The 144,179-nt window shown below is 45.8% G+C and overlaps 4 protein-coding genes across 4 annotated transcripts; all 4 read left to right on the forward strand.

Annotated features, from left to right (window-relative positions):
• Positions 1-9,726: 9,726 nt before the first annotated feature.
• LOC142570487 (uncharacterized) lies at positions 9,727-34,175 on the forward strand. The gene is made up of 6 exons (XM_075678869.1): positions 9,727-9,914; positions 22,728-22,880; positions 29,165-29,252; positions 30,333-30,559; positions 33,885-33,926; positions 34,081-34,175. The coding sequence occupies exons 1-6, from the start codon at positions 9,758-9,760 to the stop codon at positions 34,173-34,175; spliced, it is 762 nt and encodes a 253-aa protein (XP_075534984.1). The 5' UTR covers positions 9,727-9,757.
• A 1,501-nt stretch (positions 34,176-35,676) lies between these two features.
• Positions 35,677-52,995, forward strand: LOC142570488 (uncharacterized). Its single transcript, XM_075678871.1, has 11 exons — positions 35,677-35,830; positions 39,070-39,173; positions 42,694-42,781; positions 44,196-44,345; positions 45,498-45,649; positions 46,132-46,237; positions 46,674-46,799; positions 47,666-47,716; positions 48,178-48,448; positions 49,629-49,833; positions 52,765-52,995. Exons 1-11 carry the CDS (start codon positions 35,677-35,679, stop codon positions 52,993-52,995), a joined length of 1,638 nt encoding a protein of 545 aa, XP_075534986.1.
• Positions 52,996-56,222: 3,227 nt separating this feature from the next.
• LOC142571022 (uncharacterized) lies at positions 56,223-85,730 on the forward strand. The gene is made up of 13 exons (XM_075679321.1): positions 56,223-56,401; positions 57,824-57,868; positions 59,968-60,061; positions 60,369-60,526; positions 64,991-65,088; positions 67,909-67,996; positions 69,668-69,835; positions 72,709-72,851; positions 77,865-77,958; positions 79,073-79,099; positions 81,723-81,779; positions 84,576-84,644; positions 85,578-85,730. Exons 1-13 carry the CDS (start codon positions 56,290-56,292, stop codon positions 85,607-85,609), a joined length of 1,185 nt encoding a protein of 394 aa, XP_075535436.1. The 5' UTR covers positions 56,223-56,289; the 3' UTR covers positions 85,610-85,730.
• A 20,645-nt stretch (positions 85,731-106,375) lies between these two features.
• On the forward strand, positions 106,376-107,974 carry LOC142572839 (NPC intracellular cholesterol transporter 1-like). Its single transcript, XM_075682231.1, has 2 exons — positions 106,376-106,526; positions 106,824-107,974. Exon 2 carries the CDS (start codon positions 106,938-106,940, stop codon positions 107,730-107,732), a length of 795 nt encoding a protein of 264 aa, XP_075538346.1. The 5' UTR covers positions 106,376-106,526; positions 106,824-106,937; the 3' UTR covers positions 107,733-107,974.
• The last annotated feature ends 36,205 nt before the right edge of the window (positions 107,975-144,179 follow it).

Consider the following 144,179-nt stretch of genomic DNA (forward strand, 5'->3'; position numbering starts at 1 on the left):
TAACTTAAGCAATATTCTTGTCAATAGGCGGATTCTGTCTCTATAGTGTTTATTATGTTCGCAAGGTATACCCTTATCTTACTTTTATTGGTATGTTATTGGGTATGTAATGAACATAAAGGGGAAGGAGTCGGCCGGAAAAGCGTATCTCTAACCTGGGTAAAGGGAAATGGGAAAGACAGGGAAGGAGAAAGGTGGATAGCACGTTACGATAATACACTGCAATAAACACATTTCTAAACATGCGGTCTGTGCATTACACACTATGCACAGGAGGGATGCCCCCCTCCCCCCCCCCCCCAAACGCACAAACCTTCTACTGCAAACACATTTGGCACATACCCATACACACCACATATGCTTAAAGACGAGCTTGTTCAGGAATGCTCAATCACTCTCCGTACGCCCAAAGTATTCTCCTTCGAAAACAGGCTGAAGTCCAGACTGTCCATTGTAGACTTTATACTATCCTTCGCTCAGCCGCATAATAATAGCACACGTAGGGTATGTGGGATATTGCCTCCCGAATGCGACAGGTGCAGCAGTCAGTGTTTTTTTTTTTTTCGCATGTTCTTCCGCAGATATCTGCGAGTGCACGCAGCTACAAGTCGTGAATCACGTATCTTAATTTCTTGGGCGAGATTCATTCAACCGCCCAGCACTGGATTTGCGACGCCTGAAATGACAGGAACTCTCTATAGGGTGCACCAGACGCAAATACACCGAAGCGAAGAGTTCCTTGGAGTTCACAAGAAGTCAATAAGATGTGTTGCGCGTACCCGCTGAAAATGCATCGAAAATTTGTTTCCTTGTGGTTAAGACAATGCAGCTTCGCTGTAACTGCTGCTTTGTCATTAATCTTGCTGCAATCTCCTTACGTCCGATGGTAATATCGGTTTTGTAGCTGCTAATGATAATGTAAGAACCAAAGTTCAAGTGGAAACTTTTTTAACTTGCCAGCACACCGTGGCCCACAAAGTGGATACACTAAGACAGCTCTAGGCGGATCTAAAGCTCTCTCTCTTTGTCTATGCGCTTTGTGGCCCACGGTGTACTGGCAAAAAAGCTTGTACTTTTCATTAACCTCGGTTATTTCATTATCACTACGACGGAGCGCTAGATGCAACAGAAGAAAGAAAGAGACAAGAAAAAGAAATCGGAAATAACTTCTATTTTGTGATTGATACAGCGATACGTGCAAATTTATTGCTTCGTTACAATTGTGATCACTTCGAATCAGTAGCATCAGCAACGATGAAGACCCTTATCTGCCGGCTGACTGCTGCTTAGACGTAGAAACATTTGCCACTCTCACCACTTGCGCGGTTATCTTATTGGCAAGTAAGCATACTTCTGAGCTCATATTCGATCTATATAGCTATGCTCCATTCCTTCTTTCTCTCTAATATTCTGCATCGCTTATCAGCAACTCAAATTTTTTCAGCTATTAGCGCGAACAATAGCGGATAGTTGAGCATGCTGAACCACCCGCTCCCCCCACATATGTACACTCCTAAGTACGCGTCATCGCTCTCCGAGGTCTCCGTCGCATACGCCTTCGAAACTGCGCCAACTGCCATGATCGCAAATCTGAAAAGGCTCGATAGTTACATCATCATACTCGCAGCTTCATATTGCCGCAGTGATGTAACTTCTATCCCGCAGAGCTATTCTTCTCTTCATCATCATTATTATTATTATTATTATTATTATTATTATTATTATTATTATTATTATTATTATTATTATTATTATTATTATCTTCCCAACATGGCAGCAGCCCACATGATGAAACGACTCAAGCGTGTGCAGGTCAATCCCCTGGAGCCTATTCCGGTCACGCCAACGCCGAAAGCTCTCCTTGTTTCTTCAGGTAATCGCAGGCACGAGGACTCGAGACACGGGACACGACCTCCCACGTAGTGCTGCCGACTCTGGTTCAATGCGAGGATCTTGGCCGGGACGAACAGCCCAGTCATTTTCAGAATGACTCCATATTTGACCTACTTCTTCGTGGGTAAGTGACCGCGCACACGTTTGCACATACTGTTGCTTCCTGGCGACAAGCGACAATTGTTTCCGGCCTGTCCGTTCTTATGGTGTAGAAGAAGCGAGGCGATGTGAAGAAAAGAGAAGACAGGCGAAGAGCATATTACGACAGAGCTCAGAAAAAGTTTATTTCAGCAAGAGACGATACGAACACTGAGTCACAATAAGGGCACAACTTCACCAGGATAACATATATAAAGCATAGAGAAAGAGATTCAATAAGAGCGCACCCTCCCATAGAGACCAGTGACCGAATTGACTGTAGCGCACCAAGCGGATGGGATTAACTTCTTCCAGTTTCGGTTTTGGGAGCGCGAGTTTTGAACGCCAACTGGTACACGCCGGCTCCGGTGATTGGCGCGGCATTTTTCTTTTTTTCGCTTCTACTGCTGTACCACGCGCGCCCTTGGCACGGAATCGTTTTATTATTTAGCAAGAATGATTGCGAACGATCTCTACATGGGCTCTGCCGAATCTGTGCCACGTGCAATTTCATAAAGTAAGCCCAAGACGTCTTCTGAAATGATGAAATGTTAATTTTGCTCTATAGTGCTGCATCACGTAATTGCTGCATCGCGTAACAATATAAACGCTCGTTCCGGGCTCTTTGTGAATTCATCCAAAGTTGTAGCACCAGGTAAGCAGCAGTCATTCCAGAGAGGAGGAAAGGCTCGCCGCGCGCCCTATCCTCCTCGCCCGATGAAAACAACATCACAACAGAGAAAGAAATTGACTGGCGCCATTTTCAAAGCGCGCTGGCACCACCTGCTGCTCCAACGGCTCCGAGCTGCCAAGCGAGGCGACCGCAGGTAGACGCAGTGCTTGAGCTGCTTGCGCTTTGACATTTCTTTGAAGTTCTCATGAAGGACGGGATGGTGAATTTTGGCTAGCGAATTCAGTTAGTGAACTTCAGCTTCTCGGCAAGATCGTGCTGCAGATCGGAATGGCTGTGGCAAGCGCAACGTCCGCAGGCGGAGCGGATCGTTCGGGTCCGCGTTACCTTTGCATGCGGAAACATTGGTTCTGCGGCTATTCCACTTCAATTTGCACGTCTGACAATACGTCATGCACTAGTTAAAGCATTGCAGTGCGCGATAAACTTTACCTCCACGTTGTAGCGCCTGGAAAAATCTCGCGGCCCGCACCTTGAAAACAGGCGGCATGCCGTAGGTTCGAGTAAGCGTAGCGCACGTGCGCGGATGCCCAGATGTGTCCGTTTTTTGTCTCGGGACGGCGCAAGAATGAACTAACATTATTTCAACCGCGTCGGACCTACTGTGCAACGTATGCATATTTTTTAACAAACATCGCCGCTCTTGCCCTTTGGCCAAGGATAAGCAACACAAAGTTAGGATAGGCAACATAAACCAGCTTTCACACGTAAACGTTTCGAATAGTTGCTGCAAGGTATTGAGGAATTTCGTGGCAACTAACGCCACTGCACGGAATTCAATGTGTTACGCATGCATTCGAGTGTCATGAGAGTCAGAACTTTGTAGCGTTGCGAACACTGTCGCGGCATTTACTTGTGAATCAGGCGCAGAGTTCTATGGTGAGAGCCGCTGTGTGAAGCCCACCTCAGGCCTTTGTGTAATTGAGGCCCGTAGACAGACACACACATAGACACGCAGAGATGCACACATACAGAGACAAAAAGGACATGCACGGCTGAATATGCCGCAGCGGTACAGCTCTCGACATACTTACATCGTGTTCGTCGCAAACGGTGCTCTGCAACCTGCTTCGTTTTCGCTGGTTATTTGCGCATGCATATATGACGCAGTGACGTCCCGATGATGTTCTGAACTTGGATGTTGCGGGCACAGACATATTTACACATTGAACACCCCGTAATAGACACACGCTACATGCACGCGAACGCGTCTTGGCAGCTCAGGGAAGATGGCGGCCGATCGCCGGCTTCCGGAGTATGCGCTCAGCCCATCCGGTTCGAGATTATCGTGTTCTGGTCTACAGGCGAACTGTGGTTTCACTTGTGCTCGTGAGAAACAGCGGGGGCTGCGACTACAGCAATATATATATATATTGCAGGGGGTCTGCGAAAACGTTGACGTACCGTGCTTTGGGTTTAAATTCTTGTGGCCCTCCACTATAGTGGTGTTCCGCATCATTGTGCAGTTCCGAGACGCAACGCGCCCCAAATGAATTGAACAATACATTTTGCAAAAATGAATAACGGCTTCTTGCTTTTCGAATAGGAATTTTATAAATGCGGGTTAAAAGGTACACACTTTGGACGAGGAGCTACAAGGTCATTTATCTACTTTTTACTACTGCGAACGTGTTTGTTCGCAACTGCAGGCAACTGCAGAACTATTAGGGATGTTTGTTACGATCACGTGTAGTTTGTAATTGCTTCCTGTAATTCGCGTCTAACATTTGTCGAGTATACGGTCCCGACCATAAGAGCCCGTCGGGCTTGCGTGTATTGGTTAAATAAACTTCCCTTTGTTTAGTAATGGATTCGTTAAGTTGTCGCCGTTTCGCTCACGTCCGCGCACACGTATCCGCATGGATAGCATGCGCGTCTTGCTAATCGAATTTGAAACGATCGCTACAGCGAAGCAGAAAGAGTGTTTACGAAGTTGAAATCTAGCAACAAACATAGTTCCCGGTAGACTTCTGGTTAAGCCGTCAGAAGCAACAGAAGTTACATTGGGCCTATAAACTTACAGGACCCTCCAGCTGGCACTAGCTTTGTGGAGGAGTTGGAGTATTTGACAATGAATTGTATTGTTAAGTGCAACAAAAAAAAAAGCCCGCAGCTGAGTTCGACGCATTGCGCACGTTCTTTTGTCTGAAAACATCAAGAATATGAGCCTGCAGTGTAGTATACGGCAAAATACTTCTTTTTAGGGGGCTAACATGACTCTCGTATATGGCTGACCGGAAGTTCTCTGGGGTCATGAACGCAGTGCTGCCACATCGCGGATGAAAAAGGTCTATAAGTGCGGGCAGACCGAATACGTTCATATAAATTAGCTGATGTGCTAATAACCAGCATAGCTTAGTACAACGATGCTGTGAGCCGGCATGGGACCTTGTTACATTGCAGTTGCCGCCGTTAGCGGCCATATTTGATACCGAGGAAACTGTGGAATCTCCTTCGCCCTCATTATTGTTGAGTTATATTACTGCCAGAAACAATATGATCACACAGTCTTAAGTCCTGTTCTGCTACAGTCACGTTGGGCCTCATTTATATTTCGGGGGGGGGGGGGGGGGAGGGAAGGACGTTTCAACCATCGGCAGCAACCCGTTTACGTTTATATTGCTTACAAAAGTGAGTTTAGACTGTCTATAGAGTGTCGGTAGATTTCTTGTAGACGGCTTTGCTTTTCTATAGATTCTTTCTTTTGTCTATACAAAATCTACATATTGGCTACAGAGAAAAGGTGATAAAATGTCTATTTTTTCTACGCCCATTCTGTAGTGGGTGTATTGACAAAAGTCCATAAGGCGCTCGTTTATTTTTGTTTACTCCCACTATAGGCTACCTATAGACACAAGTCAACACAGTATCTATTTCTAGTTGTTCATTGTCTTTCACCGCCTATAGACAAAACTCCCTAAGCTAATAATTTTTGTCTACTCCCAGTTTACAAATAGCCTACAGACAAAAATTGATAACGTGCATATTCATTTTTGCCTATTCCCACTCTATAAACTGCTTGTAGAAGAAAATCATTAACATGTCAATTTATTTTAGTCAAATTTTGATATATAGGCTGCCTAGCCTTCCAGTTGTCTCCTTAGCCAGTTCTTAGTGTCTACAGACAAAAAATGTTAGAGTGACAATACATCTTTGTCATTGAACTCCACGAGTGTTAAATATTACTTCACCGGATTATTAGGTTCTAATTTAATTACCTGCTCGCAGAGTTTCATTGAGGATTGTGCTGTTTTTTAAACGTACAAAGCCTGGTGCATCCTAGGTTGAGTTGCGTGCCCTACGGTGATTTTCACTTGCTAACTGCATGAATGCGGGATACATAACAATCCTAAAATTGGGAATTATTTGCTACGGTTTCCTATGTCAACCCTGATGAAGCCTAGGGTGACACGGCAACAGTGGTCATGTTAACTTGAACGAACAACACGTGTGCAGATTGTGCTATAAGGTGTGATTTGAACCAAAATTGCCGACAGTGTAAACGTCTTGTTGCTTCAGGTTTACTTTCCTCTATAAATTGACTATAGAGAAAAGTCGTTAATCTCGGATGAACACGCTGTGATCAAAGCGGAGGTAGCGGTGGATGATGCGGAGCTAGGTTCGACAATATATTCGCCCGAAAAGGGCTATGGTGCGTACAGCCTTCGCTTTGCTTGTCTGCGTTGCTGATGGTTGATGCTCATCAACTACACTCTCTATCGACATCACGCGACGCTTTCCTAATGTCGTGGGGTGTGGTGAGGAAGGCGTTTCTTGGTGCCGTCGACATTTCAGTAGTTGCGCTTCACCCGATGCTTGCTGTCACGCGAGCCGTGCTCATGGACTACGCCACATTCAACGCCAAGGTGGCTTCGCCGTGTTTCAACGAATCGTTGCTGCACTCGGAATCCGCACCGGCGCAAACCCTGGACGCCTTCACGTCATTGGTGCGCAAACTTGAGGCCGCCCACCAAACGTCGGACGTTGCTGACACGGCGGCCATGCTGCTGACACGGTATGTGTACGCACAAATGCAGTTTCTTAAATTCTAGTAAAACGTATTTTCTTCGCCTACTCTGTTAGACGATGTCGTGAATAAAACCGACGTTTAGCTTGTGCTGGCTTTTCTGTATTTTTCTGTGATTGGTTTTTCATTGTATCTTCAACTCAATTTATTTTTAACATCTCTGTTTCGTTATTTCAGCCAGCTTCTTGGCAACCTGATGGATAGCAAGAGGTTAGAAACACAGTAGGTGTATGTCCCAAGCCCATTAGTTTGGCCTTCATCCAGCAGACCTAGGCGAGTTGTATGCGCAGTAAGCGCTGACACTCACACAATACACGTACGAAAAGCGCAATGAAGCCTGTGTCGGTATGCCTTTAAGGTGTAAACTAGAGTGTTTGCTGTCACATTCATCACGAGAGGTATGTCCTCGCGATTGTGGCCATATGACCTTGCTGAATAATTTAGATGCAAAGGGTAATGTGTCGTATGGAAGAAACATAATTCATACGGGATAGACAACGCGACAAGGATGCGCTAGTTACAGTTTTAAAGTACTCCTAAGGAACGTTGCTATTGAATTTCTTCACTGACGTTCCAGTCCTCAAACGCACCATGGAGACATAGCACACCTCAAGCACATTCTCGATGCCATAACACGATAACCAACAGGGAAGCACTGCATCTTTAGCATGCCCGCATGAACATTCCAATCTTATTTCGAGTGAATTGACCTATAGGTGACGGGAACCGTGGTACTTTCCTTGTAGATGTGAGCTGCAATTCGAAACTCCTGCGTCATCATCTGAGGCATAATACGTTATTTCTACGCGCATTGTGCACGCAGCTTCTCGATCGATTTTGTGGACCACCAGCGTCTGGCAAACGGCGGCGAGCGCTTTCTGGTGGACTCGGCGAGGGAGCTGAAGGCGGCCATCTTGGAGGCCATGTTACGCAATGCACAGCCCCAGCAGCCTTTCAACGAGGCCAGCCTAAGTGAGGGAGAAAAGTGCGCCCTCTTCTACATGCTGTCACACACCTTCAACAGTGGGCCTCCACCGCGGAACGGAAAGACGCTTCTGAAGAAGTGAGAGCACTTTGGCACTTTGCACATAAGTTATCAGTACAAACGTTAAAAAGAAAATAAAGTACGCAATGGGGCGGCACTGTCTTGAGCGGCGGACCATGCCTCTCCTGGTTCGCAACTAATCAGCACGGCAGCTAACGGATAGACACGCTCGTTAACAGGGGTGGGGGGGGGGGGGGGGGGGGAGGGGGGCTTTTCCAAAAGCGCAAGCTACGCACACCCTGAAAGATGGAGCGAACGCGCTTCTTACGCACCAGGCCTGGGGAGTCTGACGATGATGAAGCATGGAGTGCAAGGGTGCTAAAGTCAGTGAAGGTCAGAGCAATGACACCTGCCTCTTCTATAAACAGGCGTTTGAAGTACATGGTTCGGTGGTTGTCCAATCGCAGGGTGCCTGTGTCGCCCCTGGCAACTAGAGACGTGGAAGAGAATCTGTGAAGAGAATGGGTGCATCGCTGTAGCCCCCTGCAAACAGCAGCTTGAGGTCCTACCGGTCGAGTGCATACATCGGGTAGGGTGCGTGTGTTTGAAAAATGGGGCTACTCGCATGGTGTCACGTGCTTGTGCGGGGACGAAACCGCAGCGAAAATCCTTCTTCTTGAATAAGCAACTAACTTAGCATAAATCTGTAGTGTGAATGAAGTTTCATGAAAAGGTGAAATTGTCATCCACTGGAGAGCAGCGCGAAGTTCCGGAGGAGACCACCGCACGTGTTTGTCAGAAAGTATGTTTTACGACTGAAGATAAAATTCGGCACTGTCTGGGGATCGAGCCCGGTACTCACACCTGTTCGATGCGGTCGCGTTCCAGTCCAGGAGGTTAGCAGGTGACAGCGCTAGGCCGAATTCAACGGCATCTCGAAGCGCAGGAACACTGCATAATAAAATTGTACTTGCTTGCGGACTTTCTTCCGCGAAGACGTTACCTGTATAGGCAACGGTCATCGCAGCTTTGACTTACAGCGAACGCCGGAAGTGCCTTCAGCATGCCTCCTTGAAGATTTAGGAAGCAGGTCGCATGAATATATTGAGAATGACTTCTGTGCGGAGCATAAATTATTATATACTACAACATAATTGTCGACTCGAAGCGTAGCAAGAGAGCCTTCCATGTGCTGCAGATATCCCCGTTACAGGTCACTCAATCACAACCGAATATCTAAGCAAATTTTACCGCCGACACGGATACAAATATGACATAGGCGCGAAAGGCGAGCTTTAGTTACCTCTTTATTGGTCTGCAATGTGCATTAAGAATATTGAGGCAAAATGAGAAGCACATATGCTGTGTATAGCTACACTATACTGCGGTGTTGGTTCTTTTTGGCGCAAGCATATTTAACATTTAATTCATCTCTCCGCGCACACGCGGCAATGACTTAGTTACTAAATCGTGCCGTTGAGACCGCGAGTTTCATTCCCAGAACTAGCGGCTACGTTGGGATGCAGAAATATTTTCAAGAAAGCTATTGTAGCGCTTTGGGTGCGTATTAATGTAGCCCAGGCGGGCAAAATTAATTCCAATATCGACCACCTACCAACCCGGCTATCCCTGTTAAAAAATTAATGCGGACCGGTTCAATACGCCATCCGTCATAGCTCACTCTGGAACTGTCAGACGCTAAACCTCACAATTTCAATGTACAGTCATTCTACAAGACGGGCAGTGGTGCTCCTGGAATGGGAGATGCCGTCGAAAACCCCACCGGTGAGGATCGGCGCACGCCCGTTCCTGCCGGATGGGGATCCGGACCACGCAGAATGGCGTCACCGCGAGCACATTGTCTCGATTTCTCTAATCTCACTTCACGGGGCGCGCCTGCGCGGATTCGCACTGGATACTTTCTTTTTTACTTCCACGAAGGCTGATGAACCCCGAGCGCGACGCCCAAACGCCATGCAGGGTGCAGGAGCAAGGCGTCGTCGGTGTGGCCCACAACGCGACCATGAGCATCGCCCTGGGTCACGTCCTCAAGGGTTTGGTGGCCAGCAAGTACGCGCAGAGGGACACGGCCGAGAACGTGCTGCATGCGCTGAAGACCTCCGGACATCTGGACCAGGGTCACGCCGTGGTCGACCACGTGTACGGACCTACGGTAGCCGGTGGGTGCAGTTTACACCTCTGCGACATAGGGGGAGCAAGAGAATAATAGCCGCGCATCAAAATTGTGTGCATCAAACAAAACTTGGGTTTCACATTCACTGCAATTAATTCTAGCGTGCATTTCATTCAAGCACAGCAAGGACGCTATAAGTACATGCGGCAGGAACAAACAGCACACGCGCTTTTATTTAGGCGCGCCTTCTAAACTACCTGGTATGTTCATCTAACGCAAGCTGCCTGTGCGCATGAAGAAATAACTAATCATTTTTCACATTTATCTCCGTAACCTGCATGCGGTCGCCAATTTTATCGTTAGCCAAGATTGTTTTCATGCTGTCGTTCTATCATGAGATCTTTACAACATTTCGTAAAAAAAAAGTGAAGAAAGAAGAATAGAAATACAGCAGAGATCACCGATTCCGGCAACCCTGAACTCATTTTCTGCAACAACAGCAGGCTCTCACAGAGATTACCGATCTCTCGTTGTTGTTTCTAGAAACACTTATTTGCTATGCGCACAGCGTCATCCGCTGCGGGCGCCTCTTATAGGATCCGAAATACACGCAGAGACTGCGACGTCATTGTACGTGTACAACGTCAAGTGTACAAATTGCCAAGCGCGTATGATTCCCGATATCTGAATGCTTCGAGCCCGCGACCTCTAGCTATAGAAGGGAATAGGTTTGGGCCTGTTGGATATTCATCGCATTACAGACAACTCTAGCTGTGCATTGCTGGAGTCGCATGAGCTTTGCTATTGTGGCTGGGGGGGCCGAAGTTCTTGTTTTTCTTTCCCATATGGGAGGCTGCAGCTCAGGATGAAGAGGTGACCTGCCAATAACGACGATACAATATGATGACTGCACAGTGCAAAGTACAGACAAACAAACGGACAAAGCAAACACATTTTTCCTAGCTGTGAACTACTGTCACCACTGGAAAAAAAAACTCAGCCGGCTGTAATGACAGACACGACAAAAACAAATTGAAAAGGTGCTGAACACCTCACCCTAAAAATGTGCCTATTTTTTCGTTGTGTTTTATATTGGCTCGAACATTGTGTTAGTGGACTCCTAAAGAGTCTACCAAGGTTTCTCGATGAGGAATGATAATTTAAGTGGTCAGGTTTCCTCTCTTTATCGGTGCGTTGCGGCTACTCTGCGTATAATGTCCATTCACGAATGACACGAGCAACGAACAATCTTTATTTATTTATTTATTTATTTATTTACTTACTTACTTACTTGCTTACTTACTTACTTACTTACTTACTTACTTACTTACTTACTTACTTACTTACTTACTTACTTACTTACTTTACTTACTTACTCACTCACTCACTCACTCACTCACTCACTCACTCACTCACTCACTCACTCACTCACTCACTCACTCACTCACTCACTCACTCACTCACTCACTCACTCACTCACTCACTCACTCACTTACTTACTTACTTACTTACTTACTTACTTACTTACTTACTTACTTACTTACTTACTTACTTACTTACTTACTTACTTTTACTTACTTACTTACATGTACCTTGCAGGCCTTCGAGAAGGCATTGTCTAAGGTGGGAAATACAGTAACATATTAGTATGGAATCGGAAACAAGAAACATCAGTATAATGAAAGGAATATGCACGCAACGTGAAAAATTAATACGACATTAGCAAATACATATGTTGAACAATAACATTGAACGGTAAACACAATAACATAATAGCATAATAACATTATAAAAGTTTTTGCACGCATACAGCAGTAAAAAAATTAGGATCACTGAAATTCTTTTATTAACATGTAGAAAAATGCAGGAAAGAAATTAAAACAAGACGTGTTAGATGGTTGAAACGGCATATTGATCGGTTGGAAGATTGCGAAATGCGCGCTGTTTAGATTGGCAAGCGATGCTATCTGGTAGAGCGTTCCATGAACGGACCGCATGGGGCAAACTTGAAAAATTAAAAGCGTGTGTGTTGCCATAAATACGAATGTAGCTGAACTGATATTGTTCAGTCTTTGTGACGTCGAGGACGCTTTTTTCAGGTTTGATAAGGTTAGGCCATCTGTGTGAATGAATCTATGAAATAATGATATAAGGGCAATATCACGGCGAGTGGTTAGTGTTGGCAACGACAGATCGACTTTTATACGTGCCCTATAAAGAATGTGTGGCTATGATTTGTTCCCTCTGCGTAAGATTGTGGGGAAGCGTACATTTCTCGGAATGATTAGTTATTTTTAGGGGAAATCAAACGCCAGTATGTAGCTGTATACTATGGCTAGCTGATGTCGCTCGTAACCACGTTCGAGTGGGGAGCCTGCATGGAAGCCTTGTTTTAAAACAGCGCCCCCTTACATGTAGGCTCCGTCCGTTCGAAAAAGATCCGGTTGGCAGAACATAAAGCTCCGTTCTTGGCAAGAAAACGATGGCCTGCTCCCGGAAGTTAAATACCGTCTGAGTGGGCGATTGCTATCCGTAGAAATACACATTGATGCTAAGCGCACCTAGATACTGCGAAAACATGAAGGTGCATGACAATGCATTCGTGGCAGTTCTTCATTGGTCGGTCAATCCTCAGTGAAACAGCGCAAACTACATTGACCCATAATCCAGAAATCGGGTGGTAGGATGTTGTCAATCGCATTAAAAAAATCAAAGAAAGAAAATGAAAGTTTCGTCAGTAAGGCGAAGCGTTGACTGCGATAGTGTTGCGCTTGAACTCCTCGGATGAGGTTCTAAGTATACAAGGGCGCGTCATGCTAGCGCGACGAAGCTTGCAGCGCCATTCCTAGTGGACAGAAGGAACCCTAGCCGCTACGAGGCGCCTTACGACGCTGGCGTGAGTAGCGTCGCCAGTGGTGTTGCAGGCAACGCGCCTCGATGGTGCATGAAGTGGCATTGACGGGAAACCACGGGAAACCATCGGTGTTAGTAAGCGTTCAGAGAAATAGATGACGGTAGCTGGAAGTCTGCGGCCCGTTCCCCACAGCGCAGTGTACACAGCAGCTCAGCAGCGAGAGAGAGAGAGAGAGAGAGAGAGAGAGAGAGAGAGAGAGAGAGAGAAACCCTAATGTAGTTATAGTGGCGTGTGCACAACGCTCATGGCAGCCGCCGAAGCAGAACGCTGCCCTGGCTCCGCCACAAAACCGATTAAGCGTATAGCGTTGAAGGTACACCGACTTCGTTTCATCGTTCTTGCAGCCAAACGCACTCAGCGTCTCTTGAAGTGCTGTAACTCGGAGAGTTTCCTGCAGTAATTATTGTACGAAATTATATGCTCTAACCCTCCCCGTAGAAGCCGCGCATGCGACGCCGAGTGGGGAAGCCCACCAACGACGGCGGCAGTGGTCGTGCCGACGGCGTTCTTGCGCCTCGAGCGTCCGCCATAATAGCTATCGCAATAAAAACACCTAGACAGAGATATCTTGTGAGCGTTATTATTTGTGCTGCAGCTGTCAGTGATTTTGCAATAGCTGCCTGAGAATATTGGAATAACACGTATTCTCTAACTCATCCATAAGTTCAAATAAATTACGTTAAATTTTAACAATTAGCGCGTCAAAACAGTCCTTCTGAAGCAAATTTTCAACGCACGTACTTACGCTTTGTACAGTATATACCGAGGCTCCCACCACTTTCGATATAACGTCCTGCAAACACGAGGTGAAATGGGACTGGTAATGCAACCATCACTTTAATATAAATTCACGTTAGAACGTTATTGTGCAGGTTAGAGCGAAATTCCACCCGGCAACATTTCTTCTTCTTAGTGTACCTTGTAGGCCACTAGCCCGCCAGTGGAATATTCAGTTACTGGTGTTCACCTGAAAGGTTTTCACAGACAGAGTTGAAGAGCCATCGGCTACATACGGTGAGGACTATTTTTTCATGTATCCTCAGTGAACCGTGTAAGAAATGTACGGCCCTGTTAGTAGACAGACATTTTCCTGAAATTTTGGAAGCATTGGAAGAGTACCTTTCACTATTGTAGCATAGCGAATTAAAAAGAACTGCATACAAAGATCAATACAAGGAGATGCTTCCAAACCTGATGACAAGATAGTCACGTAGTATCACAAAACGCAACTTTTTGACTGATCGGAGATTCTTCTTAGGCTTTGGAGCTCGCATTAACCGACCATAAAAGCTGCTCTCTTGCTTTCTTTGAGAGGGAAGGGTGGCACACTGTCTGCATGCATGCAGAACGTTAATTTTTCGAAACATTTATTAGCGGCACAATTTGTTTGCTCATCATCATCATCATCAGCCTGGCTACGCCCACTGCAGGGCAAAGTCGTCTGCCATATTTCTCCAACTACCCGGGTCATGTGTTTGCGATGTGGGGAATTAAACGTGATTGTTTAGCAATGTGAAATCTACATCAAACGTGCGGACATCTTTGTACATAAGCGGAATGGTTGCAAAAGGACATCCATAAGTAAGTTATCTTCTGCCAGCCATCGGGAACCAGTTTAGCATGGCAGAACAATACTTCGAAACTATCTTGATTTGTTCTGCGGAAAAACGTTCTCATTTACTGTAAATCCTTTTCCGTCGAAACCGCCCACCACTACATATACTTGACGTCTGTAGTATTTTCGCGTATTTTGACCGTCTGCTGCGCGAAAAGTTATTAACATTTGCTAAGTAGAGCCTATATTTTCTGTGGGTGCAGTGTAGTCCTTCACTCCTTCTTTAATTAAAAATAATTTATTTTAGCTATGCAAATGCTGTCAAAACATATGACATCACAATGAGCCTATGGCGGGAACTGCAGGGTGGCAACTCCAGCAGTCTTACATTTCTGCGTTATTCTTTCTTACTTATTTATTTTTTGTTTTCTGCCTCACCAAGCCTCCTCGAACAATAAAGTGTCCGATTTGCCGTTACTGAAGCGTATTTTACTAATACTGAGAAACAAATTTTTTGTGTGCCTTTGATATGTGCAGCTTACGCACTTGGCATCGTCGAACGAATCGAATTATTTGCCCCAAGCACTATCAGTAAAACCTCCCCCCAAAAGTGCATCAAGTCACGCGCTGCAACCAGACAGCCTGACACCGGTAGACGAAAGCATAAAGGCTTGCGGAGAAATCACGATACTTATCGAGAATTGAGGAACTTCAGTGGAAGCTTTCTTTGATGTGATGAGACTGAAACTACTGGTGAAGTTACTTCTGAGGATAAAATAAATAGGGGGAGGGGGGGCAGGACGTCTGCACGTGCTTTTGTGCCGCAACAGCACAAGCTCAGATGAAACCACAGGGTTATGCGCTTGCTTTTATGTCAAAAAACACTGGTATAGCGTATATAGCTATTCAAGAACGCTGCACATAATTGCTGCAGTATCTTAGCTCACACGCACCTCCGCATTCGATGAATACACTGGCAAATGCTGTTCTTCGTGCCAACCCAGACATCCGTGGAGTGGGTGGGCAAAGCATCTAACGTTGATATTGAAGCCACATTTTTCTGGAGCACTATCAGAGAGGACTAGTCTCTTAGGACTAGTCTCTTGTAATCCTGTAATAGACTAGCCTCTGAAAGGACTAGTCTATTACAGGGCTAGTCTCCTTGTAGTTTGCCATCCGTAAAAGGCCGCGGCGCCAGCATCTTGAGGGCACTAAATGCAAGAACTATCGCGTACTTGGTTTATGCGAGCCTTAGACAACCCCAGAGGGCCAGCAATAATACGGAGCCCTCCAATACGGTGACTCTCATAGACCAAATCTTGCTGGTGCAGTTGAACCCAACGAATCAGAATTGGGCTGACCTTGTGCCCCGCTGCAAGCGCGGCATGTTGAGGTTGCCTGCATGAGAAATTAAGAACCAATGTAAACACAGCACACCATCTGGCATTAAACACGTTACGAAACTTCGTGCCATATTGTGCGGAATGACGGTTTTATACAAGAGACCACCGATGTTTCACCTGATGTATTTCAATGTGCATTATATTTGGGGGGAAAATTTGGAAATTTAATTTTTCGTTTTTCCTGCCTAGGAAAATACAGGAGGAAAAAGCTTATTGTTTCTTCAAAAAGTTAATTTTTAACCATCAGAGATCTACCCGTACGAGTGAAGTGAACTGCACGGAGACCTACAGAAAAGTGCGTGACCGAGCTCGTTGGTAATCGTTTGTTAGAAACAGCGCAGTAACTTGTTAACTTGTGGATGACTGTGTCCGTCCTCTTCGCCCTTGATAAAGTGCAAAACGCCCTTGATATTTCATGTTAGAGAGAGAGAGAGAAATTTATTTACAGAAAGGCAGAGAGGTCGGCCTGAGCTATAAAGTGTTCTGGCCTGCTACTCTACTCTGGGGAAAAGGGACGGGGAGGGAAAGGGCTGATGAATGATGATGGTATAAGGAAGAGATGCGTATATACAAATTCACTAAGTTGTGGTATCTCTAAAGGCGTGCGTCCAGCCCAGTGGCTTGGAGAAAAGCTACAGCAGCCCTTGTTACCAGGGCTGCGCTGGTTGCATTAGGCCAAGGACCTAAAAGAAACTCGTCCGATAGCGGTCTCTCATGGATGTTTGCTATGGAAGAGACAAGTTGCTGTCGTTCTTGCGCGTACGCGGGACACACGCAAAATATATGTTCAAGTGTTTCTGGCACCTCACAGCATTCACAGTTTGGGCTAGTATCACTGGCACCTATCATATTTCTATAACGGATGGGGAATGCGACACCAAGGCGAATCCGGTGCACCATGCTCGTGTGGTTTCTTTTGAACTTGTGAGGCATACGAAATCTCATTTCTTGGTCCCATTTGTGTAATCGCTTGTGTCGTCGATCTGGTTGGATCCAGTGTTCCAACGTAGAGTTGCGGTTTACGCGACGAAGTAGGGCGTTTGTGTCTGTTCGTGAGAACGGAATGCGTACTTCACAAGCATTATCTAAAGCAGTTTTCGCTTCAGCGTCTGCCTGTTCGTTCCCTATCACGCCACAGTGTGATGGTATCCACTGAAAGGTGACATTGTGGCCATTTCTAGTTGCGTGGTCGAGATACTCTGTAATTTCTATAGCCATAGAATAATACGGGCCCCGTCTGAGGACACAGTCAATCGTTTGCAGAGCTGGCTTGCAATCGCAGAATATCGTCCATGCGTGAGGAGGCTCCTCGGAGAGAAATCGAAGTGCTTCCCGGATAGCAACAAGTTCTGCGGCAGTTGATGTTGAGCTATGGTCTAATTTAAACCGGCGAGCGATGATCATATGTGGAATGACGAAGGCTGCAGTGGAGGCATATGGTGTGACAGAGCCATCGGTATACACATGTACAGTATCTCCGTACTCTGTAGAAATGTGAAACAGGGTGAGTTGCCTGAGGCCAATAGATGCAACGAATGACTTTTTAGTAATTCCAGGGATCTGCAATGTAACGACAGGTTTAGGCAGAACCCACGGGGGTGTTCTCGGAATACAGTCGGGAGAAAATCTTGACGGCAAAACACTCTGATGCCGCGATATAGTCCTTGAAAAGCTGGAACCTGGGTGTGTGGTAGGGAGCGATGACAGAGGATGGTGCCTGTGTCGGGTCAACACGCCAAGGTACATTCTAAGAGGCTCGCAGAGCAAGTACAGCCGAATAGGACAAGCGCGAGCTACCGCTATTGTTCCATTGGTTGACGTGCATCGTGGGAGGCCCGAACATGTGCGCAATGCTTGAGCTTGAATGCTCTCCAGCGCGCGCACCCAACTAAGTCCCATGCTTGAGAGCGCCGGCATGCTGTACCGTATATACCCTACGAATAGGGCTTGGTACAATTGGAGTAATGACGACTCCGAGGGGCCCCATCTTGTTGCTGCCACGACGGGAAGGACGTGAACAAAACTCTTCAGCTTTGACTTCAGTGCGGCGACGTGTCTTGACCAAGATAATCCCCGGTCTATGACTAAGCCAAGGAATCTGTGGTGTGTAACCGTAGGTATCGCTACGCCGTTAACAATTACCGGATACCTGGTAACTTTGGACGGTGACTTTGTTCTTCTGTATCGCCGTTCCGCGCGGCGACGGATCGCACGAAGGGCCTCATATTGTATGTCGACCGATGACCTGTGCCTCGGTATGCTGACTTCTCTAGTTTTGTCCCGCAGGGTAGAGGCAATGATGTCCTCTATTTCGGATGGAGATGTCATACTCTGACAGGCGGTGTCGACAGAGGTCTTAAATGCAATCCAGTCTGTTTGACGAATGCAACGTGAGGCTGAACGGCGAAACCAGTTAAAGTGAACGTAAGTGGGGAGGTGGTCACTACCATGAGTATCTAGATCCGTCGACTAGGATGCTGAAGACAGAAGGCTCCTTGATACAAACGTTAGGTCAAGACAACTGCTGTAGGACGTGCCACGAATAAATGTAGGAGACCCGTCATTGAGCACATGTAGTCCCCGACTACACATAAATTCAGCCAAATATTTGCCACGAGAATTCATCGAAGTGCTACCCCACAGGGGATGGTCACAGTCATGTTGCCAGATTTTCTGAATGGTCAGTATATTGTTTGCGTGAAGCATAAGGCAGTCAATCATACATTTAACGGCGGTCAACGACACCCTTGTTGGCAGCAGTAAACGCCTATTAAATCTCATTGCCATATCTATTGAATTCACACATAGAGCGTTAAGTATACAGTAGATTATCGTTCCAGGAGACTTCCTTTTATTGACCACCTTTTACCGCTCCAGTCACCTTAAACATCTCATAAATTCCGGTTTCAAAAGGGATTACAAGAAAAAAAAACGATAGTATATTTGCAAGTGTAGTCAAGAAAGGCAATCATGCCCTTTTACACAACACCAATGCATTGTAATCAACTTTCCCAAGGCAGTACCCGCAGAGTAGGCGAAACATCGTTAATTTTGTGCAGAAGTGAACATATTTATTCAGCCTTTTATTTTCTTACGTACAGCTAATAAACACAGTTCTGAGTGCGCGCCAGCTTGATCTGGTCTACCTTCGCCTTCTTTACTTTTGCGGTCTTATTTATTTATTTATTTATTCAGGTACCTACAGCGCCCGTTAAGGGCATTTTTGTAGGGGGGATACAATTCCAAAACATACATCGTCATGCAGATGACACTGTGTAAATAACAAACAACAAACAATAAAAAAATACAACGCATTCCAATACTGAACAAACTGATAACAAGAGAATCATGAAAGCAAGAAAGACATAAATATTGTCATATGAAGAAGCGTATACAAAGAATTAAAAAAAAACGCACAGCAACACAGCAGAAAAAAATATTAATTCAACAAAACGCGTGACAGAGCATTTTCAAAAGGAGATTGCGAGGCTAAGACAACTTCTTCTGACAATCTATTCCAATCATGCACTGTTTTGCGAAAAAATGAGTTTTTAAAGACATTTATACGGCACTGGTATTCTTGAATCTTCAAAGAATAATCTAAACGGGAGGGTATATAGCTGGGAGGTTTCATGTATGAATCTTTAGACAAACATGTTGCGCCTATAAAAATACTGTAAAGTTGCTTAAGTCTAATGTATTTGCGTCTGTCTTGCAATAGAGGCCAGCCCAAATTTTCGCACATCTGAGAGCTGCTTTTGGTGAAATCATAGTTCACAAACCTTGAAAAAATCATAGACTAGTGAAATCATAGTGAAATCATAGACACAAACCTTGCTGCTCGTTTTTGAATTCGTTCAAGTTCGCTGATAGGTGTTTTTGTTTCAGGGTCCCAAGTCGCACAACCATATTCTAATATGGGACGCACGTTTGTCAAGTAAAGTGTTTCCTTCAAATCAGCAGGTGCCTGCTTGAAATTGCGTTTTAGAAAGTTTAACACACGGCTAGCTTTGGCAGCAATATGGTTTACGTGGTCATTCCAAGAAAGGTTGTTTGCGAAGATAACACCCAAGTACTTGTAATTCTTAACAAATGATAAGTTTCTGTGGTCTAAAGAATACTGGGTAGGTAATGAATGATTTTTATTTGTAAATTGCAGAACTTTACATTTTGAAAAATTTAATGTCATGTTCCATGTTTTGCACCATGCCAAGACAGAGTCAAGGTCGCTTTGCAATTCATAAGAGTCGCTTATACATGTGACGTCACGGTAGATGCAACAATCGTCAGCATACAATCTCACCCGTCTTTAAACCCGGTCAACTATATCATTGATAAATATTAAAAAAATAAGAGGGCCCAAAACTGATCCGTGGGGAACGCCCGAAAAAACTGCAATATCAGATGAACTTGCGCCTCAAGAATAACGCGTTGCTTTCTACCAACGAGGTACGCTTCGAGCCATTTCAGCAGGGTGGGTGGAACTTTGAGGGTAGAAAGTTTGTGTAACAATAAGTTATGTGCGACAGAATCAAAAGCTTTTTGAAAATCCAAAAATATGCAGTCAACCTGGTTACCATTGTTCATTGAAAAAGCGATATCGTGAGCAAACTCTATCAGTTGCGTGTCGCAAGAAAATCCCTTTCTGAAGCCGTGTTGCATTGGACAGAAAAAGTTGTTATCCTGGAGGTGCTTAAATAGATTAGTGTAAACGATGTGCTCTAGCGATTTGCATATGACACTTGTGAGGGAGATAGGCCTATAGTTTACAGTTTTTGTTTTGTCGCCACTTTTATATAGAGGAACTACGTTGGCGCTTTTCCAGTCATCGGGCAAAGCGCCGACATCCATTGATTGTTGAAACAGTGTTACTAAGAAGGGAGCAACAGAAACTGCACAGTTCTTCAAGATGCAGTTCGGAATACGGTCAGGATCGGGTGCTGTGTTTACCTTGAGCTTCTCCAAAAGTAACACTATTCCATGTACTGAGAAATCTATGCCACTCATCTCCGTAAACTCATTCACAATATGTAAACCGTTGGTAGGGCAGGTCGATAGAGAAAAAACTGACTGAAAACAACGATTAAACTGTTCTGCCTTGCCTTCCAGATCCGAGCTATAATTAAAGTCATCTATAATATCGGGAATGTTGTCTCTGACGCGCTGCTTACTTTTCACATATTTCCATACTTGCTTTGGATTATTCTTTATTTTCCCACCAAGAGCACCCAGATACGCACGTTCGGCCCTGCGCATCTCCCGCGTTATAATCTTGTTCAGCTCTTTCAATTCACAATGCAAGGAAGGCTCTGGTGATTGACAGTACCTACGATATAAGCGGCGCCTTTTGTTTATCAAAGTTCGAATGGCGGCGTTCACCCAAAGCTTATCTGTTCGACACTTCGACGAAATGGTGCGTGATGGAACATACGTCTGGATTAAGGCCAGGAGTTTTGTCTTCAGTAGGTGCCACGTGGAATGTATATCAAGTCTGGAACTGTGATGTCTAAATTCTGGGAAAAAGGCATCGAGTTCATGCGATAGCGAGTTAGTTAGTTATATTACACTTAACAGGAACTAAATAAGCCCTTCATTGACAGTGCTGGGCAGTATCGGAGATACATGTATCTTAGATACTATCCTAGATACTGTTTGGGTATGTTGTATCTGTATCATGATACGTCTGGCAGGACGTGCATCAGTATCTGTATTTCAGATACATGAGAGAATGTACTGTTTACCTTAGATACAAGATACTGCTATCGCAGCGTCACTAGTGCGAAAACATTGGCTGCACTCCGCGTCTCAAGCTGATCCTATAGCCACTGCGCCACCTGAATTTCCACTGGCACTGAATTTTCTGTTGTCTGAGCTTAACAGGTAAGTTGACAATACTGCATGCCTAAATGTCATAGCTATTTGTGGTGCCGCATGTATCGTGCTTCTACGTATTCACTTTGTGTGATACAGAACTGCCTTTTTATTTTACTTACATATATTTCTTGCACCTCCCCTTTAAATTTATTGCTCCTACATATCAGCGGGCAATCGGAGCTATAAGTGGCAGTAGAGTGAATAGCGGCCGTATCATGCGATGTTTTGTGTCCCTTCAATACGTATGAAACGTTCTTGTGCTGCACAATTTCACTTGCAGAAGAAAAATCGTAAAATGTTTGTACGCTAATAAATATGTCACTAACGAACGCTTTGCGCCAGCAAACAAGTAGAGTAAGAAAGGTCATTGCAGCTTTATGTGCTCTTGTGTACACCATGCGTCACAAAGATGTCACTACCAGCGTTGTTGCCGCTGTACACCTGTCCGGTGATCCAGTACATGCGTAAACGGTAACACGTTTAGAGACAAAGTGCAACTCCACAGCGGTATCTGCGCCATCGTGTAGTGTCTTCTTATTGGCGTTCTTGAAATTAGATGGTGACCCGCTAGCTGGTCGGCAAGCAGAGAAGCGACTCTCATCAATTACAAAAGCGACAATCAAAAACCGCTGACAGTGCTGCGTATAAAGAGCGCTCATGATAAGCAGCTAAAGCAACTCAAATTATTTGTTTTGGAATTAAAATGTTATACCTTGAGCAAGGATCACAAATAATTTGAGATCCTAACATGTATTTCATTGAAGTGAAACAAGGTTGGTCGGAGTTAAGAAATTTCAAAGCAAACATTTTCGTGCGCACGCGTTTGCTGCTGCATCATGTACATCTATAACATAAGACATTTGTGAATGTGTGGAAGTATCTTCAGACACAAATGGAAAGTGTGGTATCGAATGCAATAATTGCAGTAGTATCCTGTATCTGTATCGCAAATGCTTGTTGCCCGAGTATCTTGCACCGTATCATGATACAATTACAAAGTGTCTTTGCCCATCCCTGCTCATTAAGCTGTTCCTCAATGAGGAACCGTCCCTCGTCACCTGCTCATTTTCCACTGTGTCTGTTTTGTCTTTTTCGCTACATCTATGATGCCAGTGCACCTGGGAACGGTGTCTTCGTGGTCAAATAGCAAAATGCCCACCATTGGGGGCGGCGGTCTGTGGACAACGCCCACGTGTCCCAGGGAGTTTCGGGTCGCTGATAGGACGGCGAGGCTCACCGACGCAGAAATACTCGGAACCCTGGATGGTGAGCCGACCACACGAATCATTTGTTCGCTACTGCCTATTTCGCTGTATAAAGCTTATTCGTTGTTTCTGCTCGCGTGATATTGTTGAAATTATGAGTGTGGGAACATCATAACCATTCGCGGTCAGTGTTTTCGAAAAGTGACGCAAATGAAGCACGACCAAACTACATAGATATGAAAAGCTTAACCTATAGTCTTCGAAAGCGCTCGATCCCTTGTTGTGATCGTGCTTGAACGACTCGACCACGGAAGCGCAGTGGCTGTGGCGTTGCGTCGCTGAACTCGAAGCCGCAGGTTCGATCCCGGTCGCGACGGCCGCGTTTCGATCGGGGCGAGATGCAAGGACGCTGGTGTTTATAGGTGCACGTTAAAGAACCCCAGGTGGTCAAGGTTAATCCGGAGTCCCTCAGTACGGCGAGCTTATTTATAATCAGATTGGGGTTGTGACGTCAAAAACTTTTATTTTGCCACGCGGAACAACTTGCTCATACGTCACGAGGTACATATTTCCAGCCCCTTGCTGAGCATATTTGCTCGCAGTAGAAGTGCTTTTCTGACTGCTGCGGCTGAAGTTATCAGACATTGCGACTCTCCGAGACATTGCCCGTCTATCGAGATGCATGTAGAGAGAGAGAGAGAGAGAGCAAATGATAAGGAAAGGTAGGGAGGTTAACTAGGACTGAGCCCGGTTGGCTACCCTACACTGGGGAAAGGGAAAAGGGGACGGAAAGATTAAAAGAAGAAGAGAAAGTCCACCGGGGATATCGTTCAGTCACTCAGTCCGGATCATAGTCGCTGACTCAATCCAGTAGCCTTCAAATATCGATGCATGTAAATCCAAAATCAAGAAAGGGGCTGACAGATGGAATAGTACACTGTGGTATAAAGGTTCAAGTTGTTGAAATTATGAATTTGGGGACATCGTAACCATTCTACGGTCAGTTTATAACCTTTATATCGAGATGCATGTGTTGTGAAGTCACGAGCCAGTTATGGATGGTATTCGCGTGTGCCTATTTCCTCCTTCCGAAGTGCCTCGTGCAGCGCAATGTTGCATTTCCGATCGCATTTAGAGACAAAGCAACCTTTCCACTGTGTCGATTGACATGTGGCTGCCTCTTCTTATGCACCACGTCACTACACCTGCGTGCCTGCCTCAGGGAGAAGGAACGTTCGTTTGCCACGTAGGCACACAACACAACACAACATGCACACAACAAGCACACTGTCGGCGATTGGACTATCGCCCCATATGGCCTTGCAGTCTCCTCCCCTTCCAGCCATAGCGGTGATTATCAGGCTTACTTGGGACAAGGATATTAAAGCCAGGGCGGTTGAATTGTTAGCCATCTCTTCTTAACCTTAATTTCTCTAATCTTAGTTCTATTTGTTTAACTGTATATAGTCTTTCTTGTTAATACACGTGCTTCTTAATATGCCCTTAGCGTAAGGCCGAAGGCTGTGCTCTCCTTTCTCTCATGTTGGCGTGAAGTCTCACGTCTTTGGACCACCGTCGCAACGCCCTCTAGAAAGGCACTGCAAATTTCTAGAAAGGCACTGCGTAAAGTCAACATTTTATGTAAATATTTGCTGCATATTGTGTTTACGTAGAGAGACAGAGAAGGGAAGAAGGAAAGGCAGGGAGGTTAACCAGACTGAGTCCAGTTAGCTACCCTACACGTGGGGAGGGGAATATGTTTACGTTGATTTTCCAGTCAATATTGCAACCCGAAAGCTTCCTCGCGAGGAATGTGGTGCCGGGTAGTTTACGGAACGGAGCGACGCGCGTTCAGATATTTCTTTTGCTTTTCAAGGAGACTTGTCACTAGATTTTTTTTACTGCAGAATGTAAACAGTTCTGGTACAGCGGTGTCAAGAAGTGTCAAGGCCATACTTCATGAGCAGTAGCTTTCGAAAGTACACGATTTGATAGTTCGTATTGAATAAGTGCACTTTGGCCTCCTAGAAGCAGACCGATTTCTTTTGCTGCAAATTGTCAAGGTGAAGCTGACCTTTATTCCTCGAGGGGATCGCTTTTCGCTGACATCTACTCTGTAATAATCTTGGTTTACATAGGAGAATTATGGCGCACTCCAACAGATGTGACGCCATTCTAGCTTTCCGCGTGGATGCACAGCCGAGTGGCCAGTAGGGCAGGGTCGAAAACAAGAAAAAATAATGATCGAATCGATGTAAGGACTAGAGCAAGTTGAAGATGAGAAACGCCTATTTAGGGCAAAGGTAAGGGAGGTGCATGTACCGACGGCTACGAACGACATAAAGTCTCTCGGCTAGCACTAATAGGCGGCGACCTTTTCACTGCTATAGTGCCCAGAACGCAGACGTCATAACGAAGACGGGCTTTCAGTGGGGAAGGCTCTCTTTGTGTGATCCGTGGCTATGTGGGATGACACAAAGAGAGCCTCCCCCACTGAAAGCCCGTTACATGTTTTATTGTCTACTTCCTGCCCGTGTTGTAAAGGCGAGGAATGCGGGTGCAGGAACATGCGGGTGCAAGCCGAGTGCTGATCCTGGAATGACGAAGTTAGTGCTTCTGTTTTCGTTTTAATGTATACTGTAACTCCCACGAGAAATTTTAGCAGGGCGGGAATACAGATAGGTAATTCTTTTAGAAATGGTAAACGCAGAAAGCCGACATAACAGATTGCAGGAGACACAAATATACTACACGCAACGACGAGAAGAAAGGCCGTTAACCGAGAGGCCCGAATTTTAATAATCATATCATGAGAAGACTAAAACGCAACTAGTAACATGATATGATATATATAATCTCGATATCCCGAAGGAGCCGAAAGCTGTGTTGAATTGAATTCTGATATTTTCCGTGCCAAAATAACCATTTGAATATGAGGCACGCCGTAGTGAGGAACTCCGGATTAATTTTGACCACTAGGGGATATTTAACGTGCCCCCAATGCACCGGACACGGGCGTTCTTGCATTCTGTCCCCATCGAAATGCGGCCGCCGCGACCGGAATTTGGTCCTGCGACCTAGTGTTTAAGCAGCGCAACTACAGAGCCGCTAAACCACCGCGGCGGGTATCCAAAAATTGTGTAGTAGTTGTTTGTAAGGCCTGGCTGCTTGCTAGTACGTTCTAGTAGTTGTCAGTTAAGGAGAGAAAATAATATTAAAAACAATTGTTTGCTGCACGAAGAAGAGTTATTGCGAGGTAGTACATTTGTTTTGTGGTGTAATGGGATGAAAATGTGATTATTTCCCCTATGTTTGTTTTGTGGTTCTCTTTGAATATTTAACAGAGAAATTTTATAGGGGCACGCGATTTTTTTTAGTTAACAGTGGCAGTTTAAACCTGTCAAGTAGCTGTGTTATTAATGTGCGTCCGAAGCCGTTCTAAATAAACCAGTTGGACATTTTTTTTTGTACTCCTTCCAGTTTATCCATGTTTGTTTACTGTAGGGGTCTCATATTATAGATGCGTAACGGAACATTCTCAATATAATGGATTTGTTCTCGTAAAGTAGTACAAAAGGAATGGAAGATATTATGCCCTTCGGAGAGTAATTGATTGCGTCTTGCTTCAGCTTTAATGTCAGCGTGTTTAGTCTACGTAATATCATTTGCTGTCCATAGGCATAAATGTGTTTAATGTGTCGCCTCATTAGGCTCAACATTATGGCTACTGTACAAAAACCTCAACTGATATGTTTCTTCCTGTTAATGTACATGAAAACTGTTGTTCTTTTTTAAAAAAGCATTTACCAGGATTTGCACTAAGAAAACTCTTTTTGGTATGTCTCTAGAGGGCTTTTCATTTCAGCATAGATTGCACACTCATCCGCGTATAGCTTCATTTTGAGGAGGCTCCCAGATGTAAGAGAGAAGTATGTGACATGAAGTGGCGTTCAGTCATGTGAGAAGGTCGTTTTCATATTTCATGCTGAGTTTAGCTGGGGCATCATGTCGGCGTTTGATACTTGCAGTAGCTGGGCGAGACTGCGGTAATCTTGATGGCAGAGCGGGCAGCCAATGGTGGATTTCTTGGATTCACCGGGACGGCTGTTTGCCTTACACTTTTCTGTGACGTGAGGTGTCAGTACGACACAGACAAAAGAGGCGTAATCCAGGTTCACTACGAGAGAATGTGTTAGGGTCTGTTTTATTTGTTTGCTGTTTGGAGAGTAGTTCGGAGGCATTCTTTCCAGGTATACCAATGGTATCGCACGCTATATGATGGACTTGCAGTGGCTTTGTCTCTTGAGCTGGCTAATCTCCTAGGTACTACCCAGCCTGGAATGGCATGCTTTAATTTTGCTATCGCTCCAGTCTAATCCTCTGTGAGTACGACAGCTCCACTGCTGTTTGCTACTGCAAATGGTGTCGCTTTTGTAACGCCTCCAATGTTCACAAACTTCTCATGTTGGCGTGTCGTTGTCGGTCGTTTCGTAAATCTTGGTGCCCTCTATATCATGAGCTGGGCTATAGTAAGTAGCCTGATGGGTGGGTCTTTGCCGAGTGAGGCGTCGATGTAAACGATCACACAACCGGCGGTAATTTAGCAATGCGTAAAGGCATTCGTTACTCTGGAGTCCAAGGTTTCTCTCTCCGCGCCGGCTTGTTTGCTGTCAAAGCTGTGCATATATGACCAGGGTGGAGGATGCCGCTCTTCTCGCATCGGCTGTCGGGCATCCGTATATATTCCCTGTAGTGGTGAAGGCAGTTACCTGAATTAAAATTTGGCCATGTCGCAATTTTTTAAACGTTCCTTTGATCAACAAAGCCTTGTAAGGTGTTAAACTGAGCTTATCCTTGCAGCAGGCTCGAGAAAGGAGCCCTTGCTTAACAGTAAGCAACCGATGCTAGAGGGTGCGTGCCCCGTGGACGCATAACCCTGACTCACGGCCACTACAGCGGCCTTTTCAAGAAGTAACATATGCCAGTAAGGCGTTCACGCGGTGTGACATGCGTCTAAAATAATATATTCTTATCGGTAAGGGTCCTTTGCAAAAGGCCAGATATCCTATCCTTATTCTTATATTGTAGCGCGAAGTGACACAGACACAGACTTGTAGCGCTCGTCCTGTCTGCTTCTAGTCTCTGTCTTTGTCACTTCGCGCTACAATTCAAGAATATGTTACGGTATCAACTCGCCCAACTTTCTATGATTTTGCATTATGTCCGACCCCTTTTATAAAAATAAAGGGAGGTACCATCGCGCACAAGACTCACGGCTCAGCATCTACAGAATATTGGTCTATGGTGCCTTATTAATTCTATTGTGTACAAGCAGGTCTCGATATTTGGCAGTTGCGAAATTTGTCTGACAGCAAACATTTATATCAAAATTATTCTCTCAGGCGCATCAAACTGGATGCAACTGGCTCCATCGTAGCGGTCGTCACTACGTTGGCCACTGTTACGTCATCATACTGGCCTCTGGCGGTTGCCCCCGTAAATGGGTTTCTTGAGGTTCAGCTTTGTCGGTGCAGCCTGACTCGCGTAGCCTGGTTTCGTCCACCTGTTCACGTGGGCAGTTGTATATCCTGCATGAATAGCATGGTCGCACCAAACCCGGTGCCCACAATTCGCAGGCAGAAAATACCGTGTCCCCAATGGAAGATTGTAAACACGCGAAACTGCCACTTCTGGTTAGGTTTAAGCAAATTTTAATTCCGCTACGAAGAGAAAGTGGCGTAGACATATCAGAACTTGGCAGAACCCTGTGCAAAATATATCTCATTCATTTTCATTTTCACTGTGCTTCAACAGATATACGATGTTTTCAAGTTTTTCTAGTTTCTTTTTTTTTTTTTCATCAAGCAAGCGCCATTGTTCTTGCTGCGTCGCCTATAGAGAAATTTCAAGAGAGACCGTGCCATAGCCACGTGTCAATAGTAAAGCTCATTCTTGTAACAGATCTCTCTCAGAACAGGAAAATGGGATTCACTTCAAAGATTTCAATTTGTGCTTGGGTCCATAATACAAATCGCTGAATAGCTAAAAGAAGTTCAATGGCGCGCATGCTCGCCAAGCGTCTCCGAACTGCCGGAGATCTCCGTAAAACGCGTCTGGGCGAAAATTTGTACGCGCACGTCACCGATCCCGCGGGAATCTACGACTACGAGCGTAACACACGGACTTTCTGTTTTGAGGGCTACCGGCTGAGCTTAGGCACACCAGCCTGGTAATGGGAATACACAAGCGTGGCACTCGGAGAATAGGAGGAACGTCCTCTTATACAGAATAAGCGAGCCTGTTCGTGGTAACATAATCAACATCATTATTGCTTCCTTTCTGTAGGTTTTATCCTGGCCATGACGATGAAGAGAATGAACAAAGATCGACCACGCCGACTAAGCCAGATTATTGACGGCTACTACAGCTTCAGGTAACGTGCAAGACCGAGTGAAATTTCGAGGTGAAAGGTCACCGATGGATGACCACCCTCTCCCTTTACCACCGGCCGTGGTTGCTTAGTGGCTTTGGTGTTACGTTACTAAGCGCGAAGTCGCGGGACGTATTAAATCCCGGCCCCAGCGGCCGCATTTCGGTGGGGTCGAAATGCAAAAAAACATCCGTGCAGTTAGATTTAGGTGCATGAACCTCAGGTGGTCAAACGCCGTAATTTAATCTAATTTTCTTCCTTTACCAAACGTCTTCCCCTTTCCCTGTTTATCTCTGATTACTATATAATTCAATGTACTTTGACACCAAACTGTGTTTGTCAGTTCAGAGTGTGCCAAAGCATAAATAATGGCTTTTCGTTCATCCAACAGGAAGTGCAACATATAGTGATCGGCTACCGTTCAAAATGACAGCCGAGCCCTATTTGCGCGCTACTATGGGGCCGATGATGAGCCTGACCATATATGTTGACACTTACAATTAGCTTTAGTTGTAAAAAGTCATAGCAAAATAATTGTGTCCGCTTGATAAAGCTGTTAATGACTTAAAGCATATCATATCATATATAGTCGCACTACATATATAGTCGGCCACGCTGGCCGCATTTCGATGGGAGCGAAATGCGAAAACACTTTTATACTTAGATTTAGGTGCACGTTAAATAACCCCAGGTGGCTGAAGTTTCCGGAGTCCCCCACTATGGCGTGGCTCTTAATCAGAAAGTGGTTTTGGCACGTAAAACTTCATAATTTTTTTTACCGACATAGAAAACTGCAAGATGGCTGCATGCGATCCCTTTTGGTAATATCTAGATCTTTTCGGAGTATGCTTAATGAATTTTGTTTCTATTTCTTTAAATAAATAAATAAATAAATAAATAAATAGAGACACATCATATAATATACTGTCTCTTATAAAGCTGGCAGGAGGCAGAAGCGCAGCGTAATTGAAGGCATGCATTCAGTGTCGAACAAATGGCAACTTTTAGCCCTCGCCATCGATGAATTTGTAAGACTAGCGATGCCATATCTACCAGTAATACTTTTTTTTTACCCTACCTCAGGGGCATTCGGGAACTCCTTCCCGAGTTCCCCGAGGGCCTTTCTTTTTGCAAGCGGAAGCAGGCCGTGGCGCGGCTATTGTCAGCACCCAGGCTAGAAGAACAAGTGGTGCTGGTGGCGAGAATGTACGCTCAACTGGTCAACGATGCCGAGCTGAAGCGCAGCGCACTGAAGAACTCCCTGCTGCCCACCCTCAAGAGCTTTCACTCTAGGCTTGACCATCTGCTCAGTGAGTTTCCACTTCAGATTCTTACTTTTTTTTTCGGTGAAAATATGACTGACGTAATGTAGAGAACGAGTTCGAGAAAGCCAAGCAATACAGGAACCATCTATGACACTGGCGGTGCCCAAACGACGCGCGACATTACAGATATCTTCAGCAAAAAGTAGGGGTGCTATGTCGCCGAAATTGTGATTGGTAACTTCAAATATTGAATCTTTTATTTTTCATTTCCTTTCCTTGAATAAACTTTTGGCAGCTAAATAAATTTTTATAAATTTTTGGGGCTTTACATACATGGCACCACAACGATATGTTTAGGAGGCACGCTTTAGTGGCGGACGGTGGAATAATTTTATCTACCTTGAGTTGTTTAACCCACACCCAATGCGCGGTACACGGGTGTTTTTGCATTTCGCCCGCAAAGAAATACGGCCCCCGTGGATGGGATTTGATCCCGCGCCCTCAGATTTAGCAGCAGAATGCCAAAGCAACTACACCACCACGGCGGGTCTAGGCATGCTAATTAAAGACATGCTTGCTCGTCCTCGCATTGTCGCATTAGATAATACGCGCCTCTTGGCATTCGCATCAGCAAGACTGTGGCGGAAATCGATCACAATCAAGAACACAGAAAGTTTCAGCTGCGCGCAATACCGGGTGTTTTTTTTTCCAGTCCACACAGACTGTCGAATACAGAGTAATTTTAGTCATTGAGCAGGAATACTCGAAGAGGCGGGTACATTTTGCAATAAATCGAAATACGTAATCTACTAATTAACCAACATTAGCTAATAGTGAATTATCTGCCTAATTATTTTCTCGATGCGATATATTGCAATTTATGAATGATTACCATGGTGTGCTGGCAAGGGCATAGCCATATGGAACGAATTTTCACGATTACACCAGTTACGAGATAGAAATAGCGTGTCCGGTATCCCGGTAAACGCAGGCGGATCGGGCGGAATACCTGGTGAGCGAGGGCGCATACGGGAGTAGCCTGCACGGGGTAACCACATGAGGGCTCGGAGCTTATTCGCATTCAGCCCTATCCGCCTGCGTTTAGCGGAATACCGGACGCACAAAAACTCTCTATTCATTCCCAAGTGTGCCACGAAATACATGGTTGTTCCAGTTACTTTAGTGATTCAATGCATAAAACGGCGCTCGGCAAAACATTAAGTGATACAATAGTGCCTTTTTGCTGCAACTTTCATAGCGTATGCATCTAGAAACCCGAGCAATCCTTAGAAGTTGTTCCAAGTGAATATGCCTCGCAAGCTCACCTGCTGCAACTCCTAAATCGTACCATGCATCTTAACGGGTCAATAAATAAAATGTTGATTAGTTGTTTTTTGATTAGGTGACTATGCATTTCGATTTGTCGTGTGTGTAGTGTCCACCGTTTGGAGTAATCTACAATTACGCTATGTGCCACAAGCGATCTTTAGAAATTATGTATGGTAGAAAAACATACACCCCGTATTTTAATTAGCTTGTACGCAACACTGCCCTATAAATTTTCAACGTATGAGTTTTGGCAGCGGAATTAAGCGATCACACGCGTAAACAGAGAAAAGAATACAGAAGAGCCACTTGAATATCGACAAGTATTTACTACCGGAAAGGACAAAGTACATGCGCGTGAAAACAGCCAACAAAACATTGCAGATTCACGCATGACCTCTAGTACCGACATTCTTCGCACTTACGCCGAAACTTCAATGGCATTCAGAATCGACCAGAATATCCTCGTGCACAACGTAGTCTATAATCACAACCTGCGTAATCATAAAAAATCTGATCGAAACTGATCTACGTCTGACAGAATACTGATGCAAGCTTCAAGGAATGACTGATTTCTCTAAAAAAAAAATGGTGATCGAGACGGTTAACTTACGGGTAAAAACGTTTCTGCAGCGCAGACTTGCACATGTTTAAAAAAGTGACCAATTAATTACAGTTACCTTCTTTCGAAAGCGTAATTGATTACGGTGACCAATTACTGTCCCACAAGATATTCTAGCAATTACTATAATGTAATCGCTTACTTTTACGTTACTTTCCTGCTAGTATTTATTAACATTGCACAAATACGGTAAATAGCACGAGCTGTCCTCGCTCTTTCAGTGCGTCCTCTGCAGCCCATCACTTGGTGTTGATCTCCACTAACACTTGCTTTTCAAAGTTCTTGTTGGTTATCTTCCCTCGTTTTTTTTTTTTATGAAGACTCGAGCAGCAACACTAAAAGCTCGCCTGATGTGCGCATTGGTGAGAAGGGCGGTGCAGCAACGTACAAGCACCTTGCGCAGAAGATGGCCGTTACTCATTGCCACGATGCTCAGGTCTGGATCCTCCACGAAGCGCTTCATTGTTTCTATGGCTCGAAGAAGGCACTCCCAGTAGGGCCAATGAAAAGCTGACGAAATTCGTGCTATCTCTGTTGCTGCGCTATCGAGCCATGCAACGCCGATTCAACTTGCTAGCCAACATCTGAAGGAGTGTTACAAGGAAACAAATAGTTTTTGCCCGTTCATTCGCAAGGCTGCGGTGGGGCACGACCGTGATCGTCCTGCTGTAGTTTCAGCCAAACTCAATTCCTCAAAGCGGCGTCGCTTGTTGTAGTTTGTCTCGTCAATAAGTAACTGGCTACGTCCAATGCGCTACGGAAAAAAGTAATTCAACAACAACGAGCGCTACCCAGTAAAAAATGTAATATATTCCAAGAAAGAAGTTGCACCTAATTTGTTCCGTACAAGTCTATTGCAATGTTTACTTTCAGTTAGCCAATGTTCGTGGTAGCTCATAGGTTGAGCTTCTTGTTTTGGTTGAGACCTGTCTGTTGAAATAAATACGCAAACCCAAAATTTATCATGATTTCACCGTGCGAAAGGAGTCATGATGTCAAGATCCTAACATTCAGTAATATTGTACAGCTTTTAAAGTTCCGAATGGCATCAAACCCCCCTCCCCCCCCCCCGATAGAGAAAACGTAAAAAGACAAAAGAAAAGCTTGGAAGGCGAACGAGTAATTCGACAACTGACTCGGCGAACCCACCAAATCACTTACAACAGAGAGTTTCAAACTGCAGGTAGCACGTTAACGAACCGTGTTCCCCCTGCGTTTGCTAATCTGAAACTCTTTAATCAGCAGTGCTTGTAGTTACCATGACTTGCGTCCGATCCCCGTCGCCTAGTTCCGGCCTGTAACATTAGCTTGCACGCGTCAAAACCTAACAATGTAAGTAAACACACAGTATGCAAGCAAACTTCTGTCAATTATCTGTCAGCATTGAAATGTACCCTTTCTTTTTCTCGCTTTCGTATTCAGAACCATCAAAGGAGTGCGTTGAAAGCAACGACGATAACCTGGGTACGTAATGATTTCTTCGCTTATTTCACGTATGTACATAATCGTTATCCTCTACCGTTGCTGAGTGTTCTCAGAGAGGCCTAGCTCTTCTAAGAAGATGATATATTTTGCCACGCAGCTTTGCTTTTTTCTTTACATGCTCATTGCGTTGCAGTCACTTGCGATACGCAAACAGATGTCCTCATTCTGCTGGATCCTATCCCTGGTAACACCATCTACGAGAATTACCAAAGGAAGATTGCCAGGTAAGAGAACACTTTTGTTTTCAAGGCTGCCTAAGCATGTGAATCTGCAGGCTCATCTATTGTAAAGGTTCAGTGTCGATGCTGGCGCAGGGAAAGTGTAGGTTTTGTGCACATAGAGGCGTGATCGAGGCACGTGCAGTAATATTTCCTTGACGTCAGATAGAAAAGGCAACTGTGATAATAACTGAGCTTAATTACGAAATGCAGTGATCTATAGCATAAGAGTTTGATATCTTTCATTCCTAAATACATTCGAATGCTCGAAACGTTATTGTTTGAATTCGCTCTTCGATTTGAGATCGGAACTAAGCATATCTAATTTTTGCAGTCCACTTTGTTAACTAAGAAGGCTGCAGTGGCTTTCCTTTCAGATTACTCGACAACCCAGACTTCTTGTTACTTTTACTCTTCCGAAGTTCCTTTAATCATTGGTTATGTACGTTTAGCACGAGACGTAAGAGGAAATGAATACCAGCATCTCCCTGGAAGGCTGATTCTGTCTACAAACTGATATTCTACTCACTCACTCACTCACTCACTCACTCACTCACTCACTCACTCACTCACTCACTCACTCACTCACTCACTAAACGACCGAAAATGATATAAAGCACAGCACGGAAGCACGCATAATTTTTCCAGCTTATTATGTACTTCGGCACATAACCCTGAGCATAGCATAGGTATGCGCAGGGTCGCTCTCTGCTCAGGCATTCTCGACAAGACTTGTGAATCTTTTTCTTTGCATGTAAGTTAAGTTTTTAAATTTTGAAGTGCAGTGAAAATTCGAACAACGTGACGGATTTCACGACTAAATTTTTGGAAGCGCACAAATTAATACAACAGTTAAGCAGATGATCATTATTATTGTTTATATTGGCACTGCCTTTGAAACGTGGCGGCCGCAAATAGTTATCTAGCCTGCTTAAGCTGATCCCGTATTATATACACGCATTGCAGTCTACTATTTCACGTATCTCTCCTATATCTTTGCTCTCTTAAGACTTATATCTGTATATTGTATATTGTTGTATGTGTGTAGCGACTGCGACCCTATCAATCTCTTCCCGACCTTCTTTCCACCAATGCTCTAAACGTATCTTGCTTATCCCTACTGCCGACCAGTTAATGCATTTATCCGCTTTGAATCTCAGCGCTTCTAGAACCTGGACTTCACCTACAAGTCTTGCTTGGTGTATATTATCTTGGTAGCCATGAGGATGTGCTGAGTTCTTTCCGGACTTTTGCTGCATCAGACGCATGCCTCATCTTGTTACGAATGTCTACTTCATATTGTATCTGGCCTCAAGGAAAATATTTATTCGCACACCCCTACTAATAATATGTCCAACACAAAGGTGGTCCTGCATCGGTTGTTAAGAGCAGCCTAGCCTGTGAATTTTCTTGTGAATACGGGCCCAGTCATTGCGAGTTCAGCATTTACTGCCGGGACGATGCGTTCCGAACTTTAGTGGCGCTCGCGGTCTATTTTCGGTTCCAGCTACATGGCCGAGAGGCTGCTGAAAACGGGTGGCCGTCACACGGCGGTCAGCTTGTCGGCAGCTGCCCTGAGCGAAGACGCCACCGAGCTAGAGCTGACGTACAACTCACGCCATGACACGCACGCTTCGCCGTCCTGTGCCATTGAGAACATGGCAGGTAAAGGTAATGGTATACCATCATTTGACTTTCTCTCTACTTGACCTTCTCTCGCTGATTCTTTTCCTCCCCTGTCACTTTGTCCCCAGCGCCGGGTCGAAAAGCGGACCCAGTCTTGGTTAACCCCACCTTCCTTTCATATAATAAATGCGTAAGCATTTCTATGCGTACCCAATGACAAAATCGCCCGTCCGTCCGTCAGCCTGTCTGTCCGTCCGTCCTGTAAGACGATCGCTTTCAAGACAGAGCGCGCAGCAGCGAGCGGCTTTACCTTCGTGCTGCCTGTGGCTTCAACGCGCACGAAGCGGCGAGAGCACAGCGCTCACGAAGCTCCCAGCACAAGCCGCACCCTGCCCCTTTCGCAGGTCGCTTTCGGTACATGGGCCCGCGCGTCTCTCTTCGACGCGAAGCGGCGAAATCACAGCGCGCGAAGCTATCAGCAACCGGCACACTCTGTCCGCTTCGCAGATCGCTTAAAAAGTACGGTCCGCGCGGCCATAACAGAGTACGTTTGATCGGTCCCTGTCGCCTCTGGAGTTGTTCGCTCATGGTTCATAATGATTCGACACGAATGAAAATTTCAAAATTGGAAGAAACCGAAGTGCAAAGTTTTCAGCTTTCGTAACATTGCAATAGATAATGATCTCGCAATTCTATCAACTACAGTTACTGCCAAAACAAAAAAAAAACTATTGAAGATTGCCCCTGCGGCTACCTGTCAAACTTCGCCACAAGGCACCAGCGTAACTCTATGGACAACATTGTAAAAATGATAATTCGAAAGGCCGCCTTCATTTCGACAACTTTCGTTTGGCAACGTCGGGAAGATACGCCCGTCTAATGACGAGCTTATGTATACGGCGCTTATTGCTACTTTTCTCTTGCGTTATAGCAGCGTTTTAGTCCGAACCAAAACTCTGTTACAACGTAGCAAGGACTGGTCAGTTTGTACCATTTTATTGTCGCGCACGTTTCTCCCTGTATATACTATGAGGCCATCAACTAAAGTTCACGGGCAGTGCTGACTGTGGTTAAACGTAAAGGTCTCACTCTATACCACTAGGGCCACTCGTTACGCAACACGGCCATTCTTGTGCACGGTTCACAGCAGCGTCGAGTAGGGCACGTCGCTGCAACACCACTTGAACTCCAACGCATCTCAATAATGGCACAAATAACAAGCTATTGGTCAGCCTTCTCGTGTTTGCTTAAGTGGCCGTGTTCGCTGTTGAGGCGGTTGGTGCCTCCGAAGTGAACGCTGAAACAGACGCAGCGTCCTCTGATGAGTGCATGTTCTCTATAAAGTGTCCTGCGCATAATTCATTCGGAGTAGGCTGCTACCGGTCGCACTTGCTTATATAGCCGAGATTCACTTGCACGTGTTTTCTTTTCGTATAATATCTCGACGACAGCACGACTGTCGTTGAGCACTGCCGTCACCACATAGAGGAAGGCATTCCGAGCATTACGGCCCACAGCGTCAGTTTATCTTCCCAAATTCTTTTCACCGCATCTCCAGTCGCTTCAGGCCAGTTTACGCTCTTTCGGGATACCACAGTGCACTCTGTTGAACGGCCCTTCCCCATCTTGACTGTTTGCCAAATGTCGGTAACTCTATAGTGGTTGTCAGGTTCGGTTTGCAGTCAGCCGAGGTTAGCGGCCTGACCAAAGTTTCCCTGTTATGTTACTGCGCTAATACAGTTTAACGATAACAGAGGTGCACGTTTGCGAACGAAGGATCGATGGCTGAATATGCAACGTGTCCCATACTTATGATGTATACTCCTGCAACAAGTCAGTTGCCCTTTAAGTAACCTATGCAGCTTACGCTTAAGTGTTGTCACACTAAACGTGACGAAATGGGACTATCTAAGCTATCGCAAAACATTACATTCTCCTCTAATGTACTTTAACCAAACTCAATAATATGGGACTCCGAAAGGCAGAAAGCAAACTTTTCCGCGACCAAAATTTGTACTGCTGACACTCGGAAAATTGATACTCCGCTGGGCACCAGTACTGCATAAGTATTTCAAAAAGGATGCATGACAGACAGCGCAGGTGTCGAACGCGCTACACCAAGCCGCATTTATCGGTATTACCAGAGTCCTTTATTGCATCTTATCATAGACTGACGAGAGTATAGTGAAAGTATGGGGGAAGCGAAGAAAGAGTCCGTTCGCGGATAGGTATGCTCTTCAATCGTCCAATGTGACTGAGAAGCCGAATAACCTGCGTATGTTCAGAAAGCACGTTGTTCTTCGTAGTGACTGAATAAACTAATTTTATCCGGCCGCGCTTTCTGCATTGTATTTTTGTCGTTATTCCATAGATGTATCACACAAAATGCACATTGCAAACCATCTACAAAATGAAAACTATGGTCTATTAAAATTGCAACTAAAACGTGCGGCCTCAACAGTCCAAACAGCAACAGATCTTCATCACGCAATTCTATTCACACTGCATACTACAAAAGCGCTATGGAGAAGTCCACCTGAAGAAGAAATATCATCCTTATGGCCGTTCTTAAACGTCGCATTCAGCGCACACTGTTCGTAAACGCACACCTCGGACAACAGACACTGCTGAAGAGAGCCGTAGTTAGATTTGCTTAAGAGTGAGTAAAGACTTTATTTGAAAACAAGGTATTGACGGATGACCTTGTTGTTAGGCAGCCACGAGCCCCTGGGCCCGGGCGGCTTCTTCAGCTCTCTCGATGACCTTGGCCTGCAGGTCAGGGTCGGAGCTGAGCAACACGGCCTCCCACTGCTCAGTACTACTTATTTCGTGATTTGTGTGATTTTCGGCTGGGCACGACCACATAATATGGAATAGATCCGCTTTTTTCTTACAATGCTTACATGTATTAGGGTATTGGTCTTAAATATTCTTTCACGCTCGCGCAGTCTCTAGGTAAATGCAAGAACGGAAAACTTCACACTTTGCGACTTCTGCGTGCACAGAAAGCACCCAGAGCCCTTGGGAAAATGGCTGCTGGAACACATAATCCAAGCTGGACCATGCACTTTAGAAATAACACCACCACCCGACCCTCAGGTGTCTGCTTGTACAACACATGAAGCACATTTTGATAATTCGCTAACCCTAAAGCGATATCTGACGTGTTACCAGAGACAGCGTTTGTAAAATGAAGTGTATCATTTTTGCTCCATCAGACGCTAGAAGTGTGCATCTATTCATGTGTTATGTATAATATTTCCATCATTCGCTTGCAGGCTGCTCGCAATGCACAGAGGTGGACATATGGCGCGCAGTGCTTAAAACATGGGACAGGCTTCGACCCCGAGGACAGCTAGCCTATCCGCTGTCTCCATCCAAGGTAAAGCAAGAACGCTATGACAGAACGATTAGTTCTGCTTTATTTATTCTCATCACCAGTCGCTGCCCACCGACTGATCAACATCCTGTAAACGGGCCTTTGCAAGGAAGAGTGGAAATTTATTAAAGAGAACGTCGTGGCAACACTATTTCCATTGTTTTCTAGAAGGGAAACACGAGAACAAGAACTTCCTTGTGAGCTAGGTTCATGAACAATCTTGAAGGTGCGTTTAGGTCCCGAGAATTGAGCTTGCTGTGTCTTTACGACCTATTTGTGTTCTGTATTATTGCAAGGTGAAGAAAAGAAACGTTTGAATAACATGCAAATCTGAGCAATGCGTACATTCAAGACTGCGAAACTACATAAAGGTGCTCTAAGGCTAACACGCAATTCGGAACTCTAGTGGTCTGGTTTTCCACTGCCTGAAACCTTGTAAAGGCTCTGAAAACGTTTCAGTGTATCGGGTGCAATTATTTCTCTGCCAGAGGCTTTTTTAAACACTTTACTATATCCGACCTTAGTAATTCTCTACTCTCAGCTACATCACGCGTGTTTTACTTTATGCTGCACCGGCTCCACGTTCTGTCTGGTCATGCAGTCGCTTCGGGGCTTCTACGCAGGCTGCGTGGCTGGTCTTTCTCTGGCTCGCATTTGATACCGCCACACGACGAACACTATGAACCTTCTTAAGCAGCTTCATTGTACAAAGATCAGGCACAAAATTTGCAAAGCTTTTCAAGTACACTTTGCCATTTGTTGGCCAGCTTTACTAATGTAATGACCAACATCAAAATTGGCTAAATGTTTCTCTGCAAACCGTTAGAGCGTAAGCAATTTTTTCTCAATGCGGGCCCCGTGTTCGTATTCACTGAAAGTGCTTACGCTAGAACTGTTCTTGGGAGCAAATTCCTGTCCATTGCGACATAATATTAGTGAAGGTGGCCAGCCAATGGCCAAGAGCACTTAACCATTTATGGACGAGATGTATAAATACGCAGAAAGAAAAAAGTTGATTCTCTATCTAAATCTGCGAAACACATCAGCTAGACGCATAATCAACAACAAAAAATTTCTTGGGGAATTTTTTCAGCAATAGGGGGAAACCCCGCGAGAAAGCGAGAGTGGGATTCACTCCAAGCCACTAAGGCTTCGTTTTTAATTTGCATAGACAGCTCTCATGGTATTTCAATCATAGGTGCACATTTCATTTGCTTTGCATCACTTGTGTGACACCACTGCTGCTGGATATCTTACATCAGCCTGTCTCCTCTGACGTTGCTTTCAAAGGACAGTGAGTCGCGTGCCAAACTTCTTCCTCGTCCCGTGTTTCTGCTCTAGACCAACAAATGATGCTTGCTGCCGGTCATTCAGTGTTGGGCGAAGACATTTAACCAAAAATTTCCTACTTAATATTGAAACTCGGCAAGACAAAAAATTCTGTATGTTGCCTATAGGCAGCACTCATCAACAAAGGGTAGATATTGAAAAGCTTTGTGATTTCGATCCCTGGATTTTGAAAGTACAACCGTGATGATCTAAATTCTAGCCCATAAACCGTCTCTTGCCTCTTGGAAATGGACATTGCAAGAATGGGCCTGCACTTCTTGTGTACAGGAAAACAAATCCCTATTGGATTTTCTATTGGCTCGAAGAAACGACGATTGAGCACCGGCCCTGGCACTTTGCTTACTCCCGCTATTTGCCTTCTGAGGAAAGAAAAAGCACACGAGTATTTTTTCAGCTATATGTTCCCTTCCTTCTCCCTGATTTTTATTTGGAACATAAAGCTATAAGGCTCACTAGACAACCACAAGGCGTAATACATTGATGTCTGGTATTGCACATATGCTTAGAGTAGCACATACCTTCTATAATAGTTAATAACTGTCTAGTTTATTAACTATGAACTTTGATTTTCCTTTCTTCAGCCGCCTTTCTATGCTGTCACTGAGAGAAAAAGGACTAAAGAGCTATTTATCTTTTGAAAATGTGTACTTCAGGAAGTAAAAGATTATTGAGTAAATTATTCTAATCCCCTTAACACGAACAATGCAAGGAAATCCATTCAAGACTCATGTAACAAAATTGGTTTAAAAGATGGGAGTGCGCAAGGCACAGGCTTTGCCAACATGAGTTAAGTAATCTAGCATTCTGTCGCCAAATTAGCAAACATTTTCGTTCTTAAGTGTGCTTTGTCACTTTCCGGCTTTATTCGCTAATCACACGTCCAGCATAAGGATTGGCTGGAATTTTCTCTAATGAACAATTTTGAAGTGATATCTTTTGTGATTACGCTAAAGCTATTCATCAGACTAGGTTCTAGCCAATGATGATGCGGGACATAATATTAGCCATGGCGGCTGGCTGATGGTGGTCAGCACTTACGAACAATAACACACTGTGAATTCGCCTCCTCGTCCCATATTCACAAAACATCATTACGCTAGACTTGTTGCAACCTCATCTTGGTGTGGTCTAGTTCGTTTTAGTTCGTTTATTTACGATGTTCGTGCTTGAAAAAGCACGAGAAGTTGCTGTAACAATTGAGGAGAGCACCTACAGAACGCTCTGTTGGTCCTATCCTCATTGTTTCCACCAATTGCTCATTACGTTTTAACTTTAACGCTAGGATTGTTCGTGAGAGTAAACTTGAACCAATCCTGTGCTGGACATAGTATTAGCGAAGGCGACCATCCAGTACGCTGCTTACGAGCGTAAAGCTTTGTGAATTCGGCCCAATTCACAAAACTTTACGCTCGTAAGCGCTCTTTCCATTGCGTAATACCTTCGCTAATTATATTGCTACGGAACTGTGTTTACAATGACGAAGAGGCGAGCAGTGAGAAGACGACGACGACGATTACAGGCTAGCGCGGACTGTTGCCTCTTGGCCAAGTGCGGCGTATTCTCTTGTAAATATACTTGTATATAGCTTTTTGTCTGCGTCTTCCTACGTAACAATATTTTCAGCATCAAGATTGGGCTTAATTTCCTTTTATGAACAAGTGAGACGTAACAGCTTTTTATGAATGGGAGCAGTGATGCTTAGTGCGCGTAATGTACAAGACCATAGCTACCTATATATTTATAACGCCAAACCGAAGGACGTTAAAGAACGGAGTTCACTTGACGCCACTGTCTCAGAAGTTTGTTGGAGTTACAAACACAAGCAGGGGGGAGGAGGTGACGGCTGTCTTCCTTTAAGTGCTGTCACCGCTTCTAGTAGTCAATGTGGATGCGAAGGAGCGAGAGTAGCACACCTAAGTTTCTTTGGGCTGTAGCAATGACAGGATTAAGTTTTGAGGAAAGTTGGCGCGGTAGAAACTAGTCGTTAACACTAACGCTCTTCTGTTTGACAGGTATTGCAGAAGTGAAACTATAGTACTACCCGCTTTACAACGTAGCTACGCTGGCATGGAAACTCAAGCCATTGGAAAGCCCTTCCTGGAGCCTAAAATCTTAAAACATTCATCGCATAATAGCCCAAACGACAGGTTTTTACGTTTATTCTTGCTCGCAGGTGGTGGTTTACTTCAAGTTCAGCTCCTTCAGAGCGAGCCTCGAGGACGTGCGCACAGTCGTCCAGCACCTTCGAGAAAAGCATGAAGGTAAGTATCTCACAAAGTTAGGTGGGCGGATGAGATTAAGAAGTTTGCAGGGACAACATGGCCACAATTAGTACATGACCGGGGTAGTTGGAGAAGTATGGGAGAAGCCTTTGCCCTGCAGTGGGCGTAACCATGATGATGATGATGATGAAGTATCTCACTGCTGACTGCCGGGCACCCTACAGGGACATTAACACACTCGCACATTTCAAGCGCTCCCGTGTGGAGTGACCCTGTAGCGAATACTGGTGCACTATCGTGATTGTTACCACACAACGTCGCCACTGAAATGGCACGTATTCTTACGACTCTTGCATGTTCAGGAGAGTAATCACGCGGCAGTGTCACACAATGCACAGCGATTATTCTGACTAGAAATTTCCGCGCTGGTGCTAGCATCTTTGCGTTCAAGTGTACGGTCGATCATTGAACTAACCAGACAGACGGTGAAATAAAAACTGTTCACTGTGCGGTAAATGGATTAAGTGCACTCACATTAACCTTGAAGAGTTCGACCTTCGACCGCCGAAATGAAACAGCCACGACCCCGAAAACTATTGCTCGTTTGCGATATGAAAAGCACGAATGCCGAACACAGTCGATTAGAGACGAACTGTTAAAACATTAAGCTCTAAGCTGAGAAGAACTTCGTAATACCACTACAAAATTTCATTCATGCAGTTGGTTGTTTGCAAAGAGTTTTTTTTTACCGATAATCGTGATTTTCGTCCTGTGCAGTTATCAACCTCGCACTTCGAAGTTCACGTGCAAATTAAAATATGTTTTCGGGCACAAAGTCAGCCCCACTGGTGCGCGATTTGCCTCCGGCCAAATGGGCAGACTGTGCTTACTTGAAAAACATTTTCGGTTAGTCAACCTAGCGCTAAGTTTAAAAAAAGCGATGCGCCCTCACAGACACAGAGCTTGTTTCCAGGCCACGGCACCTATGTGCGCTCTTTCTTTCAACAAGAAAGGACTAAACTGCACGACATTTGCATCACTATGACTATCACGCTAGGAACCAGAACTATATATTGGCATTGCGCTAGGGCTGCTAGTGCATATGCCAGGCCCTAATTATTCAATACAAGATTATCCTTTCGATGACGTCATTTTCTTAAACCTGCGACGTGCGGAAGCTTTGCCTTTACCCTTCCCATCTTCTGTGGTCCAGCTATGTGACTATGGTACTGTATGGGAGCGGCAAACAGGCGTAAAGGGGCTGTGCGCACATGCTACGCGCATTTGCATAAACTACGCAGAGTCCACATGCTCCAAGAGATGCCGTCAAGGTGGTCTAGTTGGTTGCCGCGGAAACCGTACTGCCAAAGCTTTTCAAAGGGATTTAAGTTATCCTTTGCCATGTGTCATCATCCTATTTCAGCGTTTATTACTATCTCTTCTGTTGTCGCAGATCTGAAGATCTTTACAGTGGGGCCAAGGACCGACATATTGCGTGCTTTTAAGCACGGGCCCCGTGACTCCGTCGTGGTCATTCCAAACTCCATGGACGACGTGCTGCTCAGGCAGATTGCACGCGAACTCACCGAAGAGGTTTGCCGAGGTGAGCCTGCCGAGCTGGAATAGAACGCTGATACACAGAGAGTGTGCGGCCTGCACGGTTCAATGGTTAGCTAAGTCGACAGATATATATGGCGAACAAAGCCAGTGTCTATAATTCTGGATAACTTAAAAATCAGAATAATTTGAAAAATTAGACAGAGTAATCAACCGACTCCTGAAAGTTATGTCCGTGAGCACGCCAGTCTTCTACGAACATTAAATTTCAGTTTCTTTATGTGTGCAATGTGCAATAAATGAACGCTTTAACAAAAACTTTTGTAGAAAGGACGCAATCTGAACGGGTACACAGTACTTCTTGTTCGGCGCGCATACGAACACCAGTTCTACCTTCATTTCGCCCTTCAGCCTGTACGAATTTGCTACTAAATCTTACATTCACGAAAGTGGTGCTTTCTCTTCTATCCTGAGATAAAAGTTTGTAGCGAAAATGAACTACCGTCTGAAAAGCAAGCAGCTCCTGGGGCTTAGAGCTTGTGCATGGCGTTATAAGCGCAGACATTTCGAGAGGAAATGAAAGCTCGCAAACAGGGTAGTCAACGCTGACCATTATCGGTGCGATGCTTTATTCTGCTGCTTTCTTGCCACAGCTTCAAGGCTACTTTAGTCAAGTGATATCAATCTCTGACTAATGACGCGCGGTATTTAGCCTTTCCTTTTCAGATGAATAAAATTATTCACCCTCCTTATTTATATTTTTCGCGAGGTGAGAGAAGACTACATTAACCGCCACAAGTAGCCCACAGCGTCGAAGTGTTATAAGTGTCTGTTCTATAGAATAGCTGATTGTTGGGCTAGTTGGTCGTCCAAATTTGAAGTAGTAACTTAGCGCGATAAAAACACGCTTGTCCTTGTCCACCTTCCTTGTTTCCGTCTTTTTATCGCGCTGAGTTACTATTTCAAAGTCTGTTCTATAGACTGAACTGGTCCCAAGTCTTCAATGTTTGTGCCCGATGCAGCCTTAACATGTGGAGCGATCTTCTTCATGAAATACATTGCCTTACTTTCAGATCGGCTTTGCGTATCAGTCTTTTGCAGTTTTTAACATATTTTATCACTTTCTAAGTGAACCGGTATGCCAGGTTCATTCAGTTTTACTTACGAATTTCGTTGAAATTCCTTCCTTCTCTTGCAGCGCCTATGGGCATCCTATGTCACGAGTGTCAACGCTCACCGGTCGGGCATGCCTCTGATACCGTAGAGGACTTCCAAGCTCCGCTAACCGTTCGGCACTGGGCACTGCATCCGGGACACTTTACCGGCGTTCCTCGAATAGTGAACGTCACCGTAAGAGTTCTGTCTTTCTTTTCGCTCTTTCAAAATAGGTAGGTATCGAACGAGATTCGTTTCACTCCTGAATCGGCCCCTTTCAGTGTTGTTGTTTGTTTTTTTTTCGTCACACTGTCACATCTTTATCGGGGCGCACGTTTCTCGTTATCCGTATTGCGCTTTTCGTTGCTTTTCTTTTTACGGGTCGCATCATTCGTGGTCGCAGCAACGCCAGGCATGTATGCGCTTGTAATATCTGTTATTATATGGTTAAAGAAATGAGAGTAAAATTTCGTACGGCGCGTGGTAGTTCCGATTGCCAAGATCCTCTCACGAAGAGACGTATGTGGTGAAGAGGAAAAAAAACGTCTTTTGGTCTTGTTCGATAAATGAAAGTGCTAGTCAAGTGTTTTCCCATTGACCCCATGCGCTTAGTTTTGGTGCGTGCATCTAGATGAACAGTGCTCGCGCGAAAGTTCTCTTTTTAATTTCTTCTTCAGTTCGAGTCATTCCACCTGCCGATTAAAGTCTGCCTAGACCGCTTCAGTTCAAACGGTACCAAGGTGGCAACGTACAGCGACCTTTGCCAAGAGACAGGCAGCAAAGGTAAGAAGGCTGTGACAAGCATCCAGCTGTATTCAAACCCGTTACGGAGGCGTCAATTTCAGACACATGCGTACTCGTACATACATACAGTGGAGCCGTTTCACGTAGCGCTATATGTTGAAACAAACTCTGTTTGAACCATACGACAGCGCTCCCCCCTTGTGCCTTCATTTCACCGAAAGGAGAGACTTGTACAACCGCCGGTTAAGTTTCTAGAAGTTATTCAATGTCACCACCGTAGGGTGCTAACAAATCCGAATGCTTATACTTACAAAAAGAAAACGTGCTGGATTTGTTCAATGCCATTCGCTCGCGCGCATTGAACAGCTTTTATTTAGTGCTCTGTAAAGCATGTTATGTTGTGTGCGTCTGTGTTTGTGTTCGGGTGTCTCTTTAGGTGCGTGTGCGTGTTCTCTACATCCACTTCTCATTGCAGTGAAGGCCATTCGGTACAGCGTGAAGAAAGTTTGCGCCGGCGAAGAATCATCAAGTTGTCACTCGCTCCGGTTCTCCGTAATGGCGTTATCGCGAAAAGCGGGCGACCCTTTCCTAGAGTGCACGGGTAACTATGTCGTCTACATTCCGTGGTTTCTTCGGGTGTTGTTTCGCGAAACATCGCCGCATAGTATATGAGTTTGTCTTGTGAGTAAATATCTAAGTGCGCCAGCTTCGTCTTTCAGCACTTACTCGCAAGCTCAATATCGCTTGGTATGACAAAGCTCATTTCGGTTTCGAAAAAGGGTCCTGCCCAGCTCTCTGATGACACCATGTGCCACGACAACCCAGAGGCCGTGTGCCCGATTGATTGCATATGAGAGTGCTTTCGTCCTTGCGTGACGCAACATTCATCGTAATGCTTCGTTGGAGCGATGGACATTAGGATAGCGTGACTAAGAATTATGCGACCTGACAACACTCGCCAGACATGTCGTCATATCTCCTTCGGCCAGCTGTAATGAATAAACGTTCACTGAAACAGATATTCTGAAAAGTTACCGATTGAGAATGAAATTTTACGACGCCCTTCCTCATGTTTGCGCCACTCGTGTGTACAGTAAAACACGAATATTTTTCCGCCATCCTGTTATGTTAACCCAGAAACAAGGCATTCTTCTTTATGAGCGCGTAAGTTTCGTCATAAGGAATACAGCAGATACTTACTGCTCCATTTAACCAGCTTTTATATCCAGCTTTCACAGCCCTGCTACAAAATGGGCAGAAAGAAACTGGCGCTGGCAACATGAGCCCATGCCCATAATCCGCAGCTTCTGCTAAATTTCTGGCAGGGTATCGTCGTTAACATGTCGTACTGCACGTATGTTTCAACATGTAGAATATGTGAGCATGTAATACGTTTTGACAGTGGGACGTCGACGCTAAGGTAACGTTGGCGCTATTTTCTTTTTACTTTTTCTGCATCGTCCTTAGACCCAGGTTGTCAGCTTCCTGACCAAACGAAAATTCTGATCACGTATGACAGTAAGTACTGCTTCTTTGCCTTTTCCTCGGCAAAATTGTCGGTTACACTACTCCAGCGTGTATTCGCAGTGGTTTCAAATTTGGTATAACCAGTACGTGATAAAACATAATAATGCTGAAAAGAAACTCTCAGTTTACGCTGCCCAATTGCACGCTCTTGATCAGCTGTCCTTGTTTTTGTCATTTTGTGCTGACAACTGCAAAATTGGGGCATTTCTATTAATACGTTATAAAAAAAGAAAAAGGACACACAAGAAAGGCGTTAGCCATTTCGAGATGAGTTCATGAAAAATCGAAAGCAATCAGCGCCAAGAACCGGATTAAGCAGAAATACTCTAGACACACAACGTTTTATTTCTTTCAGTTTGGTCCCGCGATGTTTGCTTGCGGATTCATGTGCCGACTAGCTCAGCAACGCCTGTCACTAAATTCGTCGTGCTTTCTATTTCCTCATTTTCCAGTCGATTTTCACTCCAGCCAGAAGAAACTTTACTCCGGCATAGAAGAACGAGTCAGCGTTCCGCTTCCCAGAGCTCCTGACACACCGCAGTCGCTGCAGAGAGCACTTAGCTCGAAGTGCCCGAAGTACACTCAGACGAACGGTGGTGTGGCTACAGAGATAGACCAATCCTTAGCACTGAGTGTGAGTTACTTCATTGACGTAGTGCAAAAGATTGAGGCGGCGTACCCCGAAAGGAACCTTTTCGACATCGCCAGTCTACTGCTGAACTGGTAAGTATAGGTCAAAATGAAGCAAAAAGAAAGTTTTAAGCTATGTGCTCATACTTCGCGATTCGTAAGTGGCAACATCTGAGGAACCATGTAACTTGGTACTCACGTACAGTTTCAAGCTGAGAGGTGGCTCTGAAGAGCTGCTTGAACGTTTCATGCACAGTTCACTTCTTTTATAATGGTGCGTAGTCTTTTTTTATATATATATACAGTGCAGAGAACAAGCTCGTGTGCTCTAACCCGTAACCATCCGTCTCCTCGGATTTTTCTAAGTAAACTAGATCTTTCTTCGTGAGGCAGTTGCAAAATTGGTTGCAATATGGATATAACATGTACTGTTATATCCAGGTTCGCCTTGCATTCAGTCCATAATATTGTCTACACAAGGTCTTTCGCATTTGCCGAATAGCTAGTCACCTTTAAACGTAATATGTTTAATAAAACGTTATACGTAGAGCAGGACTTTCTTTGTAGTAAGCACGTAGAAACCGAGATTTTGACATGCTACACTTTCTTCGGTAAGCGTAGTGGCTCATAAGATCAATTTTTTACGCAGGGTTCCTTCAAGACTGAGCGAATGATTATGGCAACAGACATAACAGCAGTTGTTAATCACTCAAAAGCTCCTTCTCGAACGCGTCGCATTAGTTAACGATCAGTATCAGTGCTCTGACATGGCCAAGAAGCGCGCGAACCGGGAGCAGAAGTTAGCAATGCCTGCTAGACTTAGCCCACGATTTCTAGAAAGGGTGTCATCATACGTAGTAGAGCTTCGACAGCGAATACTGGCACCACAGCCAGCGCTTTCGATATTTTTCGCATCTATATAAGCTAAAGTATGACTTCGCACAGGCCTATGAAACTCGGAAGTGTCGGAGGCAAAGGAGATTTTCATGCTCCGTGCTATGAGAACCACTGGAGTATGCTGAATGGGGCTGGCTGGTTTGTGGCGAAGGGAATCGAAACAGTGCGAAGGACAGGATCAAAGCGGAGCAGCACTGTGTGCGTCGTCTCTGCTATGGTCCTGTCCTTGGCGCTGCTTTTAACCGCTTCGTAATAAAAACTGACCTGTCTCTCTATTTTTGAAGGAAGAATGTCGCTTGGAAGCTATATCGAATATTAGTTATACTCATAATAATTGCGGATGTGTAAAATACTGGTGAATGGGCTTACGCCGCAGGTTCACAGTGAGCGACTACGAGCTCGCCGACGGCAACAAAGTTGGCCGGGACCTGAGCGATCAGATGACCCTGGAGAGTTGGCTGAGTCCATGGCCTCGGGACCTGGAAGAGCATCCTGTGACGTTCAACAAGAGCATCCTCACCGAGAGAGAAATGTGCGCCCTCTTCCTCATGCTCCACCACTCATTTCATGAGAACAGGTCAGTACCCGTGACGGCAAAGAAAGGGGGGTGGGTTGCTGAAAGCATTAGGGTGGTCATTTGTTTTTGTAGCCATTTCGAAACAAGCACGCAGCACGCTCGAAATTCCACAAGTGATCTGAAACTTCGGTTAGTGCTGATAAGCAAAGGAAACCGCTCGGGCTGAAAGAAGCATTGATAGGGGGAGAATCTTATACAGAGGACATATTTACAAGAGGAGGCGCACAATGCTTCCGCAATAGTAGGGTTAGCGCGTGCGGACCAGATAGCCACGCTGTCGTCGTCTTCGTTGTCCACGCACCAACCAGAGGAGTGCCGCCCATGACATTACCCGCCGGCGGTAAAAGCACCCTCCCGGTGGAGTTAGGGTTGGGTTCGACAGTGGTACGGTTTAAGCGCGAGACATGGACTATGTCACTCGTCATTGCTGCAGACTCTGACTTAGGTTTTAGCAGAACGGTCTCATGGGTCACATTATGACGTATGACGCATTAAGTGTAAACATAAACTGAGAGAAGTTTTTCGCGTAGGCCAACGCGATGTGACGGCAATCACAGCAAGACGAATGATCCTGGAAGGAAGTCCACCTTCCGGTGTCGGTGGTCATATTTACATTCCTGTGAAGCCGACAAGCCATTACGGGCAACCTGGCGGGCGACGTCAGCACGGGCAAGAGCATCACGAGCATAGGCAGTGAATTTGTCTGCGTGAAGGTGGAATATGGTGTCCATGGGCAATGGTGGGTCGCCTAGTGACGCCCATTGGCGACGCCAAGTCATTGGCGGAATGTGGAGACGCTCATGCCTCGCCAAGCAACGTCTCGCTGAAGGGGGCCAGGGAGACCAACACGGCTGAGGCCATCATCATCGAAGACCGGCCCGTTCGCGAAAAACGCGCGAGAGACCTCAAGACGCCCAAGAGAGCATCGCAAGATGCAATCACAAGAGACAGCAAGAAACACGCATGAAACCACATGCGCAAACGAGCATCGGTTTCAAAACGGACGGCCCTAGTTCCACCTTCGGATAAGGACAAACCAGCAGCAGCCGGTATTTCATCTAGGTCACCGTATTGGAGCACTTGGCCAGTCAGAGGCAACACTGAAAAGGGGCACGCAGAAGCTGAGCAGAGCAACTGTTCATTGTACGGAGTCTCCTGTTCCGTACGTGCACATCTGCGGCAGGATAATCGTCGGCGAGGCATGCGACCAGCGCGCAACGGTGAGGGCCGCCCTCCAGAGAAGCTGATTGCGCACTTGACGACTCACCAACGACGACCGTACTCCTTGGACAAGTGGCCTTGATATTAAGCTGCGCGATTGCAGGCGTGCCAGAAACTTGCAGCGTGACCGAGTGGGAAGATGAAGTGAACCGTGCCTCGGGCGCTTGCAATGCGGGCGCGGGGCGAGGAGAAGACGACGAGGCAGAGAATAGAACAGCCGGCCCAGGAATCGGTGTTGTCTTTCACCTCTCCTTTACAATACGAAATTACCAGATGATGATTTTTTTTTGCTTTTGGGTAACACACAGCATCTAGGGGACCATAATATGTACGAACGTGTCCCCAGTATCTTAATATAAAAATGGTTTCCATCACACAGTTACAGAATTCGAAATTCCCGTCAGCATACATGAGTGGATAAGCTTTAAGTGACATTGATCATGAGTACCCGACGTCTCAGATTTCACGTTCACCACCAAACCGTTGCCGACAACGAACTCATCCATTGTCTGTTCAAATTTCACACGTGCGCCCATGTTCGTCGACGCGGGAGCTATAGGTGGCAGACTCGAACGTGCTTCTCCTGGCCGTGTTTGGGCAAATGCACATGCAGCCGCTGTGAAAATGCATCGCTACCAGCGCCTTTACCGTCACCCTGTTTTGCTCTCAACAATGATGTTTTTATGAAGGTTATTGGGACAAATCCGAAGAAGGAAGCCAGGTTTGATTCCTGCAATTTAACATTGAAATAAATGACCGTTTAACCATCGTGTGTCAGTCATATTTCGTGAAAGCGTTCGTCGTAAGCATGCAAAGCTTATGCTATGGTCAATTTAGCCTCTAAACTTGGCGTATACACTTTTTTAAGGGGAGCAGGCACAGAAAATTGGTCACCTCGGTTTCAGCCTTCTGTTTCAAAAAAAACTAATATGTGTGTTAACAAAATTTCTTGGCCTGAATGGAGATGTCCTTCAGCTTATTTTACTGCAGTACTTTCTTTTTTTTACCGTGGCCCTTTTAATTCTTTCTGTTTTTATGCATCAAATTTAGGTCAGGATTTCAGATCTAACTGTGAATTTTCTCGTAAACAAACGACATGATAATCAGTTAAACTTGTTAACCCATTTCATATGTTACTGTATTCAAATACCAGGAGACGCTGCTCATGGCGCCATTTGTAAATAGTTTTGAGGGCTCGTTTACGTATGCCGTTGCGCAGACTTGCTCCTCAGGCTGTGCATAATTTTCTGATGTTAAAATCTAAAATGATCTTTTTTTCTGTCGGCCTATGCTACATATGCTGATAAGGGTGTTAATTACTTTGGTCACTCAAGGGAAGCCACAGTCACCTTTTGCTGTCCTTTACTAATATATTCCATTCATACGAATGAGCACGCGATACGCCGGACATGGTACATTCGGTAGTTTTCTTTCTCATTGCTGTATAGTTGCCTTTTTATTTTACTCAGAGCATGTGTCAGTGAGAAACGCACCTGATGCTTCTATGCGTTCATTGCAAAAATATATGTTTGCTCTTTAACTTGCCGCATATGACTGAAGGCGACACGACATTCATGACGTCTAGTCCGACACTGTCAATAGTTGTATATCAGGGTGGTGAGAGGCTTCAAAATCATTCGAGCTACCTTTGTGACTCCTGCGCATTGGCATTTGTAAAAATAAGGCCAACCCACTTTCTTCTACCTCCAGAGAGAACTACAGCGACTTCACTGTCGAAAAGGGCGTGGTGCAAGTCAGCTGGGAAGCGCCCAAGATCGCCGTGGCTCTGGGCAAAGTGCTGCAGGGCATCGTCGTCGGCATGATTCAGAAGTCGGGAAACCTCACCGACATCTGGCAAGCGGATGAGCCAGCCAATGATTCTCGAATTCCGCCGATAGATCCTCTCCTGTCGGCTACGATCGGTGGTTTGTATTCACGTTCCTAGTACTCAGAACAGTCGTACAACAGTACAAACTAGAAACTTCAGGGGAACCCAACAAGTATGGCACCTCAGTCAAACGGCATCGCGAGATGGCTTTCCTGCTCAGTTAACAACAGCCTAGGACGCGGTTGCATTTTATTGCAAAAGAAGTACACAGGCTCCATCGCGATGGTGTTGAGCGCAGAATTCACGTCATCAACAAAGGAGCAAGTGTAGTGGACGAACGTTACAGATCATTTGCATGAAGGCATGCAAGAAACCACTAAAGGGAATTAAATGGAGTTGCGCGACTTGCACGCAAGTCTCTTCTTTTTTTAGCTCACGTGACAGCGTAAAATACTGCACCCCCTTCGAGCACCATTTCGTTTTGGTATTGTGTACATGAAGGAAACAGGATCATTGCTTGTCGAGTTTACCTTTTAGAAAATAGCTTCAACGCAAGAAAGGTCGAACCTTTCATTGTAGTAAATTTCTAATATATTAACAAGAATATTTTGCGGACTCCAATGGATTCTTATGGGTGTTAAAGAGTAATACTTTTGAGAGAGCAATTGTAGCAATGATTACCTGCCTTTCAGGCTGGACGGCACGCCATCAGTAAGATGGCGCATCAGAAATCTAAAAGCGTTACGTGTGCCATCCAGTGCAGCATTCGTGCGATGACAGCCAATCGGCGCGAAAATGTAGACCTCATGCTCGTCTATTCTCACAAGCACAAGCACGCAGTTTCCAAGGGCCATTTGATGAACGAATGCCTGATAAGTGTATTTATTACATTGGACTGACTCGAAGGAGGTGCGGAGGCTTTATCAATGCATTGCTCAAATCGACGTCGGTTGTCTGCGCCCTAAAACAGCTATCTCACAGCTTTGGCGCAGCCATTCACCTAGGCGCAATCATCAATCACGATCATGAATAAAGCGTTCACAAGAACATACATATATATAACGGCCTTGGCCGTTACCGCGTAACGTTTTAAAGGCGCTCATAATGCGCCCCCAGCGGTTTACTTAGAAACTTTCAACTCGTCTCTAGTGGTTCTGGCAGTTTCATCAGTGGAGAGCTTGCTGCACCACCATGGTGGAAGCGTCATCGGCCATGAAGGAGTCTGGCTTGGAGAGTCCTGCCCCGGCGCCTACAAGACGGGAGGGAAGCGACACTGGTGCTCTTACAGCGTGCTACGAGGTGCAATCGACGGTGCGTGTGTGTTTAACTGGGTCCACATTGCTCAAGGTGACATTGCTGTCGCGCACTAAGCTGATGCGCTGTACGCTGAGGACGAGATCGCTGGTTACATTCCTGGTCGGCGCGTCCACTTTCTGCTGGGGAACCAAAGCGAGAATTCGCGTGCGCACAAAATTGGGCGCTCATATTTCGGAACCTCGGAGTTGGCAAACATTAGCCCAAGCCTGCGAAAACGATATTCTTTGGAGCCCATCCAGCAACTACGGGGCGCCGTACGACAAATAAGGCTTGACATTTTGTATAACTTCTATTTATAGAGTGATCTATTACAGTGTCCTTGTTGCGGGTATCAGAGCACTAGGTTATATAGTGTCCGGTTTAGTAGATATCAATCGGTCCTAGAAAACTTCAATGAATATTTTCGCGAAAATTTGGGTCACGTAGCTGCAGAACATTCTCTCAATCTTCGCACTCGCCTGGAAAGGTAATTTAGGGATAGCTTTTGTATGCATACGTGCCGGTCATTAGGCACGTGACAAAATCAATCTCGTTCAAGCACGAGCTATTGCGTTGCTGATTTTGCGAGTTTCTCCAGCAACCGAGAACATCTTTATCTAGTAACTGTTACAATTCAAGGTATTACCACGAAACACAAGACAGGTTTCGTCCCTTGCAATTGATTGAATTGCCCACAAGCCACCACTTTCTTGCGGTAAGCAGTTCGTAAGCCAAACAGGGCGCTGCCTGGAGAGACATACCACAGATTTACTGGTAAGAAAGGGCTGATGGCTGACTATCCTCACATTGTAGCCCGTAGTGGTGGCACGCAACTATTATAGAATAGCTTTTAGTGTCGATGCAGAAGGGTAAAACAACGGAATTGAATGTCAAAGCTGTAAGATAAAAAGCTTGGCTATATATGCGTCAACACACCGTCAGTATTGTTGTCTTGATGTTTCATAATCCGGATGTGAGATTATTTTCGCCATATCCATATAAATGGTCCGGCTTCAACCAAGATGACTTGCAAAAATTGCGTGTGCATCCTTGTCTTCATCCAGGCCTCAAGGTTTCATTGCGCTAAGCACCAGGCCACACATCGTACAAACAAGTATCTAGTTCGACACTCACTTCCAAATAGGATCGTATGCGTTTGGTCCAACGAAAAAGAAAACCAAGTTGCCCTAGAAAAAACATATTGTGCCTCGTTTCCACAATAGGAACGCAAGCTGGGCGAGCTGTTTCACATTCGGAAACGTTGGTTGCGCTTTTTTAGACAATCACAAGGAAGGGAGACAGGACAGGCGCAGTCCTGTCCTGTCTCCCTTCCTTGTGATTGTCTAATAAAGCGCAACCAACGTTTCCAATTACAATGAACCAACTTGCCCAACAACGCATTCTGCTAAACTTCATGTTCCGCATTCGTTGCTAATCAGCAGCGCTCACAAAGACACAACAATGTGTCATTCCTTCTTGTGCACACTGCAGTTAGGTCTTTCGTTTCACTTGCCTATGCTGATCCGCGAGGATTTCGCGATCGATGTACAGAGCAGCAAATATCGATGCTGTTCAGACTCGCCTAGCAATGATCCAGGTTTTTTATCACAGTTGTGTTACTCTTTAACCATTTAGAGCCCTGCCTATACCATAGATGCATTACAGCCCAGCTTTGCTTGCAATCAGAGCAGTGCGCTTTCTTAAGTGATGAGCGTGGGCCTAGTCTATGATATAATCGGAAGTAGATGCTAGTGTATGTGCTACTATGGCTGCCACTACAGCTACTTGTAAGCATTTTGTACGACGCCGAAAAGACAAAAAGAAAAGAAGACTAGCATAGAGACATGGCCTTGAGCGTTGGCGCCGACCTTTACTGCACTGTCACCTTTATCGATTGCCTTGATTCCGCCTCGGCTCACAGGCCTTCTCCTCGGCAAGCACGCCCGCCTCATCGCCTCCCGAGGCGTGCCCCTGAGTCGGCTGCTGAGTCTGTACTACGGCGTTTCCGGCGTTCCCCGAGCCGTGCCCGGTGTTCCGGGGTTGTCCGTGTGCGGCCGACGGGAGTTGCTGTACCCGTACCTGCGAGACGGCCTGCTCGAGGGCAACGTGAGCCACATGGCGCGCGCCTACTTGCTGCACCGCTACGGCCAAAGTTCGAAGAGGCTCAGTCTGTTCGTGGCCGCGGCCACGGACGAATTCTTGCAGAGGCTGAGACGCGACCTGCTCAGTGAGTGACACCGATCGTTGCGACTTGGCGGCGTATTCTGAAACGATCCACTTCGGCAATACTATCGCCGCGGCGATAGTTCGCCGTCAGGCGCGCACTGATTGGCAGGTTGAGCAAAATCGGATGACGTGGCTCATCCGATTTTGTTAAACCAACCGACCAGCGCACGCCTGGGCGAACTATCGCCGAAGTTGATCGTTTCAGAATACGGCGCTTCGTTTTTTGGTCGGGGTCAAACAGAACTGACACTTCGAAAGAGATTTCGGGCTTTCACCGAAACATGGACGAACCAGCGTGTGCCACGGGTGCTAACAAAAGCGGTTAGCTTAATGAACTTGACATTTATGCAGAAACTAGCGGAGCATGGGGGGGGGGGGGGAAGGGGGGACCTGCACGGTATCAAAGACACGATGTCAAAAGCCGCTTTTGTGAATCTTGAAATGTCGTGCTGACTCTTTCGCCTGCGCACATGCCACAGCTTAACGGATAAATTACGTTCATTTCATTTAACTTTGAGTAGCCGTCAGCGCCAGTGGTTTCGTCTTGTATGCATTGTCTGTTTTATTCTGTTATAAATGGGTTTCCTTGGACAGAGAGAGAGATGAAGAGGAATAGCCGGGAGGTTAACCAGATATTAGTCTCCGGTTTGCTACCCTAAACGGGGGTTGGGATATAATGTTTAGCTAGAAGCTACCTAGGAGACTCTATGCCTCTGTGTTCGAAAGAAAAATAAAATTTTAATGATAATTAAGATAAAGGTCCGGTGACGCAACACAACATATAGCTGGCGCCCACATCGCCACTGCACAAATTTGGGATACAATTTAGAGTCTTTTGCCATGGGCGTAGGGCTCCTTCTATCCACACTTGGTTCCTAATTGACATAATATATCGCATACTCATAATACACAAAGTCGAAGGGAACCGGAGCACCCCAATGTAGTACTGCAAGCTATGCTCTGAAAATTTAAAGCAGGAAGTAAATTTTGCAGAATGTAATTTATTATATTAATACAGCGAGGAATTTTTAGCACGTATATTACTCTATTCCTTCAATACTTTACAGAAGTATATCAAATATTTTTCGGTCATTATATGGGCCTCTTGTATTAGCGTGCATTAAACATGCACTCAAAATGATGAAATGTTGTACAACTCAGCCCCCTGGTCCTCAGGAGAGCGCAATCTCTTCACTATTGCTCCAGTGAAACTTCAAATGAAAGTAACAGTGTGCTGAATATTAATATTCTATACAACTACATAATGATAACCATTGAGTGCTAAGTAACATACGCGACGTGAGCATCAGACACGTCGGCGTCAAAAAGCGTACGTTGACTACGGTGCTCTTTTCATTTTCAGCAATTGTCAAGTCATTTTCTGTCTCTCTCTTTCCTTTTATTTTTCTTTATTGCTTTTTAGGACACCCTGCATTTTGCGACCGCTACCCGCCAACAGCAGACCAAGGTGAGAACGATCTAGAAAAACTCCTCGCCGCTAAACAACAAACACAACGAGGGTTTTGTTAAAGTACTGATCCTTTGTGAAGAGCAAATTAAGGTGTACCCCAAATTTTAATGACAAACAAGTAAAGAAATTGAAGCAAATTAATATATAATGCTCTCAGAAGATAGAGTCAATTAAGATATTGAAGTACAAGAACAAAAAAGTAATTGAGCAGACCCCACGCATTGTGGTAATTGTGAGATGTACCTGGCTATCTTGATTGTTTGGTGTTATGCAGAACGATACCAGGTGAACAGATACAGGTGGACCTATACCAGCCTGTAAATTGAGTAGTTGCGTGTGTGGGTCGCGAGCGTACATGTTTTTAACGACAGCAAAACGACGATTACCGCGTCGAAGAGGATCGCATGACGGCAATGGCACGATTTCTACACCAGCCGTTCGACGCGAGCCTACGACGTGGCAATTGACGGGATCTGCATAAGCAGTGTACGACCTTAAGCGAGCGAAAAACAGATTCTGACGTCATCACAACGATAGAGAAGGGAGAACAAGAGGTGAAAGGCAGTGAGGTTAGTCAGATTAAGTGTCCGGTTGGCTACTCTGCAAAGGCGGATGGGGTAAGGTCAGACAAGACGAGAAAACAAGAGAAGAAAAAAAATGAACGCGTCAGTTCTTTTTAAAGGAAACGGGTCTAACGTCATCAGCAACTACCTGTTGTACAACTGTACGCTGTACATATCACTATTTCGTGTGGTGTATATTGCACTTGTACTTTGGCGAAGAAATCTTAAAACTTGGCCAACTTTAGTGATCATGAAGTCTGTGCAGCGTCGCACATGTTCTACGTAGCGTGAGCGGGTACAAGAAAAGTACTAGGCAAAGTGGGCCGATCGCGGAGATAGTGCCTTCTAACACGGTGCCTCAAAGTGCGAGCTGTAACCAGGAAAGAACACTACAGCGAGAGAAACATGCGTGCGATCGTGGCCTAGTCATTCTGCTTCTGGTGATCGACGAGTGCGGACGCAGGATGGTCGGCTCCGAGTGAGCTTTACACTTTGCGTCCGGCCTTTGGTTGGGGGCACATCTGTAACACTGCTTGAAAGCTAAACACAATAGTCCTCGATAACCATCTGACGTGCTTTTTTTTTTTATTGCGACAGCGTGCCTTCTCGCATAAAGAAATATTTAAACGTGTAGATACACGCCGGATTCGCGGAGGTAGTCCAGCAATGTCCGGTGGTGGGGCCCCAAGATCCAACTTTCTACATCTGGTGGCCGACCTGGGGGTGGTCCACATCGAAGCAGGTGTTTCTGGTGGAGGGCATGTAGAGAAGGGCAAGTCCAGAGGAGATGCCCAGTGGCCACCTCGCAGACATGAGCGAGACAGAAGGGGCGGGAATCGCTGATGGAGGCACAGTACCGTGCCTCCACGACCAGGTTACCGCAGGGGTGAGGGCGACACGGAGGCGTAACCTTCGTAACAAGACCTCTTCCCAGCGCGCTAGGCCGCCAGGGAGGTCGGTGCCAAACGGTGGGAGAAGTGCTTGCGTGGCTCGCCGAAGGTGTTCATTTGACGTGCTTGCTTCAATGCTATTGGTATCTTTCTCTGAAATATCTTTCTGAGCTTTGATCGAACCCTGGACGTGCTCCTTAAGTTACGATGCTGTCGCAAACTTCCGCATGACGGTTCGCTAGACTTGAAAACGATTCGCTCTTCATGTAGATTTGAGCACTACCAATCGAAACCACTTTTGTCTATCATGTTACGTTTCCAATTCAGCACCAAGAGTAATGTGCGATTACTTTTAGCATTTCTAAGCTTTTATGTGGACAGGCCGACCTTCCAATTTTTTCCTTCACTAAACACGTGTCCCCGTCTATTTCCCGCAGAGACGTTTTTGTGCAAGGTAAGTTTGAATGATTAGGCGTCGCTTGCTTTCTGAACTTTGTTGTTTTACCAATTAGCAATATATGCGATAGCGTTTGCGGTATACATGCAAACATTCACGACAATGCAGCATAATAGCCATGTGAACTTATTTCGCAATGCAACGACAGACATGCTTTCTTCTGCATGCTTTTTGTCCGGCTGATAGCGGAGTGCAGAACACCGGGTGACATCTTCGTCGTGATGGATGCCGACGCATACGCGAACGATCTGTGGATGACGCAGCAAAGAAGGACCGTCGAGTAAGTTGGCAGAACTTCAATGTTTCCACTCCGAAATTCGCATGCTTGTTTCGTGACGGCCTGGTCGCTGAAAACAAATAATACTAATTATGCTGCTTGCTAAATTTATTCGGGCTCTGTATTTTCACGTATGATGCAGCTTTAGAAAATGTTTTGGTGGCGCTAACTTTTTCACTGTTTTTAAAGGAATGCTGTGAAAAATCTCGCGTTGTGCTGGTAACGCGTATACAGAAGTATGAGCGACGATGAACACCGTGTACCACGTTTGATGTTATGTGGGCTATCTTTCTATATTTTTTTTCTTCAGACTCTTGGCGCAGCGCCTGAACATCGGTAGCCACAGTGGCCGCTTCATGCATCTCTACGTGAACAAGCGCGACATCGACGGCGCGCTACAGCTGCAGTTGGCGAACGAGACGTCGTCATCGACTATCAGCTGCTATGCGCGTAGTGCAAACTTCTCGGGTACGTATCTTCCGATAGCAACGGTTGCTCACACATGGATCGCAACCAACGTCTTTTGATGGAGCAGGCAATCTGTCCTTTGCATGTTTACGCCTACTGAATCCACATGGACGTAGCCATGCAGTCGCGGTGTTTGAATTTATTTAACTGTCGTTATCCACAGCACTGCTAAACGAGATGTAAACTTCATATGAAAAGATGTAGCTATAAAGTAGTACACGCTATCAACCCAGTCATTGTTTACAAGGGCCAACACAGGGCTAAAAAGCCTGGTAGTATTTTCCTAAAGGTAAAGGGCGTGTACAAATTTAATCTGGTATGGTATAGGGCTAAAATTATGCGGCACGGGCATTGAAGCGCGCGATACGGGCGCTAGGTGCACATAATTTAACAAACCACAACCGTTTACCTGGATCACCGCTGACGTAAAAAAAAACTGCCTACACTTTACCTCTGATTTAAGAAGAGTTTGCGCCAATTGACCACCGAATCACGGGTTAATTATTAGCCGTTTTCCAGCTACCGAACCAAAAATAGTTGTACACGCTGCCATCCATGAAAGTACTGGTGCAATCTCGCTCCTAACGGGCAAACGCTTATTCTCGTTTATTTTTCAGCAATTTGCGAATGGTAATGTATTCTGCAAATTTTGCTTCAAGTGTCACTCTGTTATGGCATTTACGTTATTTATTTATTTATTTATTTTAATTACTTTCAAGGCCCGTAGGCGCTACAGAAAGGAGTGGTACATATACATAGAAAAAAATGCAGATGAATGAATAAAACATTTGTTAGATGGCATGGAGAACAGCAGTCTTGAACCCCGATGAGTCTATAATAGTAGCGACCGATGCGGGGAGGTGGTTCCAGTCATTGCAGGTGCGAGGTAAAAAAGAGTAATAGTACGCGTTCGTGCGACAAGATGGCACGAAAACTTTATGAAGGTGACCACTGCGGGATGAAAAGTAGGAAGGACGAGTAAGAAGTTTTGCTTTTAATACCGGGTTGTGGTAAATCTTGTGGAAAAGGTAGAGGCGACTGTATGCACGACGTACTGAAAGTTCCGGTATGTTAAGGGTTTGCTTCATGAATGTTACGCTAGCATGACGAGAGTAATTAGATAGAATAAAGCGGCACGCGCGGTTCTGAATGGCTTCGAGGGAGAGGGTTAGTGATATTTGAGGGGGAAAAGTTAGCACTTTTTTGTAGCGAATCATGACTTTTTTTTTTCTTTGCTTATCGAATTTGACCGTGTGTTCGACTCCATGCTTCATCTTTTAAAGTCAGGAACAGCATACACGCACCGACTTCATTATCATCTACGTCGCTTGTTTTTGCCTTATTGCGAGTGATGTCAGTCGCAGTAAAATGCAGAACACTTCCTGCTGCCCTCGGTACTAGTCACAGAAAAGTGTTTTGAAACCATCATTGAATTGGCTTCATGACAGTCCTTTTAAAATGTAAAAAGTTCATCAACGATGGAATGGCTCATCAGCGCAACGAACTGCTCTGAAGGCTTTTGAAGCCTTCGCAATTGATAGTTATACTATATTGTTGCAGTGTGGACATAATACTGAAGTTTCCTTTTTTGTTTAATGTGTCTATACATTAGTGGGGTCTTCGCTTCCGTAAACTGCTTATTTTTTTTCCTTTTACGTCATTTTCTTTTCTCTCTCGCTTCATGTGCGTGCTCGTATGCACGTTAATCCCCGTCTTAGTGTGTACTTGAACTTCTGTAGTGTATCGAAAGACTCTGCCGACCTGCTATATTTCATTCCTCTCTTCTTTCTCCTTTTTTTGCTAGAAGTTGTGACAGATCCGTGTCTGTACTTAGATGGTTACCTACGGTGCACCATCACTGAGTATACGGAAAGTGTTTTAGTTCTCTTATTTGGAACGTTTTTTTTTTATTGTATGCAAATGAATGTTCCGTGAGTGGTAGTGAAATGCGTAATTGCTGTAAGGATTCATTTCGTCACATGCCATCCTTTCATATGTGCAACAGTTTAATGTTCCGAACAAACCGGCGACTCATAAGCGGCTTATATTTTCAATGACATAAAACAAATTAATTAATTAATTAATTAATGGATAACAGCATCGGTACTTTCTTTTCTTTTAAATGTAACAAGTAACCTTCTAAGCGGTCCTGTAGTTGCCTGATAAAAACACTTCTACATTTCTGAGTTAGTCCCAAGCTGCAAGATTGTTTGTGACCTATGCGCCATGTGTTGGTTGTAGGGATGTGCGAATAGTGATTTCTGAGACCGGAATCGAATATGAATCGAATAGTGTCATAAGCTAACCGAATATCGAGTACTTTTCCAATAGGTTTCGATTAATGAACAGCCGTTTTCACAAATAATACAAATAAATGCTCACATACCAGTATTCTTAAATTTAGCAAGCTTCTGTCGTTACAAAATACGTTACGAAGCGTTGTTTATTAGTAGCCCAAATGCAGCATTAGGAGCTAAAAAGTAGTTTTTTCGCATGCACGGAGTTTTTCAAAGGGTGAATTACCGTTGTACGGCCTGCAAAGTATGGCTACCTAAGTAACGTAGACTGCTTCATTGCGCAAGTTCTCATGTTTTATGTCTATACTATGTCGGAGGGAGTGAAAGTTTACTTTTGCTCCAATGTTATGTTTATCTAGGTGCACTGGACGTTTTCAAATATTTGAAAAATATTTTAAAATATATTCGCATTTACGAGCAGTGGCTTTTCGATTTCGAGCACGAATCTAATGGGGCATTATCCGGTTCGCTATTTCAAAGTTCTTAATACTCGCACACCCGTGGTTGCCTGAAGCGGCTGTCAAATTAAGCGCGCATTTCAACAAGGCGACCTCCTGCGACGCGGAGAGTATGCGGTAAGATCGTATATTGACTGCCGTACGCCAGGTGTCGCCATAAGAACCTGATGTTCAGTTTGGATATTCCGTGCACTTGTCTTGCGCTACCGGCACCCCATTCCCTGGTCGTGGCTAAAATTGGTGACGTTCAATGCTATCGCCTCGTCTGCTTACGAAAGATGATTTTGTTACAGTAAAAATATTTAGTGCATGTCGACATAGCAACCTCCTACCGTAGCGACAAAGTTCTGTGCAGAAACAACTATAAATAACCTTATAAAATCAAGTTCAATCAATGCTTCTTGTTAAGCAAATGCTCTCCTTCAATATCAAATAAGTTTTTGGCAAAGCCCGACCATTCATTTCAGCTCAACAACTGAAGTGGATGCGTATATTGCCAGCGGCCATTAGGACAAAGCGGACATTTCAAAAATCGTTTATGGATTATAATCGAGATTTCATCAACTGGTCTGTATGTATCGCTCGAAGAAGCGAAGATTATTTGCGTGACAAATAACAAGCGAGTAACCGTATAATAGTGTTATAGTAAGTAACTAGTTAGAACTATTGCATCCTGGTACGCCTTGAAATTACATGGTTTAAGACGATAAGTCCTCAATGTAAGCCCACTTGGTCCTAACCTAAGTCCAACACTTCATTCCCTTGTCACTGTGAGGAAGAAGTGCGTGGAAAGCGAGTGTTTCTTATGGTACATTATATATATATATATATAAAATTAATCCTGCCGTTTTACTTCCCAGAACCCCGATCTGGTTATGAGGCACGTCGTAGTGCGGAACTCCAGATTAATTTTGGCTGCCTGGCGTTTTTTAACGTGCACCTATTATCTATGTGTACACGAGCATTGTTGTTGTTTTTCCATTTCGCCCATTTCTAACCGTGATCCTGTCGCATGCTTACTGCTGCTTCGTAGATAAATAGGATGTGTTCTACTCTATGGACTATTTGCGCACTGATGATGTCATTTGGGCCCTGATGATTTTCGTGTACTGACAATGCGAAATGTCTATGTTCTTGTTTCCTGTTGTTGAGTAATGTCAGTACCTGAGACGTTGACAAGTACTTATACACGGACACTGGTGTTGGCAGCAATCAATGTATAAGCTTCACAAATGTTTCGATTGTACCAAAACATGCATGCACACAGGTAGATTTGCTACGTAAATAGTATTGCTTTTTTTTTTCAACATACGCCAATTGTGGGTGTCCATCAGTGTGTGTCTTACAATTTGCCTGCGACTGGGTTCCGCCGCTTCAAAAATGTTCATATGACCTCGACGTATAATAACAGGGAGACAATACGCGTACGATGCGCGTTCACAATGCTGTGATGTTCCACATGGCTGTAAAGATCTTATCTCGTGTTTGTAACACGCCATTTGCTTTTCATTTGCTCGTAATACGTAATATAGCGAAAGAAAATGCTCACGGAGCCAAGAATCGCTTTCGAAGTGTCGCCTTCTCTTATATCCGATTCTCAAGGCGAAGTATGTAAACTCAGAACAAAATATCTATGAAGTAGTAATAAACGAGGCATTTATTTTCAAGTAACAAGGGCATTTTCCTCACGCTCTGCGACTTGTTTGCAGAGATTGCAACAGACAACGAGGTCGCCGTGCTAGAGTCCCTAAGAAACCTGCTGTCCAACAGCCTAAACAGCAACAGAGGCCCACTCGCTCCATCAACGGTGAGAAGACGAAAACTGTTAAGATAGAAATTGCATGGGTGCAGAACCGAAATCGAGAGAACATGAACTAACTGGCAAAAAAAAACTATTGCTTTGACTTGTAAGATCGTTTGTTATTTGTGCAGTATTTACGATAAGCACATTATACCGGGCGTGCAAGTTTTCTTTTTTTTTTCTATACCTGTTTCAAGGCTGGCAGCGAAGTGAATTGATTTCTTTTTGGCTAGGTGACTATTTGTCACTGCCCCGTTCCAAAGGCGATACTAGTAAATGATCGTCATGATCTTCTTCATCGGCTAATGTTCACTTTGCTTACGCACCTTCGCGCTTCAAGCAAAATAATGCGCATTTGCTTTCTGTGAGCAATCTTTCAGATTGATACGAAATTTCAATCGCTTGCGCGAAATGCTTTCTTTCTTTTCATATTTACGAATGTAAACTCTTAATGATAGAAAGGAGTCGTAGCTCGCTCAGATTCGGACATAACCCATCATTCTGAGTTTGTACGAGCTCGAGTGAGTCCTAGGGGTGTGAGTATGCGTCCGAGTGAGCCCGGCTGAGTATAACCTTGGTGAGTCCGAGTCCGAGTCAGCCCTAAGGAATAACCATTTTGTGAGCGAGCCTAAGTCGTTCCGTTTACATTGCCGACCTACGCAGACGCTTAATATAGTCACTTATTCAGCCTAGTGCTTTTCGACCACCGCACCACTGACGCGGGCTTTATGCAATTGCACGTATACGTACGGGCGTGTCAACCTGCCTTCGTGCTTTTTCGCGTCCATTTAGGGTTATACATCCCAAACGGGGGACACTCCATGGCGAAACATTCTTCAGACTGCCGTACGTTTTCAGTGTATAGATTCCGGATCATCATCATCATCATCATCAGCCTGTTTTATGTCCACTGCATGAAGAAGGCCTCTCCCTGCGATCTCCAATTACACCTGTCCTGCGCCAACCGATTACAACTAGAGCCCGCGAATTTCCTAATTTCATCGCTCCACCTAGTCTTCTGCCGTCTTCGACTGCGTTTCCCTTCTCTTGTTATCCATTCTGTAACCCTAATGGTCCAACAGTTATCTAACCGGCGTATTACATGACCTGCCCAGCTCCATTTTCTTTTTCTCTTGATACCAATTCGAATATCGGATATACCCGCTTGTTCTCTGATAATAACCGTCATGATTTTTTTGCAGGCACTTCCATCCTTTAGCGCCGTGTATACGGTGTTCTATCCTGTCAGGAAACGCTGCATGCCTCCACAGCTTTCCTTACAGGAAAGCGGCTTGCAGACAGAACTAGCAGAAGGAAATGCCTACAAGGATGAGGACGATAATTGTTGCAGGGACATCATTGCACCTGCTGCAACGTTTTTAAATGCGAGTGACACAAAAGAGCGTGATAATCAGTCTACCTCGTGTGTTATGATTAATTCGGGAGCAGTAAATCAGTAAAGCAGAGCAGAGCAGTAAAACCTGATACGTGTACGCATGTGAAATTGACGTATGCGTTAAAGTGTCGAGAACAGGGGCGCTATAACGTAAAACTATTCCAAACGTTTCTATTCCATTTCTGCAATCGGCCCTCCGCGATTGGTCAAAACCTTTTTTGAACCACCCCCACTTCACCTGTTCCTCACGCGAAGTCACGATAACCACGATAGCTCCCCATCTGATATGATGTGCACACGCTGATTATGCATGATTTGACCAAACAAAAGAAAAACAGTTATTTCTGATTCGACGCCTTTTTGCCGTTAGTCCTCGGCTATCGCTAAAAAGTTTTCGGGCTGCTCCCACTTCAGCTGCCTGTCGCGCGACGTCACAAAACCGCAAAAACTCACTGCGTCAAAGTGACGTGTACGCGTTAAAGAAGCATTAATATGCCGAACAAAACTGAATTTTCTTCTGAATAGCCGCAGGTTGCCCCGGAATAAAAGATGGCTGCCGCCGATCACTCAGGCACAGGCTACTGGCACCTGCCGGAGAACATGGGTTTATTTTCGTACAATAAATCTTCTTGCGTGGCCGTGTAACGTTTGCGAGCACTTTCGGCACGTTTACGATCTCGCTCTGCCAACTCCTCTTTGCTGAGGATCCGTTTTAGCGGCATTCTTAACATTCCGTTGCATGCCGCCGCGAATTTCGACCAGGCACCTAAAGCTAAGTAAGGAAAAGCGGACCAATTGCAGACGCCGGCACCACCCCCATAATCCGGTTATCGATTTTCAGTGCAGTGGCTCGGCCCATCGAATCCCTCTCCGCTTGAGCGTGCTCCTGACCTCCTGACGGCCAATTAGATAAGACAAGCCGATCAGTGTAGGCAATGTTATTCGTTTTTCAAGTACACAAAAGTGACCTCCTATGAACGAGGAGAGCGTTTGATTGGTCTGTTCAGACAACCCTGCGGGTGACCGCCCGATGCTTGAGTCGGCGGTTGCGCAAATTTGACGTCAGGAGAAATTGGAATAAAAACATATTGGAACGGTTCTACGTTATAGGGCCCCAGTTTCCGCGCACTTTAGGAATCACGAAGCATTATGCAAAATACGGGTCACGTGGACGCTCAACTATCTTAAGCGTGGTAAATAATGGGCAGTACACAAAATACCAGTACGCATCGTACACTCAGACCAACAAAAATGAATCATTTTTGTAAATTGCGATTCCACGGCAAACGGGCTCACCAACAGATAGGCTTGGTGGTAGGTCACACGAATACCGTGCTTTATATTACAGTTTTATAGCCTTGAAACACGTAGAACGTTCCTGACGACTGCGTTTACATTTCATCTTTTTGTTTCTCTTTCTTGCTTTCAAGACAATCGTTATATTCAAATTCGGCCACCTGCGCTCTTCACATCAACGGTTAAAACCATTGCTACCAAGAGTTCTTGAAAATAACGAAGGTAAGTGAATCGCGCGTCTTCGTCAACAGCTTAGCTGTAAAGCCTAAAATTTCTAGCATTTACTCAGAATGGCCAAGTTATCGTTGTGCTCGATCGCTTTCTAGTTTTATTTTTTTTGCGTGTGTGTGTGTGTGTGTGTGTGTGTGTGTGTGTGTGTGTGTGTGTGTGTGTGTGTGTGTGTGTGTGTGTGTGTGTGTGTGTGTGTGTGTGTGTGTGTGCGTGCGCGCGCGCGCGCGCGTGTGTGCGCGTGTGTGTGCGTGTGTGTGTGTGTGTGTGTGTGTGTGTGTGTGTGTGTGTGTGTGTGTGTGTGTGTGTGTGTGTGTGTGTGTGTGTGTGTGTGTGTGTGTGTGTGTGTGTGTGTGTGTGTGTGTGTGTGTGTGTGTGTGTGTGTGTGTGTGTGTGTGTGTGTGTGTGTGTGTGTGTGTGTGTGTGTGTGTGTGTGTGTGTGTGTGTGTGTGTGTGTCAGCAATGTTCCGTATAACAATGCATCGCATAAAACATGTGCCACTATATTAGTCGGCTCTTCAGAGAAATGCAGATTGATGCAGCATGCGGCGCGGGGGTGGTTTGTTCGTAGTGTTTAGAGGGCATTAACACGAGACGGTAAGAAAAGACACCGGCTTTTTAATGCACTTTTTGCTTTCTTTAGAATAGCTATGTTTGCTAGTTTCTTTGCCATGGAATTAAGCATGGCATTGAAGTGTGGCACCTACAGTAGCGCAGGAAGGCTAAAGGAGGGAGTGACATCGAGATGCTGTACGCTTGTCTCCCTTTAAACCTTCTTTTCTTGTAGTATATTCCAGAGCTCATTGATTATAAACGCAAGTTTCTCAACAATTATAACTAATAGGTGCGTTCTCTAGCCTTTCTGTCACAATTTTCTTAAAAATAAATTTTACCTGGATGAAACGAGGCACTATAAAGAACATTCAATTACAGAATGAGACCGTTCTTTCTCTTTGTTTATTTTCTTGTCTCTATTTGAAATTGACATGGCAGTCCTCTGGAGTTGTTATTACTGCATAAGTTTATTTTTTGTAAACGTGGTGAGCTATCCTGCGCACATTTCACCCGTGTCTTTCCCGCTGTTAGATTGGCTTTGGCAATAGTCTGCTGCGTTTTCCTGATAAAATCACGATGAAATCACTTCTTAAGGCAATTTCTGTACTCTTTGATTTTCATCGAACTAAGATATAGAAATTCCTTCTACAGATAATCTACGCTATTTACAATAAATGGCTGAGGCAGTATTACGTGCCGTCATCACTTCATTCCATGGCAAAGAAACCAGCACACATAGCTGTCCTAAAGAAAGCCAAAAGTGCATTAAAGAAGCTTGTGCATTCTCTTACTGGACCGTTTTAGTAATGCCATCTTATCACTATAAACAAACTACCCTCGCGCAGCATGGAGCATCAATCTGCATTTAGCTGAACAAGTGTCCACCGATATAATATACTGGCGGTTTTAGACCATTCGACTCAATTACTATGCATTATTATATTCTTATCAATGTACTGAAATAGAATAGAACGCATAGCTATACACTTGGTAAACCGTCGTAACTGAAACAGCAGCGTGAAATTGGGACGAAAAAAAAAAAAAAGGCGCTGCGCGTTACATGGACTGCGCCGTACTTCTGAGCGCTGTTATCGCGTCTCTCCTCTCCAGGTGCCGGATCCATCATTGCCGTTGGGAACAATATGACGTCACTGAGACAAATGGTGCGTCGAGAAGGCAGGGACATGACTAAAGACCACGACAAAGTCATTCTGCTAGCGGCCACTGAGGACGCAGCTACGGACGTCGCAAATAAAATAGCGGATGAAGCATGCACAGGTATGAGTAACCCTGGATGTTTCCGGCAGAACATCGGGCGCCACGGGGCGGTACCTAGAGCACGACGTAACGAATGGGACTGCCGGCCCGATCGCGGCAGAATAACAAAGGACCAAAAAAAAACTAAAAATTATCGTGCATTGATACTTTGACGTAGTTGAGAACCGTACGTGATCAAAGTTATTTCCCATTAGTCTCCAAAAGTACTTTGTCCCTCGTAGCTCACGTTTATCTTCGGAGTGCAACAACCCGCCGGTGTACCAGAAAGCGCTTCCTCTTTTCGGCGACGTTATTTCGCACTTCACTAAGTTGCAAGCGTAGACATACCTGACGTTAACTATGAATTCTACGCAGATACGTTTGCTTGTGCTTCAAAAAAACTCCGACAAGAAAAGAAGACAAAGAAATGTTAGTTGTTCATGTTACACCGTTGAAGTATGTGCTCACTTCACTTTTGTGAGCACGTGAGAAAACTGAAGTCTTAACGCACTTTCTTCGCGCTTCCCGGTGCGTGCACACAATACCCCGCTGGCTGGGCATGCATGGCTACTTGAAGACGACTCCTCGTTGGAGCGCGAGCAACTACTACAGCGCAGAGCTGTTTCTGCCATGAACTGAAGCATGTACATTCCCAATATCCACATAAAGAGAAGCTCCGATAGCTACGAGAGAGAGAGAGAGAGAGGAAAGAGGGAGCAAAGGAAAATTATAGGAGCTCAGCTGGGACTGAACTTTGATTGGGTACACTACTCTGAAAAAGGGGAGAAAAAGAAATGAAGCGATCGAGACAGGGCAGGAAGAAAAATCGCCGGAAAACCGCAACGTCCAATGCTACTTAATTCACAAACGGTGGCGCATCTCTCTAGACTTTCGAAACCGCGACATCATTTTAAGGGCGTTTTATAGCGGCGATATGCGAGGCCAAGTTCCGGTGACATCGACCTCTGCGAAAGGTATTTCACCTGTCAGGCTTTGAGTGATAGCGAGAACAAGCCTTCCATTATCGAAGAAATCATTTTTTCACAGAAAGTTTTAAGTAAACCCTCGTTAGCTCGAACTCTGGTAGTCGAAAATGCACGTTTCCGTTGCTTGGTGGCAACTCCATGTATTTTTCACCTCTTAGTTTGAAATGCTTTCGCGCTACACTCCGGATATTCCTAAACCTTGATTGCAAGAAGTTTTTTGAAAACTCGTTTTCCATACTTTGTGCACAGCTTCGTTATCACCAAGAAGTGACCGGACCGCAGCTTCGTAGCATATTCGGCTTCATTCTACGCCACTCTTATCATCCACCGTTCACGGCTGGCTCCGATCTCATTGATAATGCGGGAGGAGTGTTGCTCTGAACCCTGGCAAAGCGCGATATGCGCGAAAAGGTACACGTGACCTCTGAAATATGCATGTTCACGTGTGCGTGGTGCTTCCTCGGTCAGCTCGCATATTCGCCGCGCTCTGCGACTCCGTTTTCGTGGATCCGCGGGCTACGCCAGCTGCACCGAATGTTTCGTATGTTTTTGGCATTTTCTTCAGCAGCAAGTTCAGGATCACGATTTCGTAGCGATTCCTTTTCCAACGACGTTTTTGATCACGCTTTGTCAGTGGTCGTACGAGGCTCCGCCTACGTTATGAATGGGATAAGCCAGCCGAGAACGGTGAATGAGAGAAGGTCATATAATCTAGCGGAAGGCATGGCTACAAAATCACGGCCGAAGGGTGGTTTGTCCGGTCAACTGGACCGTCAAGAGAGAGAGAGAAAATGATAAAAGAAAGATTGGGAGGTTAACGAGGACTGAGCCCGGTTGGCTACCCTACATTGGGGAAAGGGAAAGGGGATGGAAAGATTAAAAGAAGAGAAAGTCCACTGGAGATATCAGTCGGTCACTTAGTCCGGATCACAGACGTTGACTCAATCCGGTCGCTTTCAAATATCGCAGCAGCGCTTTTGTGGCCTTTTGTAGCTGCGATATGCGAGGCCATGGTCCCAAGATCTTGTTCAAGGTGAACGGTCTTCCATCTAGTTGATTAAGAGCTGTGCAGAGGTCTTGCCTTTCATTTTCAAAAGATGGGCAGTAGCACAATATGTGTTCTATGGTTTCCTCGACACCGCAGGCATTGCACTCGGCTGTCAAAGTACAATAAAGTGTATGTTTGTGAAGTGTTTGAAACTGGTCACGTGTTAGAGATGCGAGTAGTAACAATATATATTACTATATCCTTATGATATTGTATATATATATATATATATATATATATATATATATATATATATATATATATATATATATATATATATATATATATATATATATATATATATATATATATATATAAGTGCAACTGCAGGACGTCTGTCGAATGAGCTCCTGAGCACCAATTTCCATTTTGGTGAACGTGGCGGTTTAAATCATGGATCCGGGACCTCAAAGGGGTTCGGCGTAATGCTGACGTAATCCTCTCGCATATACCATTAAATCGCCACAGAATTCTCCTTCTTTAGGTGGAGGGGAAGGGGGTGTCATACGAGCACTTTCACGATATTTCGCGTGACCGAGCTTTTGCAAATTCGCCTATGCCAAAACTCCGCTCATCTCGACATTCGAGTTAACTTAGTGTTAACGCGGTTTTACTTATATTCTCTTCGTAACCTGTCTTTGCGAAAAGTCAGACAAGCCAGACAAGGTGATAATACAATTGGCAGAACACTCAGAAAATAAAAAGTTGATTATAAATCTGACACAACTATTTACATAGGTTATGAATTCCGATCACATGGTGTTCTCAAATGCTTTGAGAAAATTTTCCATTTTTCTACTGGGAGATGTATTCACGTTTCTCGTCCTCTGTATAAACTGCAGTTCTATTTCAAAACGCAGCTCCAGCACTTCTTCGTTGCTTGAACGACGGGGCAGAAAGCAAGGAAAGGTTCTCCTTTCAAGGCGGCGTGACAGAGAATGGTGTTGTCTACCTTATGATGGACCCTGAGGACTGCGACAATTTCGACGACCTACACATAAAGGTTAGCTACCGAAGTGACAGCTTGTGGCCTACCTGTCCACTAGTACGTCAAGAATCAGAGTTTTTAGTCATGACGTTAGTGAGCTGTTTCGTAATCAATCGATTCCACCCCGCTGCATTGAAATGTAACACAACCAATTCCTAACTATCATGTTCAGTACCGCATTATGCCGACGCGCTTGTCACAAAATCACAAACAAAATATATAAAGCAGCACATGTTTCTTTAGTAACATTCGACATGCCAACACGTCCGCTGTTACAGTATAGAGGAAATTAAAAAGATTCCGCCTTGTATTGCGGCAGCCTCCTGTGGAGGCTTTAAGCACACGAATGCTTTCGCGTGTTAAGTGGTTCATCACAGCTGTCATATTACACTTGTAGCACCACTCCGATGCTACAGTTTCTTCTTCTTTATTAGAGATGATACCTGAGAAGTTAGGACACAGAAAATGTCGGCTATCTCAGAATAATAGCAAGAACAGCAAAAGCAGCAAAATATAGGGGAATACAAAGAGCTTTTAAAAGAATATAACACAATATAAACACCCGGGCTGGTATCAGTGGGCAGTGGAAAAATAGAGAAAGATAAAAAAAGAGGTTATAAGATTACAAGAACAAGCCAGGCTTAAACATGTCACGCGCACATAGAGGAAGTTAAATATATATATATATAAACGAGTGTTCAAAATAATTTGTCTGGTCACTGTCCACGAGAACATATTGTAGAACCTTGAGACGGGGGCTGCAAACAGCAGCCAGCATAAGCTGGGAGTACAGTGCATGATGTGCCGCAGACACCACTCTGGCCTCTGAATCTAGGGTTAATCCCTTTATTTCGAACCCATCCGGAAGAACGTGACAGCCCTCTGATATATTCAAAATAGTCGAAACAGAGAATCAGACAGTGGCCAAATGGGCAGGCTTCCGTGGGTCAATATCGCGGAGCAATTTTCGTTCTGTAATTGTTTATTGAAAAAAAATTGCATTAGCCGATTGCGAAAGCGAACATACCTATATATGGCGAAGGCGATGGGTGAACGGCAAAACGATATTTACCAATAAGCTTCGTCCTTGTTCAAGGCCTTTCTTTCACCAAGCAAAAATAGCAGACATGAGCCACCTAGCAGAATAACATGTCCCTAGGGGTGGGCAGCGCAACCCGGACGAAAGACAAAAGGAAGTACACAATCATCCGGGTTGTGCTACCCACCCCTAGGAACATGTTCGATCACCAAGTCGCCCAGCTTGCCGTTTTAATTCAAAATGAAAACCCCGTTTCCAGCGAAGCTGTCTTTTTTTTTTTTTTCTGCCGTTGCAGTAAGAGCTCCAGTTGCCTGTAATTAAATCACGTGCATTAATATGTTGCATTATATGACTGGTTCATTGGAAACCTTGGCTGCATATAACGCTTTCGAACATTTAAGGAAGTTTACCAGTGCCCGTCATTCATCCACACACATTTTACTTCGACAGAACATTGGCCATAAGTTCCATGCCTCCCCCATTTTTCCCCATAGATTTGATACCTCTTGTTGTACCAGGGCAGGGGGATAAATTCTGGTTGTTCGTAAAACACATCTGCAGCGCTCCGGATCGCCGCTTGCGCACGTAATTTACTGATCAAGCCGAAAATAGTCACCCACATTTTGAACCTCGTCTACACCTTTCCCCTTACCTACCTGTGACTTTAAAAAAATATAAACAAAGTTCGTTGTTCAGTTCACTGAGGACGCCAGGGAAACCTACTGCGAACCTGGTATGACGCATAAAAGGAAAGCGGAAGAAACGAGGTTTCGGTAATCACTTGCAGCGCTTCTAATTAGGCAAGGACCGCTAAAATTTCGCCACATAATGCAGTTAACATGAACGCCATCTCCACAAAACATAAACTTGGCGTAACGTAGAATTTCGTCGGGACATTTTCAAGCACAGGTGAGAACGACCGTATGATACTTCCGGACACTTGATGCATAATGTTTTGCTAAAAGCGCGTTTGGTCCGCACGCATTGAACTTCGTGCAGAGATTTTTGGTAACATTCTCTACATTTTGGCTAAGTTTGGTCTCAGTTGTATTTAGCGATCTACCAGGGTAACAAGCTAAATTCTTCGCCACTCGTGAGACGCACACAAAACACTCCGGAGCACTTGCATATCTAACTTAATTGAAAAAGTGTACAAAATACACACTCTTCAAAGTTATCCTACGTATCGCCCATAACTTGTTCCTTACACTCGAAAGTCCCTATGTTATTTAATCGAGGATAACGGGAGAAGGTCGTATAAACGCATAAGGAACAGAAAAAAACAAGTGTTCAATAAATACTTCTGACGCTATTAAGCGAGCCAGGGACGTTAAAATATCGAGAGACGCTGCACTTACAATAGGACTTATTTTAACTCAATATAAACTTTGTGTAACGCAAAATGTTTCGCAGGACATTGGAAGATGCAGCTTGTAAAAGCAGCGCCACACATTCAAACACTTGCTTAAGAAAATTTTTGTTACTCCTGTATTTCAACCAGGGGCATTCAAATTCACACGCAGATTTGTCATAGTGATCACCACCATTTTTTTTTTCATTTGACAACGGTGGTGTTTATAGCTATGCCTGGGCACCGTGCTCAATTGTGCGCCGCTCTTTCCCTCCTACGTGCATTCCTCACACACTCCCAGTGCTCTGGAGCGCTAGCGTACTTATGCGAAAGCATTAAATGCCCCCTTACGCGATAATCTGGCGTTGTAGTCGGCGGCGTGACCGAATGACGGTACCAAAAATGGCCGACGGCAATATACTCTAATTGGCGTCCAATTTCTCAAGGAGGTTCCTGTAAAGGAATTAAATATATTGCTTTTCAAAAAATTTTAAGTGCATTTCGGTCTGAGTGGGAATCGAACCCGGGCCTGCGGGGTTGGAGACAAACTGCGAAGCACCTCATGACTCATAAAAATCAGAAAACGAGAGTTCAGTAATTATTTCCAGCACTTTAAATTAAAGCCAGGAAAGTGATACTTTCAGAAGAAATTGAACATCGCATTCCCCTTACGTTCATTGAATTTGAAATTGGTACCCTGAAAAGTTAGGTCTCGGCAAAATATTGCGCCCGTCATGGTTGCTTAGTAGCTTTGGTGGTACGCTGCTAAGCACGAGGTCGCGGGATCGAATCCCGGCCACGGCGGCCACATTTCAAAAGGGGCGAAGTGCGAAAACACCCGTGTACTTAGATTTAGGTGCACGTTAAAGAATCCCAGCTGGTCGAAATCATTCCAGAGTCCCCCTCTACGGCGTGCCTCCTAATTGGGTCGCGATTTTGGCACGTAAAACCCCATATTTTTCTTTTTATGTTGCACAGAGCGGCAGAACGACCACCTTGAAAAATTGACTATAAATATTTTGTCAAAACCCTGTTTTATCTAGGCGCACTATCTAGGCGGACAGACAACGGCGCACAGGAATTTGCCATATGTGTCTTCCCATTTTCACTAAATGTGATCCAGATGGCATTTGTAGTTATTCCATGGCTGCGTACGACATTTCGCGCCTTTCGTAAAACAGAATTATATACGCTTAGGAGCGCCTAAATACGTAACTTATTGTACAGGCTGTACTTTAAGGCGACACCTTGAATTTCACCTTATGTGCCTTCACCTTAACGTGCCCCTTATGTTGGTTAAATATGAAGTTTGTGTAGCGTAAGGTTACCTCGGGACACTGAAAAACATAGAGTAAAATAATCATATAACTCTTTCAAGCACTACATAAGGCATATTTTTGCATAGGCTGTATTCAACTCATGCGCACTTAACTTTGCGCACACATCTTACATAACGTTCTCGCCATTTGCGCTGAATGTCATTCACGTAAAATTTGTAGTTAGTCCAGGGCAGCGTGCTAAATTTCGCGCCGCGCGTAAAATGCTCTGATAATGCTCCAGAGCACTTGCTGGCTTAATTTATTTCAAAAGCTGTAATATGTATACGCACTTCAATTTCTTCCTATGCATTACCGATAACGTGCCCTTTACGTTCGCCAAATATCAAAGAGGTGCCTTGTTTTATACGCCGCGGACATTGGAGGAACCAACTACGAACTCCTTATGACTCATGAATATGTGGAGAAAAACAAGTGTTCAGTAATTATTTAGAAGGCTTCTAATGAAGCCATTAACGTGAAAATTTCGCCACCTATTAAACTTAACATTTGATTTGTTTTCACAGAATCAGATGTTGGTGTCTTGCACAGCTGGTTTAGCACACTGGGAAACATTGTGAATACCGCTGGTAAGGCCCTGTGGAGCGCTTGAACAAGTAACTCTATACAAAGGTTGTAGTAACTCACTTGGTTTAAACATTGGACGTTTGTCAGTCACAACAGCAGGCTTTCTTCTTCAGCGAAGTATAAATACTCTGACTCACATATTTCACTGAAAAATCAACAAAAAGCAACTATATGCCTCGTATACAGCATAAGAATTGGATAAGGGCCACTAGTGCGTACTTGTTTTGAAACACATAATTAAGGTACACGTAAACCTGTCGGTACATATCTCATATAAAGTGGCCCCCATTTACTTAATATATGAAATTTCTGCCGTTTATGACACCCTAAGTAACATGAGACAACTATTTAAGCCTTTCTCATAATGCCTCTGAACGAGCAAAGAACGAGAGTTCAGCAATTTCCATTCAACCCCTAATTTACACACACACTTCACAATTTGCCTGCATATTGCCCCTAACCCTCACAACACTCCCTAAAATACGAACTTCGTGACTGATATAACTTTTTTTTCGGGGGGGGGGGGGGGGCGGGAATTGTGAAAACTGGCATACAACGCATGTGAGCGGTTCTAGTCGCATTAACAGCTTCGCTGTAAAAGAAAAGAACAGGAAATGAAGCTATGTTGCACGTAAAAGAGAAATGCTGCTCGTTTGGTCGAGCACCACCTCGTATACTTTGTTCATGAATTATGACTTCAGTTACTGATGTCAATCTATTTGGTCATCCCTTAGATTGAAGCCATTGACGGAGCACTTAAGGTCTGCCAGCAACGCTCACGATTTCAACACTTGAAGCTGCAGGACTGTGACACCGTATCCAAGAATGGTAGGTGCATGCATCTGCCAATGTAAAACTTTGAGGGAACGTCAAAACAAGTGCTTTAAATAAGAGATTTGCAGAAAGGCGGTATCACGCATTATGGACTTGTAGAAATGTCAGAAGGCCGTCACATGAAATTGAATATTTAGGCACTAATTGTGATAAACGACGCTCTACCACCAAATTCGGCTTAGTCTTGTGCTTCAAGCTTCTTGTAGTTTTGCAGATGAAGCGCATAGTTGTTTTATCAGAGCGCAAGGCCACGCAGCTATCAGGGTGTGAAATCGGAACCAAACGTTTCGAAAGAGCACGCTCTGTTGAAAACAAATATACGAAATATTTCCTTAGACACCATAGTATACTTAAAAAATAAAATGACCTTTAGAAATTCCATAACGTGAGCTTAGAAAGCCGAGCGCGTCGCACGAGAAAAGGAAAAATGGAAACGTCAGTACTTAATGACAACTTCTTGGCATGCGTATCTTGACTTCTGTTGCAGCTTGCGTCACGCTTCTTCAGGACGTAAGTTTTCTTCACACTGCTGCGAAATGTCCTCCTTATGTGATGCTAAACGTTTGAACACTGCACTTTCCTTTATAGGGGGCTAGTATCATACCGCATTCATCAAATAAATTATTCCTTTCTCGCCTGAAGGCGTTTATGTAGTGTCTCTTCGACGGTTAACATCCCTGGAGTTGACTGAGTTTATTGTGAGGAGCAATGGAATTCCTATTTGGACTATTAGGCATTCCTCAAATAACGTTCCCTGCTGCGCACCATGAACACCTCCCCTATTATGCGCCTGCCAGCCATCTTACATGGTGTTAAATTCTGTTGCGTCTTAGCCCTTGAATCTTCTAGAATGTCATGAATGATTGACGACATTCCGGTACTTGCGGGTACATGATAATATTTAAGCAAGAATTATGGAAGCCCAGGTGAGAAGCATACCTCGAAATTTACTAGCACCAAGTACGCGCGATGAATCTTTTTGTCGTTCTTTCTGGAACTGCAACCTAAAGGCACGCTGTACCTAGCTGACCGCTTTCTTTTATTTTTATGCTCTCCGTAATCTGACTTTCGCCAAACGTCTTTCTTTTTTCTTTTTTTCTTCGCACAGAGCTGATGTTCAGACCGTCCTGCAAAGGTAAGCATGTCCGCGTGCTAGTTTTGATACCGACTTTAATATGGGTCGTGAAAGCGACGGCCGGCGCTTCCTTTTTCCTGCATTCGAAATACATAATTGTCCGTAAGAAATATAGAACGTGTTAGTTTCCCTCGTACATTGCTTGCATCTACGTGAAGGCACCATCACAGCAAAGTGTCTTTAATTTTTGAAAATTTCATCCGACGCTCCCATTAGTCGGAGTTCACTGTCACGCGCATCACGCGAACAACTGAAGATAGTTGCACACGTGCATTTTCACATTATCTAAGGTGCGAAGTCCACAGAAAGTACTTCTCTGAAGATGCCTTCAGAACCACCGTGCACTTAATTATGTGCGTCGAGATATTAGAGGCACGAAAAAAGACCAAGAGGGAGCGTGACGTCAGGCAGCTAGACTCGACACGCCAACCTCCCTTGAATATACTTCTTCGGGGCCCACTTGCGCATTGACTCTTGGGACACAGGCTCTCCATGGTCACCGCACCTTACATAGAAGTGTTCGGTTAGCGGTACCGATCATCACGATCGCTTTCGTCTCGGCTCCACTCCCCCTCATCCCCCTTCCTATTCTCCTCGCGCTCGACGGCTAGAAATCGCCGCTTGCCTATCACGTCAATAGAGCCTGTTTCCCACGGGCCTTTCCTTTGTGTTTGTTAAGTGTAGGCTCCCAACCAGCCGCTTGACGCTCTCTGCTAGTTCTCTTGATTCATCCGTGGTCAAGGGAAAAGAACGAGAAAAATGTTTGCCTACGGCAGCATATTTATCCTTGAAGCATAAAAAAAAATAACTGGCTTTCTCGTTCTACACTAAGGCACAGTGAGGACAAAACACCCACGTCGAACATTATACAAAGCAAAATATTTACATCTATAAACCACTCCTTTCTTTCTGATGATTCGCATTCGCTGCCACAAGGCACCTTGTAAAATCCTTATTCACCGGCTATCTATCTCGTTGCAGATTTTCATTGCGTATTAATATGTATGCAAATGAATAAATCTGCAACGAGACTGAATTTATAATTCGTGCCATAGTGTGACCATAACCTGCGAGAAATATAGCTTTCACGGCGCAAGTTATTAAACAGAAAACGTGGTGCATTTATTGCAATTCAGCGCGCCCTCGATTCTGTATACGCGTTCCGAATTTTTTCGGCCAGAGATTTAAAAACTCGGTGACCTCGAACGTAACGCGCACCGAAATTTGCATATTCAAGAAATTAAGAATTGCAATGTCTCCTGTCGTTCGCTCACTAGATCTTTATGATAAACGAGAGAAATATGGATTTGTTCCTACTCGGAAAAAGAAAAGTTATTGCATCGAAGCCACACTGACGACATCACTCGTAGTCGCTATCTAAGGCCTCCTTATCATCATCAAATACCCCAAGCACGTCATCTTCGGCTCCAACTTCCATCCATGGCATTTGATAAAACATTCTTTCAGTGCGTTGCAGACCATGGTAGACGTCTGAGATTCGGGAATGCGGCATGGGATACGAAGACCACCTACTAGAGTTTCGATTTCGTAATTGTTTCCAACACGCATGCCGTATTAGAAGCGAAGCTTTGCTCCTTTCTTTCTTTATCTCTACTTTGTTATCACTTTACCTCCCCCTCTTTCCCCAGCTTAGGGTAGCAAACCGGATCTTCCCCTCTGGTTAACCTCTCTGCCTTTCCCCTTTCCTCTGTCTCTCTCTCTTGCTTTGCGAATGTCGCGGGGTTTCGTTAGCGCGGCTGCTTGCGGCCTGGCGATTGCCTTGCCCTAAAGGCCAACCAATCACGGCGGAGCACGCGCGCTGCGTGCGCCACTGGGTTCGTTGCAACACCATCAGATGGCGTTCTCCTCCGCGCATCCGCAGCGGCGGCGGCATTGCATTAGCCTGCCTACAATGTCTGAATAAAGTCATTGTGCCGCATTAAGTAAAGCCACTTTGTGCGGACATTCAATAAACACGAATTCGTGTTTCGACTCTTCGTGCACTCACACGAAGCTTCGGTTGTACAGATTCCAACTCGTTGGATCTGCAGCATTTTTTAGAAAATTTTTCTGGAACGAAAGGCTTGCGTCATAATTGAGTAGATTGGGTGTGCACCTCCGAAGATTCATCCGAGAACGCTGAACGCTTACTAATGTGGGTCGAGAAAGATAGAATAAAGGATGGACGTTTTCTTTTTCTTTTTCTGTTGGTTTACGGGTAACATGCAGAAGGAAAAGTTGCCGAACTGAGTTATATTTTCTTGGCGCTCTGTCTTAAAACGTTTTGTCGATTTATTATCATTCGGTCGGAAAACGTATAATAAAATAAGGGCACCTCTCTTAAATGTGAACCGGTATATTGTTGAAATTATATCAGTTTCAGGACAATACTTTTTACAGGATGTAATTTTTCCTGCTTTTAGGATTACAAGGATTATCACAGGTCAACTACAGCATCGTTGTTACTCTACATATAGAGTTTTATAGCAGCATTAATCAGGACTTTGCACAAGTGCGCTAGTACAAATGATCGCCTTTTACCTGACGCTGTAGCTTCATAATTACTGCTAAATACCGTGATTCTGAACCTTACTGATTTATTCAACTTATTTTTTTTTTACAGACGATCCCTGCAGACCACTTTATCTGGCAATCGTCGGGATATCTGAGGATTGTTCTAGTAAGCATGCCTTCTAGCTCGGTTTGTTTTCTATATGTTCTGTGTTAAACTTAGACATTTTATATTGTGCAGTGGTTGGTCACATAAAATGTACAAAAGAACTACCAGAAATGGGAAAGGCTCGCGCCTGCCATGACGTCATGGCATGCAGCATCGGCACATTTATGATTGGACCGTTCTCGCGCCGGAAAGCGTCATGTGTCAGTTTGCGGCAACATTCTCTTCTGTCTACATGCCAGAATTGTTCTTACGCAGGCTGGGAGGATTAACCTGGAATGATTACCAGGGCTATCTGGGAGAGTTAGCCAGCTCCACTCATGACCATGACGGCGGATCATGGCTGTGTGAGTGGAGCTGGCTTTGTTCGTATAGTGATCCCATAGTTGTATATGAAGTGTGTTGACTGAACGTGCACCCAAAATAATTGAAAGGAAAGCTGCGGTGACTATCACACACACAAGAAAAGCGAATTATCGGTGCGCTCATGGCGTTTTCTTCGCTATACGTTGCTACACTTCCACCTTCAGAAATCAAGCTTTCCGGACTCATTTCATCCCAGCGTTTCTTTTTAAACATGGAATGCTTTTAGCTCCCGTTGTCAGAGATCTTTAAGTGACCTTGAGCCAAAAGCCAGAGCCGTTATCTGGACACTCAAGCGAGAACAACCGGACACGTTGCGAGAAAAAAAAACAAGATCATCCGGGCAACCAGTCAAGACAGCATTACATACGCTAGTTACTTCCCAAGCACGTTACAAAAATATTGCTTCCGAATTCTTCCATATGTTTGATCACAATGTCGCTCAAGCTGTAACTTCTAGTAGGCTGAGGTTTTATTTGTTATTCCCAATAGCGAGACACAGGCATAAACTTGATGTCACTTGAGAAAAGGCATACACTTGATTGTCATCTTTTGGCGCCGAGACTAGGTTGCCTATGCTCTTTTCAACGCCAGCGGTCCGTGAGGTACTTGCAATAAGTGACAGGAAACTGTCACTTATTGCACTTATTGCACTAAACTATTGCATCCCTATGGACCAGTGCGCAGTATGGCGTGGTGCGGTGTGATGTGGGGGGGGGGGGGGTGCCGTGGTGGACATGCATTAATCCCATTCTAAGATTGTGGCTAGTATCATATCCAACCAATCTGCTTTGAGGTACTTGCAATAAGTGACAGGAAACTGTCACTTATTGCACTTATTGCACTAAACTATTGCATCCCTATGGACCAGTGCGCAGTATGGCGTGGTGCGGTGTGATGCGGGGGGGGGGGGGATGCCGTGGTGGACATGCACTACTCCCATTCTAAGATTGTGGCTAGTATCATATCCAACCAATCTGCTTTGAGGTACTTGCAATAAGTGACAGGAAACTGTCACTTATTGCACTTATTGCACTAAACTATTGCATCCCTATGGACCAGTGCGCAGTATGGCGTGGTGCGGAGTGATGCTGGTGGGGGGGGGGGGGGAGGGGTGTCGTGGCGAACACGTACTACACCCATTTTAAAATTGTGGCTAGTATCATATCCAACCAATCTGCTCTGCCGGTAGTCATTATATGCTTACAAGTACTCTCGATTTCGGGAGAGCCAGCATTTTTTTTTAAAAGCGAAGCATTTCTTTCCTTGGTCGGAGCCAAGGTCAAACGTGAGGCCATCCGAGGTCACACAGTTTGACACCGATGCGCGCGCACCCCGTCGTGCCCGCTCGCTGGCCACTATTGGCTCGTCCATTCCTGGCTCCACGCGCATGCGCGCGTACTCCCATGCACCCGCTCGCACACCGCTAGTCGTTTGGGGCTTCTTGTCCTTGCTCCACTCGCCGGTACGGGTGTGCGCGCCTCAGATAGACGCGCCTCGTTTGCGCTAGCTGCACTTTGTTGCGTCTAGGCTACTTGCAGATACAACAATGGGCTCTCGAAAGTATCAAGCGAAAGGGTACAAAGTCTATGCAGATACTAAAGAGGCATGCGATACGTTCCAAATCGGCAAACCGGGAGGTGAAGCGACGGGCCATCGAGATACGCGTGGCCGTAGAACGCAAGAAAGAACAGAAGGGACCAGCGACCGAAATAAAGAGGAACGCCAAGCGAACGGCTGCTGAACAGGTATCCGACACGAAGCGGCAATGATAAGAGGGCCGCCAGGGTGTGGGCGATAGAGGCAGTCAAGGAATGTACTTAAACCATTTATTAATCAGCGTTCGATTCGATCGTTAGATCAGCGGTTTACGTGCACTGCATTTTACAAAAGCTAGAATACTCATCTTGCGCTGAAGCAGCGGTTTGTTTTACAGTCACATCATCGCCACTGCGCACTTTAAGTTCCCATTGTGAAGAAGGTGTCGTTTGAAATCCAATGATCCCTTTCACAACTGGCGCGCAAGGCGCACCGTTTTGTTGTTGCATTTTACGAGTTGGCTGACAATGAACTAGGAGGATGTCATGCTGCGATATGTGACGTTTCACTTGAGCACGTAAGCTCTCTCCAAGCATGTAAACACAATATCTCCAAATAACGTGCTTGGATAAGTTGGCTTGCGTGACGCCCGTCGAATAACCAGTTGATAAGATTGGCCAGAAATAAAGCATTGATGGCAAGTATAAGAGATCAAGTTTCTGTGCTTCGATGGCAATGTAGAGCATGGTGTCAAGACAAAATGACCCAGTTCCCAGCAGGAAGAGAACGTTGTACGTGACCCACTATCCCAAGAATGCGGTACTGATAGCCGAATTACGTCATCGCTGTGAATGTGCATAATATTTGTGGTCTCTTGGTCGTTTCTCACTCCTCTAGGCTCGTGGAGAGAATTTAACAGCACTTGTGCGCCAACTGGGAAAGTCGAATATCGCCTCACACTTAACCGTAAGTATTACAAGCTTCCATGAATCGTGTATTCATTCCAACGTTAGTTTTGTGGTATTTTCGTACGACACCATGTACAAATTTCTCTTAGAGACATGACAAGACGTGCCAAGCGTCAAACAACCAAAACCGAGTTAGCTGGAGTACATATTGTACCTCGAATTTTCTACCACCTCTTTTTTAACAGTAAAGAAGAGAACAGAGGCCAGTTGTCCACCGAGTATGGTATCTTTGCTTGCTGCAGACAGCTTAATAGCGCACAGTCGAAAACATATTTCAATAATGAGTTTGTCTCACCTACACCGTAATTCGATGGAATGCGTACGAAGCAAGCTTTAAGCAAAAGAAATAATGTGGGTAATCGGCAAAGGGCAAGTAAGTTGTCTTTCAAGATAAATTGATTCTAAACGCAATGCGGAAAGGTCCCCGTACCTATATAGTTTCCCACCTGTCATAACAAACCAAGCGTTCATAAACCTTATTTAGCATCATTTTAGCATCATCATATTTAGCATTTAGCTAAGCATCAAGAATGCGTCATTTTATTTTGCCAGGTTACTTTGAGGATCAGTACAATAAAATAGATTTAGACTGTTGTGGGCACGTACTTGTAAACAGGAGATGTCTGTTCTTTAGAAGCACTTCCGTTAATTATGTGTGAAAAGAAACTTTAAAGCATTTTACAGCCACCTCCTCAATTCCAGAACTTCGAAGCCACGCCTAGCTAGGATCCGTTCTCCGTGTTTATAAAATTTTATTGCAGATATTTAACTATCAATCTGCAGGCACCTTTGCGTAAGCATTGGGTGGAAAAGCTTTATGATCTTAGTTTCTCCTTGGAAGGGACACTTCGTTGTGCAGTTGCATCAACAAAGTCAGACTTTGCAAGCTTTACTGAGTGTAACTATTCTTTATTTTTTGTTTTATTTGCAGATATGAACAATACGCTGACTGTTGGAGCATGAGATATTTAAGAGCTACGTTGATGACTATTTATTTTTGATAACATTCATCTCTTTTAGTGCTTTTGCAAATAAATAGCACTGATTCTCTCCGTTTCTTAGCGGCGATAAGACCACAATTGGAATGTGCCGTCAATAAAACGATTCATGTTCGAGAGATTATGTGCTGCTTCTTTCGATGCTATCAGTACGACTGCACAACTGCACCTGCACGCATGAGTATTACTTGCCAATGTCACCACAAGTAAATACTCTAGACAGGACGGGTCAAGTTGGCATGATCTGGCATGAACAGCAAGGCTTTCGATCACGTTCCACACGACAAATTAATCAAGAAGCTACATATCATTGGCCGTACGGATTTTCTTATTTGCTGGGTTTCCGCCTACTTAAATGATCGCAGGCAATATGCTGAAATCAACGGGAAAGAAATCAGGTACTCTTCCGGTATCACCCAGGGTGCCTCAGGGCAGTGTTTTGGGGCCACTTTTGTTCCTTATTTACGTTAATGATTTAGTCACAGTTATTAATTAACCAATAAAGGTTGGCTTATTCGCCGATGGCATGGGTTCCTTATAATAATGAATATTCATGTCGCCGGGAAACAAGTTGCCCTTAACATGGCCTTCAATAATATCCTTATCTGGTGTGACGAATGGGGTATGATACTGAACAATGACAAAACTGTGCTCTTTCGCGTCACAAAGCGACTTAGCCCCCTTAAATTTTCTTAATTCATAGGCTCTGCACCCTTAACTGAGGCGTGTGAGTGTAAGTACCTAGGTGTCACTATGACAAGCAGCTCAAGCTGGAACAGCCATATTGCTAACCATGCTCTTCTGCTCTTCGCAAACTATGCTTTTTGTGATACAAGCTTAAAAATGCACCACCACATGTAAAGCATCTGGCGTATGAACACTTGATTAGGTCTAAACTTGAGTGTGCTTGTATTATTTGGGGACCGCATACTAACCTTAACTTTAACACGCTTGAAGATAAAATTCCAGAGAAACGTTGTGCGATTTATTTTCTCTTTATAACGCCACCAGCATTCCGTCTCGTCAGTTATGGAATGTTATCAGGTTCTCTCATTACAATCCCGGCGCGAAGACCAGAGTTTAAAGTTTTTGTACTCATTATTTTATCGGAAGCTTGGGCTCGAGTCAGCCCCGTACTTATCCCCACTTACTACCCAACGCACTCGTCATACGCGCCCGCTTTGTGTAACTCCTTATTTTGCCAGAACAAATGTATTGAAATTCTCATTCCTTCCACAAATAATTAATGACTGGAATAATCTGTCCCCTCACTGCCTATTATCTATTTATAATTCGAATTCTTTGTCTTTGCAATCCACTTGATGATGTTACTGTCTCAATATCCGTATTTTCTCAGTATTTCTCAGCGCTTGTGACAGTTTGTTATTTTGAATGTTGCTAGTTATTTTATCGTTTTTTAGTTGTTCAGTGGTGTGTATAGTTGTTTATGAGCTCGTGCTTCATTCCTCCTGCTTGGGCCATGTGGCCTGCAGTATTTCCGTAAATAAAATAAATATGAACAAATAATGTCGGTGTTGAGTTTTGGTATATTTCAAAGAGGCGATTTTGATTTTCAGTCCGAATTGTTTCAGTGCATCATCAAACTTCAGCTCCGGCCGTGGTACTTCACCTAAAGAAACAGAAACGTTATGCCGAGATAAGACGCATCAACGGTAACAGCGTTTTCTTTGCCCAAGTGAAATTGCACTAAATGGACAACGAGAACATACCTTCAACTGACCCCGGGGGACTGTCAAGTCACCTATGCATGAGAGCTTACTGTGTTCACAAAAAAAAAACTAATATTCAGCAAGAGAACCCAGAATTTCTATTGTGAAGACTGATTCCTAAAATATGCCTATCTAACGTGAACTAATAATTTTCTTACATATATTTATGGATCACGTCAATAAATTTATAACCTTAAAAAGAACGCTATAGATTTAACTAGTGCGCTGGTGCATTAAATGTTTCAGAAACGCAAGGTTCAAACTGCTGGTATGTCTCAATCAAAAGAAACGGCGCGCAGCTGGAAAGTGACTACAAGGACATAGCGCTGACTCACGATCAAATGCTTTGTTTCAGGAAGTGGCCCATGAAGACACGAGGAGGCTCACAAAAGAAAAGTGAATCAGCGTGATTAGTAATCTCTTTCCACATTAGATGACAAAGAAAAGGGACGCGGACGCATGCGTCTCCACCACGTGACAAAGTATATACTAAGAGCTTCGGAGGTCACCGTGGAAGTAGTTTCACTTGTTTCCCACGCGCCAGTCATCGAAGTGGTATACCACAACTGCGGCAATGGTGAAGTGGTCATTTGACTGCACACGTGTACGTGGTCACTCATAACACCGAGCTATCAGTGACTGCACATAAGGCGAGTCTCGTACACAGCATGCGTGCTGACATTCCCCAAAATGACGCGCCCGTCTCTCGAAATGAGCTCGCATTTCGTTTCTTCTTTCATAGACTCGCCTATATAACAAGCTAAACATGTAAAGCGAGCAGAATTTAACCTTCACTCCGCCCTACATCACTTTGCCAGAATTCTTTTATATGTTACCAGCCTCGATAGCCCGGTAGCTATGGCGTTGTGCTGCTGAGTTCGAGGTGGGGGGTTCGATCCCGACCGCGCAAGCCGCATTTCGACGGTAGTGAAACGCCAAAACGCTCGTGTGCTTAGATTTAGATGCATGTCAAATAAACCCAGGTTTGTCAAATTTAATCCGGAGTCTTCCACTATGACGTGCCTCATAGTTAGGTTGTGGTTTTGGCGCACAAAATTCCGTTGGCAAATAATTTATTGTGTTTCCCGAAACGCAAACTCCAAATCAGCTGGATGCACAGTGTGAGACGTTCAAGCAGCGATGTTACAAGCACGAAGTTGATGTATTATGCGTGTCGAGAGAGGAACAATGAGGACAGAGGTACAACACGCATCGAGCAACATTTCAGGCATTCCGTGCCTCTTGTGTCACAGTGAAACATGCCCGTTCTAGAAGATTGGCCAAGAGTGGGCACATCCCCCTGTCGCATACACCGAATGGCTAAATCAGAGAAAGCAAACTAAATCAAAAAAATCCACAAATACAATTGACCGTTATGTGATGCAGATCGGTGCGCTTCAGATATATCTGTGAGCCGACGTTACATGTTCGGGATCAATTCAGCGATCACAGTGAGATTTGGCCGTTCTCGAGGAATGGCCAAGAACGGGCACTGTTGCGTTCTCCAGGGTAACGCACGTACCCCACCGCTGCCGACAGTTGTTACGACGCCGTTTCTCGCACCTCGACTGGCGTTCGTTTTGGGTAGCGTGGTGTTGCCGGCGGGCTGCAGGCGTCGGGTAGACCCGACGCCTGCAGCCCGCCTGGAAACTATGGCGACCTGGAAAGGACGAGACGATTTCCAGTGCGAAACTTGCACTGTTTATTCAATAATTGGTGAAGGATAAGAAGAAGAGAATGAATTGAAAGAGTACATTGTGGGGCCCTTTAAATAGGCTCACAAAATCATAGGCGGGATATTGCTCACGTCAACGTCACGTGACAGGCACCGAGTCTGGTTCTGGATGGGCGGCGGATCCCTTACACTCGATGAAATTGCATGGGCCCGCCTCCGCAGGTGGCAACCCCCAGGTCCGGGATCGTAGGTGGTTGATTCCTTCTCCCAGATGACATTTCACGAGCCCGCCTGCGCAGGTGACAACCCACGAAGTCTTCATCGGGGATAGGCGGCGGATCCCTTCTCTTTCGCGCGTCGTTGGTTCGCGGAAAGGGCGTCTGGTTGTGAATGGGCGATTGATTCCCTCTCCCAGGTGACTTTTCACAAGCTTGCCTCCGCTAATGGCAACCCGCGAATCCTTTCTTCTAGGCGACGTTGATTCGCGGAAAGCGTTCTACCCTAGAGTTTGGACAGTTCGTGGAAAGGGTTCTTCTAAAGTCGCACGCACACAAAGTGACCTGTAAGAACTGCGCGGCGCCAGCCAGACCGGCAACCTCTCGCGACAACCATAGCAAATTAGGAATCCATTCTTCGTTTCGATTAGGCATGCACTCACACGAAGGGGCCTGTAAGTACTGCGGGGGCACCTACCAGACTGGTAACCGCTCGAGACAACCACAGCGAATTAGGAATCCATCCTTCGTTTCGATGAGGCATGGTGGTTGAGCATCCTTCTTGCCCGGGGTGTTACACGCCAACCGTAACAGCACATACTGAGTAGCAAAATGCAAGAAAATGCGTTAAAGAAGAAACTACGTTAACTAAGAAAATACGTTAAATATAGTAATTCCGTTAAATATAGTTAACCATTCTCTTGCCAAATTGGTGTGCTTCAAAGTTGTCTGGGAACCGACATCATATGCTAAAGTTTTAGTTTATGTGGGAAGTTATATATATATATATATATATATATATATATATATATATATATATATATATATGTATATATATATATATATATATATATATATATATATATATATATATATATATATATATATATATATATGCGCAGAATAGAGGTGCGCCCCTTTGGTCAGACTACAAGGGTCATATCAGCCCGTTCACTTATACTTTCTTTTGGCGCACATATAGCATCCTCACATATGTCAACCGATACAGTCGAATGCCTTTATAACGAAGCACTTCAGATCTCCAAAATTATCCGTCGCGCACTGCACATATCGCGCACAAATCGCGATTAAAAGTAGCGCACTGCACAGATCACAAAATGATCTGGACAGAATTATTCTTTCGTTATACAGGTCATTTCGTTGCAGAGGAGTTTGTTGTAGAGGCGCTCGACTATATCCGCGAAGATAGCGACCGACCTAGCAGCAACCAGCAGCATAGATCGGCATGCCGATCGTTAATGATTATTAGAGCGTTAGTAATTATTAGATCGTTAGTGATCGACAGAGCGTTAGTGATTAAAGAAGGGTGTGAGTGGAGGTGAATATGGATGGGAGTGAGTGCCGACTTATTAAAGTCACTGACGATTATTCTGAGAGAACGTAAGATATTCAATGCCGGTAACTGTCGTTTAGGGTGAGTGGGCGTGATTGTGTATGTGAGAGAGTACTTTGAGTGAGAGTGCACGTGATCGAGTACGAGCGTCACTATAGGCGCCAGCAATTGGGAACGCAAGCGACTGCGAAATTTGAGTGAGTGTTGGTGAGTAGGAGTTGGCCTGAGTAGGAACGTGACTGTGTGCCGATGAGTGCGAGTACACATGAGTGTGAGTGAGTACACAGCCTGTGAAAGTACCGGCGAGTGAGAGCGAGTTAGTTTTAGCTTTACTACTGACCTAGGCCCAGCAGCCAGGCAGCCACGCCAAATCCATGAAAGCAGACAAAGAAAGCTTCGCTTGGAAAAAGATGCAGTTAATGTCCACCGCCTCCATGACAACCTAGTGCACTACCAACAAATGCAGACGGTGTCTGAGGACTGTTGACTTCAAGGAACTTGCTGTGCATCTATAATGCAAAAAAAAATTAATTGGTTACGATACTGCACCTCTGTTCTCTCAACAGAAGAAATGGCACTTTTTTATTTTATTTTAATATTTGAAGCGTTACATCATCCCTAAATAAATCAGTACCCGTGTCAAGCACTTTGCACGCACCCGTGTAAACGAATGCTTTCAGTAGAGCGAAAATTTGACAGGCCATATGTCTTTCAACGCATGGCTGGCGTTTCCTTTGCGGCCTATGTGTCATCCTCCGCGCCGTGTCAAATTCCCGCCGCACGTACATGGCGGTGCATAGTCTGACAAAAACTCACGAGCGGGGGCTATAGTATTTCGAGCGGTCGCTACGGTACACATTGCACAAAACGACTCAGAATTGACTCAGCGACTCCTGCAAGCGGGCAAAGAAGCGTCATTCATTGCGAGGCAGTGATTTTTGCCCGTCTGTCGGTAACCACGCCAGCTCAATGCGAAGGCAAACACGGTGCCTTTCCATCGAGCATCCATAGTCATACACGCATGCGCTTACGCTCGACCTACGGCATAGCGAAGTCTGCATTTTCGCAACGGCAAAAAAAAATGAATGAAAAGGAAAAGAGACGAAGTGCTAAATTGCCTCGCCTTCTATTCGATGCGATCGAAACAGCAGTGAGCAGTCAGAACGGCTTACCATTGCTTGAAACAAGACTGCTAAACGGTGTTATTTTCAATCGCTACAAGAAACCGAAGCTTCTTTGTTGAGGGAAATTCAGACGAGACGCTCTTAGTAGCATGTAACTCTCCTATAGGGCTCACTTCAAACATAGTAAAACTCATTTTACGCTTAAGGTTGCTGGCTTTTTATGGCTTACCTTTGCCTGCGTCATCACATCACATCATCACATCACAATTATATAGACCATCACAATGGGCAGCAGCATATATAGAAGGCGACCGAGAGAGCTGCAATGAGTGTCCAGAGGTCGAAGTGTCCTCCTTCCATGTGACCAACTTCTGCGGCGTGACACAGTCACCTCATGAGAAATGCAGCCAAAAATGGCTGTACAAAACTATAACAGTTAATAAGGTATGCTGCTCTGATACTTGCCAGTTATATTTTCTACGGTTTCCAAGTCCCGGACCTTTACTTAACACAAAAACAAATGAGCGGAATGTCGGTATACTCCCTAAAAGACTGCATGCTTTAGCGACCCAAACTGCATGGTGGACTGTGTTCATGAAACACGCTCTAGTGGGCCACCCTCGATTAACTTTGACCACCTGGGGTTTTTTACCTTCCGCCTGATCTAGCTATGGCTCTGTCCTGATAAGCAAGGACTCACGTGATGAAATCGCGGCCCCGGCAGCCGGATTTCGATGAGGCGAAATAAAAAAAAACACCCGTGAACCACGTGTTGGGTGCGCTCAAAAGAACCTCAGGTGATTGAAATTAATCTGGAGTCCGCTGCTACGGAGCGCCTCATAATCAGATCGTGGTTCTGGCTCGTAAAACCCCGGCATTTATATTTCTTTAAGTACACGAGCGTTAAATGAATTTCGCCTCCATTGAAATGCAGCCACCGCGGAGAGGACTCGAACCCACGACATCGCGGTCAGCAAAACAACGTCACAGCCATTGAACTACTGCGATGGTTACTTCACAAGTTGATTACAGTATATATGAAGAGAGCTAATAAAAAGAAATGACAAACGGACAACGGTTTTCTGTCAGTCTCATCTCGCCCGCCATGGATGACGATTGTGATAATTCATTTGCATCCCCCTTGAAACAATGCGGTTGCAAGTATTACGTAGCTTTGCGTGAGCTAATCAGGTATGCTAATTATTCTTTTCCGTCTGTCATTTTGTCTACATCTCCTTAAGCTTTTTTTCTCTTTCTGAACAGTTCTATAGATACGTTGCACCACTACCTATGCCTGTAACGGACCCAATCCTAACAATCCCTTCCATGCTTTTTTCCCCACCGATATTCTAAACATCTCTTGCTTATCTCGACCGCTGACTGGTTAATACTTCTATCCACTTTAAGTCACAACGCTTTTTGACGGTGTACATTGCCAACGAGCCTCGCTGGTTAGGTACCTTTCCAGTCCATTAGGTTGTACTGAGTTGTCTACGAATTTTTGCTGCAGCAGATGCATGCCTCATTCTGTTGCAAACATTTGCTCCGGTACGCTTTCCTCCTTAGGTAACCAGCTCGAGCCTCAAGATAGCAGGGCTCTGTTATCGTACAGATTTTCCCTTCTAATTTCTTTGTTGCCATTCTTGTAAATCTTGATAGCCCATTCACAGCAAAGCTGTTTGCTTATAGTTGGTCAAGATTTTTGTGTCAGCGAGTGCGGTACTCGCACAAAATCAAACGACAGCTGGGAGGCCTTGTGTCCGAGTTCCCGCGTAACAGAATTACGTTTTCACGTATATTCAAATTACAGTCCCATGCTATCATCTCTGAAGGTTGTGGGTAAGTCCTACATTACGAATTTTTTTATGCATATTACTCCGAGAAATTCAATTATTTTACTAACGCACTTGCTCTAGGTAGAGGCCTACAAGAATGAGCGTATATGGATGGATGGATGGATGGATGGATGGATGGATGTTATCAGCGTCGCCTTTGGAACGGGGCGGTGGGTTGCGCCACCAAGCTCTTGCTATTATACTGCCTAACGTCCTACTTAGGTTAAAAAAGAAATAAAGAACACTATGAACTCCCACAACCAAGTTTTCTTACCCCCTGTTGCGAACTTCGCTTTTGTACGTCTCCGTTTTTTTGTCGTTTCTCTACGTTTCTTCCACCAATCTTCCAATCACCTCTTACTAATCTATATTGCGGACATGTTTACTTTTCCTCTGCTCTCGCTGAACACAAGGGCTTGAAGGAGGCCAGTGGTGCCTAAATCGACCGCTGGGCAGATGTCTTTACAATCTAATAAAACATGCTCCATCATTTCCCTAGCTTTACCGCTGCAAGCACATCCTTCTTCCTTCTTATTTCCAGCTTTATAGGTGCGTGTTCGAAGGCATCCTGATCTCGCTTCAAAAATTAATGAGCTTCCCTTTGGGTTGTCATAGAATGTTTCTTTCCTGGTTTCCTTTTTTCCTCGTAAGAGGAAGCTTTAGCTCGGGTGCTCCTATCTAAATACATGTAAAAGGAGAATTCGTTTTTCTCGGCAAGCACAGCACCAAATTTGACGAGGAGTGTTGCATTTAAAAGACAAACGTAACGTCTAGTGAGTGTTGGTTTCGAATTTTTTATTTGTGTCGTCAATTTTTTATTAAAAATTGGCAAGATCGAACATTTTCGGAAAACGAAACTATCAAGTTTACAATTCTCTAACTCAGCAACGAAAAATGATACCACAATTCTGTGAATTGCACATAATAGTACATCTAAAGCGTACAAAATCGATATGTTACAGACGAATATTAAAAAATTTAATAATATGGAAATACAGCATTTGCATAACCCTTGTAAACAACGTAACAAAATCACGTAAGATATAAATTGACACATTGACTTTGTCCGCTTTGAACGATCTAACGGACGCCGTTTACAGAACCGCAATATCTGTTCTTGATGCAGAGCTATTAATTCGTAAACTTCGTGCTTCTATTTTATTGAAACCTTCGAATTTCTGAAAATATCTTTTTCTAAATTCAGGTGCTAAATCGAAATTCCGCTTCCAACAGTCGCTAGAATTTAAGTTTCTCTCTCAAATGCAATGAATTTCATTAAAATCGGTCCAGGAGTTGTGTCAGAAAACGTTTTTGCGTTTTACATGTATTTGAATAGGCCGCGTCGGAATTGGGCCCGAGTTAAAAGCTCCCGCTTAAGTAGTTACTCATGGCAGGTTTCTTTTCCATTGCCGCCACCCATGAGATTATTTCAGCCTCTCTCACTTTCCGCTTGACGTTCTTTGTTGCTGTGTTACCCACCCTACATGCCGCATACTTGCTGGTAAGCTTCCTAGTTCTTTTCCTCCACAATGTTTTTCCTGTGCAGATACCTCAACACCCTCTCAGCCCATTTACTTTCTTCCATATTCTTCAGTCGTTCTTCATAATCAATTGTACTGTGAGCTTCCCTCACTTCAAAACTAGTCTAGCCCATATCACCTTGCACAGCTTCATTTGTAGTCTTCCCGTGACCGCCCAATGCGAGGCGTTCCACTGACCTTTGTTTCCCAGCGAGTCCTGGTTGTACCCCCGATTTCAAGTAAACAACCGCATTTTCAAAAGTAAGTCCTGGAACCATTACACCTTTCCACATACCCCAGAGCACCTCGTACCTATTGTATCCCCATAGCGCTTTGTGCTTCATTATGGCTATATTTTTCTTGCCCTTTACTGTTATTTTTTGCCTGCATTTCCACATATCTATTGCCTTCGTTTATCCATATAAAAAGGTATTTATATTCTGGTTCACTAGGTATTTCCTGGCCTTGTATTGCCACTGTCTGTTCACTGTTCTTATTGAATACCATAACACCTGATATTCTAACACTATATTTCAAACGTAAATTCTTGCCTTCCTGTGTACATTTATTAGCCAGAATCACTTTGCTGGTTAGCTAGCAACACAATGTCGTCCGCATCAAATAAACCTGGAAGCTGCTGCTCTATTACTGTATCCGCCTGTTTGTATGAGAGATTAAACCCGATATTACTTCCTTCTAGCGCCATCTACATCCTTAGCATGTACATCATAAACAGCAGTGGGGATAAAGGGCACCCCTGCCTCAGTCCCTTGTTGATATAAACTTTGTCCTCGCTCCTCATCCCTTCCCATTCAACGTAAACGGTATTTTCTAAGTAAATTTCTCTCACAAGCTGTAGACAATCGTCACCTAAGCCTTCCCCTTCCAGGATATCCCACAATATGTTGCGGTCTACGTCGTCATACGCTCCTGTAATGTCAAAAAGGCCACATACAACGGTCTGCTTTTTACTCTTGATATTTCAATAAACTGAGTAAGAAAAAATAAGTTATCCAAACGCCTACCTATTCTGAAGCCTTTCTGAAGTTCTCCCAAAAAGCCATTATTCTCTGTCCATGCTTGCAGCTTTAATTTCATTGCCTGCATTGCTAGCCTGTATATTACCAATGTAATGGTCAGCGGTCTATACGAGTTATTTCTATCTTTCTCCCATTTACCTTTATAAATTAAATGCATTCTACTTTCTAACCAACTGTCTAGTATTCGTCTATCTTCTAAAGTTTTTTCTACTGTTTTCACCAGAGCTTCCTTAATTTTTGGCCCTAGTTCATTAATCGGACTAACGGGAGCCTCGTCTAGCCTTCTGACTCTGAGCTTAGAAATTTTCTCTTCGGCTTTCTTCCAGCTGAAATTTGTAAGCACCAGCTCCTTTTCCATCTGCTTCTCTTTCATACTCTTTTTTTCTTCAAATACAACCTCGTCATTCCCTTGGAAAGATTGGACTGTTATTTTTCGGATGTAATTTAATGCCACTTCCCGTTCCAGTTTTCTTTTCATCTTCGTCTAGCATATGTTGTTGTATTGTTGTTGACTTCCTGCTAAATAATTTTATGTGGTTCCAAAATATTCTAGGTGCAGCCTTCCTTTCTCACGTATTTCTGACAACTAACGCTCACTTTCCCCTTTTATCTTTGCTTGCACCAGTATTTGAACCATAGACTTTTTCTCACGGTATATTTCTCATTTACTGGCTACTTCATCCTGCGGCAACTGCGCCTTCTATGACTGCCTGTGCTCTCGCGATGCTTTCTGTCGTTCGGCGATCGCTTCTCGTCTCTCTCTATTCCACAAGCTTTTCTGTTTCTTTTCTTCCTTTCCAACTAACATATTTCTCTTTCCGTATTTCTGCCGTTATTACACTTAGAAGCTCACTATATTCCCACTCTTGGCCATTTGTCAAGTTCTTCCTCGACTCGTGACTATATTTGTTATTTTTCAGCGTTCAAATTTGGACTGGCCATTCTGCACTCCTTACCCTGTTTCCGAACTACATATCCTATTTTCAGAATGTTACCATTATGGTCACTCCCTATGCTGCTACACCCTTCCTCATCAATGACCATTTCTCTCAACTTATGAATTTCTTCTGTCATCAGACAGTAAACAATGGTTGATTGCTGGTTTCCCACTTCCCACGTGATCTGCCCTTCACACATAGGCCCTGTATTCACGATAACGAGGTTATGTTGCTCACAAAGGTCTAGCATTGACTTCCCGTTGTTGTCGGTGTAGCCATCTAAATCCTGTACGTGGGCATTCATGTCACCTAATAGGACAATTTCAGCACCATTCCCGAAACCTTTAATATCAGCGTTCACGCATTCCACTAACTCTTTATTCTTCTCTGCGCAATTATTTCCGGTCCATAGATACGTAAAGCCCAGCCAAGTTTCTTTCCCACTCATTGTACCTGATAACCAAAGATGCTCTTGATATTTTGAAGTTACTCTTTTCCATTTGACTCCCTGATGCATGAGCATTCCGACTCCCCCTCCCTTTCTTTCTGACCTAGCTGTGTTGCACCCTTCTCAAACATAATTCTCAGTCACTGGCGGCTCTTCCGAGTCTCTAAGGTGCGTTTCTGTAACCGCATACACCGCTACTTGTTCTCTGTGAAACTGCTCCGCAATCTCTACCCATTTTTCCTTTCTTCTGCCGCCCTGCATGTTTATGTCGCCTATTGCATGGCGAGCTCTTTCTTGCTTTCCTCCTTTTTCTGTTATTGACGGCGATGCTATTCTGAGGTTCCCCTAGGGGACCTTCTTCATTACTACCTACTCCGGCCTCCTGCTAAAGAAGGAACAGCGCGACCAGCAGGTCGCCAGCCCAATTCTCGTGCAAGCCTGCAATTGAAGTGGACCCCGTCTCATTGAAAACCACCACACCTTCTCCCTTCCCTGTTTACTTCGACATGCAATGCTAGCGCTAGAGCCACCTAGCGGCAGCAGCTCTTGCTACAGACCTCAAACGGCAGGTGTCTTTCAGTTCCCCGTAACAGATTTGTGTTTTCTCTTATATTCGAATAACAACCGAAATCTATCATGTCTGCATCCTGTGTGTAAGTCGTACTTTACGCATTTTAGAGCGCAGCTCTTAGGCGCACGTTCCTACGTTTAGCGTCGGCGTCCCTCGGCGTGCACAGCGAAGGATGAAAGAGCGAACGCGGAGCACAGCGGGGGATGAAAGACGGCGATAGCGAAGAGTGTTCACACAAAGGTCAGGATGCTCGGGCAGCAGGCGTTAGAGCTCATCGAGGTCTACTAGGTCTCGCAAGATCGTCTACCCGTAGCCTTCGGAATATAGAGCTCGCGCTCCGTCCATGTACGCTCCGTCCACGAAGATGAGCACTGGCTGATGCTTACGTGACGTAATCGAGCATTCACGCTTGCTACCCTCTTACGTAAACGTGGTCGATGACGCTCCCTCCTCACAGCGCGAACCATTATCAAGCGTGATCAACTGTACTACAACGACGGCGCCGCATGGTGAGGCCGCGCGGGCCCTATCTTGAAAGAGATATGCGATGGGAACTGAGTTTGCCAAGTGCTGATAGTTTCATGTGCGCTGTGTACTCGCAGCTTAGTTCGCGTTTAACCGAGAGTCAGCACGAAGGTCAATTCGCTCGCTGCTGTGGGCCCTGTCCTGAATGCGATCGTCTTACATGAAGGACGGACGGGTTTCCTCGTTGGGCAGGCATATATACGCTTACGCATGCAAAAATTCGCGCAGAAACTCCTATGGGAGTTGTCTAAGTATGCGTAAACATTGCGCCACTTTGTCATCGCCACGCAACTCAGTGCAATCATCAATGTCATGAAACTTGATCGGACAAATATAAACGACAGCGCTGCGGCGACACAAACTGCTGAAGACGGCGACGCAAGGTAAATTGGTGACGCAAGTAAACTGCTTCATGTTGCGGCCACAGGTGCGCTGACAACGTTCCAATTATTATAAGCCATTATCTCTTTTTAGCGCCTTATCCATCCACGTCGGACCATTATCAACCGTGATCAAGCGTACTAAGGCGGCTGCTGCGTATGGCGTGGTCGCGCGGGCCCCATCTTGAAAGCGATGTGATGGGGACATATTGCGCCGAGTGCTTATAGCTTCGTGTACGCTGTGTTCTCGCCCCTTAGCGTTGAAGCGAGAGGCAGCACGAAGGTGAACTCGCTCGCTGCTAGGGGCCCTATCTTGATAGCGATCGTCTTACGGGACGGACGGACAGGTTTCCTCGTTGGGTAGGCATAGAAATGCTTACGCAGTCAAATGAAAAAAAAAACACAGACGCCCTTAAGTCTCCTTACGTGCATTGAATGCGAAAACAGTACAACTCTTCCGCGCCATACTTTTCACTTGGTCATGTGCTCGAATTGGGCAGTCAGTTCAGAGGGTGGGGGCCAAGTCAATTCTGGGAGTGGGCCAGGTCGGTTTTGAACGTGGGTCAACTCAGTTTTCGAAATGCCCAAAGTCCATTTTTTCGGTGTGGGCCACGGCGGTCCTTCCGACGCCGTGGCTGTTCACCGTGGGATTTCGCAGTGCGAGCCGCAGCAGGTCCAACACCGGGAACGTGACGTCATCACTTGGTCACGTGGCTTTTGGCACCATCGAACGTTAACGCCGGACGCTCGCCAAATTTTCCGTTTCATGGGGCGTATAATGCTTTGCGCTACAAAAGGTAAATATGCCTCGATCCGCCGTGGTTGCTTAGTGGCTACGGTGTTACGCTGCGAAGCACCACGTCGCGGGATCGAATCCCGGCCACGGCGGCTATATTTCGGTAGGGGCGAAATGTGAATGCGCCCGTGCAGTCACATTTCAGAAAAACCGGGACTTATAAATTTTCGTTACAAGACGACCAATGCCGTGGTATCAATCCAATGGCCAAGCATTCACTTTCTTTGACATGCACAGATTTACGTGCATGTCAAAGAACCCCAGGTGGTCCGGAGTCCACCACTATGGCGTGCCTCATAATCAGATAGTGCTTTGGGCACGTTTCAATGTTCTTTTGTTGTTTTTTTTCAAACGTGACAATGGGAGATTCTCGGAGCTCTCGACTAAAGATAAGAGCGTGCGAGTACAAAATGGCAATGTTTCAGTGGTAATGTCACTTAAATTTATATTGGCAGCTTTAAAGGCTATTACTGAAGCATTCCTGCCTATCATTTTTGTTCTCTGACCTTGTTTAATACTTCGAAGGCGCTGGCGTTATTGCTGTTATTGATGTCTCCGCCTGTTATGCATGCAGTCCGGGTGCATTAAACGAGCGCGCGCAGATGAAAAGCAATAAACAAGTGCGAGGTGGACTCGCACGCTGCTTGAATGCGCACGCCCTGTGATTACCTCATGCCTCGGCATTTCTTATATATGCAGTGTTTTTGCAGCATCCTGCGATTTCTTCTTGTTTATGATGTTTCAGCATTAGTCCACCGGGGCATATAAGAAGCGTGGAAAATCAGATTCTGCCGAACGCTTGTAAGTGCACCTCTTCACAGGCCTGCGCGCAATGATACCTTGAACGTAAGCAAACAAACTTCGGTTTTCCTCTACATTTGCCGTAAAAATGCTTGGTCCTCAATGCGAAGCGAACATCCAAAACCTACAAGCTATGTGTGATGACCAGACTACATCTTTCTTCTGTTTTTTTTTATATTGTCATTGGCGTCCAATTGCATCGACATACTTACGACTGGGGTTATTGTTATTGTATTAAATGCAGGTCTATCTAATAAACTACTCGCGAACACAGAGACAAGCACGAAGTCTGCTACGCATGAGATAGGAAGTGAAGGTGGTAGAACTCATTTCACCCGCCGCATGTGGAAAAATGTTTTGATGCCGAAGGGCCAACTAACGGTTGAGAAAAATATGTATCAAATATTTTAAGGATACGCCATGCATGCGGGCACACTGACAGTGGCGTTGCTTGGCTGAGAGCAGGTCGCGCGGCTCGATTCGGCGCTGCTGCCGTCGCACCCCGTAGGGCCGGATTGCAAGGGCATTCGTGTATCCTGCTTTTGGTGAACGTTAAGGAACCCCAGGTGGTCAGGATAAATCCTCATATTAAACCTCATAACCTAATAAGCTGCAGTTTCGAGATGGTGGACTCCATATTCAGATCTATTTTGCGGACATGAAATGCATTCTTTCGCACTATACATACTCCCGTGTCAGTAAATTTCTCCAAAGCGCATACAAACAGGTGTGAAACTGCTTGTAGATGCCACCGGCTCGCGTAGAGTTGCCTCCAAGCGCAGGTTTAATTTGCTTATTTAGGGGGAAATAATTCAGGCAGTGGAACGTTTCGTGTCAATTTCTCTTTCCTCGAGGACTAACTCTAGAGTTTTGTGGCCATGCGCGAGAAGCTTAGCAGCCTGCAAACGACAAAGAGCACTTTCTGCAGCTATTCCCTTCAGCAGATTGTCATACTTGTTCACATCATGGCTGTAAACAATAAGCGCCGCATTCCACGCCTGTAATCGCCAAATATATCAGAGCATTTCCTAAAACATGTTCAGATAAAAGCTACCTTGGCCAAATGAACGAAAATTTCTTATATTACCAGCGCTGATATTTAAATCTACCTTTCTTTTTTTTTAGGAATGATTGTCGTATAAAGTAATGTGGTATAGGCTTACACCTACGACGAAGCTGGTGTAAACAAAATCGCCTGGTGTTCAAACTCTGCTGCTCTTGATAAGCAGCGCTTGTGCGGAGTCACTGCCTTGATGTATTTCTTCGATCTATCTTACATCCTTAATGGGCAAAGGGTGCAACAGAGGGTCGCTGGGCTGATTTATGCGGATGGCATGGAGCTAGTATCGTACAATGCAATATATTTACAGAGACTTGCAATTAGAAATGGCCATGCAGCGATGAATCTAGACCTTGAGCTTAGCAGAGAAAAACCGGGACTTCTAATCTTTCGTTAGAAGACGACCAATGCCGTGGTATCCATTCAATGGCCAAACAATTTAAATACATAGATGTATAACAAACGAAGGAAACACCTCCTCAAGCATCCACCAATATAATTCAAGAATGGAGGGGAAGCGGAATGCAGCAATAATGAAACATGGAGAACTCGGGGCTACTATAAAGATGAGGTGGCCCGAGGAATCCGGTAAGGAGTAAAAGTCCAAGCGCCAACATTCGAAAATGACGTTCTGCGCTTAAAATCAGACGTCGGGTAGGGGTTAAAAGTTGGCCAAATGTCGGTAGGCCGGTTGGTCTTGGGTGTCGATGGTAAAACCGCAAGTGAGGCAGGGCAGGGAGACATGGGTTGAGCCTCTTTTGAAGTCAGAGAAGTGCAGAGCAAAATTATTTTTGAGGAAAGACTCGTGCACATTAATGAAAATGAATGTATGGCTGAAGTGCACAAATATTTCTACCTTGAAAGCGTGGACACAGGGTGGAGGAAGAGGTCGAGGAAGTTGTCGACCAAGTACAGGGTAACTGAAAGTGTTAATATACAACCAGGTGTCATCAAAAAGAAAGTTAGAGGATCAGAGACCCGTATGAAACGCCTACCTCCCAGAAGCGCTGAGATTTAAAGCGGATGGAAGCATTAACCGGTCAGCAGTGGAGGAAAGCAAGATACGTTTAGAGTGAAACAGAAGCCGGGAATAAATTGATAGGACCGGATCCGTTACGGGCATTGGTAACGGTACAAGTTAATAGAGTACAAGTACAATAGAGCATTAAATGAAGGGAGAAAAGGTTAAGAAGACGAAGACAAAACGCTAGATTGAAAAATCTTTAAAGAATACATTATTAGCTTAAGCAGACTAGGTGACTATTTGTCGCCGCTCCGTTACAAAGAGCATACCGGTAAATCGTCATCATACATCATGCCGACATTGTTTGCAGGGTTGGTCTACCTGTATGGTTATCAACACCCCTACCCCTCCTGCTGCGAAACAGAGGTGCGTTTTGAGATGCATCTTCGTAATCCGATCAGCTATTATAGCCGGAGAGGCTGTAGCAAACAGATTATTACAGTACATTTCCACACACAAGGAAAAAATTCCCTCAGAACCGACCTTGGTTTGTGACCTTTGTAAGCTATAGCGTGCGCAGTACAAGAGACGCGCAGGGAATTTAGAAGACGTATGTTTCGTTTCGGCTAGTTTTCCTCCACGGATTGCGCATACCCCCTGTGGAGAATTGACCAAGATTCGGATGGTATTAGGAAAGGACGCGTCCCGTAGCTTTCTTCTTCATCGTCGGCTAGAAGATGTGCGCGCTCATATTTTGCAAATTACTTGTTGCTATGCGACGGGCCTAGCGCACCACGCGTCTAAAGAACTATCTTGGCCGAGTGCCTTCCGCCTTTTGAGACATACGTGCGACCACTGACACTTAACTGAGGTTTATTGGTTAGAGCATCGAGCTTCTGTGTTGTGTGTGTGTGTGTGGGGGGGGGGGGGGGGGGGTGCAGGTGGTTGGATATCAACTGCCGGGAGTTTTTAGTTGTTCATTTTATCTATTTGTAGTCGCAACTAGTGGCATCTCGCGTCACAATTGGCCATACAAGGCTAGAAATCGACACACCGCAAATAAGGGAGAACAGCGAAATAAAGCTACCGCAGCAAAACTGACTCCTAAGGGCAGTGTCCAGCCTATCTATGATTGGATAGAAATGAGAAAGCAGGCTGATTCTTATACTTCTCTTACGAAATGTTCTAGTAACATTGAATCGAAAGTATTTCGCTATTAATACTAGAACCTACCAACAGTCGATTGAAATCCTGTCAATAGAATCTATACTTCCTAACAACTCTCTAGTAACATTCTTTTAGCAATGGACCGTTGGCTTTAAATTATAACACATTCGTGTACTTCCTGTCACCTTCCTATCAACGAAACATTCTTCTTTAGTAGCCCTAGTAACACCCTATGAATGCTGATCCTTTTATCCGCTATGTGGCCATCAATGTGTTTATAACCCCAGAAAACTTCGCGTCATGCATTTTCGACAGTCAAGTTTACCAAGGAAATAGAAGTATTTTGTCCCCTCATATATACTATAGGCACATATTCGTGTTGCGTTAGGATGTAAGGAAAGTGCCATATGCGTCGATTTCATGTATCCAGTTTTCTTCTGGTACTTAGCAGTGAAATTCGCTAGTGAAACATTGTAATTATACAGCAAAACTGGGGCCAGCGGAAGTTTTATCTATTTGTAGTTTTATCTTTCTATAGGCAATTGTAGCTATACAGCAACGCTGGCGCCAGCTGGAGATCTTGACCTATTTATAGGCAATCGTAACTTCATTTGTGCTGTTCACGAGGGCTTAACCGAAAGTCTTTGAGGAACTCTGTTTAGGAAGAGTCCTTATCAACTTCCTCTCAACATATTACAAACATTCTACAAACACTTGTTTAGGCGCCGTCACAACTTTTTTATCAGCTGTACGAAAGCGCATATCAACATTGTTCCTTTGGTCGCACTAGAAACACATTTTCTCCACAATTGGTCATATATTGTTTTCTTTGTCTTGCTTCTTGCGATTCTTGTGTTGGTATGTATCACGCGTAGTAGAAATCGCTTTCAGACCACGGTTCCTACAGAATGGCTTCAACTGGAGTCCGATAACCGGTGATTGAATGCTCTAAAAAATATATAATATTAGCTAAGCCGATGTGAAAAATTAAAAACAATAAAAAATGCTTGAGAAAGCTGTCTCTGACCTTTGCCACTAGTTGCAGCTCATATTCATGAGTTCATAACTCCTTCAATGTTATTACTTCTATCAGATGATCACCCTTGCTCACCGTGAGCGCTGACGTCACTAGATTTTGAAGCAACGCACTATCCTCCATTTCGTTCAGCACGTTTTAAGTTTGGCGTTTTCGAAACAGTCAACAGGTCACTCGATCATATTTTTGTCCCCAGCTTCGCTATTTAGCACGGTACCTGTTTCAACGACACGCGGTATTTGTTATCAGCCCGGGGAAATGTTGCTGGTGTCTTCTCACTTAACAAAAAAATGTGTTTACGGACAACCCTAACGATGTTCGTAAACAGCTTGCTAATGGCAACATCATGCCATTGGAGCCGTTAACTAAATCTCAGAATGTCATTCTGAAATATGACTCTTTGAACCGAATCATCTCATCGTAGCTAACTAAAAAGCTTCGGAAAGCACTGAAAATGGCTTTTAATGATTACCCGCTGTGGTTGCTCAGTGGCTATGGTGTTGGGCTGCTGAGCACGAGGTCGCGGGATCGAATCCCGGCCACGGCGGCCGCATTTCGATGGGGGCGAAAATGCGAAAACACCCGTGTGCTTAGATTTAGGTGCACGTTAAAGAACCCCAGGTAGTCAGAATTTCCGGAGTCCTCTACTACGGCGTGCCTCATAATCAGAAAGTGGTTTTGGCACTTAAAACCCCAAATATTATTATTTATGTTTCGTATCGTTCGTCTGTGTGTTTCTGGGCTACTGAGACGAAGATTTGGCCTTAAGATATATTCAGGAGAGCCTCATTTTGATTCCAAGCCTGACTGCGAAATATTTAGCGACTCTGAACTATTTCAATGATTCGTCTCCGTTTACAATCAGTGCATTAGCAAAGTGTCCGATGAATTTATCTGCGTAACATTTTCTTGAAGTGCTAAGTGTACTTAAAGCATGCCAGAACTTCCGTAACAGATGTGCTTACGTTGAAGCCAGAAGGTAAAAGCACAAACGTAAATTTGCCGCGCCCGCGACCCTGCGTACCGTGTATACCTCCAGAGCCAGCCATTCAGCGGCAACCCGAAACGGAGCTTCCTGTTTACTCAGGTTTGTTCAGTCGTCAAGCGGGTCAACGAAACCTTTTGTGCACCGGCTCACGCACCCTGTGAACCCCCCCGCCCCCCCCCCCAAAAAAGGAAAAGTGCTTAATCTAGACGCCCCGGTATTCATGTCACCGAGGGTGCAATCGAGGCAGGTGGGCACATCAGAACAGGCCTCACCGGGCCACGATGGACTTTTATTTTCTTTCGGAATCGACGGCTCGCGCACCCGTGAGACGTGGGAAAAGCGGTAGCACTTTCCTTTTCTTTCGTATAGACAGAATCACTCTTGCGAATACAATAAACTTCGAACCTCTAAACGCAGTCACGCGAAAGCAGGAGAACAGAAAAGAAGACGAACAAAACAGGGTGGAGCCGATTGTAGCAAGTGAGAGAGGGTTTCCATTGTCTCCACGCGCCGTAGCCATATAAGACGCGTGGCCTCGCGCGAAAATCGAGTCCGCCACTCAGGTTTCGAGCAAAGGCGGCAAGCACGCTGTAGTCATCCGAGACAGGTCGTCCGCCGTCTCCGGCATTCGCGTTCAGTACGCGCGCACACCGGCCGCCTGGTACGCTTCCGCCCCGCACGCGCACCCCACGCCACAAACGGTGTTCGTTTCGAGGTGAGCGCCAAAGTGGCGCATTTTCTTTCCTCCCCAGACGGCAATCAGTGGAAGGCGAGCGTCCACGGACGTTCTTTTGCGCCGAAAGCAACGCCGGTGGTTGCAGCTTTGTCCCCATAGCTCCCAACGAAAGCGGTGGTGGCCGCGGCGGCAACTGGTGTGACGGGTTGATTGCCGAAGCAAACGAGGAACGGCGTAGCTGAGACGCGAGGGGGGGCGGCCAGCCGAGCGCGACGTGTACGCGCCGTGTTAAGACAGCGTTTTCATTTATTTTTTTTCCCCTCTGCTCCGTCGCAGAGACGTCGTCGACGACGGCGAGACAACAAACAGAAGGAGAGCCGGGACCTCGCTCCTAACAGCAGCAGCAGCAGCCTACGAGCCAGTCAGTCAGTCAGCCAGCGAATCGGAATCATGAAGACGTCGTCGCAGCGACCAGTCTGCGTCATCCCTTGGGCGCCCGCGATCCTGTTCGCCGTGACAGCCATTGGCACGATCTTCTCGGTCGATGGCAGCGGCGCCGGCAAGTGCGTGATGCGGGGCACCTGTGATGCGGACGGCACCAGGGCCCCGTGCGTCTACGACGGCGAACCCAAGGCCATCGAGAGCGCCGCCGCACGCGAAGTCCTGGAGTCCGTGTGCGGCGACGTGCTGGGCAACGGGTCGCAGCCCGTTTGCTGCGACGCCAACCAGGCGGAGGACTTCGCCGAGAACCTCCAGTCGGCCAAGGCCATCGGACTGGACAACTGCGCCGCCTGCAGCCGCAACTTCCGCACACTCATGTGTCACATGGTGTGCTCGCCGCGCCAGGCCGACTTCCTACAGCTGCTGGCGAGCGAGGTGAGCGAGGACAAGGAGAAGTACGTGGCCTCGTTGAACTACTACGTGACGCCCACGTTCGTGCGGGGCATGTTCGACTCGTGCAAGGACTCGCGCAGCAAGATCCCCTCCATCAAACTCTTCAACTTTATGTGCGGTCGCTGGGGCGCCAACTGCACGGCCGAACGGTGGTTGGCTTTCCTCGGCGCGTCTCCCAGCGACGGAGGCCTATCTCCCATAACCATCAAGCACGTCCAGACGGACAAAGAACACAAGACACCCGAAGGAGCTGTCTTCAAGCCACTGTCAGTCGAGGCATATGCGTGCAACCAGGACAGGGGTACCGTCAAAGCCTGTTCCTGCGAAAATTGCAAGGCGGCTTGTGCATAGTGCGGTACCTGCATTCGCAATTCCTCGTTGCTTCTCCTTCATAATCCAGTGAAGACGCATTCAAGCCGCATCGGTGGCTGAAAATGCTGGCTTGTAGTTGAAGCCTGTGTGTGGGTGCGCGTGTGGTGGTCCAACTGAATTATCGAATAACCAGGACTGTCCGCTTCAGCTTTGTAACTGAAGAAATAAGGTAAAGTGCCGTGAGAATTAATAAATCTTATGGGACGGCAACCCCCAACATATTTCCGGATATAACTCGTTTGAAGATGATTTAATGCAATGTCTTCATTTCTGAAGATACTGCTTTCGAAGTGCTCTAGAAGTACCAGTTGCTCTAGAAGTGCCGTCTGTTCTCGAAGTGCCCATTCGGCAAACGTCTTGAGCGTCGATCTTACGTCATTATCCGCCTGAATGCCGTGAGATTCCTGTGCTGTCGCTTTCAGTGTTGTTTCTCCAAGTGAATTCAACATGAGTGACCATGGCGTAATAGAGTGAATCGTGCCTGTTTCGCGTGCTTTTCACTTTGTCAAGATTTCTATCGAAACTTTTGTTAGCATATTCACATTTGTCCGCAAAACGCAAATAAATGCGAGCAAACATAGAAGTGCTTACGTTTTCCAGAGCGTCAGTGAGTTAAATCGTGTCAAATCACGAGTATACACTCCCACAGCGTAAAACAGCCCATGCAGACCATCGATATGATAGCTTTCACGGTGTGTGCGGCACTGCATGTTCTGCATGCCGGCTTCGCTCGGGTTCTTCCACCGTCTTATCGCTATCTTGAGGTGCCTGCAACTGAGACGTACGGTATCAGCTTGACATTTCTAGAACTACGCTCAGTGACTGCTTGTATCGATAAGGTCGAGCTTCAGCTCGATACGGCGCTCGCAAAGCTGTCCCTGAATTCTTCCCCGCTACGGGTCTCAACTCCTTTTTGTAGTGCTCATACTCTGTGTTTTACTTGATGTATGGTGCAGTGCTCCATCTTATTCTCTCATATTCAAGCAGGCGGGCTCTGCGTACCTTTTAAAGAGACAATTGCTAGCTTCCTTCGCTTTCTGTGTATGTCCGTTTTCATCACGATTAAGGATAATAATAGTGAATCTTCGTCCCCGAAAGCGACACTCAGGCGAGGCAGTCGCCACCATTGTGCGCTGAGTGAATAGCGGCTGAAGCAACACCACTTCCCGGGCACGTTTCCTCTCGCGTTCCCGTTATAAAGAACGCAGCTGCTTGGTGCATTTGTGTTTGTAAACGCGGCGCATCTGTTCAGCGCTAGCTAGGGTTTCTTGTCAGATTCTCTGTTAATATGTGTTGCGAAACGGGCAAACTCACTGGCCTAGACTGATTATATAGGTAAGTCTGAGGGACATCAGGATCTTGCACACGAACTAAGTGTGGTACTGCAGAGTAAAACGCGGGCTGTCCCTAGCGCTATTCCTGTTTGCACGCACTAAAATAAGCAACCTCCACGACACAAAAATTAAAGACATGGCTCTTAGTTTGAATTTAGCTACGGGGCCTTACTTTCAATTCCTCTCATTTTTGTTTTGCGTCTCTTGTTCTCATTTAGTGTAAACGTTCCAGAAATTTTACGATTTAGCGCCTGTCCTTTATAAAGAGCGAGAGAGAGAGAGAGAGAGAGGGTAGAATTCAGGAAGGCAGGGATGTTTTATACGCGTGAAGCCCATTTTCCAACGCGTGGTGACACAGCCTAGCAGGGATATTCATTGTTTCGCAAACGTTCTCTTTGCAGAGACACCCGTTCTTGCCATTACTGATCAAGACTTACCATTACTAATCGTGTAGCTCTCGCTACGCAATCACGCCCTAAGATGCCGAAAGTGTATACGTGTCACCCTTGAGAAATTTTTACCGCCCTGATTTGAATAACCTTTATTGTCATGCTCAAATAGACTAACAACGCTCCATTGTTTCCACTCTCGCATAGCTTATAGTGCCTATCATGCACTTAGAAAACAGAGTAGCAATGCGCGCTTCAACTTACTACTTTGATAGTGCAAGTTAAAGATAGCCAGTACAGATTTAGAACAAACGTCTTTCGATAAGCCTAAGCTTTGTTGAGTCGTCTTCGAGCGCCTCAGCACGGTGTGCGTGCGCGGTTGTAAGCGAGCTCGACGACTGAACCGAACCCTCACGTGTGCAGTCACGCTTCACCGCTTTTTTTTTTCTTCCTCCCTCAGCAACATATATCCAATACGTGAGCAGTGCTCTCCAAGGCCCTGTTGTTATAAACCTACTCTAGCGAAGCGCCACTGTACGCACCACGGCACCAAAGATCGGCATACACATATGCACGGCTGGTGGATCCCACCGACGCAGTATTCGGAGAACAACTAAAGGAAATGACCTCGCTACGTCTTTCAAGATCGTCACGCCTCGAAGACATTTATAGCGCACGCGCGAAAGGGTACCTCACACATTACATACGTTCACTGCATTGTACGTGCGTTCTTTGGACGTTTTCCAACAGGCACTCCGTAGGGGCCATTTTTTTTTATGTGTTTATCTCTTGCTCTACGTCAGCCTTCACCATTAGAGTCGCGGGCAACGTACACTCACGCGCAAACATCTTGTAGCCAGCACGCGACGCTGATCTTCGGTGCGTGACGACCTTCGGCGCGCTGCACAGACCTCGAATCACTCGGCGGCCGTTACCACTACGGGGTAAAAAAGAAGAATTAAACGACGGGAAAAAAAAGCACCCCCTCCTAGGAGACGGGGCGAGGTTAAGAGCAATGTCACACGTTCGCGCAAGCAAGAAATAGACAGATGAAGTATCGGCTTGCTTTGGAAATGCGGCATATAGCGGGCAAATTTGCAATTCTGGAGAGAGAAAGAAAATAAGAAGAAGCTAATCTCGCAGCTGACGTTCGCTCCTGTGGCGTGTTAGTAAATGGCACGACGATTCTGCAAGCATTTCTTTTTTTTTTTTCACGTTCGCGCTTAGCTATGCGTGATGTTCGCCCGCACGCATACAGCCCTGAGCGACGCCGTGTATTAGTAAATCTGTGGGAGACAAAATCAGCATGCATAGGTCAAAGCGAAAGAAATGTTTGCTCTCATGGTCCCCATTTCAATTTACTTTCTAATAGTGTATTAACATTAAAGCAGGAATGAGTTAGATTACAGTGAATGGTCTTAGTTAACCACGCTTTTAACAGCCCACTCTAGGAAGGTGCTTTACCTTCGTAAAGGACGTTTCCTTTACCTTCCACGGCGTGTCGACCAAGCTGGAAGACTTTGAAATTAAGCGCTGCGCAACCTTCCTGTTTCACTAACTTTCTACGTGACCAAGAGCCTGCAAGATATGGAACGCAACGATATTGCGTGTATTACTAAGAAAACAAAAAACAAACAGCGAGGGACGAAATACGTTTTTTTTTAATGACAGATTTTCCAAGAACAACCTAACATTTGGTACACAAACGAAAACACACACACACACAAATAGTGCATCATGCATTCCACAACAACCATGCTATCGAAGTATCATCGTTCGCATAAAAAGAAAGTTTTGAACAGTTACGTAACCATGCTCATTGCTGCACAATTCATTAATCGTACTCGAGTCTTGGAACAGGGTGGCCCTATGTGGTCATAACCTTACAGCGATGGTGCGTCCATCAGAAAGGTAAGCATCCGTCTGCTCGGCATAAATGCAAATTCATCCGTCCATTTATATGCTAGTCTACGTTGTGCCCTTAGGCCATGATGGTAACCGAGATACGGTTACCAATTTGTTTAATGGAAAGGCACAGCTTGGGAGAAACAATGCAAGAATGCCATAACCATGTAGTAGTGCTGCTGCCCTACTACATTATAGAGGGGGGGGGGGGAGCTCTTTATGCCCCATTTGAACCTGCCGTGCTTATAATGGGAACAATCTGTTCAAATGTGCTTTTATACACTGCTGCATAATTTAATTTATACAGTTGAATAATTTATAGGCTCTCTAAAGGCAGCCCATACAGTAACTCTACCGCTGTGTATCTTACAGCCGACTAGCGGATACGAAGAGAGAGAGAAAACCGGTTATCGGTGCGGCAACTACACTCATATTTGAAAGATTCGAAATATTTTTCTGGTATGAGATTCGCGAGACGAGGTCTTTTAATACTGAGGCCATTCTATAGTTAGTTAGAAAAGTGTTAAGAGCCCACTCCCCCAACCCCACTCCTTCTTTTGTTTTTTTTTTTTTTTTTGTTGTTTTTTTCAGTGCCTTCACGACACTGGAGTCGCTGGCGGTGGTTGCAGTTTGGTGTTGGTTGTAAGGGTGGTTGGGAAGAAAGAAATTAGAAGAAAAAATGTTTATGATAAGAGAAGAAGGTGGAACCTAAGAAGAAGGTTCCACCCCATCTGGTGCCAGCGCGCACCAACCTTTACTAAGGTAAGGGCTCAGTAAAAGTTGATTCTCCCTCTATGATAAGACAAAGCGCGGTGCCTTGCTATTCGAAGCACGAGGTGGCTTGCTGAAGACAGAAACATATCCGAGCAAATATTCAAAACAAGGTGAGGCATGTATCTGCTGCAGCCAAAATCCGGAAACAAATCAGCGAATCCTAATGGAATGTCAAGGTGATCAGCCAGCGAGACCCGTAGGAAATCCGCACCTTCCAGAACCACTGGCATCTAAAGTGGCTGGAAGCATTCACCGGACGACAGTCGACATAAGCAAGAGACGTTTAGAATATTGGTGCAAAAACATACTTGGGAGAGATTCATACGGCCATAGATACGTTGCAAACACAGGTAGCGGTAGAAGGTAGATACAGAAGTTTTAAGGGAGATAAAGGAAGATAAAGGAAATGTAGACAAAGTGCTATATTGAAAAGCATGTACCTGATTAGCTCAAGCAGGCTAAATGAATATTTGTCGCCCCTACCTTTCAAAGGGTATACGAATAAACCGCCATCATCATGTTCTTCTTTAGCTTCCTGTTTGAAGGAAGCAAGTGGAATGCGTGAATGTCGGCGTACAGCCTTTCTAGGAGACAGCGTCACCCTGCTTCACGAATCGCTTCTACACTGTACTGAGGAAAGCCCAGTTAATTCAGGAAGCTGGGGTATGGTAGTCATAGCTTGGAGGCAGAGTGGGAAATAGGCGAGGAAACATGGGGCAGGGGTGCGGTGGAGTGTGTGTGGACTAGTGGTACGGCGCACCTTAGGCTGGCTGGGCGGGGTGCCAGGATGCCACTGTAGAAAGGATAAAAGCACAAAAGAAGTTACACAAAGAAGTATCAGCCACCTCATAATTATTTGAGGACAAACATACTTCAAGTGCCAATCTGTTAGAGCTTGCCGTGAGCAGATGGTATACAGTGAAACCAATGGCTGCGCCACCGGCTGCAAAAGAGAAAGCATACAGTAAAATTTCCGGCGGAACCCGTGTGATGATTAATGTCGACCGCAATGTGATCAGCATCGAAGCAGTGTAGCGATGCACCGTACTCCCAACGCCGAAACGTGGGGGATACAGGGCTCCTCTCTCGTGCTCCCCAATGCACACGCCGTGCCATCTTGCGCCGCCGCCGCGAAGTCTACCAGCAGCGCGGGCTCGATTCCGCCGGGTACCGCGGAAATATTAAAGGATGTTTTTTTTTTTTGTCATTGAAGTGCAGCACCTACTCAGTTGCCCCATTGACCACGTTGTCGTCAAAGAGTGTCGTTGAAGGCCGGCACATACCTTTTCACCTGTTTACACCGGAGCACGCGGATAGGCAGTTAATTTTATCTTTTCTCCAAAGCAAAACTCACCCATACGCATGACCATTCGGATTCTGTCCAAGGCTGCTCCGCCTATGGGCAGTCCCCGGTTTTTTCTTTATTCTAGTACATTTTAGTACGACTCTGCACATGCGTGCATAATCGTCTGTTTAGCGTCAACACAGTCGTGCTCGAAGCGAGGTTATGCTTAAGCCCACATTTGGCCGTGTTGCTTCTTTCTTTCTTTGTGTGCGCGTATGTTCCAGCATACATTTATTTCGCCGGTGACAGATAAATATTTCATTCAGAGTGCACAGGAATTCACTGCACAGCTCGACGTACAAACGGCAAGAATCGCAGTAGCTCGTTAAAGAGCCCAAGGCCATTCACGCTTGTTTTTTTACCTGACGAGATGCATTGACTGCGCTGGCTTGCGATTAAATCTCGTCGCCCGAATGCTAACGCGAAGAAAATTCGCGGTGACTGAAATCAAAACACTCCATCGCATCAGCCGTCTTGCCGTTTCAACGTCATTGCGCGAAGCTTCTCTAGCTTTTGTAACGGTTCACTTTGTGAAGCAATGAATGGAACGGATGCCAAACGCCTGAGACACGACGTGCCTAATGGTCACGCTCGTCAACATGAAGAGACTTGTCCGTCAGGTGTGTGCGACGGGATTATGCGGGGAATGTGCAAACCCTACTCTCATCTGTCCCACGTTCAACTTTTCCACACCAAGGAGTCGTTTCCCTGCCATGACCCTCCGTGTGGGCTGACCTAACGTGGCCTACGTTCACCCCCTCTACGCCGAGGAGTGATTTCCCTCTTTGTTCCTCGGTGTGGGCTGACCCGACGTATCCTGACAAGGCCTTCTACCAGGCAGCAAGAGAGAATGAGGTTGCCCGGATGGTGGAGGGTAAAAGAAAGCTAGCGAGCCGCCACATGGGGACACATCTTGTCTGCCCTTGCGTGAAGGTGCACGCACGCTAAACGTTTCTGTATTTAATGTGTTGGAGCGCACTGCGCTCCCGTAATGATACATTAAACTTTTGTTATTTGTTTTTACATCACTTCGTCTTCCCTACCGAACCCTCTCCGATGGTCCACCTGGTTCGAGCTTCAAGGAGACACTGTTGAAGGTCACACTCAAAAGTGACAGCATTGCAGAACTTTCAGCAGCACTAAATACATACATAAACTTGTCAAACGCTTCACAACATATGACTCAACCCAGCTGCGTAAAGCAAAGACCCTTCCAATTCCTACGTCAGGAAGAAAAAAAAACACGAGTTTCGTGAAACGCTTGTGACTGATTCTCGATAAGGTCTTCGACTGAAGCCATTGCCACTGAGAGTCCACTTTCTATAGCGTATCTCCAAAGAATATTGCTGTAAAGCGAGACTCCAGCGCAGGAGAAGCCATTTTTGGAAGACGTCTGCAACCATTTGAGAGGACAATGATCCGTTTAGATGACAATCCTCGAGCCCCCAAGATAGCAAGACAATTTTTGAATAGCCAATCCTAGACGCGCACTCTCTCTCAGTAGCGCGGTACGCCTGTTCTCGACTAGTGAATTTCCGACTTCCGTTACTACGGGGCGTTCCTCGTCACGCTCTCCCTTTTCGCGTAGCACGACGATCCCGCCTCTCTCGCTAGCATCGCACTGAACCACAAATCCCCTCGTGTAGACCGGCGAACTGAGCACAGGCTGACTCGCCCATATCCGAAGATAAACAAAGCAACAAGCTAATTCCCGCCGCTGCGTAGACGGGCAAGGCATAGGACCTAGTGTGCTTCTCAGCGTTAGTGGCGACGGTTAATTTTGTCCATTTCTATTTCATCAAAAGCTCTTTCATATTTTATAGGCTGGACATTATAACAGGATATGCTCTACCATTGCTATAGCGCCGCGACAGTCACGGTAGGGATTGGTAGATTGTTCAGTTCGGCACAAATAACTGCTTGTAAATGCTCCGTACAGAAGAAGACGGTGAACAATGTTTCTTGCCACCGGGGATGTTGGCGCGGAAGCCGGGAATCCTTTACGGCAAACTTGGGACTCTAATTTTGCGCACTCATCTTGTTCCGTAGATAGGCGCGCCCGGAACGCATGTTCTTTTTGCTCCATTTAGTAATAGAAACAAACCTTGCGCAGGCTATGTCCATCTAAGGCGTTTTGGCAGATCTGTACGGCCAGCATATGCTGTTGTCGATTACGTAAATCATTTTCGCTTGAAGTGCCCATGCGTAGGTAATAACGGGAGATCTCACCGGCACCACGCCACTGACCTGCTCTTCAAGAAGACAGTCATGCCCTTCACGAATGATCTGAAGGCTAAAATGATCCTGGCTCTGGGGGCGGCGCACGGCGACAAGAGGAAGGCAGTCAAGCTATTCCTTTCCAGTCAAGCTATTCCTATTCCTATACTTAGAACGTACGAAGTCCTTTGTGAGACGGGCAGCTTCACGAGAAAGCGACACAGGACTGTGACGGTGGTTCAAGAAGCAGAAACAGATCTCCTGGCATTCTTTGCTGCTAACCGTCTCGATAGTGTGCGCGACGCCAGTGCGGAGGCCGGAACCTCGAGGTCATCAGTGTGGAGGATTTTAAAAAAAAGGTAATATGCACCCATACCATGTACACCCGTGATCAAAAGTATTACGAACCAGGCGTTGCGCGATAAAGCGGTTTTTTTTCCTCTGTTTGTGAACGCAACTTCAAATTGAGGACTGCAGTCCAAACTTGACATTGCGAACTTTTCAGTGTGCTCGTTAATTCCAGTTTTTGTTCGTTAATTACGAAGAAATTCACTTTCTTCGGCAACCCTGTGGTCCGTATACTTTTGCTCACGGGTGTACTATTATGAGGAATATGAAAGGGAAACAGGAACGCGTAGAAAACACCCTCAGACCCAGCTATATAGCCTATATATATAGGTGATACGCAGCGGCCGCCATCGGAAACAAAGGGGAAACGGGGACGCTGTTCTAACAACTGTTCGCACTCCCGCCGTGCGTCTGCAAAGTGCGGAACTTCGCATCGCCAGCACACGGTGATAACACGCTCGATATTGCGTCACTGGTAACTTTTTCGCGCCGAATCGTTACAAAAGGTTGCACTGTTCCTGACTTGGATATTGATTTATGGCAAATCTTGTAAATCGGGAAAAAATTGTCTTTAAGGGAAAGTTCAAAATAAGTTTATTCGCGCTTGCCGAATATTAGAAAGATATTGAAGCAAATGAAATAAGGCAATAGCGTCATCGCAGCTTATGTTCGTCCTTCGGTTTGTTCGTTGGTGGCCTAATAACGCGTCATGCCACCGTCGACTTGAACGACGGCCTCCATTCTTTGGAGCAGAGACGCGTAGAGAGCACCGATGAATGCGGTATCACGCTGAAGGCGCTTCCACTCATGTTCTATTGCTTCCCATAGTTGGTCGGAGTTCGCCAATTCTAGCGACCTCTTCGAAAGGTTGACTTTCATTCGGCCCCAAATGTGCTCTATAATGTTCATGTCAGCACCCTTCGCGCACCACTGAAGTTGCATTACCCCTCGCTCTTCCAAAAGGCACGCCACGTCCTTCGCTGTGTGAACGGGAGACAAGTCCTGCTGGAAAAAATAACACCCATCCGGGTGCGGCCCGTTCAACACATAGGGGATCATCTGGTGCTCGAGCAGAGTGCAATACGCAGCACTGGTGAACCTCCCATCATTTCTCACCAGTGGGCCTAGGTCTTCGTGGGAAATCGCCTCCCAGACGTTCACAGACACGCGTCCGCTGGCGGCCACCTCTTGGATATTCTGCGGACTAAACCGTGTGTTTGCGGTCCGCCACACTCTCTTTCGTTGGTCCCAGCGGTTCGAGAACGTGGACTCACCAGAGAAAACTACATACTTCCACTCGCTCTCGCTCCAGCTGCGCTGTTCAGTAGCGAACCTCAGGCGAGCTGCTTTGTTGGCTGCGGTAAGCCGAGGTTTCTGTGCGGCGATGCGACTTGGCAGTCCTGCTTCTCTAAGCCTTCGTCGTACCGTGCTGTCGCTCAAATTGTCCAAGCCAAGAGCAGCTCGAACGTCTTTTGCACTTTGAAATGGTTTTTCGATGACGGCAGCCACGATGCAAAGGTCTTGGTCGTTCAATGTTGATCGGGGTCGTCTGCGGTGGTGCGACGCATCGTTTATGCGTCCTTCGTCTCTGTAAGCCTGGATAATCCGGTTGACTGTTTTCAATGGGCGGCCTGTCACGAGAGCAATATTGCGCTGCGTATGACCTCTTTTAGACATTTCTATTATATCTTCCCGTGGTTTAAGGGGCACTCTAGGCATCTTGAGGCTGCAAAATCAGAGTTGACTGCTCTGCGGTGGCCACTGCAGTGTGCTACGTGAATTTTTCTGAACGAACTTCGTGCAACAAAGTCGCACGAGCCAGTTTATCAACGTTCTTTTTTTAATTTTTCTTTATTCTATTCCTCTGTCGTCATTGGTTCGAGCGCCGCCGCTGTTCGAGGGGCCACTGACAACCGGGTGTGTCGATTCAAACAAAGAATCGGTTTGAAATACAGGGCAAACTTGGTCTAACAGTACTATCAAGCGGTTGCGCGAAGAAAAAAAAAGAACGAAGGAAAAGAAAATGAATCGGTGTAAGTCATTGGCGACGATTACCGTCTTCTCGGCTGTCGGACGGTCCATGACGTAAGCTGCTTCTTTGTAGAAATGCCAGCGTGGTGGGAGTGCCAACAGTTAGTGGAAGAGCGCCCTCCTTTCCCGCTTTGTTTTTCACAGCACCATCCGCGTATCGCTCCGAGTCTGTTTCGAGGCTGTTTGCCATGCGTTCCTGTGTTCCCTTTCATATTGCTCATGCTAGTACATCTTCATCGAAAACTTGAAGACCGAGATTTTGCAAACAGGCTTTGCCAATTGGATTTTCACGAAAGGTGAAGAAGAACCGGACTTTCTCATTCGCGTGCTTTGGACGCATGAGGCTAATTTCTTAATTTAATTTCTTCAGGTTAATCGTCACAACGAGCACTACTGGAGCGACAGGAATCCCCACTGGATGACACAAAAACGACACCAATACCAGTGGTCGTTTAATGTTGGCGCAATATTTTTGATGGCAACATCATCGGACCCATCTTTTTTGACAACACATTAACGCACTTTTCGCTTCAATTTGCTCACTGCTTGAATCTTGCTTCACCTCCGCCGCGGGTCGGCACGGTATTGCACCGCCTCCGGGATCGTTCCATATTTTTGACAATGGACGCGGACATGAAAAATGTTGACAAACTAGAGGCTAACAGCTTCGCGGTAAAATTAACACGTTATATATGGATAATTAACGTCACATTAGGTGTTATAACTGATGATGTGCTGTATGGAAAACGGTCCGGAGCGAGGGTGTCGGAAAGAACTGTTTTCTTTGTGGTTTTAGTTTGGTTCCACTGAAAAAAGTTCCATTTCGCTTCTACTCCGTAACGCAAAAAAAATTATCTATAAATGTTTATAACGGTTTTGGTTCGCATGCAAAAATTTTGGAAGCAAAATAACAATAACAGCACATTATTTATTTTTCTCAAGAAGTGAATTATGAATTCTGAGATCATGATGAATGCCTTGAGTCAAGGCACTGAGCATGATCTTGGAAGCAGCGTGCCAGTGTGTTCGCCGAAATGCGAGGCCGCTGTTACAATAAAATGAACTTAACGGACATAAACGAATCATAAAACTTCGGTGACAAAACGTTGTACCCGTAGAAAACAAAACGATAAGCTCTTCGGCGCAAGCTCCGTGTTCTTCTACGACGTCGAACTGCTAGTGCATCGAACGGCATGACTAGATTAGTGGAGCGCTCGATCGGCTATCACTCGCACTAGTGCCTCAGATACGCGCTTATACCGACCCCTGGGAGGCACCGTAATGCTGACGTTGCCTGGCGTCGGTTGTTTCGAATTGCCGACTTTGCCCTTGAACAGAAAACCGATAAAAAATAGTTCGGTGTCACTCCGAAACATACTAATAAATAACGTTTCGATAGCGTTTTCGTTCCGGTCAAAAATGTTTTTTTGTTTTCGTATTTGTTTTTATTTGGTTCCGACACATTGGCAGCGGCAACCTTATGAATACAATGAACGAGAAAAATTAAGGGGAAGTGTAAGCGGTAAAGCATTGCATAGCATGCACCACCACGAAACCCGATGAATATGCCTAATCCGACAATCCTAGATGCAATTTTGCATGGCGCACCACTTTTGTGATAACTTTTTCCTACGTTGTAATGCTCTTGCAAAAGAAACTGTCTGCAGTAGGTATACAAAGCTACTATAAGTTCTCCAAAAGCATAGCGCATATTTCAATCGGAAGGAGGACCCCAATTAACCGCTTCAGGAAGCTCCGAACCAGTTCGAAACGTTATGATTTTCGCTCCGGAGCTGAACCTGAGCCGAACCGAGAAGCTGAATCCAAAGCAATCAAGAAAAAAAAAACTTTGTTCTATACCCTGTCTCACAGCGTAGGAAAAACATTCCTTTCGAGAATTGAATTCCTCCCCGAGTTGCATAAGGGCTGAAGTTGTCTATGTGAATATGCTAGACATGACACAATCCATAACACACAACACAGCGATATTTATTTGCGAAGCTCTATTCAGGATGATCAAGTTGTTGTTGTTGTTGTTGTTGTTGTTGTTGTTGTTGTTGTTGTTGTTGTTGTTGTTCAAATCATCAGCAGCAGCAGGCTGTTTTATGTCCACGGTAGGACGAAGGCCTCTCCCTCCGATCTCCACTTACCCCTGTCCTGCGCCAACCGATTCCAACTAGCGCCCGCAAATTTCCTAATTTCATCGCTCTACCCAATCTTCTGCCGTCCTCGACTGCGTTTCCCTTCTCTTGGTATCCAAAAGGCCACTTAATGCACGTGTTGAGGACTAAAAATAACATCGGTAGGCTCATTAAACAAAGATACAACACGTATATCATTGAAGGATAAGACGACAGCTATTCGAGAAGGTTTTACCCACCCCCGTGTCGGTAGGCGTTTCTCGGTGTTCGTTACGTGTGAGTGACGATGAGAACACCTATTATAGGTGCAGACTGACACCAACACTCTAAGGCTGCGCCCTAGGGACGTGTTCTCGAGCTACCACTTTCGGCCATACTATCGCTTTCGCTTGGTGCATAGTGCTCAACCAGCCAATCAGTTCACCGTGTTTTGCTTAACCAGCCAATAAGCGCGCATTGAAAGCAACCGCCGAGAGTGACCGTCCGAGACTACGTCTCCAGTTTAGAATTCCTACCGACCATGTGCAGAGTTCAGCCCACTCCATTCTTATCTGTAAATTTGTTACGCCACTCGAAACGCATTCTGTACCGACAGACGAGGCTCCCTGCGCGCTCGTTTCGTTTGAGCGGCCATGCAAACCTTGGCAATTCAAGCCACAGACACCACCGGTGTGCGACTGCTTATCATCTTGGAGCCTTCTCCGCCGTTCCAATAGATGCCGCCACTGCCCTGCGGATCAACCAAGGAGGTTTAAAAAGAAATTTTAGAGTGGTAACACGTCCTGAAAGCGAAGCTGCACCGCCGCAATCTTATGAGGGGTACGGTTAAACAATAATGAAGATAAAGAAGCGTTTCTTGTGTTACTGTGTTACTCTGTGTTACTGATTTTACCAAAAGGCCTGAACGTCTTGCCAAGTTTCATTGAAGACAAAGTCATCAATACTCCGTCAGAGGCAATACCTTTGTCGGTGACAACCAGCTGTTGTTTTCTAATTAGACTTGCATTTTAATATCCGGAGCAAAAGCACTTGATCTGGGAGAAAACTCCAGCAACAAGGCTGCGTTTCAGAGGTGAAGTAAGAACAAGTGCTGGCTTCGACCTCTGTTAGTAAAAAGCTGCGGGGGCTTCCACTGGAGAAATTCTTTTTAAATCTCCTTGGGATCAACGTTTGAGTACTAGATGCTTCTCATTGCTCATAGTAATTGTTGATCCGCAAGAACCTATGGTAATCTATTAAATTAACTAATAGTAAACACAAAGAGGGGTCAGAAAATAATGTAAACACCTATGCAATGGTCTCACGGTTCTAAAGAAAAAAGAAGTGAGTGATGACGATGATGATTATTGGGGTTTTATGGCGCAACGGCCATGGAAGGCCAAAGAGAAACGGAGTGAAAAAAACCGGAAGGAATAGGGTTAGGTTGGGACCGGAGCGAAATGATTCCGCTAATATTCGCGCTAACCTGCGCCTGAACTTGCAGGTGGAGTAGCGTGTCGACTTTTGTTGCCTTTTGCTGCTTATTTTAGAATGCGTACATCACAAGCCATCGCAGCGGAGAGCGACGAGGGCACTGTTGCAGTTTTTTAAAGGCAACAGAATTGGACAAGTGGCTGTAGGCTGGACAGATGTTTATAGTGCTGCAAGTGCTACTGTGCTGTGCGGTGACAGTATGCGGTGACAGCGACCGACTGTGATTGTATGTCTATGCTCCTTTCTTTCTTTATCTCTACTTTGCTACCACTTTACCTCACCCTCCCCTCTCACCCCAGCGTAGGGTAGCAAATCGGATCTTCCGATCTGGTTAACCTCCCTGCCCTTCCCCTTTCCTTAGTCTCTCTCTTTCTCTCTCTCTCTCTCTCTTTTTGCTGCCTTTCTACTTCCTCCTTGAGCCTTCTTTGTTCTCAAGTTCACTGCTGTTCTATGGCCTCCGAGTTCTCGTCGTGCGTGCGGCGCAACCTCAGAGGCTATGGGCGCTCACTATTTGTCTCAAACTCCGCTGCTGAAAGGGCGGTGAAGTCGGCATGACGTTTAGATAGGAATCACTTTACGGCTGCTTGCGCTTCTCGCAGATAAGGCGGGAAACAAATTTCTCTTGCATATTTGGCGCTCTTATGCGATCTTCCTTCTTGGTGTGGTTAGTTATGGCTGATCTGTCGGCTTAGAGGTTCGTATGGCTAAATTACCAGAAAAGCTGTCTCTGCGAAACAAGGCACAGGTTTTCTCACAGAACGCCCGAGATTCTGCTACCACGTACTTCGATCTTTAATTCGCATCGTACCAAGACCAAGACGTGGCAATGTGTTGGAAATAGAGCTGGTATTATAAACAGTAGCCGGTTTTGCAAACGAGTAGCAACGCTTCAACAAGAAGCTGTGGAAATATATAATTTTGGACGGTTGTTTCTCCATGGGAAAAAAAAATTGCGCAAAGAAATTTGAGCCCGAAAAGAAAGGAATGACAGAGGCGTACTATACTGACGAACTGGTCGTCAATAAAAATCAGATTAGCCTTAAATCATTGCCGGTTAAAGTCAGATGTATCTGTCTTCTGTTCAGGAGAGTTAAACTCTAGATAGAACGTAAAGCATCTGTCGAAACGTAGCGGGAATAACGTAGTACCGTTGCCTCCCCCTTCAGTGCAAGGCCAGCGCAATCTTTCATTTCTTTCATTTCCTTTCAAGGAAATGAAACACATCCTTTCAAGTTACTTATTCAAGCGATCCAGAGTGTTACGAGTGCGTTTTATAATCGGGAATTCCTGCACGAATCTCCTGAAAGGGACAGAGGGAAAAAAGTGTAGGCACACTTGCGATCACACTATTTTTACGTGTATTCTTGTGCGCTGTCCTTACTTTCGCAGTCGCGCCGTGAGTCACTGATATAATCACGAACCCTCAAGACGAAACGAAACAGCCTTTCATGAATGCTAGAAACGTTTTACTGGTCATATGCCAAGCTTGCTTGTCCAGGTGACGGGGATGACGTATACTAAATGACGCATTCCTACTTGGTAATATACAAACGGAAAGGAAACATCGTATTGCTCGGGAATCAGCGTAACGAATCTTAAGATATTTTTTCGTATTTAAAAGAAAACTTATAACTTGCTGATAGTAGTAAGTGGATCTTTAATTTATGACCTCGGTTTCCCCCAAAAAATTTTGAAAATTGCTCAATTTCAATAACACAAATATCGTGTTTCCAGCTCTGTAACTCAGAGCAATTAGAACGGTATCGCAGTCCCGGGCCGTAAGCTGAACCTATATCTGGACATATGCAGCGGGGGAAAAATTATGAATTATACACCAGTATTGGTTATGTCCATAATTTGTAAGTAGCAAGTCTTTTTGCGAAACCACCGTAAGTCTCGTAAGTATTTTACGTAAGCTGCTTCCGCAAAAAATTATATCAGCCAATGCTCAAAATCATTGAATGGCTGTTATCCGCCATGTTTTTCCAATGTCCTGAGAGAACTTGGTATGTTCGTCATACCAAGTTCACATTTGGTACAACTTGAGAGCATTGGAAGTGCAATGCGTGGCGAAATTTTAAGGACTCTGTTTTAAAGGGACACTAAAGGCAAATACTAAGTCAAGCTAAAGTGATACATTAGTGCTCGAGAATCTCTAAGGCGCAGTATTATCGCGAACAGAGCGTTAACAATCGAGAAGTTAAGGTAAATGCAGGACATGATTAGAGACTTCCCCGGGGCATTCAAGCACTTGGCCGATGACGAAAGCAACCCTCAGTTGATTTCTGTCACTAGTACTCAACTACTCCTTGCAAAAAACATCCTCGTATTGTATTATAAGATGAAATAAAATGATACGTTTCCAGTTCCATTTCATGTTCAGAAGAAAGAAATCAACTCATTTATATTACCATTGACAACGACGCAGGCGGTCGAAAGGTTTCGTTTTCACTCGACTATGCGCCGCCCGCGCTTTCGCGTTTCAGTACTTTCCTGATCGCGTAGTGCTGCGCTGGTTTTGCTGGCTTGTGAAACTTGCACAAACTGCAAGTACCAGAGAATTCAACTTCTATGTAATATCGCGGGACGCCCGAACGGTCTACGCCCCTTGACCAAAAGGCAGCTGCAGCGGCGAATCCGCCGCTGTGTCTTGGCTCGGTGCCGCCGTCTGTCGGACGCCGTTTTACTCACCGACGGCAGCAAAGCGCGGTGAAGGCGTATGCAACGTCACCACTCCCCCGGTTGGGTGGTGGGAGATTTGAATTTAGAAAAAAGGTATTCGGACCCTTCAGGTGCAATTTTATCGTAAACAGTTTTTTCTTGGCACGAAACAAGCGTTTCGAGGTTTCTAAAATGGTATTTAAACAGTCCACGTCGACTTAGTATTTGCCTTTAGTGTCCCTATAAGCTCTTTCCAAATAATCACTGAACTCTCGTTTTCTCTATTTGCCTACTTTATCCGAAGCATCCGCGTATTATTTTCGGCGAACTAGCTGAGCCTCGTTGGTTATGTATGGTAGCGAAAATAAGGGTAATGTTACTGTTCTAGCCTTTGCAGTGAACTGCGTATGCAAGCACTCCAGAGTGTTATGTGTTTTACGAATGGCGCAGAATTTTCTCCATAGTCCTAGGAGACATATAAGAGCCAATGAGATCGAAATTGGCGAGAATAGAGGAGAGCATCAAATCCGATGTGCATGTGCATTTAAAACTGTGTAGGTGAAGTAAGCATTAGTTAAAAATTCCTTAAACAAGTGCCTGAAAGCATTATATGCAGACAGCGTTTTAAAGTGTGCGGATATAATTTACAGGCAAGCGAAATTCCTAATGCACCTGCTCGAAAGAAACAGTCTCGCTTATAACTGAGCTGCGATTCCTGGAAGCCACCACAAGATCACACGTATTCGCACCTTCCTTCCATGATGATATTTATGCGTGCGATTACACGCGTTCTTGTTGCGTTGAATGCCATTTCATCTCCCCTGAGCGGAGAAAGGGCAGCCGGGAATAATGGTGTCACTTACCACTTCCTCTCTCTTTCTACAATCCTACCAGCCAAGATTCCATTCACTGAATGAAGGAAGCACTGCAAGAATACTTCAAAGTATGCGACTTTCTGCAGGCCGAAATTATCGCGTAAGTAGTGAAACTTCAAGCTGCAATTTATTTTGCTCCTAATGGGCTTTCACGCCCTGCTGTTCATCCTCCTCCTGGTGACCGCATTTCCAGTGTATATTCTCTTCTATACTGCGGCGCAGCTAACCACCTAACTCGCTCCGTGAACGCCTGTGCGCACCAAGTAAATATTTATCCTTTAAGCTATCCCTATCCACCATGCATGCAGTAAGGGAGCGTTAAGTAAAAGGAAAGGAACGCACCCATAAATCATTCGGTTTATCTCGCAACTCAACTTTTTTTTTTTCTGTTGACGTTCTCATGAGCATCGCATGCAGACGTACTGCCTCGAAGGCCTCGGCGAAGCAGGCTAGATCCTTCCAAAACATGGCGCTCCTTCAAGGACCGCCTATCAGCGATGTAACCAGGGTTATCGGCGTTCAGCGCGTGCTGCCGTTTTGTAACGCTTTATTTCGCGCTATAGCTTGCTCGCGTAATCGAGCCGCTTTAAGAAACGGGAGGTACGGAGTCGCTCGCCCAATCTGCTTAATCTCTCGAGAAGCCCCCTTAGGTCCTTGCTGCAGTTGCCCATGAACGCTTTTATCTTCACGTAAGCTGCAGGTCATCGCTGTTCGGCATCTACAAAGCGGGTATGGAAAACGAGCGTATGTGTGCTCCAGAAGCTTAAGTAAGATGTGCCGAACAATGTTTGATCTGTCAGCGCGAATCAAATGCAAGGACCCGGCAAATGAAAAGGCCAACAAGCCAGACTCAATAGCGAATTGTTGCGGAAAGTAGGACAGCTGAGTAGCACGTTTCATACAAAGCAGACATGTCGCGCTTCTAGTCGGCGTTCGCATTTCCTGAAGACATTGGAGGACTGCCCGTGCTGCGATTCGCATTCGATTCATAATTGAGCTGCCGTCATAGCGATAATAGTATCTTCATATTTTCCTTATTTTACTGTTGACTACAAATGCCCTTTTAGTATTTTAGATAGCTTCAGGCGTGAATGAACCCCGCAGTAACAATTTCCTTCCCATTTGTTGCAGTTACCACTGCCGGCCCTAAAATCTTACCAATAGATGTTCCGCTGGGAGTAAGTGTTTGTACCGAGATTTACAAAGGCATTGGTACGAAAAAAATATTTAAAAAACAGGGCTACGCAGCTGCGCTGCATAGCCCTGTTTTCTTCGTGTGAGTCCTAACAGGACACACACGAAGAAAGTGGAATCGTGCACAAAATGGCATTGCTTCAAGCACGGAATTCTGAAGAGGCGAATTCCTTAAGCTTTCAAGTGTATCTCTCCAGTCGACGTCAATGAATTGTTTTACAATGTTTTCCCAATACAAATTGCCATAATTTTCTAAAGGCGTGACTAAAAGATTTGCAAACGCTATCAAATTTTATTGCGAACGAGGAGTCAGTTTTCCAAAAGGGCGCGGCATTTGGCTAGGTTATTCGCCTTAGCATTGAGGGAACAACGCAAAAATGTAAGACGCACACAAAAAAGAAACACTACACGAGCAGAGCACTATGGAGCCTAATTTCTTCCACTCGCTTCTTTTGCGCTTTTCGCACACGCCTTCTGAGTCAGGTTTATGTTTTATTTCTCCATAGCCATTCATGTGCGCAGCGTTGCAGTATGCTAATATATATATATATATATATATATATTATATATATATATATATATATATATATATATATATATATATATATATATATATATATATATATATATATATATATGTATGTATATTGTAAGGAAGATAACGAACGTGCGCACAGAGTCAGCAGCATCGGCAGCATCAAGCCCGCGGCAGGAGCTCGAGCTCGGGAACTGCTCGGTGCATCCTAGAACCGGCGGTCGCTACGAACCCCAATAAATCTCCTTTATAAGTGATGGAGCCGTGCTGGGTAACGTTTCATTCTACCATCCTGGAATTCCGTCCTCGGACGCTACCCTCCGCCATGCCGGGCGCCGACCAGCAGACTTCCATCGCCACCCGTCCCTTGCGCTGGCAGCGCTCGCCAGCGGGAGCCTCCCATCTTCAGCGGAACCGACGACAACGACGTTGAAGAGTGGCTGTCGTCCTACGAACGGGTGAGCGTTCACAACAAATGGAATGACTCGGACAAACTGGCTTACGTATCATTCTACCTCGCAAGCGTGGCCAGTCTCTGGTTCAGAAATCATGAGAGAGATACCCGAACGGAGTCGGCGTTCAAGACGTCGATTACAGAAATATTTGGCCGACCCGCCGTCAGGAAACTCCGAGCCGAGCAGCGTTTGCGTACACGGGCACAGGACACGGGTGAGACATTCACCAGCTATATAGAAGACGTTCTAGATTTGGTGCAGGCGCGTGAACGCTGCCATGACGGAAGTGGAAAAGATCAAGCACGTCATGAAGGGAATCGATGATGACGCGTTCGAGATGCTTCTGGCCAAGGACCCGCGCACTTCTGGCGACGTCATCAGCTTGTGCCAGAGCTATGATGAATTACGTAAGCAGCGAGCTCTGACATGGCGACATCCCACACCAAATGCGGCGCCACTCTGCAGCCTGACCACCGGTCCAGAAAAAGCCTCCCTGATAACCCAAATCAAGGATTTCGTCCACGAAGAAGCCGCACGACAGCTATCTCTGGTGTCCGTCACTCAGGAGTCTGCCAGCACTTTGCCGTCTCATCTCCGTAACGTGATCCATGAAGAGGTCGCGGAAGCGCTGCCGGCTGTTCACCAGCAGGATGTCGTGACTACACCAGTCACTTATGCTATGGTTGCTGCAATGCATTGTAAGGAAGATAACGAACGTGCGCACAGAGTCAGCAGCACCGGCAGCATCAAGCGCGCGGCAGAGGCTCGGGCTCGGGAACTGCTCGGTGCATCCTAGAACCGGCGGTCGCTACGAACTAATATATTTATAGTAAGATATGGCAATTTGTGCTGGCAGAGTGAGGGCAGACATACAAAAGGAACAAAAATCTGCACTAGAATAACGATTACTGCTCAGCTATGATTCAAAGCTTACTTCCTGATGCATCAGAAAAATGAGTAACAGCGCAAGACGCAGGAGATAAGAAGGCGACGAACGAAGTGCTCACTATCAATAATTATTTATTATCAATATTTATTTATTGCGCACACGGCACACATTGACAGGTGCGTGAAGGGGAAGAAAGAGGAGAAAGACAGGGTGAGGTACATGGCGAGCATGATAGTGACAAAGAATATCACAAAATACATTAAATGAACGCCATCATCAATGTGCAAGAAACGCCATTTCCTTGGTGAAGAGCGATTATCGGCGGCACACTGGCGTACGTGCTACTTTTTCCGATGAAGAAATCCCCGTATATCTCACGCGCACGCTGCTCATGCCTTAGTATAGTCTGCGTCGAATAAATAAATAAATAATAAATAATAAATAAATAAATAAATAAATAAAGCCTTACAACCACGTCGGGAGCAATGGCGACGTACCTTCTCTTCATTAAATTGGAATGTTCCCAAAGGTGGTGGTTGACACAGCGCCTTCTTATGGCCTGTGTATTGCTCTGTTACTTGGGATACAACATGTACTCTTAAATACGGGACCTTTTCCTGGGCCTCCTTCGAGTTCACCAGGCCACATCGAATTACCTAATTAAGGAGCGCAGAAGCACATCTACCACGTTCCTGAGGAGCGGCACGTCCAAACAAGTTGGCGTCCCCCAGCTCGTGCGCCACATGTGGAGCTATTGTCCCACTGCTTGACTCTTCCAGAAAGTAGCGAGAGCCTGGCACGGTTCCAGGTAACGTGGGTCCTGAGCCAAGCTGCTTTGCAGCTCTGAAAGGTCGCTCGAAGACAACCCGTCTCCCCCCATCCGCCTATGGTGACGGCGCTTGCAAGCCGCGAGGCAACGACGGCCGTAATGCACCGTGAAGCCCTGGGAGCAATCCCCCCCGTCCGCCTTTGTGACGGCAGTTGCAGACCAGGAAGGCAATACCGCAGACAACTAATCCCTCGGACAATTGGAGCCCAAGGAGCGACCCTCTGCGCCGGGTGTGACTTACATTCGCACGGGCGCCTACCATTGGCCGAAAATGACGCCACCTGAGCGGCTCGCCGATTGGCCGAACGTGACGTGACTTCGAGACACCGGAAGGGTTAAAAGCCAGAGAACGGGAGCAGCAAGAGAGCATTCCTTCATTCATCTCTTTCGAGCTTCTTGCCACGGGCCGCTGCGGCCGAGTTGCTGCCGGCCCGTAATGACTTTAAGACTGTTAATTTCTTTGTACTCTCACTGTAAATAATGTAAATAAACCTCCAGTTTTCATCTCAAAGTCCTCCTCAACCTCGGCCAACTCCCGCACCCAACGGCAAGGTCCAATATCTGGGAGACAGCAATTGGGATTGTCCTCCAGGTCCAACAGTACCAACCGGGCCCGTGTTAGCACTTTAGCGCTTTCTGATACTACATTAGTTAAAGAACTCTTGGCCTGTTTCACTCTATTTTTGGGGCATAGAAACAGGCAAAATTTGCCGCCTCGCATAAAATTAAGTGTTACCTTTCACATTCTCCTCATTGTACAAGCTGAAGGACATAAGCGTCCATTCGATAAATGTTTCCTAGCACCGGTTGATTTCAAATAAAAAGCAAGTGTGCATCTCGCGTAGCAGAAGATGGCTTGAAATACGCATTGAACGTGGCGAAGGTCGAAGTGTTCCACTGAGCGTGGTGCTGTTGAGGCGAACCGCTACACAGCTGCCCACGAATCGACCATTTAGTGCGAGTACTCCACTTTGTGCACTTCTTGTGGCGTCTACAGTGCCACAACAGCCGCCGTTGCACTTGATCCACTGGAGGCACAGCCATGTATGAGCTAATAGCTTTTAAACGTAGGTTTGCCGACATAATACATCATCTTGCAGAACAGTTTTTAAAGCATCGAAAACCAGGGAAAATACTGCCAACGCCTTGAGTTCTCACGCCACTAGTTTCTGGTGACACGCCACTACACGATCATAGTGATGATATATACAATAATACGACGGGAAAGAGAGCCCTGACCTGTACGCCCGTGGGCTGGCGTACTGGAGCTATTGATTAAGTCCGAATGCGATCTACGTGAGTACACCAGAATATAGTTTGACGAAGCCGAACTTTCCGGTGCGGTGCTGCGGAGCTGTATGGAGACGCTGAAGTGTGGAACTGTCCTTGTCCGCAGCTCAGTCTGCACAAATTTCTACCGCTAATTCAACTAAACACTCAAATTCGTTTCAATTCTTCGACTTCCGTCATCCAACACTACGCGCCTACTTGCTCTATTTAGCCACTGCGGATGGAGGAAAGTAAGCTACTTAAGCTAAGCGAATGAAGGAAGTTTCCCGGCCACGCGTTTTCATCGATCGGCCGCGGCAGTTACTCACGAATGCAAGTCCCATTGTCGAAACGCTGGCCCCAGGGCCATACTTTGTTCCGCCACTGTCAATCACTTTACGTTTAATCGAAAAAAGAAAAACATCGGGTAGGCTGCATCGTGGAAGCAGCTGCAATGAGGTATAAGTGAACGGTCTTGTGCGCGTTGCTGAGTGTGTATGGGCACTAGGGTCCAGAAATGACGTAGCCAAAATTCACAAGTAGCTTTTATTGGCGCCGTGTAGAGCTTGCATGCATTACTTATGATACAGCTAGTGGGGGTCCTAAGATCTAACCAATCTTGCAATCAGGCTCACGCCCTATTCGTTGCGAGCCCGCCTTGGTCAGAGGTGGTGGGCGCGAATCGCCAACCCTCTGTCTCTCATCCCGAGTCTCTTCCCGCCATTTGTGAACCTTGCGTGTCGAATGCGTGAAGTGAGGGGTGGGGGACGCCTTCCGTCGAAAGAAGGGTTTCATCTCGGCAATACCTAGTGGTTGAAATAAGAATCATTGATATGGAAGCCGACATAAAGAAAACGAAAGGATGCGAGAAACATGGAATTAGGGTATCCTTCGCACGGCTTAAGGTACCAGACAGGGTGGATGTCTGTGTGCGAGCGTAAGCAGCAAAAGTATTTTGCGACCAATGTAGTGCATTGACAGTGAGTATGGAATGAGGCGCCGGCAGCACTGACACAAGCTTACAGCGATGCATACCTTTACGGCTGACATATTGCTTCGTATCGATTTTGACGCCCCTTTCACTCGCCACTGCTTAGAATCTGGCCTTTACCCACTGTTATGTGCAATCGCTACAAGAAACAGAAGCTTTTCTTGGAAAAAACTCAGAGCTAACGCTCTGGGCAACATAACACTCTGCTACGGGGCTCACTTGAAACACAATGAAAATTTGCGCACCCTTAAAGTAGCTGGTCTGTCGCATAGCAAACACTTTTGCATTTAAAGCTCTAAAAAATACTTATTTACACGACGAGGTGCTCAAGCAGCGATGTGAGAAGCCATACTCCCTTTTCTTTCTTTCTCTTTATTCTCGAGGATTTGCCGCAAGGCAAGAAATATAAAAGAAAGTTAAATAAGAGCTTCCAACTCAGCATCGGGGAAGAACAGCAGCAGCGTCTTTGAAAACTTATTGTCCATCACCCAACGGTCCTAGTTTTCAGGTAGTTCTGGCTCCAGTACAGCATTCCTTAAGTACTTCATTCCGATGGCCCACATTTGAGGACACATCCAACGCAAGTGTCCAGAATCTGACGGTATTTCAGGAACCGAGCACTTGGGGCACGTTCCTTGGTCGTCTTTTGTAGATCCACAAGCGCACATGACCAATGACGCAGGGGCTACTCGGCAGCCCGAAGCCTCCGAAGAGATAGTTCCTGCTCCCGAGTAAGGTTACCGGGAAGTCACTCTACAAATGCTAGGCAGCACAGCGGGGCGTGGCACGAGACGCGAGTAAGAGCCACGTGGTGCGAGTAAGAGCCGGTGCGAGAGAGAAAATCTGGGGGCTTTTCCTCCTTAAATATCTTACTCTGCGTAGGCGCCACGGACAAGTTTCTTTGCGCATGCTGTATGCGGCGCCCTTGGTCTGCCGGCATTGCGGAGTGAGGTCGGGAGCTGGTCATGCCCATGAGCGAGTCTGTTTACGCTCCGACGCTGGCTGCCGGCGCAGTGCACCAGGTGAAGCAGTGGGCCTGGCGGCTCACGTGGTGACTGCTAAAGCTTGCTCTTAAGAGGAAGCTTTAGCGTGTATTCGCGGGCTTCCTTCACGTTCGCAAAAACCCTCTTATGTAGCACGTATTGAGCACCATAAAGCTGTAGTGGGAGTTTTTCATGTTCTTCTACAATTTTTCATAAACACTTTTCATCTAATTATAATATTTGAGAAGTCGATTAATTAATCCATTAAGACTCATTATCTAATTAGGCTGTATGAAAAAGTAATTTGAGTATCGCGACGGCAAACAACATTACTTTGGTTCTGTACACCTGTGTGGCTTATTTTTAAACTCTGGCTAAAGTTAGCTGAGACACCCTGCATACAAAAAATGGGGCAACCACTATCCCTGTTGTTGAAAGAAAACTCAAAGGCAAAAAAAAAAAAAACAATTGCAACCTTACCTGGTGGCTTACCTACAATTAACAAAAACATCATTTTGGCAAAACAATATGTTAGGACCACTTCTGCTTTTATTTTGAATGGAAGCAGCGAAGCCCCGCAAGGCAGTAATGCTCTTCAAGAAGGTTGTGCACTATTCTTGTGGCCACCAATCAGATTACGTATCACGCCGTGAAAAAGTTGCTTCCGGATACAGGACATGCCTGTCAACAGAGTGCACTAGTCTATATAGCAAACTTGTATCATTCACACTTAACACACGCACACTCTCGCACAATTATGTAACTGCGTCATCCATATCTTTATCCGCTCGCGAGGTTTCGCTAAGGTCAGCACTGGAAGGCTACTATCGCGCCACACTCAAAACCAACGTATCTGAGCGCACGATCTTATCACGTCTCTCCGCTATGGTAATTTAATCGGAGACGACCATGGCACCACTACTGTGTCCTTCCCTTCACCTGAGAGTTATTCGCAAGGGCCTCATCCTACTTTTACTGTCGGCTTAAGCCCATGACGATTGTCACGTACGTACATGTGTGTGTCATTTGCGGGTGTTTCAAGAATTGCACATGGTCACATACGCAGTTGTTGGCGCGTACTTGAAAATAATTTCCCAGGGACACAAATGTTTTTAGATACTGAAGAAGGTCGCTTATACCTAGCAGAAGTCATTCTTTTCCGTACCTATCCAGAAAATATAGACATCTGTTATCTCAATCCGTCTTTTCCATTAACAACAGATTGACATCTATTTGTATTGGTTGGTGTATTCTTGCGCTTCTGTGTGTGTGCGTGGGTGCGTGGGTGCGTGTGTGCGTGCGTGTGTGCGTGCGTGTGTGCGTGCGTGTGCGTGTGCGTGTGCGTGCGTGTGCGTGCGTGTGCGTGCGTGTGCGTGTGCGTGTGCGTGTGCGTGCGTGCGTGCGTGCGTGCGCGCGTGCGTGCGTGCGTGCGTGCGCGTGCACGAGATTTTCTGCGCGTTTAGAGTATAACAGGCAGCGAGGATGCTTCCATTGTAATCAGTAACTCATAAGAGGTGTCCATGGGCAAAGTAGGCCAGAATTACTCAAGGATCCATACGACTGAAGGTGCCTTCGAGCAATTCACCGTATACCGGGATCCCTTAGTAGTTTGTTGTTTATCACTGTGCAAGTGGGCGCTTTAATTTGTTTTTAACCCATTAGGGACCAAGAAAGATCTACATGACCAATTCTGTTTATTTTTGGTGTACGATGTCTCTTTAGTGGATAGAGGAAATTCCTTCAGTATCAAGAAAATATCTTTATTCCTTTAAAACTTACAGAGGCGTACTTTTTATAGTACGCTGAGTTCTTCCCGTTGCAAATCAAACACTTGCTCCATGCTGTTACTTAGGTGCATGAAACTTGTTGAAGCACTCGTGTTTCAAACAAAGTGTTATATTGCACTTCACACATGCCCACATCGACCTTTTGTGGCAATATTGGCACTGCAGCTGCTTTTCTAATTTATTTGGAAAGTGGCCTCCCTTGCCAAGTACAATGTCACCTACTATGGAGGCTGGCCGTTTGCGAGTGGCGTTATGTTTTGTGTCCAGACGCAGGTAATACCGCGTGACATTTCTTTGAAACGCAACGAGGTCGATTGGCTCATCTGCAACCACTTGATAAATTTTCCATGCATTCACCATGGCTAAGTTTAGCATTTGCGTAAACAAAGGCCACCACCACTTTTTGCCGCGAATGCCAACTCTATAGTTGTTTACGGTTTGATCTAAGAGGTCTACGCCTCCCATGCCGCTGTTATAGCTGTTGAACAGCTTCGGTTGCGGAACATTGACCCTTTCGTGAGCTGCAGACGACCACCGCTTTACAAAGGACGTGGGTTCAATACCGCCGTAGTTCGTAGCCATTGTTACAACACTGCTGTCCTTCCACTTTACGAGAAGAACCTCACCGACGGGGTCGAAACAATAAAAATATTCTTATCCTTTTTTTTTCCATTTCATTTTTAGCTGGAAGAGGAGACTTCATATGTCGGTTCTCGCGAAGAGTGCTTGTTGCCTTAAGCCCCTTTTCACGCAGAGTAACAAGGAGATTCCAACTTGTAAAAAAATTGTCGTAAAAGACTATGTGGTCACTAGGATTGCCTCAATCAGAGAGAGAACAACGCGAGTTCCCAGCGGATTTTTATCAGAGCTGAGAGATTTTCCACAGTAGGTATCAAAACCATAACAGTAGCCGTCGGAACTGCACACCGTTAAGTTTTTGTACCCAAAGCGAATTGGCTTGCCACGCATAAATTGTTTGGAAGAATGGTGACCAAAATATTTTACCACAGACTCGTCTGTAGAAAGGTTTCGGTGGAAGATACCATGCTGCTGAAGACGCTCGTTCTGTAGGTTCATGAGGGGACGTATATTGAACATCCGATCAGTCGTCTCCCCAATCAAGTCATTGTTGGCTAGGTGCAAATTTTTTTTTATTTCAAGAAATCTATTTCGGCTCATGCACTTAGCTACGTAGGGCACTCCAACATCTCCATCAACGCACCAGTAAAGTTTCTGACGAGGGAGCCTATGGTAGCCAGACAGCAAAAGAATACCGATGAACCTCTTCAGAGCTTCCAAATAGAGAGCAAAGCGGTGTTCATTTTTCTGCTTTGCATACTTGCCAGTCTGTATTATTGAGCATTTGATCATCAAGAATGGTGCTGAATACTTGACTCGGAGAATAACCTCTGTAGAGAGACCGCAACATGGCTTTGCGCTCCGTTGCCCCGTCAGTTGAATTCTCCCAGGTATATTCAGGTTGATTCCTGGTCCAGTTCACGGCAGGAACCATTGCGCGCTTCAACGCAAGGGCGCACTCGTCATCTTCTTCTTCATTTCGATACCAATGAACTTCGAGTTGCCCTGCAAAAAATGGTTTGATATAAAGGACTTACACGATTTCGAAGGCTATGTCTCATAGTCTGTTTCGCTTAACACAAGAAGCCGTGACATCGGTAAGAACCTGCTCCCGCGCAGGGTGAACTGCACCTCGAAGGTGCATCGGAGTACATTCGGAGACATCTGCGCAAACTGATGCAAATATTCACCGTGCACACTGCCTCCCCTCCCACACTGAATCACCAACCTTCGTGTATTCGAAGCCCTGTCCAGTTTTCCCCGCTTCAGACCCGCTACATACCGTAGAGGCTACTACGGATGAAATTACCGAAGAAAAATAGTGTTTGTTGGTGTCACGGTCCTTGACGCCGAAGAAGAAGAATACGCAAAGTGCCTAACTAGGCGCTACCGTACTAAACAGAAAAAATGTTCTTGCCAGAAACATCATTCACTGGCATAGTATCCATACAGTCTTCGTCGCCTTCCTTTTCATCTGTTTCTGCTGATGGGTCTGGAGGGATTACGACCACATCAACATCATCGCCAGCATTCTGAGCAATATCTGCTGCAGCCTCGAGTGCTTCGTTGAGCCGACAGAACGGTTTCTTGCCGTAGAAAACACCCGGATTCACAGTATCGGCTGCCTTCAAGAGCGACTGTTATTGTGCACACAGGACGTCCCGCTTTACTATAGATAGTACAGCAAGGTTTACTCTTATATAACACAAAAAGCGTGAAAAATATAAAAGTTTCACAGCACTCAATGCTTACTACTGCTCTTCTTGAAGCTATATACAAAGAGGTTTCATGAAATATTGGTTATTCTAGCCAGGAGAACAAGCTTACGAAGCGCTTACCTGTTCGCTTGGCGCGAATGAAGATTGACGATAGTTGATCGTAGACATATACTCCAAAGAGCACTACGAACGCGCGTGCTTGATTTGGGCGTGTTGCCTGTCCCCCTGCCGGCGGAATGGTGAACTACTAAAAACTAAATACTCATCTTCCAATTAAAAAGAAATTGAATTGTAGCTGTACTTTTAGAAGTACAGTGGTCCCAAATGGGCTAAGGCCTAAGCCTTTAGTAGTTCACGAGTGTCCGGGCGCCGACCGTGGTGAACGCAGGAAAGCGGTGATCACCGGCGAGGGGAGCAAGGAGAGGAGATGCCATGCCAGTAGCGCTGTGCGAGTGGGCGCGTGCGAGGGCGCGGACATGCGCGTGGGGCTGCGCGCACATCGGCGACAAACCTTGCAGCCATATGGCTGGGATTGCATCCCATGCTCACGGCCACGGCGGCGGCCGTTCGCAGAACAGTTCAGACAACAGCAACAGAGGCATAGATAGCTCAGTAACGTGCCCATAGATTTTTGATTGATTGATTGATTGATTGATTGATTGATTGATTGATTGATTGATTGATTGATTGATTGATTGATTGATTGATTGATTCTTTTTTTCTGTGTACGTTCCTTCGTGACAATTTAATAATTCCTCCCGGTCCGTCGAGCTGAATATGTAGCGCAGCCCGGAATTGTTTGACGAAGCACTATTCGAGAAAACGGATAATTAGCTGCTTTACCTTCCATCAGCCACACGAGGAATTAAAACATTCCTGGCATCACCTCATTACCTACATGGCCCTGTCCTCACAGCTTTGAGGCACAAGCTCTGGCTTTACTAGGGCGACGCTGACGGAGGCAGGCGTCGCCACTGCCGCACGCGCACCACAGCCATTCATATAGCCTCGCAGTGCCCCACGTAAGTTTGTTTCTCTTCGCGTGCAGAGAAACAAACAGAAATTTATTAATTTCTCTATGACACACCTGCGAAGCAGTCGGCTGTCTTAGATGCCACGAGACATCCGACCAGCCACCTATGATGCCTGGGGGCTGTTGCGTTTCGCCTGCGACACGCGGTTTTGCCGGCGCGACTGCGGCGGGGCGGCAGACATTTTGGCCCGTTCGTCGTCGCCGCAACGCTCCCCGCCAGGTGTTTCCAGGCGTTTCCAGGCATGTTCCGATGCCACGTGTCTTCATGTGCGTGTGTGAGTGTATGTGCCATTGTGCCCAAACCGGGCGATGCGAAAGCAGGGGTCACCCTCTCCTTCCAGTCATTGTGCCCGAACCAGGCGATGCGACAGCAGGGGTCACCCTCTCATTCCAGTCATTGTGCCCGACCGGCAGCGCTACGACAGTGTGCGTCACCATTAGCCCATTGTACAATCACGTGCTCGTCTATTGAGGGGTCCCTTCTTGCCCTCAACTGCGAGAGTATAAAAACAGCTGCCCCCGGACGCCAAAAGGAGGGCTCCGATTTCTTCTGTTGAGTAAAGTGCTCTCCCGTCTCTCTACTTCGGTCAACCTGACCGCCAACTCTTTGCGATGATAAAATAAACAAGTTGTTTTGTTGTTACCAGTCGACTCATGCTTTGCCGGGACCTTCGGATGCTTCCAGTTGTACCCCAGGCCGCCAGGCCAACGCTACCCTTGGGGCTTGCGACCCAGGTACAACCACGGGCGTCAGCGCCGAGTTCCCAACAACCGATGCCATCGGTGGGATCCAAACATCTGGTTGGCAGCGGTGAGATCGCCTCCGACTCCAAACAACTGTCTGCCAGCGGTGAGATCGCGACAACGGAGGCCAGCAGCGAAGAGATGCAGTTGACTGTATGCTGAGCAGCTCAACGACGATCCGGGAGCAGTGCAACGAGCCCTGTGTGATGACTGGTTGCCTGCAGCGGAACGACTGCGCTGGACTCTTGGCTGCGAGGTTTGGTGAGTGCGGGACATTCTTCTTCTGAGCTTTGCCAGGCTTTTGTTAGTGTCAGAAACAGAGCTGGTAATTGTGGTTGTCGTTGCTGCCGGGTTAGTTTGCGGCAAGACAATAGTAAGCAGTAGAGAAAGCAGCATTCAGAGCAGCCATGGATTTGAAGTCGTTGCGCAAACCGAAATTGTTGGAGCTTGCAAGAGAGTTGGGTCTGGATGTCTCAGACAAACTCAGAAAACCAGAACTGCTAAAGGCTATTCTTGAGTTAGAGGCTGAGGATGACGAGCTGTCGGAATGCCTTGAGACCATTGAAGAGAGGGAGACTGCAAAAGAAAAAGAAGAGCGTGAACGTAAAGAACAGAAAGAGCGAGAGCAACAAGAACGTGACCGTCAACACGCTTTGGAAATGAAGCGTCTTGAGATAGAGATGGAACGCGCTCGTAATGGAAGTCAGGCACACGGTGCAGGAGAACGCGTATTGTTCAAAATGACTGACCTGATGCGGCCGTTTAAGCTTGGAGAGGACATTGGTTTGTTCCTGGTTAACTTTGAGCGAACGTGCGAGAAGCAGGGGTTCTCTCGGGAAACGTGGCCACAGCGCTTGCTCACTTTGTTACCCGGCGAGGCGGCCGACGTAGTCGCTCGCTTGGATAGAGAGGAGGCAGAGGATTTCGACAAAGTAAAATCGAGTCTGCTAAAAAAGTACCGGCTGTCTGCGGAGGCGTTCCGTCGGAAGTTTCGGGAAAATGAGAAAGGCAGAAGTGAGTCATATACAGAGTTTGCGTATAGGCTTATGTCAAACATGCAGGAGTGGCTCAAAGAAGAGAAAGCGTTTGGTGACCACGATAAAGTTCTGCAGTGCTTCGGGCTAGAACAGTTTTATAGTCGGTTACCGGAGAACGTGCGATACTGGGTCTTGGATAGGCCAGACGTTTGTACGGTGGCTAAAGCCGCTGAGCTAGCCGAGGAGTTTGTGACGCGTCGGGCTCGCGGAGCTAAGGAAGGTCAAAAGGGTGAATTTGGCTCGAAGTTTGAGAGGCCGAGGTTCATGCCCATGAGATTAAAGGGGGACACGCGTAGGGAGGATGCGAGTGAAAGCAGTCCGACCAAACGTAAAGAGACGGCGGCAGCCAAACGGAGAAAGCGGTTCGAGATGAGGCGAGCGCGCGTGTGTTATACGTGCCAGAAGCCGGGTCACTTTTCGGCGCAGTGTCCGGAAACAACACCAAAAGTTGTGTTTTTTTCAATAGGCAGCACTGACGAGAACATGAAGCTTCTCGAGCCTTACATGCGAGACCTCCTCGTGAACGGGAAAGAGTGCCGAGTGCTTCGCGATTCCGCAGCTACGATGGATGTAGTTCACCCGTCTTACGTAGAACCCCATATGTTCACGGGCGAGTGCGCATGGATCAAGCAAGCCGTGGAAGCTCATAGCGTGTGTCTGCCGGTAGCAAAAGTGCTTATTGAAGGACCTTTCGGAGCGCTTGAGACGGAGGCGGCAGTGTCATCTATGCTGCCACCCCAGTACCCGTACCTATTTTCAAACAGGTCCGATCACCTCCTGCGCGAGAAGGGGCTTTTGTTTGGTGAAGCTAGTGTTCAGGCCTTAACCAGATCGAAGGTTCGGGAGCTCGCTGCAAAGGCGGTAGTTGCGGGGCCGACGTTATCAAACAACGAAAAAGGGTCAGAGGCGCAGCAAGCTGATATTCAGAGCACGCCCGAACTGAATAAACTTGAGTCTGTAACGTTAAAGGCGCCAGATACTGGAGAGGAAACGCCCGACACGGGAAAGTTAGAAGAGCTATCTACTGATTTGCTCATCGCGCCTACGTCAGACGGACTTGATAGGTTGCTAAAAGTCAGCCGGTCGGCTTTGATAGCCGAGCAAAGGAAGGATGGTAGCCTAGAAAACATACGCTGCAATGTCAAGGAAGGTATCGCCAGGAAAAATGCGCGTTTTGTGGAAAGAGGTGGAGTCCTGTACCGGAAGTATCTAGACCGCAGAGGAGTGGAGTTCGATCAGCTGATCGTGCCTCAATGCTATCGTCAGGATCTGTTGCGCTTGTCACACGGGGGTTCGTGGTCCGGACACCTAGGAGTTAAGAAAACTAAGGACCGTCTCTTGCAAGAGTACTATTGGCCAGGGTGTTTTCGGGACGCAGACCATTTCGTGAGGACATGTGACACTTGTCAGCGGGTGGGCAAACCAGGGGACAAATCAAGGGCGCCGTTGAAATTGGTACCTATCATAACGGAGCCTTTTAGACGGCTCGTTATTGATACAGTGGGACCTCTGCCGGTAACAGCCACGGGGTACAGACACATTTTGACTGTGATCTGCCCAGCGACAAAGTTCCCTGAAGCAGTGCCGCTTAAAGAACTCAGCTCAGTTGAGATAGTTAATGCACTACTGTCCATATTTGCGCGAGTTGGTTTCCCTGCGGAAATCCAATCAGATCAGGGCACAGTGTTTACTAGCGCTTTGACGACAACTTTTCTCGAAAGGTGTGGGGTAAAGCTGCTACACAGCTCAGTGTACCACCCACAGTCGAATTCCGTTGAGAAGCTCCACTCCGTCATGAAGCGCGTGTTGAGAGCGTTGTGTTTTGAACATCGAACTGACTGGGAGCTGTGTCTGCCTGGGGTGATGTTTGCTTTAAGGACCGCGCCGCATGCGGCTACGGTGTTTTCGCCAGCTGAACTGGTGTACGGTCGCTCGCTTCGGTCTCCGCTTCGCATGCTTCGAGAATCGTGGGAAGGTAGCGGCGACGACCCAGTCGTGGTGGAGTACGTACTTAAGCTCCTCGAACGCTTAAGAAGGGCACAGGAGTTGTCAGGTGAAGCAATGACAAAGGCCCAGCAGAGGGCCAAGGTTTATTATGATCGGACAGCCAGGGCCCGTCGTTTTGAGGTGGGCGATGAGGTCATGATATTGCGCACATCGCTAAACAACAAACTAGACGTGCAGTGGGAGGGCCCAGCACGAATTGTTCAGAAACTGTCGGACGTTAACTACGTGGTAAGTCTGCCAGGAAAGCGGAAAGCACAGCAAGTTTACCACTGTAATCTGCTCAAACCTTATAGACAAAGGGAAGCAGTGGTGTGCATGATGGTGAACGTTCCTCAAGAGCTTCCGGTCGAGCTTCCGGGACTAGGCTCAGTGACGAACAGGGAAGACACCGGTCAAGTCATTAGTGACCTTATCAGTAAAGCACCGCTGTCGCCCGAGCAGAAAACCGAACTACACCAGCTATTACAAGAGTTTCAAGGTCTGTTCTCTGAGAGGCCTGGTAGGACTTCTGTACTTACTCATCATATAGAACTTACCTCCCCAGAGCCAGTACGATCCAAGGCGTATCGGGTGTCACCCCGCCAGAGCGATATTATGGAGGCTGAGGTAAAGAAAATGCTACAGCTCGGTGTTATTGAGGCAGGTGAGAGTGATTATACCTCCCCTTTGATTTTAGTTGAGGTACCGGGCAAGGAACCTCGTCCTTGCGTCGACTACCGCAGGCTTAATTCCATCACTAAGGATCAAATTTATCCGATCCCTAACATCGAGGAGCGCCTTGAGAAAGTTAGTAGCGCTCAGTTTATTTCCACCCTAGATCTTGTCAGGGGTTATTGGCAGGTTCCACTTACAGAAGAGGCTAGTAGGTATGCGGCGTTCATTTCACCAATGGGAACATTCCGTCCTAAAGTGTTGAGTTTTGGTTTGAAGAACGCGCCATACTGTTTTTCAAGCCTCATGGATAAAGTGTTGCGGGGACAGCAAGAATTCGCTTTACCGTATCTAGACGACGTAGCGATATTCTCCGCATCCTGGTCTGAGCATATGGCACACTTGCGGGCAGTGCTAACCCGCCTGCGCGAAGCGGGCTTGACAGTAAAGGCTCCTAAGTGCCAGTTAGCACAGGCCGAGGTTGTCTACCTCGGTCACGTGATTGGTCAGGGTCGTCGCCGCCCCTCTGAAATAAAAGTGGCCGCTGTGCGAGACTTTCCGCAACCGCGCACCAAGACCGATATTCGGTCGTTCTTGGGTGTCGCCGGCTACTATCAGAGGTACATCCCTAGGTACTCTGATATCGCGGCTCCCCTGACGGATGCTCTAAGAAAGACAGAGCCTCAAACAGTCGTCTGGGACGAGACAAAGGAAAGAGCTTTTAGCGCCCTAAAGAGTGCCCTAACAAACCAGCCTGTGCTACGATCGCCAGACTATACAAAAGGGTTCGTTGTTCAGTGCGATGCTAGTGAGCGAGGCATGGGCGTTGTACTGTGCCAACGGGAAAATGGAGAAGTAGAACACCCCGTCCTGTATGCTAGTCGTAAGCTGACCAGTCGTGAGCAGGCGTATAGCGCCACCGAGAAAGAGTGTGCGTGTCTCGTGTGGGCCGTTCAGAAATTGTCATGCTATCTAGCCGGCTCGAGGTTTATCATTGAGACGGATCACTGCCCTCTCCAATGGCTGCAGACCATCTCTCCCAAAAATGGCCGCCTCCTGCGCTGGAGCCTCGCTTTACAACAATATTCCTTTGAGGTGCGTTACAAAAAGGGGAGTCTCAACGGTAACGCCGATGGCTTAAGTCGAAGCCCCTAACGTAGGAATCAGCCTCAAAATTGTTGGTTACTGATGTTTTTCTTCCTGAGGCAGGATGTTTTTTTAACATATTGCTTTTGTTTAGTGTTTCAAAGTGATGATATGCTTTCTAGTGCAATTTTCCAATTTGTGGACGCGTTCTGAGTGATGCTAGACTACTGTAAGGAACTAGGCAGTGGTATAAAAAGGGGAAAGAGCCTGGCAGGGCTTAGTGAGGGTTGTGCCGTGCTTGCTGACTGAGCGGTTGAGTTTCAGCGTAGTTCTAACGCTTGCCGGGAACGAGAACAAAAATGTGAACTCTCCCGAAGACACTTTGCAGTGTCCCGTGCGAACCTGAACGAGAGAACGAGGCCTTCTCTGTGCGCTGCGCTCAAGAAACGTCGAGGGACGCCCGACTTCGGTTATGAGCATCATCAAGCGACATCCCTCCGGACAGCGGATGCAGTCCCCTGTCCATCGGGATCTCCTTCCCCCGGCGGGGCGGTCTGTTGCGTTTCGCCTGCGACACGCGGTTTTGCCGGCGCGACTGCGGCGGGGCGGCAGACATTTTGGCCCGTTCGTCGTCGCCGCAACGCTCCCCGCCAGGTGTTTCCAGGCGTTTCCAGGCATGTTCCGATGCCACGTGTCTTCATGTGCGTGTGTGAGTGTATGTGCCATTGTGCCCAAACCGGGCGATGCGAAAGCAGGGGTCACCCTCTCCTTCCAGTCATTGTGCCCGAACCAGGCGATGCGACAGCAGGGGTCACCCTCTCATTCCAGTCATTGTGCCCGACCGGCAGCGCTACGACAGTGTGCGTCACCATTAGCCCATTGTACAATCACGTGCTCGTCTATTGAGGGGTCCCTTCTTGCCCTCAACTGCGAGAGTATAAAAACAGCTGCCCCCGGACGCCAAAAGGAGGGCTCCGATTTCTTCTGTTGAGTAAAGTGCTCTCCCGTCTCTCTACTTCGGTCAACCTGACCGCCAACTCTTTGCGATGATAAAATAAACAAGTTGTTTTGTTGTTACCAGTCGACTCATGCTTTGCCGGGACCTTCGGATGCTTCCAGTTGTACCCCAGGCCGCCAGGCCAACGC

This window comes from Dermacentor variabilis, chromosome 2 (assembly GCF_050947875.1).
Source record: "Dermacentor variabilis isolate Ectoservices chromosome 2, ASM5094787v1, whole genome shotgun sequence".
Taxonomy (NCBI): Eukaryota; Metazoa; Arthropoda; class Arachnida; order Ixodida; family Ixodidae; genus Dermacentor; species Dermacentor variabilis.

Coding starts and splice junctions, on each gene's coding strand:
- LOC142570488 (XM_075678871.1), top strand. CDS start 35,677: ATGGCCGAGAGGCTGCTGAAAACGGGTGGCCGTCACACGGCGGTCAGC. Junction 44,346..45,497: donor CACCGAAGAGGTTTGCCGAG/GTGAGCCTGCCG, acceptor CTTCTCTTGCAG/CGCCTATGGGCATCCTATGT. Junction 46,238..46,673: donor CCAAGAGACAGGCAGCAAAG/GTAAGAAGGCTG, acceptor TTCTCATTGCAG/TGAAGGCCATTCGGTACAGC.
- LOC142572839 (XM_075682231.1), top strand. CDS start 106,938: ATGAAGACGTCGTCGCAGCGACCAGTCTGCGTCATCCCTTGGGCGCCC.
- LOC142571022 (XM_075679321.1), top strand. CDS start 56,290: ATGGCGCGCGCCTACTTGCTGCACCGCTACGGCCAAAGTTCGAAGAGG. Junction 56,402..57,823: donor GCTGAGACGCGACCTGCTCA/GTGAGTGACACC, acceptor ATTGCTTTTTAG/GACACCCTGCATTTTGCGAC. Junction 77,959..79,072: donor TGACACCGTATCCAAGAATG/GTAGGTGCATGC, acceptor TTCTTCGCACAG/AGCTGATGTTCAGACCGTCC.
- LOC142570487 (XM_075678869.1), top strand. CDS start 9,758: ATGAGCATCGCCCTGGGTCACGTCCTCAAGGGTTTGGTGGCCAGCAAG. Junction 9,915..22,727: donor GTACGGACCTACGGTAGCCG/GTGGGTGCAGTT, acceptor CTATGATGCCAG/TGCACCTGGGAACGGTGTCT. Junction 33,927..34,080: donor AAGCAACGACGATAACCTGG/GTACGTAATGAT, acceptor ATTGCGTTGCAG/TCACTTGCGATACGCAAACA.